The following is a 144,179-nucleotide window of genomic DNA, read 5'->3' as shown; positions in this document are numbered from 1 at the left end:
CTCCATTGTGGTCTCGTTGATGTGGGTAGATGCATGCTCCCTCTGCTCTTTCCTGAAGTCCACAATCAGCTCCTTTGTTTTGTCTACATTTAATGAGAGGTTATTTCCCTCGCACCACACTCCCAGGGCCCTCACCTCTTTTCTGTAGGCTGTCTCATCATTGTTCGTAGTCAGGCCTACTACTGTTGTGTCGTTTGCAAATTTGATGATTGAGTTGGAGGCCTGCTTGGCAATGCAGTCATTAGTGAACAGGGAGTACAGGAGGGGGCTGAGCACGCACCCTTCTGGGGCCCCTGTATTGAGGATCAGCGAATTGGAGGTGTTGTTTCCTACCTTGTTTCCTACGGGGCAGCCCGTCCGGAAGTCCAGGACCCAGTTGCACAGGGCGGGGGTTCAGCCATTTGTTTGCCTGCCATATCAGTTCTGTTATACTCACAGACATTATTTTAACAATTTACAGTTTACTTTGGGTACGTCATTCATCCGAACTTCCGAACACTGCCCCCTAGCCCTAAGAATTTTAAGGTAGAGGGGATATGATCCTTAACTAGCCTCTCAAAACACTTCATGCTGACATAAGTGAGTGCTACGGAGCGATAGTCATTTAGTTCCAGTTACCTTTGATTTATTGGGTACATGGGTGATTTATTGGAAAAAAGACTACAGTATCATAGACATTCGAGATGTAATGTACAGTATACGCAGTGGTGATTTCAGCATGTAAATCTTTGTGGGGCAAACTCCCCACAATTTTTGTAGATGCGTGCCAGCAAGGCACTGCACAACAAAACACTAAAGAATACATTATAATGGTGGCAAACGATGCTCACAAACTATAAGGGCTTATATAAATCTGTCCCAACAGCAGTGCCAAAACCTTACCATTGTAGGCCTGCTGCAATCAGCGGAGCCTTGTCTGGGAGCGAAACTGTTAATTCAGCGTCATTTACTACCTTTAAAAAAACAAAGCTGTTATGGCTGACTTGTTTAAACAAATGTGGTTTCTACTGACAATTGAGATGTACAAACTATAGCATAAGGGCACGACTAGCGGATGAGAGGCAATCCGTAATTTCGATTAAGACATGAATGAGCGAGCTAGGACGGACAGAGTCAATATAACTAAATTCAGCAAAAAAGTACACTTTTTTTCAGGACCCTGTCTTTCAAAGATAATTGGTAAAAATCCAAATAACTTCACAGATCTTCATTGTAAAGGGATTAAACACGGTTTCCTATGCTTGTTCAATGAACCATAAACAATTTATGAACATGCACCTGTGGAACGGTCATTAAGACACTAACAGCTTACAGATGGTAGGAGATTAAGGTCACAGTTATGAAAACTTAGGACACTGAAGAGGCCTTTCTACTGACTCTGATAAACACCAAAAGAAAGATGCCAAGGGTCCCTGCTCATCTGTGTGAACGTGGCTCAGGCATGCTGCAAGGAGGAACGAGGACTGCAGATGTGTCTAGGGAAACAAATTGCAATATCTGTACCTAGAGACGCCTAAGACAGCACTACATGGAGACAGGACGGACAGCTGATCGTCCTCACAGTGGCAGACTACATGTAACACCTGCACAGGATCGGAACATTCGAACATCACACCTGTGGGATAGGTACAGGATGGCAACAACAACTGCCGAGTTACACCAGGAATGCGCAATCCCTCAATCAGTGCTCAGACTGTCCACAATAGGGTGAGAGAGGCTGGACTGAGGGTTTGTAGGCCTGTTGTAAGGCAGGTCCTCACCAGAAATCACTGGCAACAACGTCACCTATGGGCACAAACCCACTGCCGCTGGACCAGACAGGACTGGCAAAAAGTGCTCTTCACTGACGAGTCGCGGTTTTGTCTCACCAGCGGTGATGGTCAGATTTGCATTTATCGTCGAAGGAATGAGCGTTACACCGAGGCCTGTACTCTGGGGTGGGATCGATTTGGAGGTGGAGGGTCCATCATGGTCTGGGGCGGTGTGTCACAGCATCATCGGACTGAGCTTGTTGTCATTGCAGGCAATCTCAAAGCTGTGCGTTACAGGGAAGACATTATCCTCCCTCATGTGGTACCCTTCCTGCAGGCTCATCCTGACATGACCCTCCAGCATGACAATGCCACCAGCCATACTGCTCGTTCTGTGTGTGATTTCCTGCAAGACATGAATGGCAGTGTTCTGCCATCTAAGACCCCGGTTCTCAATCCCATTGAGAATGTCTTGGACCTGTTGGATTGGAGGGTGAGGGCTAGGGCCATTCTCCCCAGAAATGTCCGGGAACTTGCAGGTGCCTTGGTGGAAGAGTGGGGTAACATCTCACAGCAAGATCTGGTGCAGTCCATGAGGAGGAGATGCACTGCATTACTTAATGCAGCTGGTGGCCACAGCAGATACTGATTGTTACTTTTTATTTTGACTCCCCTTTGTTGAGGGACACATTATTCAATTTCTGTCAGTCACATGTCTGTGGAACTTGTTCAGTTTATGTCTCAGTTGTTGAATCTTGTTATGTTCATACAAATATTTACACGTTAAGTTTTCTGAAAATTAATGCAGTTGACAGTGAGTTGACGTTTCTTTTTTGCTGAGTTTATTTGTTTGGCACTCTTGAAATGTAAAGTGACAGAATTAATAACATGGGCTGTTCTTACAGTATTCCCCCTGTACACCAAGTCAGAACCATAGGATATACGGTATAATGGGGGCTTATCAGCAGAAAATGAAAGCTCTTATAATTTTCGATGATGACATTTATCTAACACAGGCTATAGACTACATGTGTACCACCTACTGTAGTCAGAACAGTAGGCCAAGTTGTGAGGGGGAAAGGGACCAAAATATTAGGGTGAGGCACATGGGCTACTAACAGCTTACTACACAACATATATTTAGTATTACTTTATTTTCTACAGTATACATATCTCCCTGATAAATTGCATAATTTATAAAGCACCATACAATACTTTGTTGGACTTACCTTGTTGTGCTGTACTCACTTGAACAGGAAGGAGGTGTGGGGTCCTTCTTGTAGGCAAATTTTGTCATCAAACTTTGTTATCAAAGTCTGGCATTCTATGGATTTATATGGTGTTTTCAAGACAACTGGGAACTCTGAAAAAAACAAGGTTGAATAATGAAGTCAGTCATCTTCAGGTCGGAGCTCTGTAAAGATGCTTGAGTTCCCGACTTGGAATTCTGAGTTGGATGACCGTTCAAAGTGTATTTTCCCAGCTTTCTTGAACTCACTGAAGTCTGAGATTTCACAGTTCTGAGTTTCCAGTTGTTTTGAACACAGCAGAAGTCAATGTTGAATGTTCACAATTTTAAGCTTAGAAAATAGACCATTAAAGACCACACACCCACTCCACTGAATAGCACGCTAGTGATTGGTTTGCAATGCTTGCAGTAAGCCACTGATTCCTTCCAGACCACCCATTGTTGAATTTGCGATTTCCAACTAGAAATGTGCATGCACCCAAAACCATTTATCTATCATTTATCTTCATAACTTCTTACAAGGGCTAAAAAGGATTTGCCAGTAGATTGTCGACTTGATTCATGATGATAATTGCTAGGTTGCTAGCTAAGATTTCGAAAGTATGATGTTGACAAGTCCAATCAAAGCTACAGTAAATATAACACGTTTGTTTTGTCATTTTATCTGTGGCCAATGATCTTGAGTCTTCTTGGATGGGCACTTCTAATGTAACTCTATGGCCCCACCCAAAGGGCTTGAATTTTCGAGCTCTCCCCATAGATTTTGCGGTGACGTAGGTCTCCATGAGTGACAGAACACTGAGCGAAACATGTTGCAACTAGAAAACATTACCAACCCCTGTGCTGTGTATTTTCTGCTGACTGCCCCACCACCACAGAAAACAATGAGTTAGGCTGAAACACCTGCATTTTTGAGCTGCCTTCCTCAAGAAAGCAAAAAAGAGACCATGTTTGCATGCGGCTTTAATAACTCAATGGAAAAAAACCTGATATGTGACACGTATTAACGCCAAAAAACATGCAAAACAGGCTTACCCAAAAAATATTTATGTACATTACCATTCAAAAGTTTGACACACCTACTCATTCAAGGTTTTTTCTTTATTTGGACTGTTTTCTACATTGCAGAATAATAGTGAAGACATCAAAAGTATGAAATAACACATATGGAATCGTGTAGCAACCCAAAAAGTGTTTAACAAATCTAGATATATTTTAGATTCTTCGAAGCAGCCACCCTTTGCCTTGATGACAGCTTTGCACACTCTTGGCATTCCTTTAACCAGCTTCACCTGGAATAGTTTTACAACAGTGTTGAAGGAGTTCCCACAGGACTTGTTTGCTGATTTTCCTTCACTCTGCGGTCCAAACCATCCCAAACCATCTCAATTGGGTTGAGGTCAGGGGATTGCGGAGGCCAGGTCATCTGATGCAGCACTCCATCACTCTCCTTCTTGGTCAAATAGCCCTTACACAGCCTGGTGTTGGGTCATTGTCCTGTTGAAAAACAAATGATAGTCCCACTAAGCGCAAACCAGATGGGATGGCATATTGCTGCAGAATGCTGTGGTAGCTATGCTGGTTAAGTGTGCATTGAATTCTAAATAAATCACAGACAGTGTCACCAGCAAAGCACCCCCACACCATCACACATCCTCCTCCACGCTTCACGGTGGGCACCACACATGCAGAGATCATCCGTTCACCTACTCTGCGTCTCACAAAGACACAGCGGTTGAAATCAAAAATCTCAAATTTGGACTCATCAGATCAAAGGACAGAGTTCTATTGGTCTAATGTCAATTGCTAATGTCAAGCAAGTCTATTCTTATTATTGGTGTCGTTGAGTAGTTGTTTCTTTGCATCAATTCGACCATGAAGGCCTGATTCACACAGTCTCCTCTGAACAGTTGATGTTGAGATGTGTCTGTTACTTGAATTCTGTGAAGCATTTATTTGGGTTGCAATTTCTGAGGTGCAGTTAAGTCTAATGAACTTATCCTCTGCACGAGAGGTAACTCTGGGTCTTCCTTTCCTGTGTACGGTCCTCATGAGAGCCAGTTTCATCATAGCGCTTGATGGTTTTTGTGGCTGCACTTGAAGAAACTTTCAAAGTTCTTGAAATTTTCCAAATTGATGGACATTCGTATCTTAAAATCAAATCAAATGTTATTGGTCACATACACATGGTTAGCAGATGTTAATGGAAGTGTAGCGAAATGCTTGTGCTTCAAGTTCTGACTGTGCAGTTATATCTAACAAGAAATCTAACAAATTCACACAAATAAACAGAAATGTAAACGGATGAATAGAATATGTACAAATAAATATCTGGATGAGCGATTGCGTGCGGCATAGGCAAGATGCAGTAGATGGTATAGAATACAGTATTTACATATGAGATGAGTAATGTAGAATATGTAAACATTATTAGTGGCGTTATTTTAAGTGACTAGTGATACCTTTATTAATTCAATTTATTTAAGTGGCCAGAGATTTGAGATTGTATGTTGGCAGCAGCCTCTCTATGTTAATGATGTCTGTTTATGGCCTTGAGATAGAAGCTGTTTTTCAGTCTCTCGGTCCCAGCTTTGATGCACCTGTACTGACCTCACCTTCTGGATGATAGTGGGGTGAACAGGCAGTGGCTCGGGTGGTTGTTGTCCTTGATGATCTTTTTGGCCTTCCTGTGACATCGGGTGCTGTAGGTGTCCTGGAGGGCAGGTAGTTCGCCCCCGGTGATGCGTTGTGCAGACCTCACTACCCTCTGGAGATCCTTGCGGTTGAGGGAGGTGCAATTGCCGTACCAGGTGGTGATACAGCACGGCAGGATGCTCTCGATTGTGCATCTGTAAAAGTTTGTAAGTGTTTTAGATGAAAAGCTAAATAATATTAGGCTGTTGTTTCTCTGTGCTTATTTGAGCTGTTCTTGCCATAATAAAGACTTTCTTTTACCAAGTAGGGATAACTGCTGTATACCCCTTTTAACAAGGCACACCTGTTAATTGAAGAGTTGGCTGAGAGAATGCCAAGAGTATGCAAAGCCATCATCAAGGAAAAGGGTGGCTACTTTGAAGAATCTCAAATATAAAATATATGTTGATCAACACTTATTTGGTTACTACATGAGTCCATATGTTTTATTTCATAGTTTTGATGTCTTCACTATTATTATACAATGTAGAAAATAGTAAAAATAAAGACAAAACCCTGGAATGAGTAGGTGTGTCCAAACTTTTGACTGGTACTACATATATTTAGCTTAAAAGGTGGGGCTCAGAACAGGTGGGTTTCTGCTCCACCTGCCGTGAATGACGGGTCGCCACTGAGTATACATAGGAAGTGTTCATCACCTAGCTGTCACAGTCCGTTGTCTGTCTTACTCAGATCATAAGGATGTCACTGTCTGGTGGAATCAGGTGTGTCTCTACAGGTACCAGCTGTCTTCTGACTGGCTCATAATCACTGTGATTCACAGTGAACACTGTATTTTGGGACTGGAGTAATTATCACACACACAGACACCCATAACACATTTCAGACAAGGTGTGCCTCATAATGCTGTTTATATTTGTTTAAGAAAATACAACTGTTTAAATGTAAAGGGATATTAGATTTATTTAGTAAATCATATTTTTTCTGTCAATGTCTGAATTGTAGTAGTGTATATTCCAATGTGCAGTGTCGTAGAGTGGAAAGCAAACATTGAAGTGATTTAAAGGTTAAAGGAATGCCAAGAGTGTGCAAAGCTGTCATCAAGGCAAAGGGTGGCTGCTTTGAATAATCTCAATTCTAAAATATATTTAGATTTGTTTAACACTTTTTTTATTTTTTATTTTTTATGTTTTAATTGCAAATGCAGGTACCTCAAAAAATGTTGGCGATGTGTGTGTGTGTGTGTGTGTGTGTGTGTGTGTGTGTGTGTGTGTGTGTGTGTGTGTGTGTGTGTGTGTGTGTGTGTGTGTGTGTGTGTGTGTGTGTGTGTGTGTGTGTGTGTGTGTGTGTGTGTGTGTGTGTGTGTGTGTGTGTGAGATTGAGTGCGAAAGATCAGAGACAGACAGAAATAGTTGAGGGAGAGAGAGGGGTGAGGATAGACATGCAGCCAAACTGGTCGTGCACTGCCAATCGAAAGTAAAAGCTTCCAAAAGTTCTCCAGGTTGTTCATAGCAGCACATGTAGCCCATAGGACATTGAGAAAGGGTTAGCGAGTGTTAGACAGGGTATTAAAATGGACACACGCTCTTAGCATTGCTGACAATGAGAGAAGTGGGTGAGGGAGGGGGGGGCAGACATGAAGGCCCAACCCTGTGCCACACCTACTATACTGTTGAGTGAGTCTGTAAGAGATTCATACATTCTGACTGGAGCCTTCCTACTGAACCCCTTAGACTTACCAACTTTCCATTCTAGAATCAGACAATAACAACAAATACAAAAACGAGGCATGGACATAACTGCAACTCAATGTCATCTTTCTGTTTACTATCTAATGATCCCAACCCCATTATGCTGGAGGGAGTCAGAGTGACACATCATGTCTGTTGAAGTCTTTGTTAGGGGATATTAGGTAGTGTTCAGTCCAGCTATTTCAGGGTGGCTCCCCACTGTACACATGACATTTGAAAACACAGGCGCGTTCAGTCTCGCTCTGGGGTTTGTTGGTGCAGTCAGGATTATTAGATCTAAGGAGGGAAAGAAAGGAGAAAAGCGAACACCGTCACTCTATCTCTGCTGAAAAAAACAAGGTGTGTCCCTTGGGTGTGGGGTGGGTTTGGCCCTTCAAGTCGAGAACCTGGTTCTGATTATGCATACGGTAGAGAAGAAATGGGGTAGAACTGTTTGGTACATTGCAAAATAGAAATGTTACTGTCGTTGTTGTCTTCACCCAAAAATACACTGCGAAGTGTCTACACACCTCCATACCCATAGCAGAGATTGGTTATAAACATTTCAGTATTGGTTATAAACATTGAATTACCTTATATTAATAGCCCTAGGAGGACACTCATTAACACCTCTGAAGGATACAGGTAACTGGCCAAAATAAACACTTGTGTAAATTAGGGATATAAAGTATATTGAAAGCAGGTGCTTCCACACAGTGTGGTTCCTTAGTTAATTAAGCAATTAACATCCTATCATGGGTAATGTATAAAAGAGCATAGGGGGTTTAAAAGTGTGTGTGTGTCCGTGTGTATCAGTCACCAGATCTCAACCCAATGTAACACTAAATAATAATTAGTTCTTAACAGACTTGCATAGTTAATTAAATATTAAATGTAAAAAAATCTGGGATATTCTGGAGCGGAGCCTGAGTCAGCGTTTTCCAGCACCATCAACAAAACACCAAATGATGGAATTTCTAATAGAAGAATGGTGTTGCATAACTCCAATGGAGTTCCAGACACTTTTAGACTCTATGCCAAGGTGCATTGAAGCTGTTCTGGCAGCTTGTGGTGGCCCAACACCCTATTAAGACACTTTATGTTGGCGTTTCCTTGATTTTGACAGTTACCTGTATATGCACATGCCAAACACTCTTCATTCTAAACATGGTCCGGTCAATAAGAGACACGAATCATGGATTCTGCTGCTCCATACATATCAAAGAGATATCTCACGATACAGAGATAGGACCAGTGGTGGATCGGAGGGTAAACACAAGTAAACACCGTTTAATCACCTTTTTTTGCATGACAGTTTACCCACCTTTTGGGGGATTGTATTTCATGAAAAACATGTACCACTATTTTAGCAGGGAGTATATGTAGCATTACTTGTTTTCACTGTGACCAGCTATCAAAGTTTACCCACCGATTCTTTGGGTTTAACACTGGATAGGACCACATGTTATGTATTATTCACCATGCAGTTATATGTGGGTGCATTGATGTTTATCTCTCTTGTAATTACAGTAGCCTAATTTAATTGATGAGAAGCAAATATGAATGGCTGAATCTTTACTATAGTAATTACTGGAGGTAGACACTGGAAGCAGTGGCTATGACCACACATTACATTACATTTACATTTAAGTCATTTAGCAGACGCTCTACACACACACACACACACACACACACACACACACACACACACACACACACACACACACACACACACACACACACACACACACACACACACACACACACACACACACACACACACACACACACACACACACACACACACACACACACACACACACACACACACACACACACACACACACACACACACACACACACACACACACACACACACACGAGAGAGTGCACTCGATCCATTAGGGATCGACACAGACCAGATTTAAACACCAGAGGGCAGAATATGTCATTCTGAAAAATCTACTCTCAGACACATTGTTTAAAAAGAGACACATGACTCAGTTGTTTTATCTTCTGGCCAAAATATGGATGTCTGGCCACTATCTATTTAAGATGGAGTGTTTGATAACATTGAACATGTGAGTGTCATATTGTTGAAGGTTTTGTAGGTTTTGAAGGTTTTGTAAAGCACTTCAGATCAGCTTCACTTGTTCCAGCAATCAGCTATTTGCTTGTGTGACGTTGCTGTTTTGTGTTAACGCTATGATTAGCCCAATGGTATTCAAGCCTGGGTCTGCAATGGGGTCACCAAAAAGGAACAGAAGATTAAGATTACAGATTATTGTATGGGACAATATACAAATATTTTTGAGAAAGATCGTTTGAAAAATCCAATTTTATTGTGTAAACGTACGTATTCGTTTCTTTTCATTTTAATAAGAGATGACAATGTAATGAATTGAGGGTTATTTGTTGATGTAAAAATGTCAGATTTTAAGGTTGTGTCATTATATTTGGGGTGGGGTCAAGAGAAATTATTGTGGAAAGAAATTGGTCCCCAGAAATTCTGTCGGAAAAAATGGTGTCCCCGCTGAAGAAGTTTGAATACCACTGATATAGCCTAATGTTCACTTATTGTCTGCTGAAAGCACATACACGTAGGTGTTCCAATTCTCCCATACTGGAGCAGAGTTTAACCTCTGCCTCAGACTGGGTGTGTACTCCCCTCTCTCCTCCATTACTCTCTCCTCCTTTCCCTTTAAAGCCTGCTGCTCAGACACACCTCTCCGCTATGTGTGTCTAAATCTCATTTATTCAACCTAATAAAACCAATTCCCATATTCAAGTATTTATTTTTATGTTGTAGACAGAAAATATAATTGTACCAAACGAATTTATTGTATAATAATCACTTGAGCATTTAGTTTGGGAAAAAAAGTGAGATAATATTATTATACTCATTCGACCTTCCCGACCTCAATAATCTTGCTTGTGAAGAGCGTGACAAATTATTTGCACAGCTCTCCGTCCTATTCCCAGCAGAAAAAAAGTTACCCCCAAATATAATGAACAAAGGGGCGTTACAGCAGCCTACTGTCTGTCTTCGTTTAAGACACTTTGGCGCTAGGAGTGGTCTGTCCAAAAACGACACTCCTCCGTGTTCTCACACTAGTAACTACAATATCTGCGCGACAGGAGACGTCGGAGAGGGTGGGCGTAGGGACGAACTCCTCCGATGTTTAGGACTACACTTCTTTCAAGACCATTTACCTTTTTTTTAAAACAACATTGTAAATCAGAAACTTGAAATTAGTATGTACGGCTCTCAAAATAGACTTCCGACAATGAGTCGGAGGACTAATTCTCGACCAGACCTGACAAGCGGCACTCAGTTCGTCGTTGGTGGAAACGGCTATCAACAGGAATATGGAGACGGATACAACTATTCACAAACTTTCTCCAGAACGTCCATGGGGGGGAGGTGGTGGAGGTGGTGGGGGCTACGGAGGGGGACTTGGAGGGGGGGCAAGGTATGTGCACCTTGCATTCAGAATTAGGCTAAAGGTTGATTAAGGAGAGGATACAATTTGGACCAATAATTAATGACTAGTTTATTGTGAATCTGATGAATAAATGCATTGTATATAGACAGTAAAAAAAAAATCGAACTTTTTTAGTCAAATACATAAATCCAACATTGGATCAGCATTTTTAATCATAGTGAATTCGGGGATTATCCCCTGCCAGAAGTCGAACCGGGTTCCAGCAACTGTCTAGCCAACACCTTAATCGTTAGGCCAAGAGGTCCGAATCACGCGTTTAGACGGCTAGGTGTTGTTTTGACAGTAGCTGGACCAGGGTTCGCGTACCGATTGTGGCGCCCCTTGAGCAGAAATGGGCAGTATTTCTATTGTAAGTATTTGAAATATATATTTAAATTACTTCTGAGTATTTCTTCATTTGAAATACATTGGCCTGAACTACACTAGTGTATTTTGTAACAAGATACGTAAAAAAGCTGTAATTTGTACTTTCACTCTGCATTGGTATCAGAGTTCTGAAGGCACTATGGTGTGATAAGAGCGTCTGCTAAATGAACTAAATAAAAAGTATATGATTGCAAAGCATGCTTAGTATTATTCTAATAAGCTTCGCCCTGAAACAAGGCCAATAATAATACCAAGTGTGCTTTGCAGCTCATTTAGGAATGTTCATTTTCACATATATATTCACATATTGATCATTTAGCAGACACTTATCCAGCGTGACTTACAGTCAGAATATTCAACTAAGATAGATAAACAACAACATGTCACAGTCACTGTCAACATTTACGTAATATGTTACTGAGAACGTTGTTAGGCTGGCTATTTGAAAATGTATTTTTATATTCTAAAATGCAAAATACATGTATTTTAATTAAATACATTACAAAATACAAGTATTTTGTAGTTTATTTTGATACATTGATCTTTATGGTATTTTGGAATATTAAATACTGAAGAAATACACTGTTTAGACTTAATTAAGATAAATCATATTACATTGAAACTAGGCCTATCTTTGATATTAGGAATCACATTATTACATTATGATTAGCATTATACAAAGTACTGTTTTACATTATGCATTAAATGACAAAACTACACTCACAATAGTGGCCATTGCCCTGATTCTATATAGGTTTTCAATAGCCTAGGCTACATTATCCAGAATACAATCACAGATTACTCAACTCAACACATATTCTGGGTCAAAATCGATAGATTGAGATCTGAGCTCGATATTTGACTGTGTTCAAGAGTGAAAAGTGTTGGAAACTTGCAACACACAACATACACACATAACCCCTGAACTTGATCCTCCCCCAGAAGGTGATGTCACCTCACGATGTCACGTACCTTGTTGTTATTGTTAATATTAGTATAATGCCAGTATAATGGATGTTTTGTGTTGCGATATTGCAAACGCTGATGGTGTGTTCTTTGTTTTGTCATGTTTAGTGTGCAGAGCATCCAACACAAAGCTTTCTTCCTGCAAAGCCAGTGTCAGGAGTACCTGCAGAGAGTACAGCAGATTCTCCAGGCAGTAAGTACCTTACACAGGTCAATTATGGATAGAAACACAAATACATGTGTGGATGCACATGCCCACACGCAAACATGTTTGGTTGTGGAATAGCAGCATTAAAATGGGTTTAGCTTTAGCATAATAATGTTCCACTTACAAAATATAAAGTCATATTTTTTTAATTATCCAGGATGTTTCTATGTAAAACAGGAGGATTTTGCAATGCTGTTTTTTTCTGTGTTGATGCAACATTGGTAGCAGCTGTCTTCAGCTGTACTGATAATATTGCACTCCTCTAGAATTACTGTCCTGAAAAGTGCTGTTTGCCTTCTTGTCCATGAATGGTCCATTATTATCTCCCCTCCCTGAAGTGTTTTCAGCCATTATGGGTCATAATGGTGTGGTCTTTTTGACCTTGTTGGTCTTCCTGGTTGTCTTTTTGACAGTTGAGTGCAGCGTTTCCCAAACTCGGTCCTCATGACCCCAAGGGGTGCGCGTTTCGTTTTTGTTGCCCTCGCACTGGGGTGACAGGCAACCTAGTGGTTAGAGCGTTGGCCCAGTAAACAAAGGTTACTGGATCAAGTCCCTGAGCTGACAAGGTAAAAATCTGCCTTTCTGCCCTTGAACAAGGCAGTTAACCCACTTTTCCTCTGTAGGTTGTCATTGTAAATAAGAATTTGTTCCTAACTGACTTGTCTAGTTAAATAAAGGGTCAATTATAAAAGATAAAATAAAAACTCCACAGCTGATGATTTGTTAATTATTTGGATCAGCTGTGTAGTGCTGGGGGGGGGGGGTGCTCCCTTTGGGGTCCCTAGGGCAGGGTTTGGGAAATGCTGGTGTAGTGTGTACCACAGCAGGTTGGTGGCACCTTAATTAGGGAGGACGGGCCCGTGGTAATAGCTGGAGCTGATTGAGTGGGATGGTTTCTATGTGTTTGATGTTTCTTCGTTCCAGCCATTATTATGAGCCGTCCTCCCCTCAGAAGCCTCCACTGGTGTGTACTGTGTTGCCATGTTCAGGTGTTAGGCGGTTGTCTTGTTGGCTGTTTTGGTGTGCTTACCATGTTGACATAGAAGCTTACTGGGCAGTCTTGTGGACAGTGTGGGTGTATTGACAGTACTGTGTTGACTGTGTGTGTGTGTGTGTATTGTTGTACTGACCATATGATTGTCCTCCCCCAGGGTGGTCCAGCGGGGGAGGTGGACAAGCTAATGAGTATGTCTTCTGAGGCCATCGACCAGCTGAAGGGATGTGCCATGGAGCTGCAGCACATGAAACAACCCAAAGACAACATCATCAAGAGGTAAAACAGAGAAAGAGACGGAGAGACAGAGGAAGAGAGAGCGAGTGAGAGTGTGCTCATGCGTTTGTGTGTGTGAAAGAGAGAGAGAGAGAGAGAGAGAGAGAGAGAGAGAGAGAGAGAGAGATTGTGTGTGTTTGATACATTCATTTGCATATGTGTTTGCATTTACATTTGTGCTCAAAAACAGATGGGACGAATCCACTCTTATCTTTCATGTCTGACATTTGCTGTCTCACCCTCCCTACAGCATACAGCATCTCCAGAACATGCAGAGTGGGATCACCTCCTCCATCAGTGGCTCGACCCAGAGGAAGAGCAGGGGCAGCATTGGCTGGGAAGAGAGGGGGAGGGCCTACACTGATGCCATGTCTTGGATCGGCCAACAGAAGGTATTAAATCTAGAAAACCTGCAATTAAACCTGCATAATTTATCTACCGATTCCTCCTCAAGGTGATTGCAAAGGTTGAAATAGATGACTGCATCACTCTGGAACTCACTCACATGCCATCCTTCTCTCGAAGCTCCAAACCGGTTTAGAGCAGTAGGATAGATAGTTTGAGTGTGTGTGTGTGTGTGTGTGTGTGTGCAGGGAGGTTGGAGCATGACACCAATCTTATCACAGATTCTGGCCTGCTGAAACTCAAACCACTACGATGCAAAAACATAAGCTGCTCAGAAAGAGAGAGAGAGAGAGAGGGTGGGGACAGACAGAGACCGAATGAAGGGGGGAGGGAAAAGAGAGAGAGGGAGAGTGATGAAAGAGAAACGACAAAACAAGGGGCAGAGAACACATACCAGAGAGAGAGAGAGGGAGAGATTGAGCAGTAGAGAGTGAATGAAGGGGGGAGAGAACACATACCAGAGAGAGAGAGAGGGAGAGATTGAGCAGTAGAGAGTGAAAAAGGGGCAAAAGAAGGAGAGGAATGTGAAATCTAACACTCACTACTGACAGTGTTGTGGAACATGACTGTTAGACTGATGACTTACATGCCTATGCGAACACACCCTGCATGCTTCCAACTAAATCTGCTCAGTCACACACACACACACCACTCCCTACCCCTCCCTATTTGGGGTGGCAGGTAGGCTAGTAGTGGTTAGAGTTGGGCCAGTAACTGAAAGGTTGCTGGGTCGAATCCGCGAGCTGACACGCTGTCGTTCTGCCGCTGAACAAGGCAGTTAACACACTGCTCCTACGCCATCATTGTAAATAAGAATTTGTTCTTAACCGACTTGACTAGGTAAATGAAAACCCTCTCTACCCTCTCTCCCCACCCACATACCCTCTCTCCCCACCCACATACCCTCTCTCCCCACCCACATACCCTCTCTCCCCACCCACATACCCTCTCTCCCCACCCACATACCCTCTCCCCACCCACATACCCTCTCTCCCCACCCACATACCCTCTCTCCCCACCCACATACCCTCTCGCCCCACCCACATACCCTCTCTCCCCACCCACATACCCTCTCTCCCCACCCACATACCCTCTCTCCCCACCCACATACCCTCTCTCCCCACCCACATACCCTCTCTCCCCACCCACATACCCTCTCTCCCTACCCACATACACTCTCTCCCCACCCACATACCCTCTCTCCCCACCCACATACCCTCTCTCCCCACCCACATACCCTCTCTCCCCACCCACATACCCTCTCTCCCCACCCACATACCCTCTCTCCCCACCCACATACCCTCTCTCCCCACCCACATACCCTCTCTCCCCACCCACATATCCCTCTCCTACCTCTATATTCACTGCGACAGTGTAGCTCACCGAATAGACATTTGTGCATTCCAGCTTACAAACATAAATGCATTTAAAAAAAGGGTGGGGAAAGAAAACAAAAGGAAGGAGAGAGAGAAGAAAAAGGGAGTGCAGTTCTGTAGAAACTGTCTGGGGGTGGTGGGGTGGCCAACCATCCCAGCTAGTTTCTACTGAGCACAGCACTCACCCTTTTTATTATCAAAGATGAGTGGAGTGAAGTGAACTCTCTACAGGGGAATAGGTGGAATAGTTTCCTGCTGATGCCAGACACACTGACAGTGGGAACAGTTAATTATGATTTACTACCATCTAGAGGATGGAGTTAGGAAACACATTTATTTAGGCTTCCATACAAACAGATGTGGTTTCAGCGGCACGTTGTCACTGTCCTACAGCTTATATGGAAATATTCAATAGAATTGCTAACTAAATGACAGCAAATTGTACTTTTGTTATTCAGTAATAATAATGTAATTAATCTTTTGGTGGCATGCTGTTTCACAGTGTCGCTGTGGTAAAGTAAGCTGTATCTCTCCTGTGTGTCTGTCTGTATGCAGCGTCTGATCGAGACGTCTCCGTGGGGTGAGGACGCAGCCGCCACCGAGCAACAGATCCTGAACCAGAACAAGTTCCACAGCTCTATACAGAGGAGCCAAGAGGTGGAACGTGCCAGAGATGAGCTGGTACGTACTGTAGAGTTGACTATAACTTGGCCCCGAGTTCCCCCTGGTCAGGTCACATGGTTCACATATAACCTACTGATCGTCTGTGTCTTTACTCAGGCTCAAAATGATGACAAGGGTGGCCTCCATTCCCTGCAGCAAGAATGGGACAGTCTGCAGGTATGAGCCCATATTAAACAACAATCAATTGAACAAAATGCAATGATTTGATCATTCATTTTTTCAGAGTTATGATTAGTGTATTAACATTGAACTCTTCTCCTCTGTCAGAAAATGTCATTTGCTCGTACGGGCCAGCTGAGAGAGCTGCAGAACATGATTGAGGAGATCTCCAGGGCCATCATGTGGGTCAACGAGAGAGAGGAGGAGGAGCTGGTGTTCAACTGGGGAGACAAGAACATCGACGTCTACATCCCCAAGAAACAGGAAAGCTACTCCGTAAGGCTTTACACTGACATAATATCAGTTCTGAACACTCATTGGTCTCATGTTACACTTCCTAGTTTCATTTTCACTTTGCTATCTATTTACAAACTAACATGGGAACAACGGACATCAAAGTCCTTGCACTGGTAACCATGAGTAGACACGCCTAGATTCCTATGTTGTAGTAGCCTTTTTGAAGGTCCTCGCGCTGTCTCTTTCCAGAAACTGATGAGTGCCCTGGAGGTAAAGGAGAAGGAGCTAAACAAACTGAAGCAAAAAGTCGATGGCCTCCTGAAGAACAATCACCCAGCCTCAGACAAAATCGAGGTGAGAGTCGCTTTACCCTTAGCTAGGGTTGAACATTTCCCCAACGTTCCCAAAAGATTCCTGGAATCAGACGGGTAAACACAGGAAAACCTGGGAATTTGGGGAAAGTTACCGGCCTTATGCAACCCTACCCTTAGCCTCCCATAAGTAGTGAAGTGGAAACATCAGTTTGTTCTACACTATTTATGGAGGTGCTGCTACCTAAAGGCGGTGTTTGTTCCCTAGGCCTACATGGACACTCTGCAGACCCAGTGGAGCTGGCTGCTCCAGATCACCAAGTGTATTCATGTCCATCTGAAGGAGAACGCTGCCTACAGTCAGGTGAACACACAAGTGCATACTTCCATAAACACACACCCACACACACACACACCCACACACACACACACACACACACACACACACACACACACACACACACACACACACACACACACACACACACACACACACACACACACACACACACACACACACACACACACACACACACACACACACACACACACACACACACACACACACACACACGATGCTGCTTAAAAGCTACCATAGGTCATTTTTACTAACCTTCCCGCTCCACTTCAGTTCTTCAAGGAGGCCAATGAGACCTACAGCAAGCTGCAGAAGGAACATGAGAACATCCGTAAGAAGTTCACCTGTGATAAAGGAACATCTCTGGAGAACCTCACTGAGCTCCTCAAGAACCTTGAGGTAGCTAAAATTGACTGACACCTGGGCATGTCTCTACAGGATCTCTCCCACAACTATCATAATATCAACAAATAGTTGACATGAGTATGATGGACATGGAGTGAGCATCTTTGCTGTATATTAGACAACCCTCCTTACTACTCATACAGATGCAGGATCTTAAGTTGATCCCCCTGTTGCAGGTGAATTTACTTGCAATCCAGGAAATGTGAAACGTTCAGTGTATTTGAGGTTTAAAAAGGCTTCTGAAGTTCCAAACGAAAAATGTGTCAAACCCTACAAAAATGTCCAATAATTATAATCCACATAATAATTAACATTTCCTGTTGCTGCAGGATTATTTTCCTGCTGTTGCAAACTGGCTCAAATTAAGATCCGATATCTGTGTGTTGTTGAGGGTAACTCCTTCCCTCATATGTTAGCAAGGCAAACCGCTCTGGCTTGTTTAAAAAAAATGCATGTGCGCAACAGAATGCAAATGACATACAGTTATATTGCAATTGTTTAGGGTGGTTCATGTGTCCCAAGACATGATTGATATGTAACTTAATTATTGTTGGTGAGAAAGTTGCGGATATAAAACTAGTTGGAATTTTTTAAATAGGAGAACTAGTAGCTTTAGGGATAACTATAGGACTATTGGACCTGTCTCCGTGACCTTTCTCTGAAACACATGTGTGTTTGTCCCCAGAGAGAGAAGGAGACGATCATGGAGAATAAGAGGCAGGTCAAAAACCTGGTCAACAAGTCCAAGAGCATTGTGAGGCTGAGACCACGTAACCCTGAGGAGAAGAGTAGTAGTCCTAGTCCTGTTATAGTACAGGCCCTGTGTGACTTCAAGCAAGACCAGGTCAGACACACACACACACACACAACACAACACAACACGCACACAGATAAGAAAAAACACGGATTCTAAATTGTTAACCCATGATCTTATGTAGCACATGCACATTTTTGTGTATATGCTTGCATACTACAATGCTTGTATACTACCACTACCACCACCAACACACACGTACAATATTTGCAGAGAAGAACTGGAACAATAGCGAGTTCACACTCTTTTGCATGTGTTCTTTGTGTCCATCAGAAAGGGATCTTCAAGGGGGACGAGGGCATCCTGACGGACAACACCCAGCGCAGTAAGTGGCACGTGACGGGTCCTGGAGGTCTGGACATGCTGATCCCATCTGTGTGCCTCCTCATCCCCCCTCCCAACCCCCTCAGCATCGGACTGGCCAACAAGTAAGAATCCCTCAACATCCACGCTGTCTGGCTTTCTGCCATTACTGCCATTTCAATAACTCTGCCATAAAAATGACATTACAATACATATTAAAAGTTCATTAAAGCTGGTGTCAGACTAGATCAACTGACTTCCTATTATTATGACACAAACAGATCATTGATTAGTAACTGATCCTATGTTGTGTATTGCAGGAATGAGCAGTACTACGAGGCCATCATGGGCATCTGGAATCAGCTCTACATCAACATCAAGAGCCTCATCTCCTGGCAGTACTGTGTTAAAGACATCAACCACATTAACTCTCTCAACCTCACCATGGTAAGGCCTTACACAAGACTACCACTTACACAGCGGCCCTCATCTGCTAGATGTACTACACAGCATCTGTCACATAATACAATAGTACTGTACTCACAATGTGAACAGAGAACAAAGGTTTTAGGAAGCAGATATCCTACATTACCATTTGGAGATAAGATCTATTAACTTGTGTTTTAGAAATGTCAAGTGTTGGTCTTATTCATACATTATTGTTTAACTCTAACATCTCAATATTTTTCATCCACAACAAGAAGTAAGTACAATTGGAGTCGGAAGTTTACTTACACCATAGCCAAAGACATTTAAACTCAGTTTTTCACAATTACTGACGTTTAATCCTAGTAAAAATTCCCTGTCTTAGGTCAGTTAGGATCTCCATTTTATTTTAAGAATGTGAAATGTCATAGTAGTAGAAAGAGTGATTTATTTCAGCTTTTATTTCTTTCATCACATTCCTAGTGGGTCTGAAGTTTACATACACTCAGTTAGTATTTGGTAGCATTGCCTTTAAATTGTTTAACTTGGGTCAAACGTTTCGGGTAGCCTTCCACAAGCTTCCCACAATAAGTTGGGTGAATTTTGGCCCATTCCTCCTGACAGAGCTGGTGGAACTGAGTCAGGTTTGTAGGCCTCCTTGCTCGCACACACTTTTTCAGTTCTGCCCACACATTTTCTATAGTTTGAAAATTGCTGACAAGCATGAACCAGACTTGTGGAGGTCTACCATTTTTTGGCTGATTTCTTTTGATTTTCCCATGTTGTCAAGCAAAGAGGCACTGAGTTTGAAGGTAGGCCTTGAAATACAGTGGGGAAAACAAGTATTTGATACACTGACGATTTTGCAGGTTTTCCTACTAAACTATAGTTTGTTAACAAGAAATGTGTGGAGTGGTTGAAAAAGGAGTTTTAATGACTCCAACCTAAGTGTCTGTAAACTTCCCACCTCAACGGTATGTTTAGTAAGCATTCTCTCCACCCTTGGTGGTCTTTCAGAGTAGGCTTCTAAGCCCACAGTAGTTGTAAATCTCACTCTTCCTTCCTCTCTATCACTCTCTCTCCTAGCTGTCCCAGATGCGTCCTGAGGAGTACCGTAACATCATAAAGAGTCTGGAGACTCACTACCAGGAGTTCCTCCGCAGCAGCCAAGGCTCCGAGATGTTTGGAGAGGATGAGAAGAAGAAGATGGAGGGCCAGTATTCTGGAGCCCAGACCCACTACGACACACTGGTCATAGGGCTGCCTACATACAGTGAGTCCTAGGGCACCTAGTCTACCCAGTGGAGCTTCGTAGATGGCTGAACTTCTTCCCTGTCTACACTGCAAACCACATCAGTTCAATAGAAATCGTAGAGTCAGGGAGGTTAAGAGAATGAATTTAGTCATTGAAATAGGACACTGTGACCCCAATTGCTACAGATGTTTGCCAAGAAATCACTCATATTATGTTGGATATAGGTTACAACATTAATATGTTATGCTACTGGATTTGATGCCAGTGCACTAAATTCAAATGGGTTCCATTTCATTTCACAGATCAATCCAAAGTGGACGTGGTCAAGCAGGAGGTGGTCAAGCTGGTGGTCCAGCATGAGCCGTCCATCAAGGCGGAGACGACCAATACCTTGCAGGGCTCTACCCTCAGCCTGACCCTGCTTAGTGACTTCCACGCCCTCAGACGCAGGCTGGAGCTGGCCGAATCCGGCCTTAGCCACCACCTCCATGTGCCCCTGGGGGAGAACAGTGTGCATGAGTGCTCACAGCGTCTCCTAAAGCTGGAGGTATGCAACCACATCAAAGACGTTCGATAGAGAAATTGGGCCTGTGAAAAAATTTGACAAACCTTGCAATTCTTCCTCCTGTCTTCAATGTATATGAGACATGACTGGATAGGCGATAGCAATGAAGGGAAGCCTGTGTGGTTAATCCTATCCAATTGTGTATTTCTCTTTGAATAATCTTGATAGTCCTCAACACAACCTATTGTACATGATGGACTAACCCTTGATCCTGGTCCTCAGGGCATACGCCATGATCTGGACGGGGTGCGTGATGAGTACCTGAGGCTAAGGGAGAGGGTCCTCAGGCAGCTGGAAGGGACAGCAGCAGACTCAGAGCAGGCCAAGTTCCTCAGGAAAGAGCTGGACCTCCTCAACCAGAAACTGGGAGATCTGCAGGGACTATCCTCTGCCTACCTCCAGAGGTACGGCTCTCACGGGAGCTCCCGCCTTCTAGTCTTCTTCCGATGTTAAGAAATGGTTGCGGAAACATACTGGTTAGCAAATGTTTGTTTGGGGTATGTGTCACCTCTGTGAAATGGTTATAGTTTGTTGCGGTGTCGTTTTCATGTTTCACTGTTGAAATGTCGTTTGTTGAGGTGGTGTTGTAACGTGGTGCGTGTGTCTGCTTTCTCTGTGTAGACTGTCATATCTGCGGAACTTGCTACAGAGCCTCCTCCAGGCTGAGGATGTCATCAAGGTCCACGAGGCCCGTCTGACTGAGAAGGAGACCACCTCCCTGGATCTCAACGAGGTGGAGCACTACAGATCCTCCCTCAAGGTCAGATAAGCCATCAGTTACAACTGCTGTCAATTCATATCTTTCAATCCATGTTTAGTGCGTACATTATGGAGTGCTGTGACTGTTTGACTCTGAACGGCCTAATATAAACAAATATACGATGCTTCTGGGTTGTTGTGGGTTGTTGTGTAGTCTGCTGCACAATGGCTATGTCGGTGATGGCATCGCAAAGGGGAGTGTAATTTCAACTAGAAGAGTGTCAGTGTTTTTCCTGAGGCTTGTCTGTCTGTTGTCTGCCCCTGCAGCAAATGAAGTCTGAACTGGAACATAAGAGAGACTTGCTGAAGGCCATGGAGAGTGACCTGGTCAATGCAGTCCACGTGAACAGTCAGATCTCAGCCTCCTTCCACAAGTGTGATGTGGACCTGTCCAAGTACGCTGACCTGGTGGGTCAGATGTCTGACCGCTGGCGACGCATCCAGACCCAGATTGACAGCAGGTGAGGGTCACTTAGATCTCTAAACATACACTTCTCACATACACTCTTACAGACTCTTCTGAACACACACAACACATTCTCCAGTGTTCAATCAACACGGACAGTGTTCAATTTAACACTGGCCCAGTGTCTATACGGGTCCACACTTTAGAGTGTTAAATGAACACAGTGCTTAGTGCTGATGTGCTGATCAGCTTAGTGCTGATGTTAGGTAATTAACACTTTCAGTGTTATGCAATAACACCTTATATAGTATTTTTAACACTAGGAAGTGTATATAGTTTGTACCAATGGTGTTATGCAATCACACCTCATACTATTTTTAACCTTCACAGCAAGAGATCTGTGTTGGGTTAAGGAAATAATATAATATAATACTAGTCTTTACTGCAACATGCTCATGAGCATTTATAGACTTCAAAACTGGCAGCAGACATTCTCAAACTTAAATGAATATAACCATAGACCACAAACGGTACAATACTTCAATCAATCAATTCAATGTGTTTATAAAGCCCATTTTACATAAGCAGAAAACTAAACTAAAAGCCTAAACAGCAAGCAATGCAGCTGTAGAAGCATGGTGGCTAGGAAAAACTCCCTAGAAAGGCACTTCCACTCACCGGTGGCCAAAAATAACAAATTGGAAGCCATGTTGCCACTAAGCCATTCCTCGACTATAATTTCCCAGTGTGCCTTAACTTCTTGAGTGATTTGTAGAGTTACCACCCATGACTATATTTGTTAGTGACAGAGACATGGTTGTTAAATTAGAACATTCTTTGTTCTGTGGACTTTACCAATTGAGTTTCTACTGTATGTTATCATAAAACTGTTTATGAAAATACATGACATATATCATAAGGCCTTACGTTGAAGGCCATGTTTTACCTTAACACAGTGGTGTTAGCAATCTACTGGTTTACAGGCCACATTTAGTGATGTAATGTTTGATACCGGAGCTCCGAGGCATGCGCCGAAATCGCTAAGCAGTTTGCTTTGAAGCAGTGCGATGCTTGTATCACTTTAACAGAAGCACGTGATCAATGACGCCCAAGGCTTTGTTTTCTCAAACAACCACCTGATTGGTTTGGTATTGGTTTCGGTAGAAGGCAAAATTGGTACTGTGCGCACTCACAACGCGCTACGGCATCATCTATACTAATTTGTCCGTTCTAAATTCTTTTGACCAGCAAGTGCCACTAGTGTACAACGCATTGATCATAGCTTCGCGTAATGAACCTATTTTCCACACAATTGGCCAGAAATGCTAAATGCTTCAGGAAGCTAAGCTTTGTTTCCCCATCGCGAACCACATCAGGCCTCCCAGTCACATTATGCTGGCTTGCAAAATGCAACATTTTGATTCACCCGCGACCTGCATTCAGAATGACTGTCAGTCTTTGGGAACTTTGATAAAGGAGACAACCTTAACCCTTTCAACTGGTGCAATAAATCTAACCAAGTAAAATGTATGTTATTTACCATTGTGTACCATAAGATGAATCAATCGATGTATATGCAAAAACACATATTAAAAACAATCCCAAAACAATGGAGCTGCAGTAGAGCTGGAAAATAAAGATAAAGATGGCCGTGGTTTTGACGGGAGTGTTTCACTCTCCACAGAGTAAAAATGTCTCAATCACACTCAACACTAGTTATTAACACCAACACTGGGGTACTTTTACACCACTGAGTGTTCATTTCACTTCTGAATCAACACTCAGCACTAGTTATTAACACCAACACTGGGGTACTTTTACACCACTGAGTGTTCATTTCACTTCTGAATCAACACTCAACACTAGTTATTAACACCAACACTGGGGTACTTTTACACCACTGAGTGTTCATTTCACTTCTGAATCAACACTCAACACTAGTTATTAACACCAACACTGGGGTACTTTTACACCACTGAGTGTTCATTTCACTTCTGAATCAACACTCGACATGTTACACTGAGAAATCAAGCAAGGTAAGACTGGCCAGTTTGCTGTGCATGAAATCACTCTCAAATCCAGTTCTGATGTTTCATAATAATTGCTTCTATGTACTAGTAGGGGATCCATCACACTCAGCCTCCTTGCATTCCATAGTCTTCTTTTTGCTGGTAGTCAGCAACTCAATTGACCATGGGACTGACTCCTTTTTCGTTCTCCCTCCCTCCCTCCCTCCCTCCCTCCCTCCCTCCCCCTCCCTCCCTCCCTCCCTCCCTCCCTCCCTCCCTCCCTCCCTCCCTCCCTCCCTCCCTCCCTCCCTCCCTCCCTCCCTCCCTCCATCCCTCCCCCTCCCTCCCTCCTTTTCTCCATCCCTCTAATAAGAGTGTGGGACCTGGAGAAACAGGAGAAACAGCTAAGACATTTCCAGCAGAGCAGAGGAGTGGTAGACCAGTGGATAGACAATGCTAAGCAGCGCCAGGACACCCTGCAGGCAGCCAAGTTCAGCGACATCCAGAACCTCATGGAGCACCTCAACAGACAGAAGGTAGGCCACTGCACAGCCATCCCCAAACATTTTTTTTTTGTCTCCTCCCAAAATGCTGTCGTACAATTCTGTACAGTACAGCGACTAACTGGTTGTTTTGGGTATGATTGATAGATTTGAACACACTCATGACACGATATGTTTGATGGACAGGTGCTGCACAGTGAGATCAAAGGGAAGAAGGAGAAGGTGGAGCTTGTACAGAAGGATGCGGACACCTGCGCCGCCTCCATCAAGGTGAATGTCAACCTTTCACAACCTCTCTCAACACCCTGAATTTGGTTGTCACGAAAAGTATCGTGCCAGTTTGCATATCACACCGCCAAGTAAAAACCGTATCGTACTGTAGCATGTAGACTGAAATAAAAACGAAATGCCTGTGTTCATACGTGGTTCTACATCATTCCAGGACTATGAGCTGCAGCTGGCCTCCTACAGTGCTGGACTGGAGACCCTGCTGAACATCCCCATTAAGAGAACCGTGCTCCAGTCCCCTGCCACTGTGGTCAGAGAAGAGGTAATGAACCAGCCTGTCCAACAGGGGGCAGTATAGAGTGTTATAAAGATTTCAGGGCCCGTATATATAAAGCGTCTCAGAGTAGGATCAGTTTTGCTGTTTAGAGTAGTGTGTGTGTGTGTGTGTGTGTGTGTGTGTGTGTGTGTGTGTGTGTGTGTGTGTGTGTGTGTGTGTGTGTGTGTGTGTGTGTGTGTGTGTGTGTGTGTGTGTGTGTGTGTGTAGGGGGGGTTGTTATGTTTTATGCAGGGCCTGGTAATTTTTTCTTTTCTTTTTCAAATGAGCCCTGTAATTGCAAAGTTGCACATCAAGTACACATGTGAAATGCAAAGCAGGAATACAATCCACTATCATCATAGAAAACAAACACCTTCTTCATCACCATGGTAAATTCCCTGGTAATGTGGCTAAAGGAGTTCATGAAACCTAAAGTGGCATAATGCCAGTCATAATACCCTACAGGTAATACAGTGATGTTGATCCCAGTGTGGTAATCCTTGTTTTTTGGATAGATTTGCTATTTGGCTCTATTAAAAAAGGTGCTATCTGGAACCTTAAAGGGTTCTTTGGTTGTCCCCATAGGAGAACCCTTTGTAGAACCCTTTTTGGTTCCAGCTAGAACCCTTTTGGTTCCAGGTATGCCTAACCCTAACCCTTTCCACAAAGGGTTCTACATGGAACCCAAAAGGGTTCTACCTGGAACTAAAAAGGGTGCTCCTATGGGGACAGCCATGGAACCCTTTTGGAACCCTTTTTTCTAAGTGTACATAGCAGTTCCTCTATTATAATGTTTTAGAGAGAGAGAGTCTACAACTGCTTGTTTATCTATTTAATCTAACTGTACCCCACTAGGCAACTGACCTCCAGTCTCGATACATTGAGCTCCTGACCCGCTCCAGTGATTATTACAAGTTCCTGGGGGAGATGTTGAAAAACATGGAGGAACTGAAGGTAAGGGCGTAATGGCAGAATCATAAAAATAATGTGTTTGCCAAATGTAGCATATGAGTTTCCTCCAAATTATTAATTTCTGGAAGGGATATGACTTAGGTTAATCTGATCCTAGTTTTTAAGGGCGACTACTTTTCATTGCGACTATTATCTCATTGTGACTCTTCTATTTTACCCCCTCAGATAAGGAACACCAAGATCGAGCTTCTGGAGGAGGAGCTGAGGCGTCTGAAGGATAACATCCAGGACCGCAGCGAGAAGAACCGTTCCTTAGAGGATGCCCTGTCCAGCTATAAGCTAGAGCTCTCACAGTCTAAAGAACAGCTCATCTCCATGGAGGAGGTGAAGAGGACCACAGCCATGCAGGCCAGTGTGGCCAGGGAGAGCCTGGACACCACCAGCAGCCAGCTGACTGAGCTCAGTGACAAGCTGGCCCGCCTCACCTACCAGCTGGATGAGGAGAAGAGGAAGAGGAGGCTGGCCGAGGAGCGCTATACGAGCCAGCAGGAAGAGTACGAGGCAGCCGTGCGCCGGCGCCAGAAGGAGCTGGACGAGGTCAACTGGTCCAAGATTGACCTGGAGAAAGCGGTGAAGGACAAGGAGCGTGAGCTGGAGAGGCTCAGGATGCAGCTGGAAGAGGAGGCCACAAGGAGGCGCGGGGCGGAGCAGGATATTTCTAAGGTAAGAACGCAGTGCAACCAGGAGATTAGTAACCTTAAGCAAAACTATGAGTCGGAGATACGTGTCACCAAGACCACCATCCTCAAGGCTTCTCAGCAGAAACAAGAGGACATGGCCGAGCTCAAACTGCAGTGTGAAAGACTAGAAGCTGATAAGAGTGATCTTGAAGAGGAGCTGAGGAGTTTGAGACTATCTGTGACTCAGACTGAGGATATGAGGAGGAAGGCAGAGGAGGAGGCCCACCAGCAGAGGTCTAAGGGGACGGAGGAGTCGAGGAGAAGGAGAGAGCTGGAGATACAGCTCCAGACCCTGGTCACCCAGAGAGGAGAAGAGGAGCTAAGGCAGAAAGAAGCATTGGCCGAGGCCACCAAGAGCAGCCATGAAAAGAACAGGCAGATCAGCCTGCTCACATACAACCTAGATGAGGAGGGCAAGAGTAGGAGTGCCCTGGAGATAGAGGTCATCAAGCTGAGGCAGTCCTACACTGAGCTGCAGACCACTAAGACCACCTCTCGGGAGGTCATCAACAAGCTCAAAAGCTCAGAACAGGAGATACACCTGGTCCGAGTGGAGCTCGAAAAGCAGACCAATGAGAGGACCAAGGCTGAGATGACGTCCGTCAGTCTTCAGAGCCGCATCCGGGACATGCAGGTCATGGTGAACAGTCTAGAAGCGGAGGTGGAAAAGCAGAAGAGAACCACCCAGGATGAGTTCACCCGCAGGAAGAGAATAGAGTCTGAGCTGAAGAAGATGACGCAGAGCTGCAGAGAACACACCACCACCATCAACACCCTCCAGGCCAGGCAGGAAGAGGTGTCCACCTCAGAAAGGAAGTATGATCAGGAGCTCCGGCCTCTCCAGGAGGCTCTGGACAAGAGCCTGCGTGTGCACACAGCTACCACAGATCGCCTGGGTCAGGTATCCGCAGAGCTAAAGGCACTCCAACAACAGCTCCTACAGGAGCATGCGAAGGTCCGTGAGGTCAATCTCCGCAACGAGAGCCTCTACAAAACCATTGAGGAGAAGAGCCGGCTGCTCAATGATGCCAACACAGAAATCGAGAAACTCCAGTGCCTGACCCAGAAGCTGACCAAGGAGAGGCTAAGGCTGGAGGAGGAAATGAGAGGAGTAAAGCAAGAGAAAGAGCAACTGAAACTTGACAGAGATACATCGCAGATCTCTGCCCTGCATGTCCAGCTCCAGAGCAGCAGCAAGATGACACTGGAACTTCAAGTGCTCATCAAGGACATGACCAAGGAGAGGGAAAAACTCAAATCGGATTTAGACAAAGTCCAAAAGCAATCATTTGAGGTATTTTGATTGATCTGAGGGGCCAATTCCAAATAATTCCAACTATTTCTAACAACTCTGCATGAATGACTGGCACTAGGAGGATCAAGTTCAAATTATTTACATGATAAATTAATGTGTTTGTTTTTTTTCTTCTCAAACTTTTGCATGAGAAAATGGTTTTCCTTTTGTTCACTGAAATAACAATTTTATTGTTGTTAACAATTAATAACTATTATTCAACTATGAACTATTCATTAATTATGAATCATTCCTAAACTAACTGGCTAAATTCTATAAGTATTTCATCAATAACTTAATTGTTTTGTCAGAGGACCAATGTTCACCACCTGACTGCTTCCATGGTTTGCACTGCACTCACGATATCTACAGTACATTAAGGCTATACATTCGCTGGTTGTTGGAAATTTGCTAACAATCTGCTAACAATAGTGTTCATCTTTCTTCCCTCAATATTTTTACCAGAAGGGAAGAGGGTAACTTTTTAAAATGTGTAACGATTTATACAGTCTTTATCCATACAGTTTTTTTTTAAATGGGAGTGTTGACCAATATGAGTGTTGACCAATATGTCTTATTTTCTCTTTCCCTTCCAGACCTCCATGATGGTGCAGCAGTCTCAGAACCACTACACTGAGATCCTGTCTGAGAGGGACACCCTTCTGATCAAGTTGAAGCAGCTGGAACAGGACAAGACTCGCCAGGGTCGCTACGAAGAGGAACTGAACCGCGTCAAGGTCTCCCTTGAGACTGAGCTCCGCAACAAACAGCGTCTCCAGGAAGAAAGAGACAAGATCCACAAGGACTTTACATACTGGAAGAGCCAGTATGAACTGAAGGAGGGGCAGATGAGGCAATGTGACTCAGACAAGGACAAGATGGAGAGGGAGAGGCTCTCCCTGAAGAGCGATTTGGAGCGTATGATGGTGGAGCTGAGGACTGTGGAGGAGAGGTATAAGGGCAGGCTACAAAGCTCACAGGGGGAAGTGTCGGATCTGGCCCTGAAGAGAGATTCCCTGGAGAGGGAGCTAAGGAGGCTGCAGCAGAGGCCTGACTCCATGAGCATCCAGACCCAGACGGACGAGAAAGTGGTCACTGTGGATCCGTCCAAGCTCGTGTTCGATGGGGTTCGCCGAAAGGTCACCGCCCACCAGCTGTGTGATTGTGGCATCATCAGCAAGGCCACACTGGAGCAGTTGCTGAAGGGAAAGAGGACCGTGGAGGATGTGGCAGTGGACATCCAGCTCAGCCTCAAGGGAACAGGCGTCATTGCAGGGATGGTCAGAGGCCCCAAGGGCAGGATGTCCATCACTGAAGCCAAGACCAAGAACCTGCTCAGCCAAGAGAGCGCCATCATGCTACTGGAGGCCCAAGCTGCCACCGGCCACATCATGGACCCCAAATTCAACGAGAAGATGTCAGTTGATGCTGCCTGCTCCAGAGGGGTGGTGGACACAGACGATAGAGACACCCTGATGACAGCTGAAGCCGCCGGCACAGGCTTCAAAGACCCATACACCGGAAAGCTGCTGTCCATCGGACAGGCTCTAAAGCAAAACCGTCTGGACAAGAAGACAGCCCTCCGTTTGCTGCAGGCTCAGGAGTCCGTTGGCGGCATCCTGGACCCCGTTCTGAGCGTGTTCCTGCCTAAAGACCTTGCGCTTGATCGCAACCTGATCGACGAAGACCTCTACAGGGCCCTGAACAAGAAACCTGCCTGCTATCTGGACCCAATCACTGAGGAGAAGATCAGCTACAGTGATCTGAGGCTGAAGTGTAGGATGGAGCCCGCCTCTGGCCTGCTGCTCCTTCCAGTCCCAGAGAAGCCCATGACCGTGCAGGGTCTCAGGGGAGAGGTGTCTGTCACAGAGCTGATCAACTCCAACCTGCTGTCTGAGACCGATGTGCAGAAGCTGAACCAGGGAAAGCTCAGCAGCAAGGAAATTGAGGACAAGCTCAAGAACTACCTGCATGGTTCTACCTGTATTGCGGGGATCTATGATGAGGCAAACAACAGGATCATGACCATCTACCAGGCCATGAAGGAAGGTCTGCTCAGACGAGGAACCACCCTGGAACTTCTGGAAGCCCAGGCTGCCTCTGGCTTTGTGATCGACCCTATCAACAATGTCTGCATGAATGTGGAGGAGGCCTGGAAGAGAGGCCTTGTGGGCAAAGAGTTCAAAGACAAGCTGATGTCTGCAGAGAAAGCAGTCACTGGATACAAAGACCCCCACACTGGCAACACCATCTCCCTCTTCCAAGCCATCGAGAAGGATCTGATTGAGAAGGGCCATGGGATCAGGCTTCTGGAGGCTCAGATCGCCAGTGGTGGCATCATCGACCCCAAGGAGAGCCACCGTATCGATGTAGACATTGCCTACAAGAGGGGCTACTTTGATGAGGAAATGAATGAGATCCTGACCTACGAAGGAGATGACACCAAGGGCTTCTTTGACCCCAACACCCAGGAGAACCTGACCTATCTGCAGCTGAAGGAGAGGTGTATCACCGACCCCAAGACTGGTCTGGTTCTTCTGCCTTTGAGGGACAAGACCAATCCTCAGCAGATGGTTCAGCAGAGCAGCCAGAAGAACATCCTCCGTAAGAGGAGGGTAGTGATCGTAGACCCTGACACTGGAAAAGAGATGACCGTGAGGGAAGCTTACCATAAGGAGCTCATCGACTATGACACCTTTCTGGATCTCTCAGAGCAGGAGTGTGAGTGGGAGGAGATCACAATCAGAGCTTCTGATGGTTCAGCCCGTATGGTTGTGGTGGACAGGAAGACAGGCACACAGTATGACATCCAGGACTCCCTGGACCGCGGCATCATCGACCAGACCTCCCTAGATCAGTATCGTTTAGGAACCCTGACTCTGACCAAGTTTGCCGACCTCATCACCAGCAAGAGCAGCCTGAGCGAGCTGTCAATCACCGCCAGCAACATGGAAGATGTGGCCACCTGCACCAGTCCCACCCAGGCCTGCCCTTCTTCCCCCACCGTACGCAAGCGCTTCAACAGCATATCCATCACCTTCTCCCCAACAGATGAGTTTGATGAAGGGAGCCCCATAGCGGCCATCTTTGATATGGAGACAATGGAGAAGATCACCATCCCAGAGGCTCTACGGAGAGGCATAGTTGATGCAATTACAGCTCAGAAGCTTTTGGAGGCCCAGGCCTGTACTGGAGGCATCATCAACCCCACCAATGGCCAGCGGCTTAACCTGCAGGATGCCGTCCACCAAGGCCTCATCGATGATGACATGGCCACCAAGCTGAAGCCAGCCCAGAAAGCCTTCATGGGCTTCGAAGATGTGAAGACTAAGAGGAAGATGTCTGTGGTCGAGGCCATGAAGGAGAAATGGCTGCCTTACGAGGCTGGCACAAGGTTCATGGAGTTCCAGTATCTGACAGGAGGGCTTTTAGAACCCGGCAAGGGACAGAAGACCAGCATTGAGACGGCCATCCGGAGGGGCTGGCTGGATGGGAAAGGAGCACAGAAGCTTCAGGACACAAGGAGCCATACCAAGTACCTGACCTGCCCCAAAACCAAGTTGAAGATCTCCTACAAGGAGGCCATGGACAGCTGCATGGTGGAGGAAGGCAATGGCATGAAGATGCTCCAGGCTTCCTCCATGTCCAGCAAGGGCATTAGCAGCCCTTACAACGTGTCCAACCCAGGCTCCCGTTCGGGCTCCAGGGCTGGCTCACTGGCTACCTCTCGTACCGGGTCCAGGAGTGGCTCCCGCAGGGGCAGTGTGGACTACTCCTCCAGCTACAGCACCTTCACCACTTCTGCCTCCAACACCTTAAGCGTCAACTCAAAGTTCTAATATCAAAACACACATATGGGGAAGGAGGGTGTGGAGTAGAGTTGTTTTTGGGTCTGAAAATTAAAGCCTGGTCTTACCCAAGCCCGATGAGCTGAAGCCCGATGAGCTGAAGCCTGATGAGCTGAAGCCCGATGAGCTGAAGCCCGAGCTCAGGCCTGGTCCGACATCATAGAAATGTGATGAACCCAAACCCCCATAAACAGCTAGATTTCTATAAGACAGCATATTGATTTAAACTGAGAACGATGCGGCGGAAGCGGTAGGCAGCGGAGTGAGGAGACGTGGAAACAGCCCTTGTCTTAGAAAAGCGAGGAGAGAGGAAAACTCACCTTAGGCCTCGTTATGATCAACTGAATTACGAAAATATTGGAATTAAGTAGGCTATAGGCTAATGCAATTGAAGGCATGTATCACATTTTTGCTTATGGAAACTCCCAAAGTCATATCCAACCGTTAGCCTATAATACATTTAAAGCAATAGCCATGGGTGGTCAACCTTGATGATGTTTTCAGCACCGTGTTGATTGGGACAGTGCCTTCGTGCTGCTTTTAGACAAGCGTGGGGATTTGTTTTCACTGAATCTCCGTTTGGATATGTGTTTACAATTAGGCTGGGAAAATGTTAGGTAAGTTGAGGTGAGTGCTCAAGAGCCTGTTATAGAGCTTAACACGTGGATTTTACTCTTCACTCCCGTAGTAACCTAAACCTTGTGACTTGTCTGATAATCAATCAATGTTATTTTGTTTCACTGAGTCTGTATAATTGGTTGATCTCTGGCTGGGCAAATAAGTGGAGGTGGTAGCTCATTTATTAGTTTGCTCATCTTGTCACCGATCAGCAACATTTTGCATGCAATAATGTAGCCTAAATCAAGTTCATATTTTGCACTTGACTCTCTATAGGCAACTCCAAAAGCCTCACATGCTTTTGAAAATATTGATTGCTATTATTTCCTATTGGAATCATGATGAATGAACTAAGTGTTATTATTAGTATTATTATCATCATCATTATCAGGCCTGGTAGGCTGTAGTAAACGTATATATTCTATTCACCATTGAGATGAGAGCACGTCCTGTTTTAGCTGTTTTAGCTCAATTTACATCAATATTTAATCTCAGTCATTCATTCATGTCATTACCCAGCCTACAAGTCATTCATGGCCTTAAATACAATCAGGCATTTTATTTTGAAAATGAAATAACAAAGGGAGCCTTGAATAATTAAACAATAAGTCTAGAAATTAAACCATTTTTAATCTAACACCTGTTTGGCACACAAATACGCACGTAGCGCTCGAACCTACCCTCCCTGTTCTCCTTCATCATTAAGCCTAGTAGATGGAGGGGGAGAGAGATTTTTAGAGAGAGAGCAGTAGTAGAAGCCAAGGTACCCTAGTATTCACGAAGACAATCACGGTCCAAACATTTATTTTACACAGTGCGGCAAATCTGAACCCCGTCCGGCCCGAATAAATTCTCAGAACTCCATGTCCAGCGGTCGGGTTTGGGCTGAAAATGACAACTCTAGTGTGGAGTAGATGGGGGTAGATGTGATGTAGCACATTTGCTATGGTTGAGGAGAGGGAAAGTGGGTTAGATAGGGTAGAATTTGTGATGTGGTATATCTTTCATTGATTGGGTCGGGTTTGGGCTGAAAATGGCAACTCTAGTGTGGAGTAGATGGGGGTAGATGTGATGTAGCACATTTGCTATGGTTGAGGAGAGGGAAAGTGGGTTAGATAGGGTAGAATTTGTGATGTTGTATATCTTTCATTGATTGATTGTGTTTAGTTTGTTTTGTGCTGTTAGATAAATCTGGTTTGGGGGTATAAAGGTTGAACATATTCAACCATTTCATGAATAACAGTTTGTTAGAATTAAATCCATGTAGATGTTTAGATTTTTTTTAAACTTGAAAATAAATGTAGTATTGAAATATATTAACGTTTTACCAAATGTTTTGTTGTTATGTAAAGGGAATATCTTACTGCTTCAATGTCCTAGACTCACAGCATCTAATCTACAATGTCTACAATATTAATTTATCTGACTTTGAATTTTGCTTTAATATCACTCAATCACTGGCAAACATTTGCTGATCTGATTTTGGTTTTCAAGCAATCCTTTGAAGTAACAATGAATGTACTTGACAATGACTAACGCCTCACAACACAATGTCCCAATGGTACTGAATTACAAAACAAGTAATAAACCATTATGAATTTAACCCGTTGAATAGATTTTATGTAATGATATATTTTGTATTCCAAACAATTGAAAAATAAAAGTTAATTTCCCAACACTGTCTTTTGTAAGTGTCATGTAGAGATTGTTTAAAGTCCATCATTAGTCTATGGAGCTTTAAGAAGCATGAAAATAGGGAGAACATGCCCTCAACTATTGCGCTCTCACACACTCAATGGGGTCGTTGAAGACCATGTCCCATACCGCCCACACTGTTCTAAAGCATTTTTACTGTGTACGTTTACCACACACAATCATTACTGACATAACAGTACAACTGCAAATTAGCAATATAATGAAAATTAACACAATCATTTCATGAGATGATATAGTAACAGAAAGTTGACTTAGAGGACAGCAACACAGGAATATCAGTGTGTGTGTGCGCTAATGCCTGGCTTTAGTTTGGACAGAGTCAATCATTAAGCAGGTCACTCCTTCAGTAACCAAGGTCCACCACTCACAAAGTGCTGTTATGTAAGCCAGATTCCACTGTCCTTAGGTCAGGTGCCAAACAATTGAATCATCATGTACCTTTGTACTACTACACAATACGAGGTACAGTCACTTGTCCTCCAATGGTGTTGAAATGTGTGCTTCTGAAACCCTATGGTGACTGAAAGTGACTAACTTACTCTATAGAAATGACCTGTCCTTACAACTTATTGTCACAACTCATATTACATGTATATATCCCTCCCAAGTTTCAGCTCATGCACCTTCTTTGCTTCTTGCCATACCATGTCACATAGCCTAGGGCAGTGTTTTACAATTGCAGTCCACCCCCAACAGCACAGATTGCCCATTATATTGACCAGATACTCAAGTGGCCGCTCTAACAATTACAATACATGTCTTAAAAATGAAGGCAAGATCAGGTGGGACCATTCTAGCCAATATAATGGCAGATATACAGTGGGGCAAAAAAATATTTACTCAGCCACCAATTGTGTAAGTTCTCCCACTTAAAAAGATGAGAGAGGCCTGTAATTTTCATCATAGGTACACTTCAACTATGACAGACAAAATGAGAGAAAAAAAATCCAGAAAATCACAATGTGGGATTTTTAATGAATTTATTATGGTGGATTATTATTATATTAATTATGGTGGAAAATAAGTATTTGGTCACCTAAAAACAAGCAAGATTTCTGGCTCTCACAGACCTGTAACTTCTTCTTTAAGAGGCTCCTCTGTCCTCCACTCGTTAACTGTATTAATGGCACCTGTCTGAAGTTGTTATCAGTATAAAAGACACCTGTCCACAACCACAAACAGTCACACTCCAAACTCCACTATGGACAAGAACAAAGAGCCGTCAAAGGACACCAGAAACAAAATTGTAGACCTGCACCAGGCTGGGAAGACTGAATCTGCAATAGGTAAGCAGCTTGGTTTGAAGAAATCAACTGTGGGAGCAATTATTAGGAAATGGAAGACATACAAGACCACTGATAATCTCCCTCGATCTGGGGCTCCACGCAAGATCTCACCCTGTGGGGTCAAAATGATCACAAGAACGGTGAGCAAAAATCCCAGAACCACACGGGGGGATCTAGTGAATGACCTGCAGAGAGCTGGGACCAAAGTAACAAAGCCTACCATCAGTACCACACTACGCCGCCAGGGACTCAAATCATGCAGTGCCAGACGTGTCCCCCTGCTTAAGCCAGTACATGTCCAGGCCCGTCTGAAGTTTGCTGGAGAGCATTTGGATGATCCAGAAGAAGATTGGGAGAATATCATACGGTCAGATGAAACCAAAATAGAACTTTTTGGTAAAAACTCAACTCGTCGTGTTTGGAGGACAAAGAATGCTGAGTTGCATCCAAAGAACACCATACCTACTGTGAAGCATGGGGGTGGAAACATGCTTTGGGGCTTTTTTTCTGCAAAGGGAACAGGACGACTGATCCGTGTAAAGGAAAGAATGAATGGGGCCATGTATCGTGAGATTTTGAATGAAATCCTCCTTCCATCAGCAAGGGCATTGAATATGAAACGTGGCTGGGTCTTTCAGCATGACAATGATCCCAAACACACCACCTGGGCAACGAAGGAATGGCTTCGTAAGAAGCATTTCAAGGTCCTGGAGTGGCCTAGCCAGTCTCCAGATCTCAACCCCATAGAAAATATGGAGGGAGTTGAAAGTCCGTGTTGCCCAGCAACAGCCCCAAAACATCACTGCTCTAGAGGAGATCGGCATGGAGGAATGGGCCAAAATACCAGCAACAGTGTGCGAAATCCTTGTGAAGACTTACAGAAAACTTCTGTCATTGCCAACAAAAGGTATATAAGTATTGAGATAAACTTTTGTTATTGACCAAATACTTATTTTCCACCATAATTTGCAAATAAATTAATTTAAAAAATTGTCTGTCATAGTTGAAGTGTACCTATGATGAAAATTACAGACCTCTCTCAAGTGGGAGAACTTGCACAATTGGTGGCTGACTAAATACTTTTCTGCCCAACTGTACGTGTGAATAACAGGCACAACTCCAATATAAAGTGTTTTTTTCCTCAAAGTTGCCGGGATTATTCCCTGTACACTCGTAACAACCTAAGCATTACAAAACTTCAATTCGATCAAATAAGCCACGTGTAGCTAATAAGCAATTACATTTTTTTGTTAACTCATTGACTTCCATGCAAAAACTCCTTGCATGGTGATTGAAACAAAGAAAGCCACCTGCTGGAGAAGACCAATCTTGGGCCCAGTTATACCTCTCTCTTTGCCTCTTCCTCATTTTTCTTGTAGCCCCAGACAAGCACACCTGATTCAACTTGTCAACTAATCATCAGGCCCTCAATGAGTTGAATCAGGTGGCTTTGTTCGGAGCCACAACACAGATGTGTGCTTTTGGGGGTACTTGAGGGATGGAGTTGGGAAACAATGTCTGAGGGGGTTGGGAAAGCTGTTGTTGCCGACAGTTACTGTACTGAATGTACTGCAGTTTGCTCTTATTTGTATTTAGTGTAGTCATGTGATTTGGTATTTCTGTAAACCACTTCCGCTCTTCATGTAGGACTTGATTTGCTTCATGATGGATAATATGCCAACCATGAAAAATAAGCAGTTCAGTTGGGCAAACATTACAATGACAATACCGCGTGTAGATTTGACGGATTTATAGTTAATTAGATACATTAGTCACGATGATAGGGTTGGAGAAAAAAAACGGGGGAAAAACTATACGCTCTCCAGGAACAGGGATGGAGAGTACAATGTTCAGTACAAAAACAAGTTTCAGATAGAAATATCACAAATAGAGCTGACATGATTCCTTATTCTACATGTCAGAGATGCACGTTTGCTCTACATAGCATGAGTCTTTTGATTGCATCTGGATCTCCAGCCCTCGAGGGCGTGATTGGTGTCAACCTTTTTCTCCAGCCTTAATGCTAACACACCTGATGAAATGATTTACATTCCAAACTGAAGATCGTGTTGATTATTGGAGTCACATCTCACTAGGCAAAAACTGGTTGAATCAACATTGTTTCCACGTGATTTATTGTTGTTTTTCTATGATTAAAAGCGGGTCAAATGTCCAATGAAATAAATAAAATGCCATGGGTGTCTGTACCACGCTGTAGTGGGTCTACAACACAATCTGCAAATTGGCATTAAATCTGGAGAGAAACATAATGGGGATGTATTTAAATCTGCTTTAAGGAGCTAGACATGTGCCTACTGAGAATGTTGTGGTAATATTAGGTCAAAACTTAAATATAACGTTCTTTAAATGTTCTGAGGACCTCCAAGACAAGGTAAAATGTATTTTGTATGAAATTCAATGGAATATTATGTTAAACCTAAAACAATGACACTATTATCGTCATACAAACGTACTTATTTAGAAATTGTGGAACATTGTGGGAATGTTCTGTGCAACTTTCGTTAATATCACAATAATATTTGTTCAACATCCCAGACAACTCCCAAAACTTAATTAAATGTTCTAGGAACCTTTAAAGAACTCAGCAAGCCTGTTCTGTCTACAGTCAAACATGATCTGAATGTCAGGACAGTTTTAGTGTTTTTGGAACCTACCTAGTCCTAAATGACTTAAATGTAATGTAATGTAAATGTAATATCCCCACAAAGTTCCCACAACCTAAAGAAATGTTTTAGGAACTTTTAAAGAACATAACAATGTGTTCTGGGAATGTTCTTCCAACATCAGGTGAATGGTTCTTGCAACCTAATAGAAGCATTGTAATAATCAGGCCAACTGGACATTCTTTGTGTTTTGGGAACATACGGTCTCTTTTGTGATGTCCCCACAGTGTTCAGACCAGACGGTTCCCACAACCTAATGAAACATTCTGGGAACCTTTAAAGAACAGACAACATGTGTTCTAGGAATGTTCTTGTAACATCAGGTGAATATTTTATACGAACAAATCTCTAAAGCTGGAGTCTTATATCTCCCTCTAACCTTAAGCATCAGCTGTCTGAGCAGCTTACCGATACTGTACCTGTACCTGTACACTGTACCTGTACTCAGTCAATCTGTAAATAGCACACCCAACTACCTCATCCCCATATTATTACTTACGCTCTTGCTCTTCTGCACCCCAGTATCTCTACTTGCACATCTATCCCTCCAGTATTAATGCTAAATTGTCATTATTTTCACCTCTAGGGCCTATTTATTGCCTACCTCCCTACTCTTCTACATTTGCACACACTGTACATATATTTTTCTGTTTTTCTTTATTTTGTGTTATTGACTGTATGTTTGTTTATGTGTAGCTCTGTGTTGTTGTTTTTGTCGCACTGCTTTGCTTTATCTTGGCCAGGTCGCAGTTGTAAATGACAACTAGCTCTCAACTGGCCTAACTGGTTAAATAAAGGTGAAATAAAATAAAAAAAGGTTGTGCACAACATTTTAGTGAATGGTAGGATAACATTTCAAGGATATTTCATTTAAAACACATTTCTGAATGTAGAGATGTTATCTTCCTAATGTTAGGGATTCTTCCCATGGTTTTGGGATTCTCCTGGCTCCAGCGGCACAATCCCCTCATCAACTCGTGTATGGGTGCTATCATGGGCTGCAGTCCGTTCTGCAATTGTCCATTGTCAGAAGTCGGCGCAACCTGCCCCGGGATGTCTTCCTGGGGGCTTGGAAGTTGCTCCGGACCTCTCCACCATTCCCGCGGATTACCAGGACCCCCGGGAGGTGTTCAGAAATTTCCGGGCCACTTCCCTTCCACGGCACTGCCCCTATGATGACGGGATTTACATTCCACCCCGGGTATGTCTGTACTCTCTGCCGGGACCAGAGACCAAGGCTATGGAGACCTACATTGGGGACTCCCTAGCTTCAGGATTTATCCATCCCTCTTCCTCTCCCGCTGGCGCAAGTTTCTTCTTCGTGGAGAAAAAGGACAAGGCCCTGCATCCGTGCATTGACTAACGGGGACTACTTTACTGTGAAGAACCGATATCCGCTAACACTCACTTCCTCGGGCCTTCAAGCTGCTCCAGGGGGCCACTGTTTTCTTCAAGCTGGATCTACAACACGCCTACCATCTGGTGCGGTTACGAGAGGGGGACAAGTGAAATACCGCCTTCAACACGGCCAGCGGCCACTACGAATATCTGGTCATGCCCTTTGGCCTCACCAACGCCCCTGCTATGTTCCAGGCCAATGGAAAGGAAAGGACAAAGGACAGAAAATCATTTCTTTCATCCAACTTGAAAGTTTCTATCACATTATTCAGAATACCTACAAAAGAAAACACGCTGAGAATTTTTCATATGGAAACACATTTGATATCAACCAATAACAACGGAGAAACATCTAAATACGTATTTCTGATAACCAATCTTTGTTTGTGTTTAATCATTGTTAGGCACTTATGGCTGATGAATACAAAATAAACAGCGAATTTAGTTTATGTCTGAAGCCGAAAAATATAAAAGATTCCAAAGCTAATTTGACCTAGGTTTTTTAGCATACGCAGCTTCACAACCTGTTAGTGCATAGGTCAAATTATCTTTTGAATTTCCTGCCTTTTTCTGCTTCAGACAAAGCTAAATATTTCACGTAAAATAAAAATAAAAATGTGTAATCATAAAACAAATACAAATAAATATTGCTGGAGAGAATACCTCCAATGTGATACATACAATACTTCCATTCACAAATCAAATTTTGATGGTGGTCCTATCTTTATTAATTTATACCAGATGTATGTTGTGAATAAACATTTAAATGAGAGTGAAGGGAACCCTTGAAGGAGCTATTTCCTTGAGGGCGCCAGACACTTAAGTTATCAAAATAAGTTTGAAGGCTTTTAGGTTTGCCAGCACTGGTTTCATGTTATTAAGACTGCTATAGATTCAAAGCATATGCAAGCTGGCTAATATCATATTAAATCCATAATAATCATTTAACTTTCCTTCAAAACAATTGCAGGATTAAAGCTTGAAAAAGACAGATAGGCCAGCACACTTGTCACGCCCTGACCATAGAGAGCCTTAGGGTGGGTACTCTAGGGTGGGTACTCTAGGGTGGGTACTCTAGGTGGTTTATTTCTAGGGTGGGTACTCTAGGTTGTTTATTTCTAGGTTGGCCACTCTAGGTTGTTTATTTCTAGGTTGGCCTGGTATGGTTCCCAATCAGAGGCAGCTGTTTATCGATGTCTCTTATTGAGGATCATATTGAGGCAGCCATTTCCCCACTGTGTTTTGTGATCTTGTTTATGTGCATTTGCCAGTGAGCACTTATAGTGGCAAAATAATTCAAATTTAGCATTAACACTGGAGTGATAGATGTGCAGATGATGATGTGCGAGTAGAGATACTGGGGTGCATAAGAGTGAAAGAATAACAGTATGGGGATGAGGTGGTTTGGTGGACTATTTACAGATGGGCTGTGTACAGGAGCAGTGATTGGTAAGCTGCTCTGACAGCTGATGCTTATAGCTAGTGAGGGAGATATAAGTCTCCAGCTTCAGTGAATTTTGCAATTCGTTCCAGTCATTGGCAGCAGAGAACTGGAAGGAAAGGCGGCCAAAGGAAGTGTTGGCTTTGGGGATGACCAGTGAAATATACCTGCTGGAGCACAGCTATGGTGACCAGTGAGCTGAGATAAGGCGGGGCTTTACCTAGCAAAGACTTATAGATGACCTGGAGCCAGTGGGTTTGGGACAGATACAGTGGGGCAAAAAAGTATTTAGTCAGCCACCAATTGTGCAAGTTCTCCCTCTTACAAAAATGAGAGAGGCCTGTAATTTTCATCATAGGTACACTTCAACTATGACGGACAAAATGAGAAGAAAAAAATCCAGAAAATCACATTGTAGGATTTTTAATGAATTTATTTGTAAATTATGGTGGAAAATAAGTATTTGGTCAATAACAAAAGTTTCTCAATACTTTGTTATATACCCATTGTTGGCAATGACAGAGGTCAAACGTTTTCTGTAAGTCGTCACAAGGTTTTCACACACTGTTGCTGGTATTGTGGCCCATTCCTCCATGCAGATCTCCTCTAGAGCAGTAATGTTTTGGAGCTGTTGCTGGGCAACACAGACTTTCAACTCCCTCCAAAGATTTTCTGCCCAACCTTACCTGGTTTAATGCTCCCGGTCTCCCTGCCAGTGCGGCGAGGTGGAATAGCCCGCACTGGGCTATGCAGGCGAACCGGGGACACCATGCACAAGGCTGGTGCCATGTAAGCCGGCCCAAGGAGATGTACTGGAGACCAGATGCGTAGAGCCGGCTTCATGGCACTTGGCTCGATGCCCACTCTTGCCCGGCCGATACGCGGAGCTGATATGTACCACACCGGGCTATGCACCCGCCCTGGGGACACCGTGCGCTCCACAGCATAACACGGTGCCTGCCCGGTCTCTCTCGCCCTCCAGTAAGCACAGGAAGTTGGCGCAGGTCTCCTACCTGGCTTCGCCATACTTCCTGTGTGCCACCCCCAAGACATTTTTGGGGCTGACTCTCGGGCTTCCATCCACGCCGCCGTGCTGCCTCCTCATACCAGCGCCTCTCCGCCTTCTCCACCTCCAGCTCTTCTTTGGGGCGGTGATATTCTCCTGGCTGTGCCCAGGGTCCTTTTCCATCCAACTCTTCCTCCCATGTCCAGTCCTCCTTGCGCTGCTCCTGCTGCCGCTGCCTGTCACCACACCGCTTGGTCCTGTTTTGGTGGGTGGTTCTGTAACGGGATTCTTCCTGGGAAGGTGAGGCGGACCAAAATGCAGTGTGGTTGAAGTTCATGTTTTTTAATAAGAAAACTAAACATGAACATAATACAAAACAATAAACGTGGAAAACCCAAAACAGCCCTATCTAGTGCAACAAACACAAAGACAGGAAACAACCACCCACAAAATCCAACACAAAACAGGCTATCTAAATATAGCTCCCAATCAGAGACAATGACTAACACCTGCCTCTGATTGAGAACCATATCAGGCCCAAACACAGAAACACAGAAACAGACAAACAAGACATCAAACATAGAATGCCCACTCAGATCACACCCTGACCAAACAAAACATAGAAACATACAAAGCAAACTATGGTCAGTGTGGGACATTAAGTACATTTGAGCAATTCCATTTACTTTTGATACTTAAGTACACTAGAGGTCAAAAGTTTTAGAACACCTACTCATTCAAGGGTTTTTCTTTATTTTTATATTTTCTACATTGTAGAATAATAGTGAAGACATCAACACCATGAAATAACGCATATAGAATCATGTAGTAACCAAAAAAGTGTTAAACTAATCAAAATAGATTTGATATTCTTTAAAAAGCCACCCCTTGCCTTGATGACCGCTTTGCACACTCTTGGCATTCTCTCATCCAGCTTCATCTGTAATGCTTTTCAACAGTCTTGAAGGAGTTCCCACATATCCTGAGCTCTTGTTGGCTGCTTTTCATTCACTCTGCAGTCCGACTCATCCCAAACCATCGACATTTGGTTGAGATTGGTGTATGGTGGAGGCCAGGTCATCTGATGCAGCACTCCATCACTCTCCTTCATTGTCCTGTTGAAAAGCAAATGATAGTCCCACTAAGCCAAAACCAGATGGGATGCTGTATCGCGGCAGAATGCTGTGGTAGCCATGCTGGTTAAGTATGAATTGAATTCTAAATAAATCACAGACAGTGTCACCATCAAAGAACCCCCACACCATCACACCTTCTCCTTGCTTTACCGTTGGAAATATACATTTGGAGATCATCCATTTCACCCACACCACATCTCACAAAGAGAGGGCGGTTGGAACCAAAAATCTCAAATTTGTCAAAAATGTCAATTGCTCGTGTTTCTTTGCCCAAGCAAGTATCTTCTTTGCAGCAATTTGACCATGAAGGCCTGATTCACAGTCTCCTCTGAACAGTTGATGTTGAGATGTGTCTGTTACTTGAACTCTGTGAAACATTTATTTGGGCTGTAATTTGTGAGGCTGGTAACTTTAATGAACTTATCCTCTGCAGCAGAGGTAACTCTGGGTCTTCCATTCCTGTGGCGGTCCTCATGAGCCAGTTCCATCATAGAGCTTGATGCACTTGAAGAAACATTCAAAGTTCTTGTAATTTCCCCCATTGACTGACCTTCATGTCTTAAAGTAATGATGAACTGTCATTTCTCTTTGCTTATTTGAGCTGTTCTTGGACTTGGACGTGGACTTGGTGACTATCTCTTGAAGCTGATTGAGAGAATGCCAAGAGTGTGCAAACCTGTTATGAAGGCAAGGGTGGCTATTTGAATAATTGTTGAAAACTTGATTTCATATGTGTTATTTCACTGTTTTGATGTCTTCAATATTATTTTACAATGTAGAAACTGGTAAAAAAATAAAGAAAACCCCTTGAATGAGTAGGTAGTATGTTTTTTGTTGTTGTTGATAAAAACAAATACTTTTAGACTTTTACCCAAGTAGTATTTTACTGGGTGACTTTCACTTTTACTTCAGTCATTTTCTATTAAGGTACCTTTACTTTTACTCAAGTATGACTATTGAGTACTTTTTCCACCACTGGTGTATATATGTGTGTGTGTGTGTGTGTGTGTGTGTGTGTGTGTGTGTGTGTGTGTGTGTGTGTGTGTGTGTGTGTGTGTGTGTGTGTGTGTGTGTGTGTGTGTGTGTGTGTGTGTGTGTGTGTGTGTGTGTGTGTGTGTGTGTGTGTGTGTGAAAAGGGAGAGGGAGGGAGGGAAAGTGGAGGAGGGAGGGATCAGGGAGGGAGGCAGCGACACAGTGGGAGGACTATCCCGTGCCAGAACTTGTGGCGGCTGCAGCAGCGAGCAGCCTCGTCTGACTGGAGGAAGTGTGTTAAGGGTTGATGGGAGCAGAGCAGCAGTTCAGGCACAGAGCAGAGTTTCCATTTTAATATTATTGTACAATGTAGAAACTAGTAAAAATAAAGAAAACCCCTTGAATGAGTAGGTAGTATGTTTTTTGTTGTTGTTGATAAAACAAATACTTTTAGACTTTTACCCAAGTAGTATTTTACTGGGTGACTTTCACTTTTACTTCAGTCATTTTCTATTAAGGTACCTTTTACTCAAGTATGACTTTTACTCCACCACTGGTGTAAGTATGACTATTGAGTACTTTTTCCACCACTGGTGTATATATGTGTGTGTGTGTGTGTGTGTGTGTGTGTGTGTGTGTGTGTGTGTGTGTGTGTGTGTGTGTGTGTGTGTGTGTGTGTGTGTGTGTGTGTGTGTGTGTGTGTGTGTGTGTGTGTGTGTGTGTGTGTGTGTGTGTGTGTGTGTGTGTGTGTGTGTGTGTGTGTGTGTGTGTGTGTGTGTGGAAAGGGAGGGGGAGGGAGGGAAAGTGGAGGAGGGAGGGATCAGGGAGGGAGGCAGCAACACAGTGGGAGGACTATCCCGTGCCAGAACTTGTGGCGGCTGCAGCGGCTAGCAGCCTCGTCTGACTGGAGGAAGTGTGTTGAGGGTTGATGGGAGCAGAGCTTCCATTTTACCACGGCCTGCAGCAGCCAACAGCCAGTAGTAGGAGCCTGCAGCAACAGCTAGTAGTAGGAGCCAGCAGCAACAGCTAGTAGTAGGAGCCAGCAGCAACAGCTAGTAGTAGGAGCCAGCAGCAACAGCTAGTAGTAGGAGCCAGCAGCAACAGCCAGTAGTAGGAGCCAGCAGCAACAGCCAGTAGTAGGAGCCAGCAGCAACACCTAGTAGTAGGAGCCAGCAGCAACAGCCAGTAGTAGGAGCCAGCAGCAACAGCCAGTAGTAGGAGCCTGCAGCAACAGCCAGTAGTAGGAGCCAGCAGCAACAGCTAGTAGTAGGAGCCTGCAGCAACAGCCAGTAGTGGGAGCCAGCAGCAACAGCCTTGGAGGGAGCAGCAACAGCCAGTAGTAGGAGCCAGCAGCAACAGCCAGTAGTAGGAGCCAGCAGCAACAGCTAGTAGTAGGAGCCAGCAGAAACAGCCAGTAGTAGGAGCCAGCAGCAACAGCCAGTAGTAGGAGCCAGCAGCAACAGCCAGTAGTAGGAGCCTGCAGTAACAGCCTGGGAGGGAGCAGCAACAGCCAGTAGTAGGAGCCAGCAGCAACAGCCAGTAGTAGGAGCCTGCAGCAACAGCTAGTAGTAGGAGCCAGCAGCAACAGCCAGTAGTAAGAGCCAGCAGCAACAGCCAGCAGTAGGAGCCAGCAGCAACCACCAGTAGTAGGAGCCAGCAGCAACAGCCTGGGAGGGAGCAGCAACAGCCAGTAGTAGGAGCCAGCAGCAACAGCCAGTAGTAGGAGCCAGCAGCAACCACCAGTAGTAGGAGCCAGCAGCAACCACCAGTAGTAGGAGCCAGCAGCAACAGCCTGGGAGGGAGCAGCAACAGCCAGTAGTAGGAGCCAGCAGCAACAGCCAGTAGTAGGAGCCAGCAGCAACAGCCAGTAGTAGGAGCCAGCAGAAACCACCAGTAGTAGGAGCCAGCAGCAACCACCAGTAGTAGGAGCCAGCAGCAACAGCCTGGGAGGGAGCAGCAACAGCCAGTAGTAGGAGCCAGCAGCAACAGCCTGGGAGGGAGCAGCAGTGGGGGCAGCAGAGCCTGAACAAAGTGAGCTCACAGAAGAAGTGCCTCTAATCACCGCATTCCAGCAGAGGAGAGCCAGTCAACTTCCTCTAAGCCTGTGTGACGGGCAGAGAGCTATTTTACTCTTCTTCACCTGGACTGGACTTTACCCACCTCTCCCTAGCAGTGTCTGACTGACGAAGGATTTTAAAGAAAGGAGGAAAATAAAAGTGACTTTCTTTGGTTCTAAAACGGTAAGGTTTGGTGTTTTGCAGTTGTTTGTAGTGCTATACTTGCAGGGGAGCTGGTTTCAGTGTTGCGCTAGTTCATCAAAGTAGTTCTGGAGTAGTTTCATGGAGTCTGGGGAAGTTTTAACCTGTGGTTCATTTCGCTTCGGGGAATTGATTCAAAATACCAGGCGGGATTCAGGATAGAGAGAGAAGTGGGTTATTACCGGTGTCATTCAAACTACAAGCAGTGTGGTTGTGATTTGTTTGAATTCGACAGTGAGTGTAGTTCATTAAAAACCATGATCTCCTCATCAAGCTTTGGCTGCAGCTTTTCACACAGTGAGAGAATTGCACAACTGTAAATGTCCTATTTGTTGAGCCGTCTTTTGCATTGGTTTGGGTCTCCATGCTTTTTGGGGCTTTTCTGTGCTGGAGACCTTTATAATGTGAAACATATGGGGCCATTCCAGAGGTAGCATAGGCCTCACATAGCTCTATGAGTCTTGCATTTAAAAACACCTTTTTTCCACCTCTTTTGTTGAATGGCTGGTCTGCTGGGAAAAGAAAATATGGGGAGAGACCGAGACAGAGAGAGAGAGTGAAAGAGAGAAAAAAAACAAGTTCAACTCTTCAAGCCACAGCTGCTGTGTGGTATTCGAGGCCTCAGGCCCATTGTTGATGACATGTACAAGAGTCCCTCTTACCTCACATAGGCTACACCCTGCCTCCTTACCGGTGTCTAGATCCCTCCCCTTTATCTCCTTAAAAGTCTGGATCCAGACACACACACCTGCATTTACACCTTCGTATCTATAAAACAATCCGAAGAAAAGCTCTAATGCATCATGGACACACATTAGAACACATGTAACAGTATAACTTTAGAAGGTCCCCTCGCCCATACCCGGGCGCGAACCAGGGAGCCTCTGCACACATCAACAACAGTCACCCACGAAACATCGTTACCCATCGCTCCACAAAAGCCCATGCAGTGCATGGGGAACCACTACTTCAAGGTCTCAGAGCAAGTTACGTCACCGATTGAAACGCCATTTAGCGCGCACCACCGCTAACTAGCTAGCCGTTTCACATCCGTTATACACACACATCAAGGTGTTTTTTCAACTATCAGGTGTGAAATGTGAAACGAGTGTAGAAAGAAGTTAGAAAACACATGAGTTCTCTTATCTTCTCTGTCTCTCTCTTTCCTTTGATAAATAGGCGGCAATTACAAAAATGGATTAGTAGGACCTCGTGGTTTGGACAGGTGGGTTGGCAAATGGCTGGTGTGAGTGTACAGCAAGCTAAGCTTAACAGGGCATTCTGTTCTTCACACGGCACAGACTGACTGTCGGTCTGGGGGCTGCTGGGGCAGTATTGTGTGTCACAGAAATGAAAGATATCTCTTTTGTAGCCACACAGCACACATATGTAAGCCATTAGCTAGTGCGAAGAGAAGGAGAGAGAGAGAGAGAGAGAGAGAGAAAGTAAGTGAAAGAGAGGGATAGAGAGAAAGAGAAATAGAGGGAGGAGAGATAAAGTGGGAGTGTAATTCATTTTGGAACACATTCCTCTATGACCTTGGGAACGAAGGCGGTAATTAGGTGGTGCTTTAGGAGCCTGGTGGGTGCTGCTGTCACACACAGATTCCACTGAATTATTTATTTAGGTTCTTCTGTGGGGTTTTTTAAATATATATTTTTTAAATTGCTATGTTAGTTAACCCCTCCCTCTTCGGAGGACAAATATCGTAGTTTTTTTTTTGTTGTTGCTTTTTTGCTACATATACAGTGGGGAGAACAAGTAGTTGATACACTGCCGATTTTGCAGGTTTTCCTACTTACAAAGCATGTAGAGGTCTGTAATTTTTATCACAGTTACACTTCAACTGTGAGAGACGGAATCTAAAAGAAAAATCCAGAAAATCACATTGTATGATTTGTAAGTAATTAATTTGCATTTTATTGCATGACATAAGTATTTGATCACCTACCAACCAGTAAGAATTCCAGCTCTCACAGACCTGTTAGTTTTTCTTTAAGACACCCTCCTGTTCTCCACTCATTACTTGTATTAACTGCACCTGTTTGAACTCATTACCTGTATAAAAGACACCTGTCCACACACTCAATCAAACAGACTCCAACCTCTCCACAATGGCCAAGAACAGGGAGCTGTGTAAGGACGTCAGGGATAAAATTGTAGACCTGCCCAAGGCTGGGATGGGCTACAGGACAATAGGCAAGCAGCTTGGTGAGAAGGCAACAACTGTTGGCGCAATTATTAGGAAATGGAAGAAGTTCAAGATGACGGTCAATCACCCTCGGTCTGGGGCTCCATGCAAGATCTCACCTTGTGGGGCATCAATGATCATGAGGAAGGTGAGGGATCAACCCATAACTACACGGCAGGACCTGGTCAATGACCTGAAGAGAGCTGGGACCACAGTCTCAAAGAAAACCATTAGTAACACACTACGCCATCATGGATTAAAATCCTGCAGCGCACGCAAGGTCCCCCTGCTCAAGCCAGCGCATGTCCAGGCCCGTCTGAAGGTTGCCAATGACCATCTGGATGATCCAGAGGAGGATTGAGAGAAGGTCATGTGGTCTGATGAGACAAAAATAGAGCTTTTTGGTCTAAACTCCACTCGCCGTGTTTGGAGGAAGAAGAAGAATGAGTACAACCACAAGAACAACATCCAAACTGTGAAGCATTGAGGTGGAAACATCATTCTTTAGGGATGCTTTTCTGCAAAGGGGACATAACAACTGCACCATATTGAGGGGAGGATGGATGGGGCCATGTATCGCAAGATCTTGGCCAACAACCTCCTTCCCTCAGTAAGAGCATTGAAGATAGGTCGTGGCTGGGTCTTCCAGCATGACAACGACCCGAAACACACAGCCAGGGCAACTAAGGAGTGGCTCTGTAAGAAGCATCTCAAGGTCCTGGAGTGGCCTAGCCAGTCTCCAGACCTGAACTCAATAGAAAATCTTTTGAGGGAGCTGAAAGTCCGTATTACCCAGCGACAGCCCCGAAACCTGAAGGATCTGGAGAAGGTCTGTATGGAGGAGTGGGCCAAAATCCCTGCTACGGTGTGTGCAAACTTGGTCAAGAACTACAGGAAACTTATGATCTCTGTAATTGCGAACAAAGGTTTCTGTACCAAATATTAAGTTCTGCTTTTCTGATGTATCAAATACTTATGTCATGCAATAAAATGCTAATTAATTACTTGATTACTTACGTGATTTTCTGGATTTTTGTTTTAGATTCCGTCTCGCACAGTTGAAGTGTACCTATGATAAAAAATTACAGACCTCTACATGCTTTGTAAGTAGGAAAACCTGCAATATCGGCAGTGTATCAAATACTTGTTCTCCCCACTGTACATACATTTTACCTATACATTTGACATACTCTTTTAACATATACATTTCAAATACATGGTACTTTTATATATAACAATAATACATTACCAAACAAACTCTTTAATCCCACCCCTCAGCCCATCCCACCTATCACCATAGACCAACCCTCAGCCACTCTCACCTATCACCTCAGACCACCCCTCAGCCACTCTCACCTATCACCTCAGACCACCCCTCAGCCACTCTCACCTATCACCTCAGACCAACCCTCAGCCACTCTCAGCCCATCCCACCTATCACCTCAGACCACCCCTCAGCCACTCTCAGCCCATCCCACCTATCACCTCAGACCACCCCTCAGCCACTCTCACCTATCACCTCAGACCACCCCTCAGCCACTCTCAGCCCATCCCACCTATCACCTCAGACCACCCCTCAGCCACTCTCAGCCCATCCCACCTATCACCGTAGACCAACCCTCACCCACTCTCAGCCCATCCCACCTATCATCGTAGACCAACCCTCAGCCACTCTCAGCCCATCCCACCTATCACCATAGACCAACCCTCAGCCACTCTCAGCCCATCCCACCTATCACCGTAGACCAACCCTCAGCCACTCTCAGCCCATCCCACCTATCACCGTAGACCAACCCTCAGCCACTCTCAGCCCATCCCACCTATCACCTCAGACCAACCCTCAGCCACTCTCAGCCCATCCCACCTATCACCTCAGACCACCCCTCAGCCACTCTCAGCCCATCTCACCTATCACCTCAGACCAACCCTCAGCCACTCTCAGCCCATCCCACCTATCACCTCAGACCACCCCTCAGCCACTCTCAGCCCATCCCACCTATCACCTCAGACCACCCCTCAGCCACTCTCAGCCCATCTCACCTATCACCTCAGACCAACCCTCAGCCACTCTCAGCCCATCCCACCTATCACCTCAGACCACCCCTCAGCCACTCTCAGCCCATCCCACCTATCACCTCAGACCACCCCTCAGCCACTCTCAGCCCATCCCACCTATCACCTCAGACCACCCCTCAGCCACTCTCAGCCCATCCCACCTATCACCTCAGACCAACCCTCAGCCACTCTCAGCCCATCCCACCTATCACCTCAGACCACCCCTCAGCCACTCTCAGCCCATCCCACCTATCACCTCAGACCACCCCTCAGCCACTCTCAGCCCATCCCACCTATCACCTCAGACCACCCCTCAGCCACTCTCAGCCCATCCCACCTATCACCTCAGACCAACCCTCAGCCACTCTCAGCCCATCCCACCTATCACCTCAGACCACCCCTCAGCCACTCTCAGCCCATCCCACCTATCACCTCAGACCACCCCTCAGCCACTCTCAGCCCATCCCACCTATCACCTCAGACCACCCCTCAGCCACTCTCAGCCCATCCCACCTATCACCTCAGACCACCCCTCAGCCACTCTCAGCCCATCCCACCTATCACCTCAGACCAACCCTCAGCCACTCTCAGCCCATCCCACCTATCACCTCAGACCACCCCTCAGCCACTCTCAGCCCATCCCACCTATCACCTCAGACCACCCCTCAGCCACTCTCAGCCCATCCCACCTATCACCTCAGACCACCCCTCAGCCACTCTCAGCCCATCCCACCTATCACCATAGACCAACCCTCAGCCACTCTCAGCCCATCCCACCTATCACCTCAGACCACCCCTCAGCCACTCTCAGCCCATCCCACCTATCACCTCAGACCACCCCTCAGCCACTCTCAGCCCATCCCACCTATCACCTCAGACCACCCCTCAGCCACTCTCAGCCCATCCCACCTATCACCTCAGACCACCCCTCAGCCACTCTCAGCCCATCCCACCTATCACCGTAGACCAACCCTCAGCCACTCTCAGCCCATCTCACCTTTCACCGTAGACCAACCCTCAGCCACTCTCAGCCCATCTCACCTATCACCGTAGACCAACCCTCAGCCACTCCCAGCCCATCTCACCTTTCACCATAGACCAACCCTCAGCCACTCCCAGCCCATCCCACCTATCACCGTAGACCAACCCTCAGCCACTCTCAGCCCATCCCACCTATCACCGTAGACCAACCCTCAGCCACTCTCAGCCCATCTCACCTATCACCATAGACCAACCCTCAGCCACTCTCAGCCCATCCCACCTATCAGCATAGACCGCCCTTGTTTGGTTTCCATGTGCCATATATTTTTCAATTGTGCTGTGATTATTTACAACATTTTTGAATCGTTCTAATCGTATATTATCCACAGATTGTGAGCTAACGAAGAAAACCTTTCCTACGAGTATTATTATATTATTTATTGATTGACTATGGCTTTCCAGATTTGCCCAACACTGCTATTTGTAAGGTTCATTTTAAGTGCATGTTGTGATTTTTTAACCATTCCTGAACCTGCGACCAGAATCAAGCTACATAGGGGCAATACCAGAATAAATTATCCATTGATTCTGTCTCTTCACAGCAAAATTTACGAACTTGAGATTCTTGTACTGTTTTGTTGGTGGCAAGAATTGTATATAATAATGTATATTGAATAACTCTAATTGTTGAGTCAAGTGTAGTTTTTTTGTACCAGTTCATAAACCATATGCCATGGAATTGGTACATCACAAATGTCATCCAATTCACTTTGCAACCTGTATGGCATGGCTGTCAATCTTTTTGTCCTCAGATGAAACGGGTATATTTTTCTATTTATGCCTGTTCCTTTCAGACAATTTGTCTTTAATCTTTAATATATGGCAGGATAACAGGTTCCCTACCTTCTCCCTTTTCCACTTGCCTCCTCCATTTTGTGGTAATGCTGTAATCAGTTGGTTGTACATTTGGATTGAGCAGATATTCCCAATTATTTTTGATAACTGCATGTGACATAACTCCTCCATTTCTATTCATAATATCATTAATAAATATAATACCATTTTTAAACTAGAATTTTTCCATGAAGAATGTTTTTTTATTAATCAAAATATTTGATTTTAACCATAACATTTGTTGTAATATTTGTTCTATCTTTTCTTTTCTGGTTCTTCTGTGTTGAATGAGGGTCAAAGCCACAGTGCAGCTTTTTTTTGCAACAGATTCCTCGGTTTTGTTTATTTCGGTTCTTCAGTGTTGAATGGGCAGCAAAGCCACAGTGTAAACCTATCGAGCGAGACAGGAAACGGGCAGAAGACACAGTGTAAACCTATCGAGCGAGACAGGAGACGGGCAGAAGCCACAGTGTAAACCTATCGAGCGAGACAGGAAATGGGCAGAAGACACAGTGTCAAACTATCGAGCGAGACAGGGAACGGGCAGAAGACACAGTGTCAAACTATCGAGCGAGACAAGAAACGGGCAGAACAAACTGTGGCCTATTCTCTTCTCCCCAAAGCTACTTCATCCACCCAGCCTGTCATGTCATGGTGGGAGATGTTATCCCTTCTACTGTTTGAAGCGTGCTGCTGCTTTCTATCCATGCCAAGCTGTCTGAGTGACTGATGGGAATCAGGGAGGGTTATTAGATGGCGTCCAGATTGAATGCTAAATACCTTCAGGAGCCCACAGTCTCTGCAAACTAGCCGTAGGAAGGATAATTGATCTACTGCACCACAAGCAAAGAACATGCAGTGCTGAGTTGAAAAGATGAACTTCATCCATTCACAACTACAGCTCAAATCCCCCCTCCCCACACACACACAAACCGTAACAATATCCCGGTAAGCAGCTAGACTTCCTGAAGCGTTTACGACACGTTTGGTGTGGCTGAGGGTCAAAGACAAACAGCTTAGAAGATCATTCATGTGTACCTGTAGCCGCGGCTGGGTGAGCAGTTGCTCCGCCTCCCTTCTCTCGCCACCGCTGGAAGTTCGTTGTGCGGCCCATCTCGTGGGCTCTCGTTTGTGGTCTCACAAGGGGCTGCTTATGGGGGTTCATTGGGGTGGTGTCCGTTGGCGTTCTGAAGGTGATTCGGTGGGGGTTGGTGGTTGGCAGTGGCGACTCTGGACGTGTGCCGGGCCCTTCTCGCGGATCTCCCCAGCTACGGTGCTCGTTGGCCTCAGGCAGGTTGCCTCAGCCGGCGCCTAGCAGCTGACTTAGAACTGGTGCGGACCAGGGGAATCCGACTGTTTAATTAAAACAAAGCATCGCGAAGGCCCAAGGTGGGTGATGACGCGATGTGATTTCTGCCCAGTGCTCTGAATGTCAAAGTGAAGAAATTCAATGAAGCGCGGGTAAACGGCGGGAGTAACTATGACTCTCTTAGAGACAAGCCCCGGAAGATAGTGGAGTGTGGGCAAACAAACTCAATACAATACAAGAAAAGGGAACTAAAAACCGAAATGAAATCGGCAGACGTCCCGAGGGCCTCAACATAATATAACTACTAATATGTATATATAGCGGGCAATAAATTTTTAAACAAAGGGGCCTCTAAACTGGACCCCAGCACCCATTAATGGGGATGAGTACAAAGATAAGTTTAAGGCCCAAGCTTTGGGGCCGTGCCAGCAGTTAAAATGTAAATATAGCACCTGGCTGCCGAGCCAAGCACACTGACTCCCAGAGAGACAGTAGGCTCCGTGTGGCTGGTTTATACATTGGTCCACAGCATGGCCAAGTCCTCCCATGCTGAGCTGTACTGAGCCATATCCCCCCTGCAGCAATATCACATTAGTTTCCCTATTTCTTTTTTAAATAGAAGTATGGCACGTTTGACTCATTCATAACATACTAACCTTAGGCCATAGTGGAAAGGCTGACTTTGTACTTTATTGACTATAGATTTGGGTTTTGTCAATGTTTGGTTAAGAGAGAACTGGGAGGTTTCTTTTTTGGAGTGTTGCTTACATTGACTGCTCTCCTTTTCAGCACTGGAACATATTTCTGGTTTAATGTGACCATGGTGAATTCTAACTAACCCCAAAATGGACGGCATTGCCACAAACTACCCTTACAAAAAATATTGCAGTCAGAGTGCAGTATAACTGCAGTTGAACTGCAGTACACTGCAGTCATTCTGCTATTACTGCATCCAAAATACCACAGTCGACTGCAGCTACTGCACTTTTACTGCAGTTTCAAAACTGCAATATTTTTTTGTAAAGGTGTCAATCATGAACCAAGACCAGCCAATAAGAACAGTTCTAAGTTTGATGTTTTGAGCCAAGAATGGGGGGGGAGGTTGTTGGCCATCAGGTTGCCAGAGGCGGACTGGGACAAGAATTCAGCCATGGCATTTCATCCACACCAGCCCACATCGCAGCGTGACGCCAACTCACACACACCCGATACACCCTACTCAGGCAGTAGCACTGATACATAACATTGGCACTACAGTACACCATTTCTGAACCATTTCTGTACCAGTGACTGGTGAGTCTTGGCCCTCCTCTTTTTTTAAACCAGCTGATATTTAAAACAAATACAATACAAAAAACACCACTGGAGGTACAACTCACCACTATAACTGTTCCTCTGTCTGGAGATACAACTCACCACTATAACTGTTCCTCTGTGTGGAGATACAACTCACATCTATAACTGTTCCTCTGTCTGGAGATACAACTCACCACTATAACTTTTCCTCTGTCTGGAGATACAACTCACCACTATAACTGTTCCTCTGTCTGGAGATACAACTCACCACTATAACTGTTCCTCTGTCTGGAGATACAACTCACCACTATAACTGTTCCTCTGTGTGGAGATACAACTCACATCTATAACTGTTCCTCTGTCTGGAGATACAACTCACCACTATAACTTTTCCTCTGTCTGGAGATACAACTCACCACTATAACTGTTCCTCTGTCTGGAGATACAACTCACCACTATAACTGTTCCTCTGTGTGGAGATACAACTGACATCTATAACTGTTCCTCTGTCTGGAGATACAACTCACCACTATAACTTTTCCTCTGTCTGGAGATACAACTCACCACTATAACTGTTCCTCTGTCTGGAGATACAACTCACCACTATAACTGTTCCTCTGTCTGGAGATACAACTCACCACTATAACTGTTCCTCTGTGTGGAGATACAACTCACATCTATAACTGTTCCTCTGTCTGGAGATACAACTCACCACTATAACTTTTCCTCTGTCTGGAGATACAACTCACCACTATAACTGTTCCTCTGTCTGGAGATACAACTCACCACTATAACTGTTCCTCTGGAGATACAACTCACCACTATAACTTTTCCTCTGTCTGGAGATACAACTCACCATTATAACTGGTCCTCTGTCTGGAGATACAACTCACCACTGTACTGTTCCTCTGTGTGGAGATACAACTCACCACTATAACTGTTCCTCTGTCTGGAGATACAACTCACCACTATAACTTTTCCTCTGTATGGAGATACAACTCACCACTTTAACTGTTCCTCTGTGTGGAGATATAACTCACCACTATAACTGTTCCTCTGGAGATACAACTCACCACTATAACTGTTCCTCTGGAGATACAACTCACCACTATAACTGTTCCTCTGTCTGGAGATACAACTCACCACTATAACTGTTCCTCTGTCTGGAGATACAACTCACCACTATAACTGTTCCTCTGTGTGGAGATACAACTCACCACTATAACTGTTCCTCTGTGTGGAGATACAACTCACCACTATAACTGTTCCTCTGTCTGGAGATATGACTCACCACTATAACTGTTCCTCTGTCTGGAGATACAACTCACCACTATAACTGTTCCTCTGTGTGGAGATACAACTCACATCTATAACTGTTCCTCTGTCTGGAGATACAACTCACCACTATAACTTTTCCTCTGTCTGGAGATACAACTCACCACTATAACTGTTCCTCTGTCTGGAGATACAACTCACCACTATAACTGTTCCTCTGTCTGGAGATACAACTCACCACTATAACTGTTCCTCTGTGTGGAGATACAACTCACCACTATAACTGTTCCTCTGTCTGGAGATACAACTCACCACTATAACTTTTCCTCTGTCTGGAGATACAACTCACCACTATAACTGTTCCTCTGTCTGGAGATACAACTCACCACTATAACTGTTCCTCTGGAGATACAACTCACCACTATAACTTTTCCTCTGTCTGGAGATACAACTCACCATTATAACTGGTCCTCTGTCTGGAGATACAACTCACCACTATACTGTTCCTCTGTGTGGAGATACAACTCACCACTATAACTGTTCCTCTGTCTGGAGATACAACTCACCACTATAACTGTTCCTCTGTGTGGAGATATAACTCACCACTATAACTGTTCCTCTGGAGATACAACTCACCACTATAACTGTTCCTCTGGAGATACAACTCACCACTTTAACTGTTCCTCTGTGTGGATATATAACTCACTACTATAACTGCTCCTCTGGAGATACAACTCACCACTTTAACTGTTCCTCTGGGTGGAGATACAACTCACCACTATAACTGTTCCTCTGTCTGGAGATATAACTCACCACTATAACTGTTCCTCTGGAGGTACAACTCAAGTCGCTCTGGATAAGAGCGTCTGCTAAATGACTTAAATGTAATGTAATGTAATAACTGTTCCTCTGTGTGGAGATACAACTCACCACTATAACTGTTCCTCTGGAGATACAACTCACCACTATAACTGTTCCTCTGTCTGGAGATACAACTCACCACTATAACTGTTCCTCTGTGTGGAGATACAACTCACCACTATAACTGTTCCTCTGTGTGGAGATACAACTCACCACTATAACTGTTCCTCTGGAGATACAACTCACCACTATAACTGTTCCTCTGTCTGGAGATACAACTCACCACTATAACTGTTCCTCTGGAGATACAACTCACCACTATAAATGTTCCTCTGTCTGGAGATACAACTCACCACTATAACTGGTCCTCTGTCTGGAGATACAACTCACCACTATAACTGGTCCTCTGTCTGGAGATACAACTCACCACTTAACTGTTCCTCTGGAGACACAACTCACCACTATAACTGTTCCTCTGTGTGGAGATACAACTCACCACTATAACTGTTCTTCTGTCTGAAGATACAACTCACCACTATAACTGTTCCTCTGTCTGGAGATACAACTCACCACTATAACTGTTCCTCTGTCTGGAGATACAACTCACCACTATAACTGTTCCTCTGTGTGGAGATACAACTCACCACTTAACTGTTCCTCTGGAGACACAACTCACCACTTTAACTGTTCCTTTGTGTGGAGATATAACTCACCACTATAACTGTTCCTCTGGAGATACAACTCACCACTATAACTGTTCCTCTGGAGATACAACTCACCACTATAACTGTTCCTCTGGAGATACAACTCACCACTATAACTGTTCCTCTGTCTGGAGATACAACTCACCACTATAACTGTTCCTCTGTCTGGAGATACAACTCACCACTATAACTGTTCCTCTGTGTGGAGATACAACTCACCACTATAACTGTTCCTCTGTGTGGAGATACAACTCACCACTATAACTGTTCCTCTGGAGATACAACTCACCACTATAACTGTTCCTCTGTCTGGAGATACAACTCACCACTATAACTGTTCCTCTGTCTGGAGATACAACTCACCACTATAACTGTTCCTCTGTGTGGAGATACAACTCACCACTATAACTGTTCATCTGTGTGGAGATACAACTCACCACTATAACTGTTCCTCTGGAGAAACAACTCACCACTATAACTGTTCCTCTGTCTGGAGATACAACTCACCACTATAACTGGTCCTCTGTCTGGAGATACAACTCACCACTATAACTGGTCCTCTGTCTGGAGATACAACTCACCACTTAACTGTTCCTCTGGAGACACAACTCACCACTTTAACTGTTCCTCTGTGTGGAGATACAACTCACCACTATAACTGTTCTTCTGTCTGAAGATACAACTCACCACTATAACTGTTCCTCTGTCTGGAGATACAACTCACCACTATAAATGGTCCTCTGTCTGGAGATACAACTCACCACTATAACTGTTCCTCTGTGTGGAGATACAACTCACCACATAACTGGTCCTCTGTCTGGAGATACAACTCACCACTATAACTGGTCCTCTGTCTGGAGATACAACTCACCACTTTAACTGTTCCTCTGGGTGGAGATACAACTCACATCTATAACTGTTCCTCTGTCTGGAGATACAACTCACCACTATAACTGTTCCTCTGTCTGGAGATACAACTCACCACTATAACTGTTCCTCTGTGTGGAGATACAACTCACCACTATAACTGTTCCTCTGGAGATACAACTCACCACTATAACTGTTCCTCTGTGAGATACAACTCACCACTATAACTGTTCCTCTGGAGATACAACTCACCACTTTAACTGTTCCTCTGGGTGGAGATACAACTCACCACTATAACTGGTCCTCTGTCTGGAGATACAACTCACCACTATAACTGTTCCTCTGGAGATACAACTCACCACTATAACTGTTCCTCTGTCTGGAGATACAACTCACCACTATAACTGTTCCTCTGTCTGGAGATACAACTCACCACTATAACTGTTCCACTGTGTGGAGATACAACTCACCACTATAACTGTTCCTCTGTGTGGAGATACAACTCACCACTATAACTGTTCCTCTGGAGATACAACTCACCACTATAACTGTTCCTCTGTCTGGAGATATGACTCACCACTATAACTGGTCCTCTGTCTGGAGATACAACTCACCACTATAACTGGTCCTCTGTCTGGAGATACAACTCACCACTTAACTGTTCCTCTGGAGACACAACTCACCACTTTAACTGTTCCTCTGTGTGGAGATACAACTCACCACTATAACTGTTCTTCTGTCTGAAGATACAACTCACCACTATAACTGTTCCTCTGTCTGGAGATACAACTCACCACTATAAATGGTCCTCTGTCTGGAGATACAACTCACCACTATAACTGGTTCCTCTGTCTGGAGATACAACTCACCACTATAACTGGTCCTCTGTCTGGAGATACAACTCACCACTATAACTGTTCCTCTGGAGACACAACTCACCACTTTAACTGTTCCTCTGTGTGGAGATACAACTCACCACTATAACTGTTCTTCTGTCTGAAGATACAACTCACCACTATAACTGTTCCTCTGTCTGGAGATACAACTCACCACTATAACTGTTCCTCTGTCTGGAGATACAACTCACCACTATAACTGTTCCTCTGTGTGGAGATACAACTCACCACTTAACTGTTCCTCTGGAGACACAACTCACCACTTTAACTGTTCCTTTGTGTGGAGATATAACTCACCACTATAACTGTTCCTCTGGAGATACAACTCACCACTATAACTGTTCCTCTGGAGATACAACTCACCACTATAACTGTTCCTCTGGAGATACAACTCACCACTATAACTGTTCCTCTGTCTGGAGATACAACTCACCACTATAACTGTTCCTCTGTCTGGAGATACAACTCACCACTATAACTGTTCCTCTGTGTGGAGATACAACTCACCACTATAACTGTTCCTCTGTGTGGAGATACAACTCACCACTATAACTGTTCCTCTGGAGATACAACTCACCACTATAACTGTTCCTCTGTCTGGAGATACAACTCACCACTATAACTGTTCCTCTGTCTGGAGATACAACTCACCACTATAACTGTTCCTCTGTGTGGAGATACAACTCACCACTATAACTGTTCATCTGTGTGGAGATACAACTCACCACTATAACTGTTCCTCTGGAGAAACAACTCACCACTATAACTGTTCCTCTGTCTGGAGATACAACTCACCACTATAACTGGTCCTCTGTCTGGAGATACAACTCACCACTATAACTGGTCCTCTGTCTGGAGATACAACTCACCACTTAACTGTTCCTCTGGAGATACAACTCACCACTTTAACTGTTCCTCTGTGTGGAGATACAACTCACCACTATAACTGTTCTTCTGTCTGAAGATACAACTCACCACTATAACTGTTCCTCTGTCTGGAGATACAACTCACCACTATAAATGGTCCTCTGTCTGGAGATACAACTCACCACTATAACTGTTCCTCTGTGTGGAGATACAACTCACCACATAACTGGTCCTCTGTCTGGAGATACAACTCACCACTATAACTGGTCCTCTGTCTGGAGATACAACTCACCACTTTAACTGTTCCTCTGGGTGGAGATACAACTCACCATCTATAACTGTTCCTCTGTCTGGAGATACAACTCACCACTATAACTGTTCCTCTGTCTGGAGATACAACTCACCACTATAACTGTTCCTCTGTGTGGAGATACAACTCACCACTTAACTGTTCCTCTGGAGACACAACTCACCACTTTAACTGTTCCTCTGTGTGGAGATATAACTCACCACTATAACTGTTCCTCTGGAGATACAACTCACCACTTTAACTGTTCCTCTGGGTGGAGATACAACTCACCACTATAACTGTTCCTCTGTCTGGAGATACAACTCACCACTATAACTGTTCCTCTGGAGATACAACTCACCACTATAACTGTTCCTCTGTCTGGAGATACAACTCACCACTATAACTGTTCCTCTGTCTGGAGATACAACTCACCACTATAACTGTTCCTCTGTGTGGAGATACAACTCACCACTATAACTGTTCCTCTGTGTGGAGATACAACTCACCACTATAACTGTTCCTCTGGAGATACAACTCACCACTATAACTGTTCCTCTGTCTGGAGATATGACTCACCACTATAACTGGTCCTCTGTCTGGAGATACAACTCACCACTATAACTGTTCCTCTGTCTGGAGATACAACTCACCACTATAACTGTTCCTCTGGAGATACAACTCACCACTTTAACTGTTCCTCTGTGTGGAGATACAACTCACCACTATAACTGTTCTTCTGTCTGAAGATACAACTCACCACTATAACTGTTCCTCTGTCTGGAGATACAACTCACCACTATAAATGTTCCTCTGTCTGGAGATACAACTCACCACTATAACTGTTCCTCTGTCTGGAGATACAACTCACCACTATAACTGGTCCTCTGTCTGGAGATACAACTCACCACTTTAACTGTTCCTCTGGGTGGAGATACAACTCACATCTATAACTGTTCCTCTGTCTGGAGATACAACTCACCACTATAACTGTTCCTCTGTCTGGAGATACAACTCACCACTATAACTGTTCTTCTGTCTGAAGATACAACTCACCACTATAACTGTTCCTCTGTCTGGAGATACAACTCACCACTATAACTGGTCCTCTGTCTGGAGATACAACTCACCACTTTAACTGTTCCTCTGTGTGGAGATACAACTCACATCTATAACTGTTCCTCTGTCTGGAGATACAACTCACCACTATAACTGTTCCTCTGTCTGGAGATACAACTCACCACTATAACTGTTCCTCTGTGTGGAGATACAACTCACCACTATAACTGTTCCTCTGTGGAGACACAACTCACCACTTTAACTGTTCCTCTGTGTGGAGATATAACTCACCACTATAACTGTTCCTCTGGAGATACAACTCACCACTTTAACTGTTCCTCTGGGTGGAGATACAACTCACCACTATAACTGGTCCTCTGTCTGGAGATACAACTCACCACTATAACTGGTCCTCTGTCTGGAGATACAACTCACCACTATAACTGGTCCTCTGTCTGGAGATACAACTCACCACTTAACTGTTCCTCTGGAGACACAACTCACCACTTTAACTGTTCCTCTGTGTGGAGATACAACTCACCACTATAACTGTTCTTCTGTCTGAAGATACAACTCACCACTATAACTGTTCCTCTGTCTGGAGATACAACTCACCACTATAAATGGTCCTCTGTCTGGAGATACAACTCACCACTATAACTGTTCCTCTGTGTGGAGATACAACTCACCACATAACTGGTCCTCTGTCTGGAGATACAACTCACCACTATAACTGGTCCTCTGTCTGGAGATACAACTCACCACTTTAACTGTTCCTCTGGGTGGAGATACAACTCACATCTATAACTGTTCCTCTGTCTGGAGATACAACTCACCACTATAACTGTTCCTCTGTCTGGAGATACAACTCACCACTATAACTGTTCCTCTGTGTGGAGATACAACTCACCACTTAACTGTTCCTCTGGAGACACAACTCACCACTTTAACTGTTCCTCTGTGTGGAGATATAACTCACCACTATAACTGTTCCTCTGGAGATACAACTCACCACTTTAACTGTTCCTCTGGGTGGAGATACAACTCACCACTATAACTGGTCCTCTGTCTGGAGATACAACTCACCACTATAACTGTTCCTCTGGAGATACAACTCACCACTATAACTGTTCCTCTGTCTGGAGATACAACTCACCACTATAACTGTTCCTCTGTCTGGAGATACAACTCACCACTATAACTGTTCCTCTGTGTGGAGATACAACTCACCACTATAACTGTTCCTCTGTGTGGAGATACAACTCACCACTATAACTGTTCCTCTGGAGATACAACTCACCACTATAACTGTTCCTCTGTCTGGAGATATGACTCACCACTATAACTGGTCCTCTGTCTGGAGATACAACTCACCACTATAACTGTTCCTCTGTCTGGAGATACAACTCACCACTTAACTGTTCCTCTGGAGACACAACTCACCACTTTAACTGTTCCTCTGTGTGGAGATACAACTCACCACTATAACTGTTCTTCTGTCTGAAGATACAACTCACCACTATAACTGTTCCTCTGTCTGGAGATACAACTCACCACTATAAATGGTCCTCTGTCTGGAGATACAACTCACCACTATAACTGGTCCTCTGTCTGGAGATACAACTCACCACTATAACTGGTCCTCTGTCTGGAGATACAACTCACCACTTTAACTGTTCCTCTGGGTGGAGATACAACTCACATCTATAACTGTTCCTCTGTCTGGAGATACAACTCACCACTATAACTGTTCCTCTGTCTGGAGATACAACTCACCACTATAAATGGTCCTCTGTCTGGAGATACAACTCACCACTATAACTGGTCCTCTGTCTGGAGATACAACTCACCACTATAACTGGTCCTCTGTCTGGAGATACAACTCACCACTTTAACTGTTCCTCTGGGTGGAGATACAACTCACATCTATAACTGTTCCTCTGTCTGGAGATACAACTCACCACTATAACTGTTCCTCTGTCTGGAGATACAACTCACCACTATAACTGTTCCTCTGTGTGGAGATACAACTCACCACTTAACTGTTCCTCTGGAGACACAACTCACCACTTTAACTGTTCCTCTGTGTGGAGATATAACTCACCACTATAACTGTTCCTCTGGAGATACAACTCACCACTTTAACTGTTCCTCTGGGTGGAGATACAACTCACCACTATAACTGGTCCTCTGTCTGGAGATACAACTCACCACTATAACTGTTCCTCTGTCTGGAGATATAACTCACATCTATAACTGTTCCTCTGTCTGGAGATACAACTCACCACTATAACTGGTCCTCTGTCTGGAGATACAACTCACCACTATAACTGTTCCTCTGTCTGGAGATACAACTCACCACTTTAACTGGTCCTCTGTCTGGAGATACAACTCACCACTTAACTGTTCCTCTGGAGACACAACTCACCACTTTAACTGTTCCTCTGTGTGGAGATATAACTCACCACTATAACTGTTCCTCTGGAGATACAACTCACCACTTTAACTGGTCCTCTGGGTGGAGATACAACTCACCACTATAACTGTTTCTCTGTGTGGAAATACAGTCAAATTATTTAGTAGAATGGGTGCTTTTTGATGCCAACTACTTTTCCAGTGATCTTTACATCATGTACTTTGTTCACTACATTCCTTCCCTGTATCAAACCCTCCCATATCTAGTCTATGGACTATTATGGCAGTTATTGTAATGGTTTCTGGCCAGACAGTGCTGTTGAAACGGTGCTTGCTTGGCAAGTCAGGATATATGACATTAACCAATAAATATATTAGTAGAACTTCTAAAGATGGTCATATGTGGAAGTCAGGACTGAGGACTTTATGGCTGCATAGTGAGTTAAATCCCATCTATGTGGTTTTAGACACTTGCTTTAAAGGATTATACTGCTTCTCTCACCTTAAGCTGTTTCACGTGCTCCTCATTTTACCTCTAAACACAGGGCTCCCTCTCTTTTTCCCTTCCCTTTACCATTCATATGTCTTGCTTGTTTCACTTCTCTTGAGTTTTATCCACATCTCAGCTCCTCGTCTATTTCCGTCCATATATATCTTGTTTTTTAAATGTATCTCTTACAGTCAAAACACGCACGAACATACATCTCCGTCACGATCACCACAATGTGTTTTTTAATGGAAAATGCAACCAAATAATGTACAAACAAAATGTGGACGTCGTAATTGGACTCAGTTGCTGTGGTCCAACCCTCCAATATGATTAGGTAACCTTCGAAAGCACCCGAGGTGTCATAAAAAAAATACACCCCCCCCCCCCTCCACAACATAAACAATATTTTCACATGACCGTCCCCTTGTACTGTAACAAATGCACACCCTCCCCACTCATTAAATTAACTCTAAATAATGATTATGACTGCGAATAAAAATAACTGTATCGACCCAAAAATCTAAGTTAAAGAATTGGACTAATTCAAACTTTATTTTAATTGTATTTGTTTGTTTTCTGATTTTTGGGTGCGATGGAGATGTGAATCCAACATATCAATTATTAATTTGTAGACAAAATGGAATTAAAGCCAGACTAAGTCAGTGGTACAGATTAATCTACCCAAGCAATAGATACATCACATTTAAATGTTGACATTATGTTGTATTGTCAACCAAACATAATTCAATATTACACTTCCGTTCAAAAGTTTGGGGTCACTTTTTGAAAGAAAAATTTGTCCATTCAAATAACATCAAATTGATCAGAAATACAGTGTATACATTGTTAATGTTGTAAATGAATATTGTAGCTGGAAATGACAGATTTCTTATGGAATTTCTACATATGCGTACAGAGGCCCATTATCAGCAAGCATCACTCCTGTGTTCTGATGGCACGTTGTGTTAGCTAATCCAAGTTTATAATTTTAAAAGGCTAATTGATCATTAGAAAACATTTTTGATATTATGTTAACACAGCTGAGAACTGTTGTTCTGATTAAAGAAGCAATTAAAACTGGCCTTTTGTATTTGACTAGTTGAGTATCTGGAGCATCAACATTTGTGGGTTTGATTACAGGCTCAAAATGGCCAGAAACAAATAACTTTCTTCTGAAACTCGTCAGTCTATTCTTGTTCTGAGAAATTAAGGCTATTCAATGCGAGAAATTGCCAAGAATCCAAAGATCTTGTACAACGCTGTGTACTAGTGGTCTCCCTTCACAGAACAGAGCAAACTGGCCCTAACCAGAATAGAAAGAGGAGTGGGAGGCCCCGGTGCACAACTGAGCAAGAGGACAAGTACATTAGAGTGTCTAGTTTGAGAAACAGACGCCTCACAAGTCCTCAAATGGCAGCTTCATTAAATAGTACCCGCAAATCACCAGTCTCAACGATGCTTTCTTTGGTGAAATAGATTAAATTATGAAACATGGATAGACATGAATGAGAAATTATTTTAGAAGTTTGTTTCTTTTGTTATTGTATATATTTTTTTAGGAATACACACCACTTTGTAGGCTGAATGTCATTACACTTATGGTGTTTGTAATAGATGTCCCTTTCCATTCAAATTGCGGGTGCACAGTACACTGTTCGGATGCTGGACTTATTGTGGAGTAGACAAACTTAACCTAAGGTTTTAAGTGATTTCTTTGACAATCAGATGAAAACATAATGACTGGTGGGTTCCTGACACATTTAAAGGGACATTTTTACAGTTAAATTACATGTACTATAAAGCCCATAAAAAATGTGTGCACACGCAAGCAGTTACCTAGCCAAAGCCATCTACTACAGCCATCTTTACTTCTGCACTGCAGCTGAATGGACTGGCTGTCCATAAAGCCAGCCATACAAACAGCCTTCCCTTCCAATGGCCAGGTGTCCCCATGGTCTTAAAGTCAGCCCTTTCATACCGCTAAACTGCATTTGCCTTTAAGTAGGGATTGGAATTATTTTAGTAGCCTAGTGGTTAAGCACATTGTGCCAGTAACCAAAAGGTCACTGGTTCAAAACCGTAGGTTAATCATTTGTTGATGTGCCCTTGGGCAAGGCACTTAACTGGAATTGCTCCTGTAAGTCGTTCTGGAGAAGAGTGTCTGCTAAATGACTAAATTCTATTTTAAATTGTTGGTGTTAAGCTAGCCAGCCACATACAATTGATGTCCCCGATGCAAACACTGTAACAAGACTGATGGAATTGATAACTGATTTATTTGAACAGGGAAATATACCAAACCAAAGCTGAAGCATTTAATGTGCTGAACCATCATAATTCTTTTGAAAAAAATCCACCTTCCAACGATTAAGGTTCAACATGTTCTGGACACACTAAACTGGGTCTGTGCCCCACCTTGGCCACCCCATTCAACATGTTATGGCCCCCCTAAACTGGGTCTGTGCCCCACCTTGGCCACCCCATTCAAAATGTTATGGCCCCCCTAAACTGGGTCTGTGCCCCACCTTGGCCACCCCATTCAAAATGTTATGTCCCCCCTAAACTGGGTCTGTGCCCCACCTTGGCCACCCCATTCAAAATGTTATGTCCCCCCTAAACTGGGTCTGTGTCCCACCTTGGGCACCCCATTCAAAATGTTCTGGACACACTGGTGGTGTGCCCAGTGGGAGATTTCTCTTTCCATTCATCAAATGGGGGGCGCACAGTGTCCTGTTTGGATGCTGGAATCGCAGTATATTAGTGGATAAACTTGCGGAGGCAGCCTACAGGAGACTTATGAAGTAGCTTATTCAGATTAAAACATTGTGACTTGTTGTGTTCATGCCATACATAAAAAGTAATACACTTTAAAAGTGAAATGACAAATATTAAGGCTATATTGAAGAATTAGGTTCTAGGAGCATGAGGGAAAGCCACTCAGATCAAATAGGAGGCAAAGAGCATGTTAAGGTTTCCTGAATAACTGGCCCTGCTGGGAGCATATGTGGCCTCATTACTTTAGGACAATTTGGGAGATTGATGATCCACTAAAGAATGCATCTAACCTAGGAAACCATTTGAATCAGTTGTGGGTCTACTGTCAACAGTTTATACGGTCTAGGAAGGCACAGTAGCCGGCCTTTCTGGCTGTATTTGTTTTTATATATACCTTTACTTAACTAGGCAAGTCAGTTAAAGAACAAATTCTTATTTTCAATGACAGCCGAGGAACAGTGGGTTAACTGCCTAGTTCAGAGGCAGAACAACAGATTTTTACCTTGTCAGCTCAGGGATTCAATCTTGCAACCTTTCGGTTACTAGTCCAACACTATAACCACTACGCTACCTGCCGCCTCCAAATTTACAGTACCAGTCAAAGGTTTGGACACACCTACTCATTCAAGGGTAGATTTGAGATTCTTCAAAGTAGCCAATGTTTGCCTTGATGACAGCTTTGCACACTTTTGGCATTCTCTCAACCAGCTTCACCTGGAATACTTTTACAACTGTCTTGAAGGAGTTTCCACATATGCTGAGTACTTGTTGGCTGCTTTTCCTTCACTCTGCGGTCCAACTCATCCCAAACCATCTCAATTGGGTTAAGGTTGGGTGATTGTGGAGGCCAAGTCATCTGATGCAGAACACCAACACTCTCCTTCTTTGTCAAATAGCCCTTACACAGCCTAGAGATGTGTTGGGCCATTGTCCCATTGAAAAACAAATGATAGTCCCATAAAGCGCAAACCAGATGGGATTGTGTATCGCTGCAGAATGCTATGGTAGCCATGCTGGTTAAGTGTGCCTTGAATACTAAATAAATCACAGACAGTGTCACGAGCATAGCCCCCCTCCCCACACCATCACACCTCCTCCTCCATGCTTCACTGTTGGAAACACATGTGCGGACATTATCAGTTACCTACTCTGCGTCGCACAAAGACACTGCGGTTGGAACCAAAAATCTAAAATTTGGACTCATCAGGCAAAAGGATAGATTTCCACCAGTCTAATGTCATGTTTCTTGGCCCAAGCAAGTCTCTTCTTCTTATTGGTGTCCTTTAGTAGTGTTTTTTGCAGCACTTCAACCATACAGTCCTGATTCACTCAGTCTCCTTTGAACAGTTGATGTTGATATGTGTCTTTTACTTGAACTCTGTGAAGCATTGATTTGGGCTGCAATCTGAGGTGCAGTTAATTGCCCATTTCTGAGTCTGGGAACTCTAATGAACGTATCCTCTGGGTCTTCCTTTCCTGTGGCGGTCGTCATGAGAGTCAGTTTCATCATAGAACTTGATGCACTTGAAGAAACTTTCAAAGTTTTTTCCGCATTGACTGACCTTCATGTCTTAAAGTAGTGATGGACAGTCCTTTTTCTTTGCTTATTTGAGCTGTTCTTGCCATAATATGGATTTGGTCTTTTACCAAATAGGGCTATCTTCTGAATACCAACCCTACCTTGTCACAACACAACTGAGTGCCAAGTCTAGGACAAAAAGTCTTCTCAACAGTTTTTACCCCTAAGCCATAAGACTCCTGAACAGGTAATCAAATGATTACCTGGACTATTTGCATTGTGTTCCCACCTCCAACCCCTCTTTTATGCTACTTCTACTTTCTGTTCATCATTTATGCATAGTCACTTTAACCATAGCTACATGTACATACTACCTCAATCAGCCTGACTATCCGGTGTCTGTATGTAGCCTCACTACTTTTATAGCCTCGCTACTGTTTACAGCCTGTCTTTTTACTGTTGTTTTATTTCTTTATCTACCTATTGTTCACCTAATACATTTTTTGCACTATTGGTTAGAGCCTGTAAGTAAGCATTTCACTGTAAGGACTACTACACCTGTTGTATTCAGCGCACGTGACAAATAGACTTTGATTTGAACTGATTGGCTCAAACACATTAAGAAGAAAAGAAATTCCACAAATGTACTTTTAACAAGGCACACCTGTTAATTGAAATGCATTCCAGGTGACTGCCTCATAAAGCTGGTTGAGAGAATGCCAAGAGTGTGCAAGCTGACATCAAGGCAAAGGATGGCTATTTTCAAGAATCTCAAATGTTAAATATATTTTGATTTGTTTAACACTTTTTTGGTTATGGCATTATTCTATATGTGTTATTTAATAGTTTTGATGTCTTTACTGTTATTCTACAATGTAGAAAATAGAAATTAAGAAAAACCCTTGAATGAGTAGGTGTTTCCAAACTTTTGACTGGTACTGTATATTGAACATGTTGGTGCAGCTTTGAATGATTTGATGTGTGGTATGATTGCTAGTTAGCCTATTGCAGATCCTACCACTATTTTCACTATGAATGGTGAATAAATCAAATCAAATCAAATGTATTTATATAGGCCTTCGTACATCAGCTGATATCTCAAAATGCTGTACAGAAACCCAGCCTAAAACCCCAAACAGCAAGCAATGCAGGTGTAGAAGGGCAGGATAGACAGTAAGACTGGTAGACTATATTGACTTTTGGTATAGTTAGCACGCGGAAAAGCGTAGGGTTGGGAAGTACCAAAACGCCTTGATTAGGGAGGCACATGCAAGCAGATGAGGAAATGTGACTAGGATGCAAGAAATTAGGCCTATATAGGAAAACCTGAAAAATACTGAATGTAAACCTTGGAGAAAATTCACTCCCCTCCTCTGTGCCCAAGAAAAAAGACATACAACCCTCCCCAAAGCAAAAGAAAAGGTTACACCCCCTGTCCTATTTTGGACCCCAACCCACCCCCCAAGTCATTTTTGAACAGTCCCTTAGATTACTTTATTATTTGTGCCAGTCCAGAATGCTGGGTTTTTTGGCAAATGTTGTCACCACAATCTGATCAAAAATGTAAACAACCATCAATGTTCACATGATTGGACCATGCTTCAATTCTCAGAGGCTGACCAACATGGATTATTAGTGGGTGGATTTTATCCCCAGCCTGTCAACAGCGCTCAGTGTTTCTTCTGTTGCCTGCCCTGCAGTTTATGATTTGAGATTCCATGCTGTGTCAGCTACAACCAGGTGAGGGATGTGGTTCCCAGGAGAGATCAGGGCTGTGTGTCAATACTCTGAGGTGGCACCACTCTTTACCTCAATCCTCTCCTTCAGGATGTCTGGAAGAAAACAAGCAATTGAAGACTATTGAGATGCAGTCCCAGGTCTCAGTGCTGAGTGCTCTATGCTCATCTCAGTCCTGTTGACAGCGCCCACGCATCACAGCCCAGCCCAGCTTTTACCCATACCTCCAGGGGCTGTGTCAGCTAGGGAATCCAGAGTAACACCTAAATCCCTAGCATCCTAACTGAGCAGCCCTGTTTCAGCTTGTTCTCTATGGAGTCTGCTGGCAACCTACTTTTTCAATCAACACATAGCTTAGCTCTACTACCCTTTTTCTACTGCAGTTGCTCAACTGTCTACTCCCAGTCATTGTGCCATGGGTGGGCTGTGGGCTGAACTTTGCGATCCTTGGCACGGCTGCCTTGGTCGGTTGTTGTGTTGTGCTGTTGTGGCCGAGCACCATGCCCCGAACCAGGAACAAAAGCACTCTGTGTAAATTAAAGAGCAATTATCTGTAGTGCGTGCTGGGGCAAGTCGCTGCTGTTTGCCTGACTTGAGTGATGAGAGGCAGAATGGGACTATCGGAGAAAGGGGCCTACTTGAAAAGCACTACCGCAGCATATGTCTGGATGATTTATATTGATATGTAATTGAGTATAAAATTAAGGAGTTTCAGGATGAAATGTAACCCAGGAGTGGGCTACCATAACTTCTTTCAAATGTCTGTGCTCACACTGAAATGTACATTTGTCATCAAGTAGACTGACATATGTTTCGATGTATCGAATAGACCTATGTTTTGGAAATTAAAATGTCTCAATTGAATGAAAGTAGGATAGTCTGTTAATAAAGTCATTCAACTTTACTATGATTTAGGCCTAGAACTTTATGGGATAAGGGAAAACTTGGCGCACATTAAATTATTTTAAATACCTCTGCGAGGGTAGACTATTAAACACAAACACATCTTTAACTTCAGCGTTTGAAACAACATTCTACAACACCTTAGAGTCATTCAGAGGTTAAGTAGTGGTGGTTTCCAGAACCACTCTCCTCTCTCTGTCACCATGCTCAAACACTTTCTAAAACACAGTCCAGTCCAGCCTTCCTCTCACACAGTCCCCTTCACCACTGAAATCACAACTCTCAAGTGTTGACCGGTCAACCTGTTCATTAAATTCTCATTAGCCAACAGTTTTTCCTGCAGCTCCCGAGGGAAATAGACTAACCCCACTAACTGTGTGTGACCACCCCTTACACACACACACACACACACACGCTCCCACACACCCTCCACTACCCCCAGTCTGTTTCCCCTAGCGATGACCCTCTCACACACACACACACACACACACACACACACACACACACACACACACACACACACACACACACACACACACACACACACACACACACACACACACACACACACACACACACACACACACACACACACACACACACACACACACACACACACACACACACACACACATAGCCATCCTTTTATTCCACTCTGAGGGGTGGTTTAAGTCCCCTGGGTGCAGTAGGCCGCGGCTCCCTGGTTTACAACCCTGGCCCTTCTTTCCAGAGTCATTCAAAGTGTTTGACTTTAGCCTGCAGTCACTTCAGACTTAATTAACAGGCACATTCCCCAATGGGACGGACCAAGGCCTTTTCACTGTTAATCACAACAAGCAACTAGGTGACTCGACTGGAACACCACATTTTGATTCATTAGCCTTTCTATAGGCCTACATGTGTGTGTGGTGTTGGGCTGTGAACAGAAAATTCCAAGCTGACTATTTGTCGCCATCGTGTTGGTCTAGATTGGAAGGAGAACAGGCATGACATAGATGAACATGTACATGTTGAGAGTTTTGTTGTTATTTTATTGTTACAGAGCCATGCCCTGTTGGGGAACTACCTTGAAATCAATACTGTTAGAGAACTCATCAAACTTGATTCAGTTTGATTCCTTAGTTTGATTCTTGTCGTTGTCAGTGAAATTGGGAAACTGATAGAATGGCCTAGAAATAGAATATGATTCTGATGTAAAAAAAATGATTCCAAGAAATATTCACACTGAGATTTGTATTGTGGTATTTTTGATGGATTATCTTTGTAGGGATGCCAGCTACCAGCATGCCTGTTGTTTAAAGAATCACTTCCCAGCTGACAGGCAAGACAGAGCGCTGGGCCAGAAGTCTAGAACACAGATTACAATGGATAGGCTAGATAAGAGATGTGTGGGGGAAGCCTCCCTCCCTCTCTCTCTCTCTCTCTCTCTCTCTCTCTCTCTCTCTCTCTCTCTCTCTCTCTCTCTCTCTCTCTCTCTCTCTCTCTCTCTCTCTCTCTAGCAGCTACACAGGAAGTTCATGGCCATGAGGTCACAGGAACACACCATGTTTCAGGGCTACACGGCACACTGCACACGACTGGTTTCATCCGGAATTCTTACAGTCTTCAGAAGTTTTTTTTGCTTCATTGTTGCGGTCTTGTCTTGTTTTTACTGTGTCAACTCAGCATGATCAGTTGGTGACTATTTCATTGTTTTCCTATTCAACAGCAGTTACTTTTTTTTACATGGAGTTAATAGAAATTAGGAATACACTTAAAAGCAAACATAATAGTGGAAATATTGTTTCATCAACATCTCCATGAGGCATAATGGAAGTCAGTGTGGCACCTGTGCAGACAGACAGTTGAATGTAAACAGGCGTCCTTCTTTGTCATACAACCTACAGTAGGCCTGTGTTCCTATTCTAAAGGTTCAGCGGGGTGGCCGGTCACAATTGCTGACACCAAGGACTTTGCACATCAATCACTGACTACAGTAAAAAAAACTAAAAAACATGCATACTTCCAATGGGCAGAGGAAATTGCATCACAGGTCCTGAGGCATCTCTCTTTCTCTCTCCTCAAAAGGAAGAAGACCCAGATGTGAAGATGGAGGAGGGATACGAACTTGACCTGACTTACGTGACGGAGCGCATTATCGCTGTGTCCTTCCCCCGGGCATGCTCAGAGGAGATCTACTTTCACAACCTGAAGGATGTCACACGGATGCTCAAGTCCAAGCACGCTGATAACTACCTGGTCAGTTAGTACTAGTCGTGTCCATGTGTCTCACACCATCCTTCATCTCACTGATACCTAGACATTTCAAACTTAAAAGCCTAGTCCTCTATTACTGGGTTGTTTGTTTTCTTGATTTGGAAAAGTTTCAATTGTGACGGTTATTAACCAAGTGACCCTGTATCATTGACAGATTTTTTTTTTTTTAATAGAAGTGATGATAACAGGAAAATAGCCTACTTTAACCTCAGCACAACCACCTTTTAGTGTGGCACAGTGTGAAGCACAGAAGCCTTTTTTAGTTCATATTGGAAAGAGTGAAAACAGTTGAAATGGTTACATTTGAATAAGATAGTAATATAAAGGCATAGAATTAAATAGCGAAATAAATGAATGTATTCATGCATACATACCTGTATACTTTTTCTTTCTAGATTATCAACCTGTCGGAGAAGAGACATGATCTCTCTAAAATGAACCCTAAGGTAAAGCAACCATACTGTATTTTTCCAAATGTAGAGCATAAACAAATCATTGGGCAGGACACGAAGACATACAGGTATCAACAAGCCACAGATCGACTAAGCTGTATTTTCCATTAATCAATGAATATCAATGGTGACAAGGATCTCAACCGTATCTGGGTCGTTCCACCAATTCGGCACCTTTCGAGATGTATAACTTGGTTTGACTTCACCTCATTTGAAAGATTCTGTCATAAAGAGCACATGTTTGACTTCATAAAAACATGTTTTCAAATCTCAAAAGGTTAAATAAAAAAATGACTATAGTAAGTGCCTATTAAGTGCCAAATAAAGTAACAGGGTTGACGATTTAATCTTAAAAATCAGCCATAAATCCCCTTTTGAGATGGGGAATGGAAGCTTGTTGTATGCGACAGTGACCACTCACAATTAAATACGACAAAAAAAAAAATGGGGGGGGGCTGTCTATCTATGGGTAACAGGGTTGATGTGTTATTCTAGCCTGTCTATCTATGGGTAACAGGGTTGATGTGTTATTCTAGCCTGTCTATCTATGGGCAACAGGGTTGATGTGTTATTCTAGCCTGTCTATCTATGGGCAACAGGGTTGATGTGTTATTCTAGCCTGTCTATCTATGGGTAACAGGGTTGATGTGTTATTCTAGCCTGTCTATCTATGGGTAACAGGGTTAATGTGTTATTCTAGCCTGTCTATCTATGGGCAACAGGGTTGATGTGTTATTCTAGCCTGTCTATCTATGGGTAACAGGGTTGATGTGTTATTCTAGCCTGTCTATCTATGGGTAACAGGGTTGATGTGTTATTCTAGCCTGTCTATCTATGGGCAACAGGGTTGATGTGTTATTCTAGCCTGTCTATCTATGGGCAACAGGGTTGATGTGTTATTCTAGCCTGTCTATCTATGGGTAACAGGGTTGATGTGTTATTCTAGCCTGTCTATCTATGGGCAACAGGGTTGATGTGTTATTCTAGCCTGTCTATCTATGGGCAACAGGGTTGATGTGTTATTCTAGCCTGTCTATCTATGGGTAACAGGGTTGATGTGTTATTCTAGCCTGTCTATCTATGGGTAACAGGGTTGATGTGTTTCTATGTCTATCTATGGGCAACAGGGTTGATGTGTTATTCTAGCCTGTCTATCTATGGGTAACAGGGTTGATGTGTTATTCTAGCCTGTCTATCTATGGGTAACAGGGTTGATGTGTTATTCTAGCCTGTCTATCTATGGGCAACAGGGTTGATGTGTTATTCTAGCCTGTCTATCTATGGGTAACAGGGTTGATGTGTTATTCTAGCCTGTCTATCTATGGGTAACAGGGTTGATGTGCAAAGCGTGGCTACATTAAATAATATAAAATATAAAACATATTTTGATTTGTTTAACACTTTTTTGGTTACTACACGATGCCATGTGTTATTTCACAGTTTCACTATTATTCTACTGTGTAAAAAACAGTCAAAATAAAGAAAAACCCATGAAAGAGTAGGTGTGGCCAAACTTTTGACTGGTACTGTGTATTAAAGGGCATTTCCTTGAATAACAGGCTTTTAAAATGTAATGTTGGTGCACAATTTCTACCTAAATTATCAAAGAGATGCCAAAGGCACTTCGTGGATGACCCATCCGTTTGAACAAATGTATCACTAGATAACCCTTTAATTCCGGAAGGCTATCTCTAGGATTTCTGGAGACTCTGCACATGCTAATTAGATTAACATATATATTGTATAGAAGTTGAATAGACGAGCATTATCTGTTACAAAGTGCGTATGTCTATGTGTGACTTACCTTGTGTGTGTTTGCAGACTCTGGACACGGGCTGGCCTGACCTGCATGCTCCTCCTCTGGATAAGATCTGTACCATCTGTAAGGCCATGGAAAACTGGCTCAATGCTGACCCTCTACACGTGGTGGTCATACACTGCAGGGTGAGCAGCATCCTCATCACCATGTCATCGTCACCATTTCATTATCTCTCATTCTTCTTCTGGCCTCATTTGTTTCACTTTGCGTTGACTTATCTATTCAAAGCTGATTTTTGGAACACATCCATCAAGACAGTGCAGGAGGGAGCACTGTGGCGAAGATGTCCGCATGGGGATAGCTGGCTAGCAGCAAAGATGGTTGCCTCTTCCTTTCTGCTAGCAGCTAGCCGGGAAGTAACCCAATGACTGTATATATGAATGGACAAAACAATCGATCAATTGACACTATTCATTCCTATGTGAAGACTCAACAGCACATTGAAGCCAAATGAAGTCGATTAAGATGGCGTCTCATGGAGACATAACATGCGCAGTTTGAGCTACTCCAGAAAGTGACTTTGCATGCTAGCCCAGTGCTGCCCCCTCTCATTTAGTAACTGAAGTTGAAGGCCAACCGGGATACTGCAGGCTGCCATTAGTAACTTAATTGTCCTTATAACTTTTTCTTGCGTGTGCAAAGCAATTATTGGTACCATGACTGTACTTGATTTATGAACTTTTTACACAATGATAACCACGAAGATTACCATTTTTCCATTCACTATAACGGGGCATCCTGTTTTCTGCTAACAATGCCTGCAGTACCACGGTCAGCCTTAAACTTCCATGACTTCCATGATAGGGGGCAGTCATTCTCCCCTGAAGAAACCTAGTCCCCATACCATTGCGCTCAGCACATTCGCGTGGAAGTATCTCGGAACGAGATTAGACGGGAAGTAGCGAGGTGAAGCTAGAGTGTTTTCCCAAGAAAATAATTTCTGTATGTAGGTCAACGAGAGGGTGTCAAATTTGGTTTAAAAAAGAATGCTAATTTGCTACGTGAGGATTATTTGATCTAATACAAGTTTCCTAATGGTTAGGTTGTTATGGATGCACTCATATAAGTAGACGCATGCGGCATTTCAGCAACTTAAAAAAAATACTTTATATCAGAGTTGTTCACATGTGTATCTGCCCACTCATTGGCTTAAACGGTCTCACCTGATCTTGCCTCCTCACACCCGCCTTCCATCTTTGCGGACTTGTGTTTCCAATGTTAGAGCGGACACTCGACAAGCTTGTCAATATACAGTTGAAGTCGGAAGTTTACATACTCCTTAGCCAAATACATTTAAACTCAGTTTTCACAATTCCTGACATTTAATCCTAGTAAAAATTCCCTGTTGTAGATCAGTTAGGATCACCACTTTATTTCCACTTTTATTTATTTCAGCTTTTATGTATTTTATCACATTCCCAGTGGGTCAGAAGTTTGCATACACTCAATTCGTATTTCGTAGCATTTCCTTTAAATTGTTTAACTTGGGTAAAACGTTTCTGGTAGACTTCCACAAGCTTCCCACAATAAGTTGGGTGAATTTTGGCCTATTCCTCCTGACAGAGCTGGTGTAACTGAGTCTGGTTTGAAGGCCTCCTTGCTCGCGCATGCTTTTTCAGTTCTGCTCACACATTTTCTATAGGATTGAGGTCAGGACATTGTGATGGCCCCTCCAATACCTTGTTGTCCTTAAGCCATTTTGCCACAACATTGGAAATATGCTTGGCGTCATTGTCCATTTGGAAGACGCATTTACGATCAAGCTTTAACTTCATGACTGATGTCTTGAGATATTGCTTCAACATATCCACATACGTTTCCTTCCTCATGATGCCATCTAGTTTGTGAAGTGCACCAGTCCCTCCTGCAGCAAAGCACCCCCACAACATGATGCTGACACCTCCGTGCATCACGGTTGGAATGGTGTTCTTCGGCTTGCAAGCCTCCCCCATTTCCCTCCAAACATAATGATGGTCATTATGGCCAAACAGTTATATTTTTGTTTCATCAGACCAGAGGACATTTCTCCAAAAAGTACAATCTTTGTTCCTATGTGCAGTCGCAAACCGTAGTCTGGCATTTTTATGGTGGTTTTGGAGCAGTGGCTTCTTCCTTGCTGAGCAGCCTTTCAGGTCATGTCGATATAGGGGACTCGTTTTACTGTGGAAATAGATGCTTTTGTACCTGTTTCCTCCAGCATCTTCACAAGGTCCTTTGCTGTTGTTCTGGGATTGATTTGCACTTTTCGCACCAAAGTTCTTTCATCTCTAGGAGACAGAACACGTCTCCTTCATGAGCGGTATGACGGCTTCGTGGTCCCATGGTGTTTATACTTGCGTACTATTGTTTGTACAGATGAACGTGGTACCTTCAGGCATTTGGGAATTGCTCCCAAGGATGAAACAGACTTGTGGAGGTCTACAATTTGTTTTCTGAGGTCTCAGCTGAATTCTTTTAGCTTTTCCCAAGATGTCAAAGAACTTGTGTCGTGCACAAAGTTGATGTCCTAACCGACTTGCCAAAACTATAGTTTGTTAACAAGAAATTTGTGGAGTGGTTTAAAATCAAGTTTTAATGACTCCAACCTAAGTGTATGTAAACTTCCGACTTCAACTGTAATAGAACATCTTTGCGGGAAGCGCACGGATCCCGTTAACAGGATCAAAATTGACAACATCCGGTGAAAGCATACCATGCGATTATCTGAGGCCTGCGCCCCCACACCAAAATACTTTTCCAAACCAGCACAGGCATCACAAAAGTAACAAATAGTGATAAAATAAATCCCTTACCTGATCTTCCTCTGTTTGCAATCCCAAGGGTCCCAGCTACACAACATATTGTCATTTTGTTTGGTAAAGTCCTTCTTAATATCCCAAAAATATCAGTTTAGTTGGCGTGCTTGATTCAGTAATCCACTCTTTCAACATGGATACAAACAAATCCAAAAAGTTACCAGTAAAGTACATCCAAACAAGTCAAACGAGGTTTCTAATTAATCCTCAGGTACTCTAATATCTAAATAAATGACACAATTTACAACGGAGAATAGTATGTTCAGTAGGGAAGATAAATAAGGAAGAGCGCGCACCTCATTCATGCGCGCAACAAGACTATATTTCTAATGAGAGACACCTTGGAGAAACTAGATCTACTCAATAATTTTTCAAAAAAACAAGCCTGAAACCCTGTCTAAAGACTTTTGACATCTAGTGGAAGCCATAGGAACTGCAATCTGGGAGGAATTCCTTTGAATATCCCATAGACAATCATTGAAATGGACTGTGATCCCAAATCACTTTTTCCGGATGGGTTTTCCTTGGGTTTTCACCTGCCGTATCAGTTCTGTTATTTTAACAGTTTTAGAAACTTCAAAGTGTTTTTTATATGCTTATCCTAGTTTCTGGGCCTGAGTAACAGGCAATTTACTTTGGGCGTGTCATTCATCCAAACTTCCGAACACTGCCCCCTAGCCCTAAGAGGTTAGCAATTTTGCCAACAGGTTAGCTTTCCCTGCTAATGTTTTACCATTGTTTCACATGTTTATTGAAGTACCTTGTTTAACCGAACATTGTGAAATGCAGTGAAACGTGTCTAGGATTCGATGGACTTTCCACCGCGGTAGTGCAAATTTGTTTAAGTTTTAGCGGGAGCTACTTCCGTTTTGCGATGGAGTTCATGGGTAATGGTTCCGGGGAGTTCAAAAACTATTGCTATTTGTTTGTTGAATAAACATTAGCTGTTTATTCCGAATGTAATGCTTTTTAAAATGATTACGCAGTGGCAAAAGATGACTTATCTTGTTACATTCTCAAAGTAATGTAGGCTAATGCTCTCTCTATCTTTGTTTCTCCTCTCTCTCTTGTATTTCAGGGTGGGAAAGGCCGAATTGGAGTGGTCATCTCATCATTTGTGCATTTCACCGACATATCTGCCAGGTAGGCTAACTGCTGCAACCAATGGCAGCTCCCATAGCTTTTCCGTCAATTCATTTATGTGACTTTGCTCAAACCCTTATATCCTCATCAACTACAACCACGTCTCAGATAAATATAGACACAAGTATAATCTTTCACAGTGCCTGACCACTACAGGCCTACTCAGCCCTTTCACTGTGTCAGAGCGTGAGTCAAACAATAGTTATGGATATGGGATCAAAGGAAAGCCATAAGTCATGAGAAACGCTTACAGTATTTATACACTCCAAATCAACATAAACACACAAGACATTAATGATAACAGAGCGTAACACCATTTGTCATTTAGCACAAAGGTCAATGTAATTTTTCCTGAATGGACGTGGAAATTAATTTAGTAATGAAATGTGAGTTTCAGTAAGGCACTTGAGTTCAAAATCATTTCCCCCCAAGGACATGCAGTTCCTTTTGGATGAAGCTACACAAACGGAGATGAACGATATTAACACATGGTCATTTCCAGTCTGAAAGTCTATTCAGAGGAGCAGCAGCTAGGGTAATCCCTAAAGTCATCAACTGACAGCACACATTAAGGCAGAAAGCGGGTTATAAGGTCAAGGGAAGTGGTGTGTGTGTGTCTGTGTGTGTGTGTGTGTGTGTGTGTGTGTGTGTGTGTGTGTGTGTGTGTGTGTGTGTGTGTGTGTGTGTGTGTGTGTGTGTGTGTGTGTGTGTGTGTATGTATTTATGTATTTATGTATGTATGTATGTATGTATTTATGTATTTATGTATGTATGTATGTATGTATGTATGTATGTATGTATGTATGTATGTATGTATGTATGTATGTATGTATGTATGTATGTATGTATGTATGTATGTGTGTGTGTGTGTGTGTGTGTGTGTGTGTGTGTGTGTGTGTGTGTGTGTGTGTGTGTGTGTGTGTGTGTGTGTGTGTGTGTGTGTGTGTGTGTGTGTGTGTATGTGCATGTGTGCGTGCTTGTATGTGTATGTGCATGTGTGCGTGCTTGCATATGTATGTGCATGTGTGCGTGCTTGCATATGTATGTGCATGTGTGCATGCTTGCATATGTATGTGCATGTGTGCGTGCTTGCATATGTATGTGCATGTGTGCGTGCTTGCATATGATGTGCATGTGTGCGTGCTTGTATGTGCATGTGTGCGTGCTTGCATATGTATGTGCATGTGTGCGTGCTTGTATGTGCATGTGTGCGTGCTTGCATATGTGCATGTGTGCGTGCTTGCATATGTATGTGCATGTGTGCGTGCTTGCATATGTATGTGCATGTGTGCGTGCTTGCATATGTATGTGCATGTGTGTGTGCTTTCATGTCAGAGAGAAACAGAATATACATTCAGGACCCAAATTACTGACACTCATGATAAGGAGGAGCAAAAGATACAGTATGAATTAAATAATACAAATACTATATTGATTGCTAAAAAAATGGGCAAATTCTATGATGTTATACTAATACAATTGATCAGAGATCAGAGGGTTCAACAAGTAATAAAACATCTAAAAAAGGATAGGGGTAAAAATAATTGGCACCCCTGTTTTCAAAACATGACAATGAGCTTTTTTCTAAAATGTTTTATGAGAGAACATATTGAGAACATATTGGGAGGGATCTTAGACCATTCCTCCATACAGAAATCCTTCCAGATGATGTGTTTATGGACTGCCCTCTTCAATTCAAACCATAGGTTTTCAATGGGGTTCAAGCCAGTAGACTGGGATGGCCATTGAATTAAAAAAAATTGTGGTCAATAAACCATTTCTTTGTGTATTTGATGTGTGCTTGGGGTTATTGTCTTGATGGAAGATCCACCTGTGGTCAAGTTTCAGCCTCCTGGCAGAGGCAACCAGGTTTTTGGCTAAAATGAAATGGTAATTAGGTAAAGTTCATGACCTTAACAAGGGCCCCAGACCCAGTGGAAGCAAAATAGCCCTATAACTTCAAAGATCCACCACTATATTTAAGAGTAAGTATGAGGTACTTTTCTACACATGCTTCCATTTTTGACGCCACTGGTGTGAGTGGCCAAAGAGCTATATTTGAATGTCATCAGAACACAGCACCGCCTACAGTTTGCTAAATGGCATTGGCACCTGATTGGAAACAGAGGTGTCATGCCCATAGGGGGCACAAAGGCACATGTCACTCAGATTTGTCCCGTTTAACACTATAACTGCCAAAGAAGTCATTTTTATTACTCTCCCATTTTTTAAAAGTCATGCCACCCTCTGTCCTTGACTTTTCCTAAATAAGTCTATATAAGACACTGTTGTTAGAATATTAATACCACAAACAGAACTGGAGTTATAACCAGTTTTAGTAGGGTATGTCGTTTTTTTATGGTTTTCCCTGTTGCCCCTCCTTCTCCCAACTGTAGGGCCTGCTCTGCTCCTTCTGCCAACAGTAGGGCCTGCTCTGCTCCTTCTCCCAACAGTAGGGCCTGCTCTGCTCCTTCTCCCAGCTGTAGGGCCTGCTCTGCTCCTTCTCCCAACTGTAGGGCCTGCTCTGCTCCTTCTCCCAACTGTAGGGCCTGCTCTGCTCCTTCTCCCAACTGTAGGGCCTGCTCTGCTCCTTCTCCCAACAGTAGGGCCTGCTCTGCTCCTTCTCCCAACAGTAGGGCCTGCTCTGCTCCTTCTCCCAACAGTAGTGCCTGCTCTGCTCCTTCTCCCAACAGTAGGGCCTGCTCTGCTCCTTCTCCCAACTGTAGGGCCTGCTCTGCTCCTTCTCCCAACAGTAGGGCCTGCTCTGCTCCTTCTCCCAACAGTAGGGCCTGCTCTGCTCCTTCTCCCAACAGTAGGGCCTGCTCTGCTCCTTCTCCCAACTGTAGGGCCTGCTCTGCTCCTTCTCCCAACAGTAGGGCCTGCTCTGCTCCTTCTTTGACAGTTGAAAGTGCAATTCTGAAAATCACCCTTATAATTTCCTCGAAACTGAACCATAAACTATACCAAAACTATTTCCACAATAATAAAAACAAATGAAATAAATGATGTAAAGTCTGATGGGGAGAAAGGGGGAGAATGGGTGAGTTGATCATAGAAATCGAACAATGCAAATGCATGTAATCCCCAACTGTGAATGAAGAACAGGGCAGGCCATTCTATTGTTGTCATCCATTATAATTCTAGTCTTAAAATGTAATGTTCCCTGTATCAGTCCACAGAATCAAAGCATCTTATTAGGCTACTCTGGCCTACTGGGAATAGGCTACACAGTGAGAATTGTAAGTGGAGAACAGCTTTTAATGTCTGGGAAAATATCCACATTGGGCAGCAGGTGAGCGAGTTTCGGAGAATGTGGTGATGAGGCTTGCGCAACCTTTCGTTGGCAAGGGGAGAAATGTCACCATGGACAATTTATTCACTTCACTGTCATTGGCGAACAAGTTGCTTGAAAAGAAAACAAGTCTGGCCGGCACCATGGACAAAGTGAGAAGGGAGCTCCCTCTGCGCAAAATAAGGCACCGGCACAGCCATCATGCAACAGGGCTGAAGAATGAAAAAAAGACAGGACACAATAAAGAGAAAACTGGAGACTATTACACAATACAACCAAACAAAGGTACACTCTTAGAAAAAAAGGTGCTATCTAGAACCTAAAAGGGTTCTATTGCTGTCCGCAGGAGATCCCTTAGAAGAACCATTTTTGGTTCCAGATGGAATCCTTTCGTGTTCCATATAGAACCCTTTCCACAGAGGGTTCTACATGGAACCTTAAAGGGTTCTCCTATGGGGACAGCCAAATAACCCTTTTGGAAGCATTTTTTCAAAGAGTATATGTCAAAGAGTGTCAAGCAAGTGAAAGTTTCGAAAATGGTGTCTTATGTTAGGACAAGGGATAACAGCTAAATGAAATCCACTGCGTGAAGACGCACACAAGCAAAAGCTGACAATAATTTACTTGTTTTGAATGCTGTTGCCGTGGAAATTCGTACACAGGGACACTCAAAGTCAATCTTAAATGAATCATTGTTTATTAACAGTGAACCGGAGAGATTCCAACAAAATGCATGCACCATGATGAACGTCTGTCAGGAGATCTAACAGGGCAGTCCCGTTAGTTCCCTTATATATTGACGAGCTATATTTGCATGATTTAGCTTATTCATCATTCACAATTAATGTTTGCTTCATACATGTAACGACCAATACTGGGTCATGTACAGTATGTGACAGACCAATACCTCATAAGGCTTCCTCTCTCTAAGCTGAGACCTTGAAAGTGAGATATCCCTTTCTCTAAACAAGGTTCTGGACGTACTGCCAAATTGGAGATTCTGATAGTGAGGACTCGTTCAATCAGTCACTTGCATGAACACATAAATTGGTTTATAGAGACGCACAAACAGAACACATAAATTGGTTTATAGAGACACACAAACAGAACACATAAATTGGTTAATAGAAAAGCACAAACATAAACATTTTCATAACACTGTCATTGTTTTTAGAATTTTACAAAAATAAGTAAATAAGTATTAAGACCCTTTACTCAGTACGTTGTTGAAGCACCTTTGGCAGCAATTACAGCCTCGAGTCTTCTTGGGTATGACTCTACAAGCTTGGCACACCTGTATTTGGGGAGTTTCTCCCATTCTTCTCTGCAGATCCTCTCAAGCTCTGTCAGGTTGGATGGGGAGCATCGCTACACAGCTATTTTCAGGTCTCTCCAGGGATGTTCAATCGGGTTCAAGTCCGGGCTCTAGCTGGGCCACTCAAGGACATTCAGAGACTTGTCCCGAAGCCAATCCTGCATTGACTTGGCTGTGTTCTAAGGGTCGTTGCCCTGTTGGAAGGTGAACCTTCGCCCCCTGTTTGAGGTCTTGAGCGTTCTGGAGCAAGTTTTCATCAAGGATCTCTCTGTACTTTGCTCCGTTCATCTTTCCCTCAATTCTGACTAGTCTCCCTGTCCTTGCTGCGAACAAAAATCCCTACAGCATGATGCTGCCACCACCATGCCTCACCATAGGGATGGTATTGGCCAGGTGATGAGCGGTGCCTGGTTTCCTCCAGACGTGATGCTTGGCATTCAGGCCAAAGAGTTCAATCTTGGTTTCGTCAGACCAGATAATATTTTGGAAAACTCCAGGCAGTTGTCTTGTGCCTTTTACGGAGGAGTGTCTACTTTCTTTCCACTCTACCAAAAAGACCTGATTGGTGGAGTGCTGCAGAGATGGTTGTCCTTCTGGAGCTCTGTCAGAGTGACCATCGGGTTCTTGGTCACCTCCCTGACCAAGGCCCTTCTCCACCGATTGCTTAGGTTGGCCGGGCGGCAAACTCTAGGAAGAGTCTTGGTGGTTTCAAACTTCTTCCATTTGAGAATGATGGAGGTCACTGTGTTCTTGGGGACCTTCAATGCTGCCTTGACTCAATCCTGTCTTGGAGCTCTACAGACAATTCCTTCGACCTTATGGCTTGGTTTTTGCTCTGACATGGACTGTCATCTGTGGAAACTTATATAGACAGTTGTGCGCCTTTCCAAATCATGTCCATTCAATTGAATTTACCAAAGGTGGACTCCAATCAAGTTGTAGAAGAATCTCATGGATGATCAATGGAAACAGGATTCGCCTGAGTTCAATTTTGAGTTTCATAGCAAAGGGTTTGAATGCTTATGTAAATAAGGTATTTCTGTTTTATTTTATTTTAATACATTTCCCCCCCAAAAATCTAAAAACCTGCTTTTGCTTTGTCATTATGGGGTAGTGTGTGTAGATTGATGTAGATTGATATCCATTTTAGAAAAAGGCGCAAATTATTTAGATTTGGGCTGTAACGTAAAACAAAATGTGGAAAAGGTGAAGGGGTCTGAATACTTTCTGAATGCATCATTGCTTTTGTGCTGAGATTTACTATTCATCAAGGCCACTTATAATAATGTTTAGGCTACTGATGTTGTCATCATGTGAAAGTGGGTCTTTTATTTTTAGGCTGGGGTATTCTTTTATTGTTGTTGTTATAAAAAATAGCTGTTACCATGTTTCAAAACGTATTGGGAACATTTGTGTTTTTTAATGTTTTTTGGTTTTTGCAAATAGCGTAGAGTAACATGAACTAATGAAAATGCTAATGTGCTATTTAAAAGAATTGTATTCAAATTGTCATGTTTTGTCATTTATTATCTTGTCTTGTCCCTGTGCTTCCCATTCTATTCGTTTCCCTCTGCTGGTCTTATTAGGTTCTTTCCCTCTTTCTATCCCTCTCTCTCCCCCTCCCTCTCTCACTCTCTCGCTCTCTCTTCTCTCTATCGTTCCGTTCCTGCTCCCAGCTGTTCCTATTCCCCTAATCAATCATTTAGTCTTCCCACACCTGTTCCCGATCCTTTCCCCTGATTAGAGTCCCTATTTCTTCCTTTGTGTTCCGTTCCTGTCCTGTCGGTTCCCTGTCTAGAATTCACCGTGCTGTGTTTGTGTATCGCCCTGTCGTGTCGTGTTTTCCTCAGATGCTGCGTGGTGAGCAGGTGTCTGAGTCTGTCTGGTTCAAGTGCCTTCCCGAGGCAACCTGCTGTTCACCTGCTGTTCAAGATCGAGTCTCCAGTTTGTCCTCGTCATTTCGAGTGAAAGTTGTGTTTTTTGTTTGTATTTACTTTACTGGATTAAAGACTCTGTTTTCGCCAAGTCGCTTTTGGGTCCTCTTTCACCTGCATGACACAAATGTTACCAAAGGCATTCTTAAACACAACCAAAGTGTTATTTTTGCAATAGTATATATATATGAAATGTATTAATTACACTGCTAGAATGTTGCAGTCAGAATGACTTGAAGGCGGTTCCATTCAAGGCCCAGCGTTTCTAGTGTTAACAAAACTACAAAATGATTATAATAAAACATTTGTTTGTGTTTATCTCTGTAATACTACTAGCCTCAATTTATGAAGTTTGCTTTAGCTGGCCCAGATAGGTTCCCAATCTCCCACCCTCATAACTACCTAAACTACTTCAGACTATCCATCAAGTTGGAGTAGTTAGCTTGATGATGCAGAGATGCAGAGATGCAGGTTATTTAAAAAAAAGGTATTATTGGAGATGCAGAAAAATATACATTTTTTATATGGAGTTAAGCACAATGATTATGGCTCTAGATTGTAGGAAAAAGCTGTGTCAGGCGTTTGAAAAAGTATAAATTCTCCAACTTATGGATGGGGGCCTGGCCCCCCTATGGACCAACCCCCAGCCATCCTCACGTACTTTGTGCCCCCTCAGAGTTTTGGGGTGCATGATGCCCTGATTAGAAACCTGTGGTTTGAATTGAACAGGGCAGTCCATAGGGGCAGACGAAGGACATCAATAATCTGGAAAGGTTCTGTATGGAGGAACGGTCCCTCTAAATGTGTTGAATATTTGTAAATGTTTGTTTACAGTGTGTCACTCCACTCAGTCAGCCAGGAGGGTTTCTGGTAATACTCAGATGACTTACGCTCAGTTCAGTTGAATTCACTCTTATTTAAAACTAAAGCTCTTATCTACAGCTTACTTACCATGATTGTCATGCTTACCCTGTCAATGTTTAAGCCCAAACAGGAGGGTAACTCAGTGTTTAAGCCTAAATCATGTCTGTGTCCGTCTTGCATAGTGCTGATCAGGCCCTGGACCGCTTTGCAATGAGGAAGTACTACGACGACAAGGTCTCAGCATTAATGACACCCTCTCAGAAAAGGTAAGACCTCTTCTCAGGCATAATATGAATCTACTCTTTTAGTATTGAGAGAATGCCCATTGTGTGATAAGGATGGTGAGGTAAAGGTGTTTTCCCACACCCAACACACACACACACCCACCCACACACATATCCCTCTCCGCCCACCTTAGGGCAAGTTCAGGTCCCTGTCCCACCTGAGCCAATAGAAAACCTTTTGCGTGTCTTGGTCTTGTTAATTCATTCCCATAGAAAAGGGCCCGATCATGCCATTGTGAGTAATTGAAACAGAATGGGATCCCGTGGTGACCTGGTGTAATCTTATCCTGCTGCATCACACTGAATCACTGTGACTCATACCCTGGGCGCCTTTGTAAGAATGTCCCCATCACAAACACACAACCTCAATGGATCTTCAGAAAAGTAACATTCCCATGCGTGCTACAGTATCTCTGTTATACTTGTCAGGGTTGGACCCAGCCATTGATGTAATTGTTGTAAGTTATCTGTTGTTGTTTACTTTAACCTACAGTATATGCAGAGGGGTTTAGCTATTGAGGATCCTCTTGCTAGCTATTGGGTGGATTACTGTATCTCTACTATTCTGCCATGCCAGGTACGTTTGGATCCTGAACAGTCTCCTGAGTGGGTCAATGAAAATCAACGCCTCTCCACTGTTCTTGCATTGCATCATTCTACGTGGGATACCAAACTTTGACACTGCAGGAGGTAACTTACTACCTGCTTTTGTTCACATATCGGCCCACTAGGATAAAAAAACAACAACATTACACTCATTGAGAAGCTAGAAGTCTGACAAATAACTACCAATAAAATCCCTATGTGCTTATCTAGAAAGAAATTGGCATTTTGGAAAGCTTGCATGCTAAATGAACCTGTCCTTTCCCTCGGACTGACCCATGTGTATGCACGCACATGCACATACATTAACACGCACCACAGAATAACTTTTTTTTTGTCTGCCAATAACATGGATAATGTTTTTGTTGATTTCACTTTGAATTTACGTTAGTTGACAATTCAACATAATTTAAATACAAACTAGACGTTGAAATGACTTCTGTGCCCAGTGGGTGGTTTTTTGCAAGGTGGCAAATAAAACAACCAAATAAATCAACCTCTGATTTCTTGTCATTGAGCTGGAGAAATTTGTGAAGGGCAGCTATGCTAGCTTGGTCACCGGGTCTGATTCTATAAATATATATTTTTACAATGTTCCTGCCCCCCAACCATCCGCTCAAGAATAAATTGGCACTTGGCTGAATCTAGTTCATGATACCTGCCATAGTGAATAGGTGCTGGGGAAGATACTGAACCCCCGATGCGTACTGAGAAACGTACGCCCCATACATATGACCTGAACAAAGATGTTGTGATAATTAGTATCAAACTGAGATCCAAAATAACTAGAATGGAGCATTCACCATTCATCTGTAATCGCCCACAAGATGCTTGAGGGAAGTTTTTATGCCATTTTGTTAGCACGTATTGTGAATTGAAACCTACCTGAATCAATGCTTGATAATACACACATCTTACAATGCAGTTTATTGATGTGAATAATATTCAAATAATTTTTGTTTCACACTTTTGCCACAACAAAATTGATCTCGCAGTACTATATTTCTCTTCTCATAATACAATCATTTTTTCCCCAGTTTGTCGGCCATTCCTGAAAGTCTACCAGGGAATGCAAGCTGTCTACTCCTCAGGGGTCTAGTAAGCACTCGTTTAAGTTTCCAATTTTGTTTGACAATAAGTGACACATTTGATTTTTTAATAACAATTTGTTGTTCTAATTTGCCCGCTCTCTGTGACTGTCACTGAGGGAGTTAGACTCTGGCTATACACCGTCACTTTTGCCCATGATTCGTGACTGGGCTAAAGTGGAGATGGCAGGAGTGGACTACGTACATGGAGCAGTACTCTGCGCCGCCCGGTCATATTGGGTGCGTTCCTCTGCCCAGGCGTTTCTGACGCATTCCAGATCTTACAACGCCTGGATAGACAAGTATCAGCTAACCACATCATATGTTATAGCAATCTGGTGCCTGACGGCAGTCGATGACGTGGCACGCAACCTTTGGTTTATGCATGCAACGTCTGAGCAGGGGAAGGCAACCTATGTCAACAAGGCAACATGGTGCATCATTCAGAAATACATGTCTTTTCCATAAGACGTGCACACATTTTTATAATAGTTTTCCTTTGGAATGCAGCAGATGAAGCACGTGTGCGTTTTTATCAAGACTAAACACAACTTTGACATATGAATACTCAGAATCAGTCATTACTCCAGGTGCTTGACATACGTCAGTTTGGACCTAGCGGTGCCAAAAGCCCTGGTCTGATTGACTACAGTATGTAGCAAATTACGATCACAACAACGGCCAACCTCAGAAAATGTAGACGGACGCTTTGGGCTCTAAAATGTGCTTATTATGATCAAGTTTAATCCCCACAGCGAATTATTTAAAAGTTCGCTACAAATCAAGATATATTTCATTAAATAGTGATCCCTTCTGACTACTATATTTGTCATCACGCAGGACCACATGTTGAGATAGACCCATCACTCATGCACACGCTTCTTGGCTGTTTATGTCCAAGTCTTCCTGACTGTTTATGTCCAAGTCTTCCGGTATTGATGCCGACGTCATCTAGCAGTGTTGGGTTAACTCTCTCAGGCAGGATGAAAATGACTATAATGTTGATCCTTTGTTAGTTACGGCCATTTTCACCATGATCTTTAGCAATTTCTGGGTGCCATTCAGCCGCATTCAACAATATGGCGAGCTTCAAATTCAAATACTTCCGCCTTCATGAGCCATTGGGAGTTTTCCATTGAAATACGTGGATAACGTCAGCGCTATCACTATCTACTGGTTTTAATGTCTATGGTGCAAACTCTGTCCACCTGGGCCATCTGCCCACCAGGGAAACCTGGCCATCATAGCATGTTCTCTCTGATTGGTTGTTTGTCTCTATTACCCAGTCACATTGGGCCTGGACACAGAGACAGGATATGTATCAGTCTGGAACCTGCTCAGATGTTAAAGGGAGACATCATGGTAAGAATAATGTCTCATAGCATCACATAACATATCCTACAGAATGTACTGAGTATACCATACAAGAAGAAAGATACAAGTTATGACCGATTAGATTTACACACATAAAATAGTGAGGACATTTTTTTTGTAAGGTCACATGAACACACACAAAGACAGCTGTTACAACAGCCAGTCTTTCCATGTTCCTGCAGGTGAAGTGTTACCATAAGAGTGATGTCACTTTGGAGCGCGAGGCGATCTTCCGGCTCCAGTTCCACACAGGAGCAGTGCAGGGCTACAACCTGGTGTTCGAGAAAGAAGACATGGAGACTGCCAATAAAGGTCTACACACATTGCCGCCACAGGATTTTAAAAAACTACTGGACTTCCTTTGGGTTTGGCTCATCCATTAGTAAAAACCAATCATGTGTTCCCATAGACTGTAATGTATTATGGCTTTCTGGGAGAATCTCAGTCATAGGCAGAATCATTCATCTTTCCGTGGCAATCCAATGCAGCCACACTCACTCCATTCCTTTGTGTTTCCTCTGCAGATCACAGATTTCTGGCTTACGGGAAAGTGGAGCTGGTGTTCTCTGAGGGCCCGGAGAAAATCCCAGGTATTTTTCTAAACTCCTATAACTCAGTTAGAAAAGCAGGAGGGTTTAAAAACCTCCAGACACATGGTCCTTTCACCACCCAGCTTCCCCCCTCGATCCCCCCTCTTTTCCCCTCGACCCCCTGCTGAGATGAGGATGTGGAAATCCGTAGAGGGGAAATGTAGTGTGAAGTGTGTGCTGACAGAGAGGTAAAGGAGCACAGCATGCCCTTCCTCCCAGCCCCACAGGAGGGAGCGTGAGTGTTGTGTGTGTTGTGTGTGTCTTTGCGTGCATATATGTGCTCTAAACAACTCATAAAATGTAACATTCCTTCAACTCTTAGTTGCAAGATGAAAACACTCTGGCCACAAATCACTGACAGAAAATAAACAAAAATGGCTTCTGTCCACAGAAAGTTTAAACCTAGAAGAATGTCCCACTCATCCCTTGTTGTTGATTGAACCCTACTAGAATGTCCCACTTATTCCTTGATGTTGATTGGACCAAATAAGAGCGTCACACAATGATTCCTTGCTTTTAAATGGTATCCTGTAGGTGCAGAGCGCTGGCAGAACGGGGCAGACATAAGTGTGGACTACAACACAGCCAACCCTCTGACACGATGGGACTCTTACCAGAACATAATTGACGCAGAAGGTAGCAGCATTCACTTGGACTTACTTCTTCTCATTACAATGTGTAACATAAAGCTTCCAGTCACTCTGCATTAATATCATATTGTCCACCATAACTAACAACCACGTTCATCAAGATAAACCAGGCAATATCTGTGGATCATGCACTTACATTGACCAATAGTGCCAGGAGTTTTATCTGACCGCATTACTTAATGAGTAAAATCTCTGGGCCATATCTAGGCTATCTCTGTCAGGAACAACTCTCGATCCTAGCTGCATGCTATATTTTTAACAACACAGGTCCATGTACACCCATTAAAACCAACCAAATCTGGGTCAGTCAATGTTTGCTTTCTAAATGAATGGAGATCCTTCCTTAGAGGGCCAAGTGACAACTACAGTATTTTTTTCAATGCAGAGCTTCCAGCGAGACAGATCTCACAGCAACCCTGTAAACCTCACATTAGTCTCAGTACTGCAGAGCATGATAGATTTTGGGGTGCATTTGTAAATTCCCTCTGGCCGTCTACTCCTATTTCAGAACACTCTCGTCTGTGTGCCAGAGCGCTGAATAACTGGTGAATTTACGATTGCTTAACAATGATTGAATATGGCCGATGTCAGTAAACATTGGTAAGAAAGCGTAATTAAAATGTTGCCTGCAGTATAGTTAGTCAGCAATGCGCCGGATAAAATGAAAACAGCCTAACCAGCTTTGCAAAGGCGAGCAAAATGTTCAGAGTGAGCTGTTATCTCATTTGTGTCTGGAAGTAGGTAGAAATCTTGCCAACGTTAACCAGTTAGCGTGGGTGCTTGACAGCGCGTTGTTAGGGGTGTGTTTGTAAATTCAAATTGGAGTGCCAGAGTGCTCTCTGGGTGTTTGTAAATTCAGAGTGTTGTCAGATTGTCCGTTCGTAAATTCAGAGCACACACTGTTGAGCTTTGCTAAATTCATCAGTTATTCTGCACTCTGGCACATTCAGACGAGAGTGCTCCGAAATCGGAGTAGATAGCCAGAGTGAATGTATGAACGCACCCATTACCATTAGGTAGAACCATTAACGTAGTCAGTCTCCACCGGCTTGGTTTATGTGTCTTTACTTGTACCAGGGCAATTCCTGTGGAAACATTCTTTATTTACAATGGTAAACAGAGGAAATTAAAGATAGTATCTTTCCCTTGGTGTACCAAATGCAGAAGATTCAAATCAAACTTTATTTGTCACAGTCGCGGAATACAACAGGTGTAGTAGACCTTAACTTGAAATGCTTAACCCTCCTGCTGTGTTCTGGTCGAATTGGACCAATTCACAAAACATAGTCCACAAAGGGCATCTGAACACACAAGATAAATGTTGATGATTTTCATAACATTTAGTGTTTTATTAAACCTATGGTGTTCCCGAAATGAATGGGTGAGTCTACAATTAGTGTATCAAATTGAGTTCAGGCACATGCCCATCCATCAGATGGACACACTTCCTCTCCCAGACCCTCCCCCCCACATGCATGTGTGTTTGAGCACACACACGCACGCACACGCACGCAGGCACGCACGCAGGCACGCACACACACGCACACACACACACACACACACACACACACACACACACACACACACACACACACACACACACACACACACACACACACACACACACACACACACACACACACACACACACACACACACACACACACACACACACACACACCTCACTCCCCTTCTTGGCTTCCATGGCAACCCCCACAGGAACCTTTCTCCAATAGAATCTTTCCTCCACGGGAACCACACCTGTTGGTATTCTCACAAACAATCACAACATTGTTTCAATAATATATAGAACTTTTCTCGCAGCTCTGGTATATAAAGCTTTTTTGAGTCCTTGCTCACAATTAATTCTGTGGCAGCACAATGACCAAACGATATACTGTATGTGAGGCTCTTGATCATATCTTTGATCATGACAGTGGTGAGGAGGAGAGTCCTTGTTAAACGTTGACACAAAGTAGTCTGTGATAAATAGCACAATGTTTCATATGAGTATTTTTTATAGTTAAAATAATCCAACATTGTGCTTTTTTTACTCAAAACGAGTTGTATGAGCTCAGGTCAATGAGTCCTTCAGGCCATAAAAAGCAAATAGAAGTTCAAAACTTGTAATGTTCACAATAACTTAAGTTGATAAAAAAATATCTAACACAACATTAGATGATAATATATGTATTATTATGGACTTATAATCAGCTATAATGGGGAGGTCATTTTGGATCGGGACACATTTAAAAAAAAAAAAAAAATCACCTTTATTTAACCAGGTAGGCAAGTTGAGAACAAGTTCTCATTTACAATTGCGACCTGGCCAAGATAAAGCAAAGCAGTTCGACAGATACAACGACACAGAGTTACACATGGAGTAAAACAAACATACAGTCAATAATACAGTATAAACAAGTCTATATACAATGTGAGCAAATTAGGTGAGAAGGGAGGTAAAGGCAAAAAAGGCCATGGTGGCAAAGTAAATACAATATAGCAAGTAAAACACTGGAATGGTAGTTTTGCAATGGAAGAATGTGCAAAGTAGAAATAAAAATAATGGGGTGCAAAGGAGCAAAATAAATTAATTAATTAAATACAGTTGGGAAAGAGGTAGTTGTTTGGGCTAAATTATAGGTGGGCTATGTACAGGTGCAGTAATCTGTAAGATGCTCTGACGGTTGGTGCTTAAAGCTAGTGAGGGAGATAAGTGTTTCCAGTTTCAGAGATTCTTGTAGTTCATTCCAGTCATTGGCAGCAGAGAACTGGAAGGAGAGGCGGCCAAAGAAAGAATTGATTTTGGGGGTGACTAGAGAGATATACCTGCTGGAGCGTGTGCTACAGGTGGGAGATGCTATGGTGACCAGCGAGCTGAGATAAGGGGGGACTTTACCTAGCAGGGTCTTGTAGATGACATGGAGCCAGTGGGTTTGGCGACGAGTATGAAGCGAGGGCCAGCCAATGAGAGTGTACAGGTCGCAATGGTGGGTAGTATATGGTGCTTTGGTGACAAAACGGATTGCACCGTGATAGACTGCATCCAATTTGTTGAGTAGGGTATTGGAGGCTATTTTGTAAATGACATCGCCAAAGTTGAGGATTGGTAAGATGGTCAGTTTTACAAGGGTATGTTTGGCAGCATGAGTGAAGGATGCTTTGTTGCGAAATAGGAAGCCAATTCTAGATTTAACTTTGGATTGGAGATGTTTGATATGGGTCTGGAAGGAGAGTTTACAGTCTAACCAGACACCTAAGTATTTGTAGTTGTCCACGTATTCTAAGTCAGAGCCGTCCAGAGTAGTGATGTTGGACAGGCGGGTAGGTGCAGGTAGCGATCGGTTGAAGAGCATGCATTTAGTTTTACTTGTATTTAAGAGCAATTGGAGGCCACGGAAGGAGAGTTGTATGGCATTGAAGCTTGCCTGGAGGGTAGTTAACACAGTGTCCAAAGAAGGGCCGGAAGTATACAGAATGGTGTCGTCTGCGTAGAGGTGGATCAGGGACTCACCAGCAGCAAGAGCGACCTCATTGATGTATACAGAGAAGAGAGTCGGTCCAAGAATTGAACCCTGTGGCACCCCCATAGAGACTGCCAGAGGTCCGGACAGCAGACCCTCCGATTTGACACACTGAACTCTATCAGAGAAGTAGTTGGTGAACCAGGCGAGGCAATCATTTGAGAAACCAAGGCTGTCGAGTCTGCCGATGAGGATGTGGTGGTTGACAGAGTCGAAAGCCTTGGCCAGATCAATGAATACGGCTGCACAGTAATGTTTCTTATCGATGGCGGTTAGGATATCGTTTAGGACCTTGAGCATGGCTGAGGTGCACCCATGACCAGCTCTGAAACCGGATTGCATAGCAGAGAAGGTATGGTGAGATTCGAAATGGTCGGTAATCTGTTTGTTGACTTGGCTTTCGAAGACCTTAGAAAGGCATGGTAGGATAGATATAGGTCTGTAGCAGTTTGGGTCAAGAGTGTCCCCCCCTTTGAAGAGGGGGATGACCGCAGCTGCTTTCCAATCTTTGGGAATCTCAGACGACACGAAAGAGAGGTTGAACAGGAAAGTAATAGGGGTGGCAACAATTTCGGCAGATAATTTTAGAAAGAAAGGGTGCAGATTGTCTAGCCCGGCTGATTTGTAGGGGTCCAGATTTTTCAGCTCTTTCAGAACATCAGCTGAATGGATTTGGGAGAAGGAGAAATGGGGAAGGCTTGGGCGAGTTGCTGTTGGGGGTGCAGTGCTGTTGACCGGGGTAGGAGTAGCCAGGTGGAAAGCATGGCCAGCCATAGAAAAATGCTTATTGAAATTCTCAATTATGGTGGATTTATCAGTGGTGACAGTGTTTCCTATCTTCAGTGCAGTGGGCAGCTGGGAGGAGGTGTTCTTATTCTCCATGGACTTTACAGTGTCCCAGAACTTTTTTGAGTTAGTGTTGCAGGAAGCAAATGTCTGCTTGAAAAAGCTAGCCTTGGCTTTTCTAACTGCCTGTGTATAACGGTTTCTAGCTTCCCTGAACAGCTGCATATCACGGGGGCTGTTCGATGCTAATGCAGAACGCCATAGGATGTTTTTGTGTTGGTTAAGGGCAGTCAGGTCTGGGGAGAACCAAGGGCTATATCTGTTCCTGGTTCTAAATTTCTTGAATGGGGCATGTTTATTTAAGATGGTTAGGAAGGCATTTAAAAAAAATATCCAGGCATCCTCTACTGACGGGATGAGATCAATATCCTTCCAGGATACCCAGGCCAGGTCGATTAGAAAGGCCTGCTCGCTGAAGTGTTTCAGGGAGCATTTTACAGTGATGAGTGGAGGTCGTTTGACCGCTGACCCATTACGGATGCAGGCAATGAGGCAGTGATCGCTGAGATCTTGGTTGAAGACAGCAGAGGTGTATTTAGAGGGGAAGTTGGTTAGGATGATATCTATGATGGTGCCCGTGTTTAAGGCTTTGAGGGGGTACCTGGTAGGTTCATTGATAATTTGAGTGAGATTGAGGGCATCAAGTTTAGATTGTAGGATGGCTGGGGTGTTAAGCATGTTCCAGTTTAGGTCGCCTAGCAGCACGAGCTCTGAAGATAGATGGGGGGCAATCAGTTCACATATGGGGTCCAGAGCACAGCGGGGGCAGAGGGTGGTCTATAGCAGGCGGCAACGGTGAGAGACTTGTTTTTAGAGAGGTGGATTTTTAAAAGTAGAAGTTCAAATTGTTTGGGTACAGACCTGGATAGTAGGACAGAACTCTGCAGGCTATCTTTGCAGTAGATTGCAACACCGCCCCCTTTGGCAGTTCTATCTTGTCTGAAAATGTTGTAATTTGGAATTAAAATTTCAGAATTTTTGGTGGTCTTCCTAAGCCAGGATTCAGACACAGCTAGAACATCCGGGTTGGCAGAGTGTGCTAAAGCAGTGAATAGAACAAACTTAGGGAGGAGGCTTCTAATGTTAACATGCATGAAACCAAGGCTATTACGGTTACAGAAGTCATCAAAAGAGAGCGCCTGGGGAATAGGAGTGGAGCTAGGCACTGCAGGGCCTGGATTCACCTCTACATCGCCAGAGGAACATAGGAGGAGAAGAATAAGGGTACGGCTAAAAGCAATAAGAATTGGTCGTCTAGAACGTCTGGAACAGAGAGTAAAAGGAGGTTTCTGGGGGCGATAAAATAGCATCAAGGTATAATGTACAGTCAAAGGTATGGTAGGATGTGAATACAGTGGAGGTAAACCTAGGTATTGAGTGATGAAGAGAGAGATATTGTCTCTAGAAACATCATTGAAACCAGGAGATGTCATTGCATGTGTGGGTGGTGGAACTAATAAATTGGATAAGGTATAGTGAGCAGGACTAGAGGCTCTACAGTGAAATAAGCCAATAAACACTAACCAGAACAGCAATGGACAAGACATATTGACATTAAGGATAGGCATCCTTAGTCGAGTGATCAAAAGAGTCCATTGAGTGGAGTGGTTGGTTTGGGGGTCACGGCGATTTAGACAGCTAGCCAGGACATTGGTAGCAAGCTAGCATAGGATGGAGGTCTGTTGTTACACATAATTAATTAAATTGCAACGAACACAACAGGAGGGTTAATTACAAGCATTTAACCTACAGTGCAGTTCAAGAAAGAGTTAAGAAAATATTTACCAAATAAAATCAAATAAAAAATTATAAAATAGTAACACAATAAAGTAACTATAACGAGGCTATATACCAAGTCAATGTGCAGGGTTACAGGTTAGTCAAGGTCAATTGTACATGCAGGTAGGGGTGAAGTGACTATGGGGGGGGTCAATGTAAATAGTCCGGGTGGCCATTTGATTAATTGTTCAGCAGTCTTATGGCTTGGGGGTAGAAGCTGTTAAGGAGCCTTTTGGTCCTAGACTTAGCGCTCCAGTACCGCTTGCCGTGTGGTAACAGAGAGAACAGTCTATGACTTGTGTGACTGGAGTCTAACATTTTTTGGGGCTTTCCTCTGACACCGCCTAATATATAGGTCCTGGATGGCAGGAAGCTTGGCCCCAGTGATGTATTGGGCAGTACGCACTACCCTCTGTAGCGCCTTCTGCTCAGATGCCGAACAGTTGCCATAGCAGGTGGTGATTCAATGCTCTAGATGGTGCAGCTGTAGAACCTTTTGAGGATCTGAGTACCCATGCCAAATCTTTTCAGCCTCCTGAAGGGGAAAATGTGTTGTCGTGCCCTCTTCACGATTGTCTTGGTTTGTTTGGACCATGATAGTTTGTTGGTGATGTGGACACCAAGGAACTTGACAATCTCGACCCACTCCAAAACAGCCCGTCGATGTTAATGGGGGCCTGTTCGGCCACCTTTTCCTGTAGTCCACGATCAGCTCCTTTGTCTTGCTCACATTGAGGGAGAGGTTGCTGTCCTGGCACCACACTGCCAGGTCTCTGACCTCCTCCCTAGAGACTGTCTCATCGTTGTCGGTGATCAGGCCTACCACTGTTGTGTCGTCACCAAACTTAATAATGGTGTTGGAGTGGGTGAACAAGGAGTACAGGAGGGGACTAAGCACGCACCCCTGAGGGGCCCCCGTGCTGAGAATCCGCGTGGCATACGTTACCACCTGGGGGCAGCCTGTCAGGAAGTCCAGGATCTAGTTGCAGAGGGAGGTGTCCCAGGGTCTTTAGCTTAGTGATGAGCTTTGTGGGCCCTATGGTGTTGAATGCTGAGCTGTAGTCAATGAACAGCATTCTCACATAAGTGTTCCTTTTGTCCAGGTGGGAAAGGGCAGTGTGGAGTGCGATTGAGATTGCATCATTTGTGGATCTTTTGGGGCGGTATGCGAATTGGAGTGGGTTAAGGGTATACAGGATGATGCTGTTGATGTGAGCCATGACCAGCCTTTCAAAGCACTTCATGGCTACCAACGTGAGTGCTAAGGGGCGGTAGTCATTTAGGCAGGTTATCTTCGCTTCCTTGAAACATGTAGGTATTACAAACTCGGTCAGGGAGAGGTTGAAAATGTCAGTGAAGACACTTGCCAGTTGGTCCGCGGATGCTTTGAGTACACGTCCTGGAATATCTAGCTATGAATTCTCAGAAGCCCGACCTCAACCTCTGCCTCTCCATATTTTTCTTCACGCAAATGACGTGGATTTTGGCCTGTTCCTGAGAAAGCAGTATGTCCTTCACAGTGCCTGTTTGCAGGTAGTTTCTGGATGCTCTTTGCAGTGTTAGTACCATAGGGAATATGGAAGCACTGGAAAAGTAGTTCCCTAGAGATTATTATAATTGTTTTATCAAATGAATGGGCGTGCTTCGACCAACCCAGTTACACAGACGCGGGTGTGATCTCTCTCTCTCTCTCTCTCTCTCACTCTCTCTCTCGCTCACTCACTCACTCACTCACTCACTCACTCACTCACTCACTCACTCACTCACTCACTCACTCACTCACTCACTCACTCACACTGCCAGGGCATCCCTTGCTGTTCTGCCAAATCTTTCCTCTCAGCCGATGAATTCACAACAACTCACCAGAATAGAGAAATATGGTGACATTAAAACATGAATCCACCCAGGCCTGTTGTACAATAAGCATTTTATATACAATACCAATATAAGCCATTTGATAATAAAGACAACTAGTTATAGTTGCTTTATTTGAGAAACTCTACTACACAATCTTAAAGTGAGGTTAGCTTTTATGTTTGAAGTGCTAGATCAAGAGTCTCTGGGCATGTAATGAAAGAGCAAACATTGGATGTGAAAAGATTAATTAAAGTCAAACAACAGCCTAAAAAAACTATTTTTCACTTTCTCCTTTTCATTGAGTCAGTGAGGCATTCCTGTGGAATATTTACAGCCTTGTTTTCTCATGTAAACTCTAGACTAGAGACGAAAGACTGGGAGCTCTACTGGAATTCAGCAGCTTCTTACCAGTCTGTTTGATTTGGCAGCTCCCAGTGTCCCTCTGACTGCCCGTCAATCAGCTTAAAGACAGCTTACCACTTCAGTGTTAGGTATGTGGAAGGACAACATCATTTACTTCAATGGCTTTTTAAATTCCCCTTCCCCCCATTCAAAATGTGGGTTTATCCACTAGTGTGAATTAAGTATTGTGTTTGATTACGGGTTGTTCTTTATTGAGGGATATAATGCTTTACCTCACACAACATCGCGGAAACTGCTCTACTCTTTCCGGGATCGATTTCCTCCCCATCAATAGAAACAAATCCGGCCAATGTGTGTTTTTTAAATATTTTTTTAAAAATGTGTACATGCATCAGAGGATGTCCAAGCAATCAATGTGTATCAACATCGACATAACCCCATTTGAATCAATTACAAGAGAAAGTCTAGGCCACAACAGGCTTGTCCTGTACCGAGGCCTCCCCTCTCTCTCACCTCTGTTACTGCATCTATCTCCCAGTAAGAGAGTGAGTCAAACCAGAGCCATGGAACAGGGCCCTGGTTTGACTGCTGGATTAACGAGGAATGTGTTAGCTGAGGGCCGTCTGGCTGGACCCCAAACGGGAGCCCAAACGGAAGCTAGGCCAAGCCACGCAGGCCAGGGGTGATGGAAATGAGGATGGTGATGTTGATGGTTAAATAAGCTTTATGACTCACAGGCCTGGCATACAGTATGAGAGGAGGAGGAGGGATGGTAGATGGTAATAACACGGATGTGAATGGAGCAGGAGTGACAGCAGGGTAATTTCGGAGGTGTAGCAACAACAATTCCTCTGGGGGTAAAGAATAGTTGGGAGTCGGAGCAACAGTTTTGCTGCCACATTCCCATTTGCCTTGTGTTTACAGAGTGTCAAGTGTTTTTTTAACAACATAATAACCTAAGAAAATTGACAATTTAGAACAAGTTATTTGATAAATTCCGACATAAAATGTAGATTTAGGATAGATGAAATGGTTCAAAGATGAAGACCACCTGATGGGGCCATACTTGGTTAACCATCTATGGACCACAGTCTTGCCAATGTGTGTCTTCTGATAGAAAAAAAAACTGCCAAAACAATTGTTGAACCCCATAATTGAGGTTAGGGCACATCTGTTTCCATGCTGGTGTTGTACGGACGCCAGGCATATCATTTCATGATACACGAGAGCGAAAGAAAAACAACCTGGCTATCCCAGGGGTTTCATAAACCGGCAGAGAGCGCCCAACTAGAAGGTAGGCTTGCTCTAATTAAAAAGTCTGTCTTTACGGTGTGAAAGAAAGAGGGATGGAAGAGAGGGAAAGGAATGTTGTTTTCATTCTCAGACCCTCTCTGCCTCTCGTTCTCTCTGTGTCCCTCTCTTCCTCCCTCCTGGCAGAGTAGTACCCTGATGCAGCCAGGGCATGAGGTCGGATTACAGCTCACCCCAGGGCCCGGCCCCACCCCCTGCCCCCACCCCCTTGCCCCTCCCAACTTGTTTACATTCTTCTGTCCATATTTGGAGAACTCAAGGTCCCCCATTGTGTGGAGTGCAAACACCCTCACCTTCCTTCTCACTGCTAGGAGAGAGGGAGAGTAGAGCCAGTGTGTGTGGTTGGAAGACCTCTGTGGGTTTCTGATCCTGGTCATTATCTGTCAGCTAAACTTCCTACTCTTCATTTCCCATCCTCCTCTCCATATCATCTCTCTGTTTCTCCATATTGGTATGGTATATGGTGGTATATGGTGGTTGTCTGGTGCACTTATTTACCTGCAGTCGGTGAAGGAGAAGGTTAGAGCTGTGGCTGCATTACTTTCTTGAAGGAAAGGTTAGAGCTGTGGCTGCATTACTTTCTTGAATGAGAAGGTTAGAGCTGTGGCTGCATTACTTTCTTGAAGGAAAGGTTAGAGCTGTGGCTGCATTACTTTCTTGAATGAGAAGGTTAGAGCTGTGGCTGCATTACTTTCTTGAAGGAAAGGTTAGAGCTGTGGCTGCATTACTTTCTTGAATGAGAAGGTTAGAGCTGTGGCTGCATTACTTTCTTGAAGGAAAGGTTAGAGCTGTGGCTGCATTACTTTCTTGAAGGAAAGGTTAGTGCTGTGGCTGCATTACTTTCTTGAATGAGAAGGTTAGAGCTGTGGCTGCATTGCTTTCTTGAAGGAAAGGTTAGAGCTGTGGCTGCATTGCTTTCTTGAAGAAGGTTAGAGCTGTGGCTGCATTGCTTTCTTGAAGGAAAGGTTAGAGCTGTGGCTGCATTACTTTCTTGAAGGAAAGGTTAGAGCTGTGGCTGCATTACTTTCTTGAATGAGAAGGTTAGAGCTGTGGCTGCATTGCTTTCTTGAAGGAAAGGTTAGAGCTGTGGCTGCATTGCTTTCTTGAAGAAGGTTAGAGCTGTGGCTGCATTGCTTTCTTGAAGAAGGTTAGAGCTGTGGCTGCATTGCTTTCTTGAAGGAAAGGCTGGAGCTGTGGCTGCATTACTTTCTTGAAGGAAAGGTTAGAGCTGTGGCTGCATTACTTTCTTGAATGAGAAGGTTAGAGCTGTGGCTGCATTGCTTTCCTGAATGAGAAGGTTAGAGCTGTGGCTGCATTGCTTTCTTGAAGGTTAGAGCTGTGGCTGCATTGCTTTCTTGAAGAAGGTTAGAGCTGTGGCTGCATTGCTTTCTTGGAGGAAAGGTTAGAGCTGTGGCTGCATTACTTTCTTGAAGGAAAGGTTAGAGCTGTGGCTGCATTACTTTCTTGAAGAAGGTTAGAGCTGTGGCTGCATTGCTTTCTTGAAGGAAAGGTTAGAGCTGTGGCTGCATTACTTTCTTGAAGGAAAGGTTAGAGCTGTGGCTGCATTACTTTCTTGAATGAGAAGGTTAGAGCTGTGGCTGCATTGCTTTCCTGAATGAGAAGGTTAGAGCTGTGGCTGCATTGCTTTCTTGAAGGAAAGGTTAGAGCTGTGGCTGCATTGCTTTCTTGAAGAAGGTTAGAGCTGTGGCTGCATTGCTTTCTTGAAGAAGGTTAGAGCTGTGGCTGCATTGCTTTCTTGAAGGAAAGGCTGGAGCTGTGGCTGCATTACTTTCTTGAAGGAAAGGTTAGAGCTGTGGCTGCATTACTTTCTTGAATGAGAAGGTTAGAGCTGTGGCTGCATTGCTTTCCTGAATGAGAAGGTTAGAGCTGTGGCTGCATTGCTTTCTTGAAGGTTAGAGCTGTGGCTGCATTGCTTTCTTGAAGAAGGTTAGAGCTGTGGCTGCATTGCTTTCTTGAAGAAGGTTAGAGTTGTGGCTGCATTACTTTCTTGAAGGAAATGTTAGAACTGTGGCTGCATTCCTTTCTTGAAGGAAAGGTTAGAGCTGTGGCTGCATTGCTTTCTTGAAGGAAAGGTTAGAGCTGTGGCTGCATTGCTTTCTTGAAGAAGTTTAGAGCTGTGGCTGCATTGCTTTCTTGAATGAGAAGGTTAGAGCTGTGGCTGCATTGCTTTCTTGGAGGAGAAAGGGGACCGTGAAAGAAGAGTAGGAGGGGGGGATGGGGAGAGAGAAGTGGGAGGGTGACATAACGAGGGAGAGAGTGGAGGGATGACATATGTCTTCAGAAGTGTTACCACCTTGCCAGTTGGATTGTTGTAGAGGGATCTGTTGGACTACTCCTCAGAGTTTGGACCTGGACTGTAGCCTGGTGAGGAGGCCTGAGACATGCTGTAGAGAGCCAGATGTGAGTTCCAGAGAACCGTGTGTGTGTGTGTGTGTGTTTGTGTTTGTGTGTGTGTGTGTTGTGAGGGGGAGGGTATAATTTATCATGCGTGTCTAGTATTTGGATCCTACTTACAGCCCTGTTTGCTTCAGGAAAGGGAAGTAATTCACACCGCTAGATTGAGACAAAGGCATGTCCTTTGTTGAACTACAGGCGAGTGACACTGATTATGGAATGGTGCTTTTAACCTCGACTTTACCACAGCTTTTGGTAGCACTTGAAATATGTACATTGAACTCCATTCGGTAAGCACTGACCAGGCTCCTTGTCCTGTTAGCTAACTCAAAGTCTTTTGTTTTTCCCAGAGTAATTTATCCGAGTCCTGAGAGAGGGCGCAGGTGGATTTTACTGTGCTGCTTTCCATTTGACCTCTGACTGTAGTTCACTTTTTCTGCTGAGGGTCGAACATACAGTATGTTGCAGGGTCAGAGGGCGGTGGGGAACGGTAGGTAAATCACGCCACGGTGAGGAATGCAGAGGTCAAACATAGTGGCTGACTGGCCACGGACTCAACAGTACCTTGACTGCCGGATATCAGCTCACAGGCAGACAGTCGGATGGGTGCTTGGCTTTCATTACTAGTTGCTTATATAACCTGAACACGAGGAACACCTTTGTCTAATGTGCAGCACAAGGTACGAACGAGGGTTGCAGTGCTTGATAAGAGTTAAAGTGCTGGTTGTATGCTTTTATTTCATTGGAATGGTTAGACTCATGATTCGTTTTGCCGTTTGTGTCGTTTTGGTTTGAGATTGAGGGGAAACCATTCAGTGGTGCACAGTTGTCTGGGAGAATACTCTTGTTATGTGCAGTGAGAAGTGCTGATCGTTCCCATGCGTTGCTATTCTTACAACCTGTAGTCTACTCATTGTCCACCAGCTCTGTAAATGTGTCATGAGAGAAGAATGTCTCGCTTATTTTCATACCTCTCAGTTGATGTGTGTGTTCATTTGTGTCTTTGTACATTTGTGTAACCCTGTTTGTTTATATCAGACAGCTGTACTTGTTGTTCAGTGAACTTATTTGTCTATGTGAAAATATTATTGTCTTTTGTGGTCATGTGAGCGTCTTTGTGGTCATCTACCTGTACATATGTGTGTCCATGTGTTTGTGAGTGGTGATGTCTGTGTGTGTCTCCGTACCAGCTGACTGCTTGAAGCCGCTGCATCTCTTGTTGTTCCAGTGCCCCGCTCTCAGGGACTGGCCCAGGACAAAGCCTCCCCATCCAAAAGGTGCCCTAACGGGGAAGTATCCACCACAGTGACCCTGGCCCGTGGAGCCCACCAAGCCACTTCTACCACCAGCAGTCCCGACCACAGCGACCACGCCCTGTCAGCCAGCAGTGACTCAGGCCTGTCCAGCACCTCTCTGTGGACTGACAAACCCCCAGCCCCGATCACCACAACCACCAGCTCCAGGCCACAGCAAGGCCCCAGCCGTCAGGAGAAGGCCCAGCTGAAGCGCCTGCTGAGCGGGTTCGGCCTGGAGGAGATGTCTGAGTGCGGAGGAGGGGGGCCAGGAGTGATGACCATACAGAAACGGGCCCCAGCCCAGGTGCATGGCAACGGGGACCTGCGGCCCCCCAGGGAGAGGGAGACGGACATCCTGGATGATGAGGTCCTCCTGTCGGGTCATGACCTGCGCAGCGTGGACAGCCTCGGGACCCTGTCGTCCTCCTGCCACAAGAGCAGCCAGAACTCATTGCTTTCAGATGGCTTCGGTAGCCCTGGGGGAGAGGAGCACCAGCTCCACCACCACCAACCCCAGCACCACCACCCAGCCCCGGCTACAATGGAGGAGTACGAGAGAGCCTACGCAGAGGCCCGGAGGAGCTGCTTTGGCCAGAGGAGTGCCTCGGTCTCCACCCCCGCCACCGCCATGCCGATGCCCAAGCAGCAGGTATACCGGCAGGGCAGCTACTCCACACACACCTGGGTGCGCCAACAGCAGATGGTAGCAGCCCATCAGTACGCCTACCTGCAGGCCGAGGAGGGTGAGGAGAGGGAGAGGTACCTAGGGGACAACAAAGCACAAGGGGGAAGCCCACCCAAACCTCCAACCCCTACAGTGTCACAACAAGGACCCGTGCTGAATATGAACACTGCTGCCTTGAGAACGGTGGTGGCACCACAGACACACAACGAGCAGCCTCCTGCAGTCGTCAACGATAACAACAACAGCCGAGACGAAGAGTTCAACTCTTTGACTGTGGACATCGATAACTCCATCGACCAGCTCAACCAGTTGATCATGGACCTGGACCCCACGTTCGTGCCTGTCCCCACACGCTCCAGCTCGGTCAAGAGGAACGGCGGGGAGCATGTGAATAGCTCAGCCACCACAAACGCCACCTCCACCACCTCCTCCGGGTGCCCCAACGGAGTCAGTCCCAGAGTCACAGAGAACAGTACAGCCGCACTGCAAAGCACACAGCCGTCAGGTAAGACAGCAAGTTCTGGGTGTGGTGATTGGTGGAGGTGATATGAATGGTGGTGGTTGTAATAATGGTGAAGTTTTACAATGGTACTGGTGGTAGTAATGTTAGTGGTGGTGGTGGAAATGTGATCCAACATCTGCACACAGCAGAGCATCATGACAAAAATGGTGGTGGTAAGAAATCAACGAGACGATTGAAGAGTTGGTGATGTTTCTTTTCAAATCCTCACTTCTCTTACAACACAGTGTTAACTTTTCCCAAACACACCGTTGCCCTCTCCTACCTTGAGAGCTGTTAGCCAATGTAAATAGCAGGCTTCCTGCCAGCTTTTCAGATGTTTTCTGCGTGTTTCTGAGGAATAGGCCGTTGTCGAGGCTTGTCTGTGTACAACTGTCTCACTCGGAGAGCGAGATAGAGAGAGATGACTGTCATCAGCTCTGTAGATCTAGGCTCATAGCTCTCAGCTCAGGTGCGCACTGAAGCCACTTTTATCAGTAGAGACACCAGCTTGACGTGTCTTGCTTTCAGAAGACAGTATCTTAAAGGGAATATTACAGCTGTTGGAGTCAATGTCAGCAGGTCCCCTTGCATGTTGTCCATCTAAAAGAATAGAAAACCCTCAAAAGTGGAGGAATATTCTAACTTACTTGTATGTTATGAATATTACAATAGTTTCCCTCTAATAACCCTTATGTACAGATCAGCTGCCAAATATTGTATTTCCTCTGGATATTGGCCTGACTGATATTATGCCATTGGACACAGACGGAAATAATGTGCCAAAGAATCCTAGGAATGTTAAGTACTTATCAATGACTGAAAAGTTGCCTCGGTCTCCCACCAGCTTTGGACCTTAGCCATTCACAGTGTTTTGGTCTGTCATCTGAAATCAGCTAATTTCACTATCTCACTTTTGTTTGTTTCCCGCTATCAGCAATACGTATCTTACAGCTAGCTATTCAAATGTGCATATGCAATCTTACCCTCTTACTAAAACCACAAATGTTCTGTCTTTTTCATTTCACCAAACGCAGCTGTATCTTAAGTTGTTAAACTTGTGAACGTTGTTGACTCAAGGACGGCAGTGGGTTCATTGACTCTGGAACTGTGGTCCACCATTTTGTTTCTAACTGGAGTGTGCGAGTGTGGTCTGGCCGTCAGTAGAGTGTGAACCACTTTAAGATATTTACCTGGAGCAGCCAGTGGGAACAGAAAGAGGTGAGCACAGTGCCGGGAGGAGGACCAAGGAATTTCCAAGCAAGGAACAAGTGTGCCTTGAGGCATTGCATTTTCCATCTGATTCCAGATACTTGTACCTGTCTGTGCATATTGGCTACATACTCTAGAAAGCCTAGACACACAGCACAGTATAGTACAGGAACACTCTGTGTTTAGTTTATTTACAACAATGCAATCTATGATAAATGGCCATATACAGTGCCTTCAGAAAGTATTCAAAGCCTTTGACTTTTCCATATTTTGTTGTGTTACAGACAGAACTTAAAATGGATTAAATGCAGATCGTGTGTCACTGTCCTAGACACAATACCCCAACATGTCAAAGGGGAATCATGTTTTAAGACCATTACAAATCAAAAGCTGAAATGTCTTGAGTCATTTCAGAACCCCTTTGTTATGGCAATACACCCAGTCAATACACCCAGTCAATACACCCAGTCACTAAAAAGATACAGGTGTCCTTCCCAACTCAGTTGCTGGAGAGGAAGGAAACCCCTCAAGGATTTCACCATAAAGCCAATGGTGACTTTAAAACAGTTACAGAGTTTAATTCCTGTGATAGGAGAAAACTGAGGATGGATCAACAACATTGTAGTTACTACACAATACTTACCTACATGAATAAAGCATGAATAAAGCATGTACAGAACACAAATATTCCAAATATCCCAAATATTCCATCCTTTCTGCAATAAGGCACTAAAGTAAAACTGCAAAACATTTAGCAAAGAAATACACTTTATGTCCTGAATACAAAGTGTTATGTTTGGGGCAAATCCTACACAACACATTACACACAACACACTCTCCATATTTTCAAGCATGATGGTGGCTAAATAATGTTATGGATGTCATTGGAGTTTATTTTACTAGGCAAGTCAGTTAAGAACAAATTCTTATTTTCAACTGCCTGTTCAAGGGCAGAACAACAGATTTGTACCTTGTCAGCTCGGGGGTTTGAACTTGCAACCTTCCGGTTACTAGTCCAACACTCTAACCACTAGGCTACCCTGCCGACCCAAGATAACAATAAATAAAATAAACAGAATAGAGATAAGCACAGGCAAAATCCTACAGGAAAACCTGGTTCAGTCTGCTTTCCAACAGACACTGGGAGACAAATTAACATTTCAGCAGGACAATAACCTAAAGCACAAGGTCAAATATACACTGGAGTTGCATACCAAGATGACATTGAATGTTCCTGAGTGGCCTAATTTCAGTGTTGGCTTAAAACCTGTTAGAGACACCCGTTCCCATTTGGGAACGCGCCCCCACCACCCCCCCCCCCCCAGCTGGAATGTGGCGCAGGGAACGCAAGAAATATTCCTAAAAAATATTTAACCTCCACGCATTAACAAGTAAAATAGCTCAAATGAAAGATAAACAAGTTGTTTATCTAGCCAGCAAGTCAGATTTCTAAAATGTTTTACGGCGAAAACATAGCACATATTTATGTCAAACCACCACCGCAGACATAGCTCATTAGCATAGCCAAGTAGGAAAAAATATGCAATCAACAAACGCAGGATTAAAAAAATAATCATTTCACTAACCTTTTGAAATCTTCATCAGATGACAGTAATATAACATGTTACACAATACATTCATTTTTTTCAATAATATGCTATATATATCCATAAATCTCTGTTTACAATTACGCATCGTTCAAAAAATGCTACTAAAATGTCCTGAGAAATGAAATAGCTCCGGCAGATAATGTCAGCTAACAAGGAATACACATCATAAACTTTGACTAAATATGCATGTTTTACATATGTATAGCAAGATACACTTCTTCTAAATGCAATTGCTGTGTTACATTTAATTTTAACGTTACATTTTGCATTCACTAGGCTATAATAGGGAGTCGGCGCTCCCACAGTAGCATAATGACTCCTCTATCTTGGAGTCGACAGAAACCCAAAATTAATACATTAAATATTCCCTTACCTTTGTTGTTCTTCCATCAAACGACCTGGAAGGGATTATACTTACCAAACCAGCGTTTAGTTTTCAAGTCTGCGTCTTTCCGTTCTCAAAATACCCACATTTTGGTCGAAATTTACACAAAATTTAAGTGGTTGCTCACCACTTCAATTATATATATATATTATATGTCGAGTTAACTTGTCAAGTTGTCGAGTTGTCGAGTTAACTTGTCAAACTAACTTCATAATCAAGCTTTAACATGTTATAAAGGTGTACAGCAATTTTGAGAACAAACAGAAACACAGGCACCGTTCAATCGTTCTTGGAAGAAAGAGAGGACTTGACCACTGCGCACAGAATAGTGACAGGTGTTTTTGAGTGACTGGGAGCTTACCGAGTGCTCAAACTCTCGCGAGCGGGCAATTCTCACAATGACACCAACGTGACAAAGCTTGAGGATTTGTTTTTATAACAACGTGCAAATATTGCAAATTCCAGGTGTGTAAAGCTTTTAGTGAATCAGTTAGTGCATTCATCTTAAGATATCTAGGTGGGACAACCACATATTACAGTCATAGTAAGTTCATTTTTTTCTCAATAAAATAGCTAAGTCTAAGCTAGTAAGGGGGAAGGGGTCAAGTGTGAGTTTAAGTTTGAAGAGGTAGGGTTTCAGATTTTTGGGGAAGATGGACAGGGTCTCTGCTGTCCTGGTTCCACCATTGGGGTGCCAGGTCAGAGAAGAACTCTCCCACCACTTAAGGGTGGGAGGGCCAAGAGACCAGAGGTGGCAGAACAGAATGCTCGGTTTGGGGTGTAGGGGTTGAGCATCAAATCAAATGTATTTATAAGGCCCTTTTTACATCAGCAGATGTCACAAAGAGCTTATACAGAAACCTAGCCTAAAACCCCAAATAGCAAGCAATGCAGATGTGGCTAGGAAAAACTCCCTAGAAAGGCAGGACCTCAGCAGTAAATGTCAGTTGGTTTTCATTGCCGAGCATTCAGAGGTCGAGACAGCAGGTGAGAGAGAGAGAAAGAGAGAGATGGGAGAATTAGAGGAAGCATACTTAAGTTCACACTGGACATCAGATAAGACAGTAGAAATTCACCAGATACGTCAGACTGACCCTAGCACCCCAACTATTGAAGCTTAGCTACTAGAGGCTGAGACAGGGGTGATAGGGGGACACTGTAGCCCTGTCCGACGATACACCCGGAAAGAGCCAACCAGGCAGGATTAAACCCCATCCACTTTGCCAAAGCACAGCCTCCACACCACTAGAGGGATATCAACAGACCACCAACTTACTACCCTGAGACAAGGCTGAGTATAGCCCACGAAGATCTCTTAATTGGGTCAGAGGCAGAATTTGTAAGTCGCTCTGGATAAGAGCGTCTGCTAAATGACTTAAATGTAAATGTAAATGTAAAACCCCAGTGGAGAGAGTGGAGCCGACCAGGCAGAGACAGCAAGGGTGTCTCTAGTGCCTTGCCATTCACCTTCGAACCCCTGGGTCAGACTACACTCAATCATAGGATCTACCGAAGAGATGAGTCTTCAGTAAAGACTTAAAGGTTGAGACCTAGTCTGCGTGTCTCACATAGATAAGCAGACCATTCCATAAAAATGTAGCTCTATAGGTGAAGCCCTGCCTCCAGCTGTTTGCTTAGAAATTCTAGGGACAATAAGAAGGCTGCGTCTTGTGACCGTAGAGTACGTGTAGGTATGTACGGCAGAACCAGATCTGAGAGTCCATGAAATCCTTTGTAGGTTAGCAGTAAAAGCCTTGAAATCAGCCCTAGACTTAACAGTAAGCCATTGTAGAGGGGCTAGCACATAATATGATTTTTTTTTGTTCTTGTCAATATTCTTGCAGCCGTATTCAGCACTAACTGAAGTTTATTTGGTGCTTTATCCGGGTAGCCAGAGAGTAGAGCATTGCAGTAGTCTAATCTAGAAGTGACAAAAGCATGGATTAGCTTTTATGCATAATCCTGGGACAAAAAAAATTACGAAGATGGAAAAGAGCTGGCCTTGAAATTTTCTTGAAATGTTCGTCAAAAATGAGATCAGGGTTCATAGTAATGATGAGGTCCTTCACAGTTTTATTTGAGACGACTGTACAACCACCTAGAATAATTGTCAGCTCAAACAGCAGATATCTTTGTTTTTTGGGACATATAATTAGCATCTCTGTTCTGCCCTAGTTTAAAAGTAAAATATGTGCTGCCATCTACTTCCTTATGTCTGAAATACAGGCTTCCAGGGTAGGCATCTTTGGGCCTTCACCATGTTTCATCGAATTGTACAGCTGTGTGTTGTTCGCATAGCAGTGAAAGTTGACATTGTATGTTCCAAATTACATCACCAAGAGGTAGTTTATAGTGAAAACAATTTTGGTTCTAAAACGAAACCTTGAGGAACACCGAAACGTATCATTGATAAACCATCCACAGAGACAAACTTATATCTTTCAGAGAGATAAGACCTAAACCAGCCAAGAACTTGTCCGTGTAGACCAAATAGGGTTTATAATCTCTCCAAAAATTGTGGTGATCAATAGTGTCAAAAGCCACACTAAGGTCTAGGAGCACGATGAAAGATGCAGAGCCTTGGACTGATGCCATTAGAAGGTCATTTAAATACCTTCGCGAGCGCAGTCTCATTAGAATGATAGGGTCTAAAACCAGACTGTATAAATTATTTGTCTACAGGAAGTCAGTTGAAGTGCAACAGCTTTTACCCCCAAAACTGAGAGGAATGGGAGATTCGATAAAGACTGATTAGTTGTAAAAAAAAATACCGGTCAAGGTCTGTCTTTTTCAGGAAAGGCTTTATTACTGCCAATTTTAGTGAGTTTGGTACAGACCCTGAGAATAGGAGCCGTTTATTATGCTCAACATAGGAGGGCCAAGCACAGGAAGTAGCTCTTTCAGTAGTTTAGTTGGAATAGGGTAAGGTTTAGATGCCATGACTGTTTTCGTAAATGTGTCGAGAGATACAGGATTAAAAAACTTGAGTGTCTCAATTGATCCTTGGTCCTGGCAGTTCTGTGCAGATTTAGGACAACTGAGTTTTGGAGAAATAAGAAGACTTAAATTGGTCTCCGTAATTTCCTTTCTAATGATCAGGATCTTTTTGTCGAAGCAGTTAATGAATTCATCACTGCTGAAGTGAAGGCCATCCTCACTTGGGGAATACTGCTTATTAGTTATCTTTGGAACAGTATCAAAAATACATTTTGGATTGATTTTAATCTCCTCAATTATGTTGGAAAAGTAGGTTTCCTCGAGCAGCAGTGAGGGCTCTTCGATGTTGAGCGGTACTGTCTTTCCAATTCCGTTCCAATTTTCTGGAAGCTTGCTTCGGGGCTCTGGTATTTTCTGTGTACCAGGGAGCTCATTTCTTGTGACAAATGTTTTTGGCTACTGCATCAAGGGTACAGTATTTCTCAATGTTAAATTTAGATCCTTAGTGAGGTGGTTAACAGATTTTTTACTCCGATGTCCTTGGGTAGGTGGAGGGAGTCCGAAGGACATCTAGAAATCTGGGTTGTCCAATAATTTATAGTTTGGCTTTTGATAATTCTTTGTTGGAGTCTGATCAGAGTATTTGTTGGAATTGAGGATAATGAGGAAAAACATTTAGATCCACAATATTTATTATTAATATTTATTTACAAAACTAGTCACAGGGTACGAATGTGGCAAAGTGTAGGTGCGGAGACATGTTGGACAAAACCCACTTTATTTTTTTTATTTTTATTTGACCTCTATTTAACTAGGTGAGTCAGTTAAGAACAAATTCTTATTTTCAATGACGGCCGAGGAACAGTGGGTTAGCTGTCTGTTCAGGGGCAGAACGACAGATTTGTACCTTGTCAGCTCGGGGATTCGAACTTGCAACCTTTTGGTTACTCATCCAACGCTCTGAGTCAAAGATGGCACCAAAATCCTTTTGGAGCGGGTCTGTGGAATTGTCCATGAGAATTTTCTACGTTACCAAAAATGTGAATATTTGCCATGATGACGAGATCTGATAGGAATTCCGGGAACTCAGTGAGGAACACTGTATATGGCCCAGGAGGCCTGTCCTCACCATATGGTGATAGTTCGCCTTTATATTAAGAGTACAGCGAATGCAATGAGAAGGCATAATGTTGCAGTTGCAAGGAGCGACGCAGGAGATGAGAAGCAGGTACAGGGAGTGAAGGTTTAATAGCTTACAGACATGAAACGGAACAGGAACAATGTCTGGACAGGAACACTTAACAAAAACTAATGCGGGCACAGAGAACACCACCGAGGAACAGACAGATATACAGGGGGGGTAATCAACAAGGTGAAGGAGTCCAGGTGAGTCCAATGAGCACTGCCTATGCATAATGATGGTGATAGGTGCTTATAAAGAAGCGTAGCCTAGCGCCCTCGAGGTGCCAGGAAGGGGGAGCGGGAGCAGGTGTGACAATACCCCCCACCCCCTTCTAGGAGCGCCACCTGGCGTCCCACCTGGGCGAGCCTGGGGAGCCGGTTGAGGCATGGGAGTCTGACGATCCGACTGAGGTGTGAAAGCTGGACGATCCGGCTGAGGTGTGAAAGCCTGACGATCCGGGCTGAGGTGTGAAAGCCTGACGATCCGGCTGAGGTGTGAAAGCCTGATGATCCGGCTGAGGTGTGAGAGCCTGATGATCCGGCTGAGGTGTGAAAGCCTGACGATCCGGCTGAGGTGTGAAAGCCTGACGATCCAGCTAAGGTGTGAAAGCCTGACGATCCCGCTGCGGCGGAGAAGTCCGATGGGCCGGCTGAAGCATGATGTGAACCTGCCGAGCCAACCGAAGCAAGGAAACCTCTTGAGCCAGCTTGGGCGTGACAATACCCCCCACCCCCTTCTAGGAGCGCCACCTGGCGTCCCACCTGGGCGAGCCTGGGGAGCCGGTTGAGACATGGGAGTCTGACGATCCGACTGAGGTGTGACAGCTGGACGATCCGGCTGAGGTGTGAAAGCCTGACGATCCGGGCTGAGGTGTGAAAGCCTGACGATCCGGCTGAGGTGTGAAAGCCTGATGATCCGGCTGAGGTGTGAAAGCCTGATGATCCGGCTGAGGTGTGAAAGCCTGACGATCCGGCTGAGGTGTGAAAGCCTGACGATCCAGCTAAGGTGTGAAAGCCTGACGATCCCGCTGCGGCGGAGAAGTCCGATGGGCCGGCTGAAGCATGACGTGAACCTGCCGAGCCAACCGAAGCAAGGAAACCTCTTGAGCCAGCTTGGGCGTGACAGCCCGCCGAGTCAGCTTAGGCACCCCCAGTTTCATCGGAGGCGGACCCCGGGTCTGTCTCCAACAAAACAAAACCCTATAAAACTCCAAGATTCTTCTTGTAATGGTGTCCACATTCTCTATGGAGCGACGCAGGAGAAGCAGGTACAGGGAGTGAAGTTTTAATAGCTGACGGACATGAAACGGAACAGGAACAGCTTCTGGACAGGAACACTTAACAACAATTAATGCGGACATAGAGAACACCACCGAGGAACAGAGAGATACAGGGGGTAATCAACAAGGTGAAGGAGTCCAGTTGAGTCCAATGAGCGCTGCTGGCGTAATGATGGTAACAGGTGCATGTAAAGAAAGGTAACCTGGCGCACTCGAGCACCAGGGACGGGGGGCGGGAGCAGGCGGGACAACGGTAGCTTGTTTTCGTCCGGAGGAGGTCCTGCAGATCAATGTCCAGATAAAGCCTCCATGGTGAAAAAGTTTAATCAAAAAAGTGTTGTGAGGACAAAACTGAGACCTCTGTAAAGTTGTTAAAAACAGAGTTTGATTAAATAATTATTAAGCGTAAAAAGCTAAAAGGTTTGGCAGGGAGCCAAGTAGCAACAGTACAGCAGTGCAGAGACAGTCAGCATAGCCTGAAGGTAAAGAGTGTCAGTTCCTCTTGCTGCTCCGTAGGCAAGTACCATGGTCTTGAAGTGGAATGCGAGCTTTGACTGGAAGCTTACAGAGGAGTGGGATAACATGGGAAAATAGGGAAGGTTGAACATTATGCGGGCTGCAGCATTCTGGATAAGTTCCAGTGGTTGGACAACATGGCAGACAGAGAGACAGACAGACAGACAGACAGACAGACAGACAGACAGACAGACAGACAGACAGACAGACAGACAGACAGACAGACAGACAGACAGACAGACAGACAGACAGACAGACAGACAGACAGACAGACAGACAGACAGACAGACAGAACAGCTGTAGCCATATATCCCATGTGTAGAGCAGCTGCATAGAAGAAATGCACAAACACTGCCACACTCATGAACAGTGAACACTTCACATGAAACATCCTGAACATTACAAGCAAACTCGCTCAACGACACGCCTTTGACACTGTTGTGTACATGTCAAGCCCAACTTATAAGTGAATTTCCGGGTTTTGTAGTGTCTCCTTTCCTTCGTGGAAATAGGCGAAGTACTGTCATACTGTCGTGCTTATGTTTGCTGAGTGACTAACATAATCTTAACCCAAATCATGATATCATTTTAGGAATATCTGATATCTCTAGAAAGTGAGGTCTCCCAAAACCAGAAAAAGATAGCAACATCCCAAAAATGACTGTGTTTACAAGCTAAAGGACAATGACGAGATCCCCCCTGAGATCAGCAGTTCGAGAGGTGATAGTGAGTCGTTGCAGTGTTTGGCTATCACATGGTAATGAGATGGCCATTCATTCAGAGCCTCTTCAAAGAGCTCAACTCCCCATGATGCCTCCAACCCACAACAGAGACAAACTTTTAGTCGAAGCTCGCATCCACTTCAAGACCATGGTACTTGCCTATGGATCTGCAAGGAGAACTGCCCCTCCTTACCTTCAGGCTATGCTCAAACCCCCAATCAGAGCACTCTGTTATGTCACCTATGGTCTCTTGGCCCTCCCACCCCTACATGGGTCATCTTCCGCTCGACGTAATCAAAGCTCTTCTCTGTCCTGGCACCCCAATGGTAGAATAAGCTTCCCCCTAACGTCAAGACAGTGGAGTCCCTGTCCATCTCCCAAAAAGGTCTGAAACTCTACTTCTCCAAAGAGTAGATGAAATAAATCCCACGCCCCCAGAAAAAAACAGCCTGCTCTTGTCTTTTCCTACTAGCACTGACTTTGCTGACTTCTTTACTGAGGGAAAGTGTATTTACTACGACTGTGATATTTATATACATCTTAAGATGAATGCACACATTTTAAGTCGCAACAGGAAACGTGAATTATTATGTGCATTATAATCAATAAAAACATTTTTTAGAGGTTGATAACCTTTTTAGTTTGGGAAATCAAGTCGGACATTTCAAATGACAAACTTTAGAAGCCTTTTTCAAACTCAAATCCACTACAAGTTTGCATTTAGTAATTTGCAGGAAAAGCAACAAAAGAGTGATCAAATTAAGATCCAACCTCTGTAAATGGCTAAAATGTAAATGTTAATGTACAAACAAGTGTGCCTAGCCAGACTGAAACATACAGGTTTCGAAAAAAAACGGACACACACTCAAAAGAAAAGATGCTGACAGAGAAAAATACAACAAATGAAGTCCAAAATAACACACACACACACACACACACACACACACACACACACACACACACACACACACACACACACACACACACACACACACACACACACACACACACACACACACACACACACACACACACACACACACACACACACCGGGAGGCCTTAAATTAGCACCCCGTGCCAAGTGGAGGGTCACCCCACGCCAGTCATTCACAATCCTGACCCCCACCTCACATTCCTCTCAGCCCCCGCTGCATTCCTCACCTGTCCACTCACAACGACACAGACACTAGTACTGAAGTTATTGGAGTGGTATAATAACTCCTAGTAGAGATTGTAGTGAAGAAGTTAGAGCCAGAAGTCTTTGGTATGCTATTGCTTCACACATTGCATTTCACTAACATGGCTTAACGGGTTGACATTCTTCAGAAGCGTGTATTTCCTATAGGTTTGTGGTGGTATGGCTATCTGGTATGTTCAACGTTAATGGCCAGTTCTCACCCTCCTCTCCGTCTCTGTGTTTGTTTGTCTGTTCAGCTGCCCCATTGTCCGTTGGTGACGTCAGAGTGGACTCCATGCAGAGTCGGCAGGACAGTGACGTCAGAGTGGACTCCATGCAGAGTCTGCAGGACAGCGACGTCACAGATCACCCAGGATTCGGTGGCTCACGCTGGGGCGTGCAGGAGGAGTACAAGAGCAGACGGACCTACTCACCCTGCGTACCTCACTCCCAGGTACAGGAACATACTGAAACCGCGTCTCACTGACTCCCAATGTCTGTCAATACCGTGTCATTATCTTGCTTGTCATGCTGTGCCCTATTTTGTGTGTTCGTGCCGGGTTTTTCTGTGTACTGTTTTTGCTGGGTACAATGAGGTGATGTTTACACACATGTTTTTCCTGTGTGTGTGTGTGTGTGTGTGTGTGTGTGTGTGTGTGTGTGTGTGTGTGTGTGTGTGTGTGTGTGTGTGTGTGTGTGTGTGTGTGTGTGTGTGTGTGTGTGTGTGTGTGTGTGTGTGTGTGTGTGTGTGTGTGTGTGTGTGTGTGTGTGTGTGTGTGTTTTGTATTACAGCATGGCATGCTGTTCAGGAGTGACAGTGTGAACTACAGAGCTCAGGGTCCAGAGATGGACAGTGGAGTGGAGGCTGGTAGTGACATGACTCCTCCTACTCCTGCCTTCCCCATCTCTCCCCCTACACCTTATGGTAAGAGCATCCGTTATTGTCTTGTGTATTTTTCCAGGGGTTTGTGTGAGTGTTCATATGATGGCTCTCGTGATCGTTGCTGAATTACTGGATTTTAAACCTCATCTCGTCTTCTATGCTTCCATAGTGAAAAACATGGCGGAATTCACTCACCTGAGGCAAATTCCATCTCCCAGCATGCAATCATATGGAGCTTACAGGACGGAGCATGGTAGGTCATTGTGACAATGTGTACTGTACCTCTGGAGAATGTAGGCTCTAAGCTGTGTGTATCACAGCACACTGACATTCTCATTCATTCAGATGAAGTGAGATAAATGTTGAAATATATTCTTTAACACAATGGATTACAGCTGTTACTCAAAAAATACTTCTATTTTTAGAGTATAGAATTATTTGTAGAAATACCACTAGTCTCTAAATAAAGTGAATAGATGTATTGAAATGTCAGGCCATTGTGAGGTGAATAGATAATGTGGCACTTGACCTTTGACAAAGCCATTTGATTGAAGGAGCCAGACCATGGGGCAGTGAAACAATTGCTAGTAAGTGTTCTATGTAGGGAAGTGTACACGTTGGTTGGTTGGAGGCAGTGCACTAAACAAAGCCAGGGACTGCCTCCCTTCCCTGGGGGTTCCATACCAGACTCTCCCCTCCCATGGTTGGTTTGGAGAACGTCTGTGTGGTTTCAGTCCTGAAAAGTTAGTCTTTTATAGCACATTGTGTCAAAGCCTTCAGTGCCTGAAACAGTTCCATTTTTTGTTTGTCCGTAGAAGTTTTGTTGTGGTCTTAGATGTTTCTCAGTGGTGGAACACACCCAGTTATACAGATGGAGGCTCTTAAAGTGAGCCAGTCTGCTTCAGCAGGAAAATAATTCTACAGCAACAGGAATTGTGAATTACTATGTTGATTATAATGAATAGACATGTTTGTAGGGGTTGATACATTTCAAGTCTGAAATTTCAAAGTGGAAATTACAAACTTCAGAAGCCTTTTTAAACCTAAAGTATAATACATGTTTAAAATGTCCTGCATTGCAGCAAAGTTGTCCTGCATAAGGGTGCTCAAATTAAGATCCTTCATCTGTATCAGTGGAGGCTCCTCAGAGGAGAAAGGGGAGGACCATCCTCCTCAGTGAATTAAGCACATTAATCCGCTTTACAACGGGTGTGGAGCCCAAGAGTCATACATAGGCGGCGTTTGAGTTTCAACTTTGGGGGAGATGATTTTCACCATAACAATGCAACTTTAAAATAAAGTATTACATGCATAATCACATTTGCAGGTCCCTTTTGAGAACAGTGTTTTCCAGCTAGTTGATTGCGTTTTGGGACATTTGCGCTTTTAGCCTACTGCCATGTGCGCACTACAGATCCAGGTTCGATCCCGGGCTGTGTCGCAGCTGGCCCCGACCAGAAGACCCATGAGGTGGCGCACAATTGATCGTCCGGGTTAGGGGAGAGTTTTGACTGACAGGATCTCCTTTTCCCATCGCGCTCTAGCGACTCCTGTGGCGGGCCGGGTGCATGCACACTGACACGATCGCCAGTTGGACGGTGTTTCCTCTGACACATTGATGCGGCTGGCTTCCGGGTTAAGCGAGCAGTGTGTCAAGAAGCAGTGAGGCTTGGCAGAGTCTTGTTTCGGAGGACGCATGGCTCTTGACCTTCGCCTCTCCTGAGTCTGTACAGGAGTTGCAGCGATGGGACAATACTGTAACTGCCAATTGGATATCACGAAATTGGGGAGAAAATAATAATACATAAGGTGATGGGTCCGGATGAATGGCACGACAATGGGCCTCAGGATTTTGTCACGGTACCTCTGTGCATTCAAATTGCCATCGATAAAATGCAATTGTGTTCATGGGCCATAGCTCAAACCATAACCCCACCACCACCATGGGGCACTGTTCACAATGTTGACATCAGCAAACCGCTTGCCAACACAATGCCATACGCTGTCTGCCATCTACCCAGTACAGTTGAAACTGGGATTTATTTGTGAAGAACATACCAACAGGACACCATACACGTTGTCTGCCATCTACCCAGTACAGTTGAAACTGGGATTTATTTGTGAAGAACATACCAACAGGACGCCATACACGTTGTCTGCCATCTACCCAGTACAGTTGAAACTGGGATTTATTTGTGAAGAACATAGCCAACAGGACACCATACACGTTGTCTGCCATCTACCCAGTACAGTTGAAACTGGGATTTATTTGTGAAGAACATACTAACAGGACGCCTTACACGTTGTCTGCCATCTACCCAGTACAGTTGAAACTGGGATTTATTTGTGAAGAACATACTAACAGGATGCCATACACGTTGTCTGCCATCTACCCAGTACAGTTGAAACTGGGATTTATCCGGGAAGAACATACTTCTCTAACATGCCAGTGGCCATCGAAGGTGAGCATTTGCCCACTGAAGTCAGTTACAATGCTGAATTGCAGTCGGGTTAAGACCCTGGTGAGGAAGACAAGCGTGCAGATGAGCTTCCCTGAGAAGGTTTCTGAATGTTTTTGCAGAAATTCAATCAGTTGATAATATTCTCACCAGGCCTAATATTTCCCACCGTAATGTCACCAAAAAAAATCCATGCCTTTTGTGGCCAAAGTGGCCATTGTGCCCTTAATACACTGAACAAAAATATAAACGCAACATGCAAATGTTGGTCCCATGTTTTATGAGTTGTCCGTGATTGGGAGTCCCATGGGGCGGCTCACAATTGGCCAAGCGTCATCCGTGTTTGGCCAGGGTAGGCTGTCATTGTAAATAAGAATTTGTTCTTAACTGACTTGCCTAGTTAAATAAAGGTTAAATAAAAAAAATGAACATTGTGCTGGGTACAATAAAAGGCCACTCTAAAATGTGCAGTTTTGTCACGCAACACAATGTCCCAAGTTTCGAGGGAGCGTGCAATTGGCATGCTGACTGCAGGAATGTCCACCAGAGCTGTTGCCAGAGAATGTAATGTTCATTTCTCTACCATAGGCCACCTCCAACATTGTTTTTATATCAGTATATCAAATTGGCCTCACAACCACAGACCACGTGTAACCATACCAGACCAGGACCTCCACATCCTGCTTCTTCACCTGCGAGATCGTCTGAGACCAGCCACCCGCCAGCTGATGAAATTGTGTGTTTGCACTACCGAAGAATTTATGATACATTTATAAACTCAAAAGCTTAGCTTGACTTGGCATAGTTCCGGTGTTGGATATCCATAGCCAGCTGGCTGACATAGCATCCCTCTCTGTTTGAGTAGGCTAAACCAGCTAGCTGCATTTGCTAGCTAAGTGAAAGTTTTAAAAAAATACAAGCAACTATCTCTCTCTCTTGCTTCTCCTTGATTTTCAAAGAAATTAAATTGTTCAAAACGGATCAACTATTGTCTTTTTCTCTTTGAGTAAACTACTCACCACCTTTTATGCATGGCAGTGATAGCTGTAGCATATGCTTTCAGTACTAGATTCATTCTATGAGCCTTTGATTGGGTGGACAATACGTCAGTTCACCCTGCAAGACCTCTGATAGGTTGGAGGACGTCCTTCAGAAGTTGACAAATTAGGGCTGTGGCAGTCACAGCCGTTGACTGTGAAGCAAACAACTGCCGGTCTCATGGTAATTTACTGTTAATTAACATAAACACATTTAGCATCTCCTGGCTTCCACGCATAGACTGCAAGCCACTGATGCAGTCCTTTGGAACATCTACATTTTAAAAAGTCTAATAAATCGATTTAATAGAGCCTACCCCATCACAAAAGGTCTAAAGAAACATGATATGGAAAAAATGTATTATATTTCAGAAGAACAGAATAGCATACTCTGATTTGTCCTTATGTTAGGCCTTGATATAGCTAAGCCATATTAATTTAACAAATAAGATTTGCTTAGAATTCCGTGGCGTTATTTTTATTATCTTATAGTTTGAAGAATACAATTGAACGAGGCTGAATAAAATAGAAAATACATTTTCTCCAAATGATTTCCAAGATAGTGTGCACATGCGGCTATTCTGTGTTGAGCGATTTTCAGGCTGTGGTCCTTTTTTCTCAATTTCTGCCTGACTGACGTGCCCAAAGTCAACTGCCTGTTACTCAGGCCCAGAAGCCAGGATATGCATATAATTGGTACCATTGGATAGAAAACACATTGAAGTTTGTGGAAATGTTTTATAAAATGTATGAGACTACAACACAATTGATATGGTAGGAGAAAATCCAAAGAAAAACCAACCAGAATATTTGTTTTTGAGAGACCATCCTCTTAGAATGGAAAGCAGGCTGCACACACTTCATCAGTCTCTCAATCACAATTTGACATCAATGGCTGATGTTTTGTGTACTGAAGTCCACAAGAGAAGGGAAAAGGTGAGAGGAGGAGAGCGCGTAGATAGTTGTGAGAAGGAATGACATAAACAATGAGAAAAGTGATCATGCTGTTTTTATGTAGCTGCAATGAAAGTGAACTGTTTGCTGATGTAGATATTTACCATGTACTGGCATATATCTTAAAGGCACCATCTGCAGTTGCTGGATCCATTATTGGACTTTTAAATTACTTGTATATACTGATTTATTATCGGAGAATATAACTTACAATTGCCTCAGGAGCATTAATTAGCTTTTGCCCCTTTATTAAACAATAGTTTAGGGTGTAGAGACATAATCAGACATGCCATAATTACCTTCTGTGGTTCCCTTCCTCTGAAAACAGTCACGAAGAGGGTTTTTGTTCCAAATTCATTTGAGTAGTTGACAGAGTTGTGCCGCCCTGTCGTGACTGGGTCATTGGTGAGGAATGGCAGTGATGATGTCTGGGGTTATACTCACACACACACAGTGACTGTTGTCATAGTGACATAGTGATCTGTGTCTGAGGGGTTGTGAGAGTGACAGCATCCCCAGACTGATCTGTTCCCCCACTGTGCCCACTTCATCCAAGCACGCACTGCATATCGAATCACCGCATTCAGCCGTGCCATGGTTACAGCGGGTCGAGAAATCGGGTGGCCCACCATTTTTTTACATTTCCTTGATGAAAGTGCTAGTGTCAATAGAAGGGGTGAGGGACAAAAAGATACCAGTCCCCCTCTTTCTCATCTCTTTGTCTGCCTTGCCCTCCACATTCCCATAGAGATAACTGGTAACCCATGGAAACATCCGTCAGTCACTAAACTGTGTGGAATACGTGGACTTGAAACATGTGGTTTCAGGTTTGGGGGCAGGCACCTGTCAGGGCCTCAATGTCAGTGATAAAAGATTTATTCAATTATGTTGGGGGGCTCTGCTAGGCAGAGTAATCGGCTCTGTACTGAACAGAGCGATGGATGGCTGCTGTACTGTTGAGCCAGCAGCAGACTGACTGGAGAATCATTTAACTCCACTGCTGACTGCTCTCTTTACTATTGGATGTACTCTAAATATGTCTCACCTGGGGGGACAGCACATTTATGTGACTGAAATTCTTAAAGTTATGGTTAACAGATGAGACATTTCTGCTCCGTTTCTGTTCATGTCATATCCAGATGTTTTGGAGAAACTGGATGAAATTGGATTTATTTTGGAGTGTCTGTCAACAGACTTAGGTTTAGTGCCTTCCATCCCTACTCCTTGAATGTAATAACCTATATGTATCATTTGTAATATATATGCCCTCTCACACCCCCACAGAGCCCAGAGGTTACTTAGAGATGATTGGTCATGTTCCCCAGTCCGCAGAAGAGGGCCTTCCAGACTCATCCCCCAGCTGCCATAGGTCCTTTAGCTCCTCTCGCTCGGCGTTCATTAGTGGGATGCCACAACGGACAGACAGGTACAGCCAATCAAATACAACGCTTTCACACAATTATTAGAAGCCCAGCTCATGTTTATTCAAAATGTACAGTACCAGTCAAAAGTTTGGACACACCTACTCATTCAAGGGTTTTAATTATATATATTATATATTTTTCACATTGTATAATAATAGTTAAGACATCAAAACTATGAAATAACACATATGGAATCATGTAGTAAACAAAAACGTATTAATAAAATCAAAATATATTTTATGTTTTAGATACTTCAAAGTAGCCACTCTTTGCCTTGATGACAGCTTTGCAGGGCCTTGGCATTCTCTCAACCAGCTTCATAAGGAATGCTTTTCCAACAGTCTTGAAGAAGTTCCCACATATGCTGAGCATTTGTTGGATGCTTTCCTTCACGCTGCGGTCCACCTCATTTCAAACCATCTCAATTGGGTTGAGGTTGGGTGATTGTGATTGTGATAGTCATCCGTTCGCCAACTCTGGGTCTCACAAAGACACGGTTGTTGGAACAAAAAATCTAAAATTTGGACTCATCAGACCAAAGACAGATTTCCACCGGTCTAATGTCCATTGCTCGTGTTTCTTGGCCCAAGCAAGTATCTTCTTCTTATTGATGTCCTTTAGTAGTGTTTTTTTTTGCAGAAATTGGACCATGAAATCCTGATTCACACAGTCTCCTCTGAACAGTTGATGTTGACATGTGTCTGTTACTTGGACTCTGTGAAGCATTTTTTTGGGCCCACAATTTCTGAGGCTGGTAACTCTCATGAACTTATCCTCTGTAACAGAGGTAACTCTGGGTCTTCCTTTCCTTTGGCAGTCCTCATTCCTTTCCTGTGGTAGTCCTCTTTAAGTGCAGTTTGCGACTGCACTTAAAGAAACTTTCAAAGTTCTTGAAATGTTCCTGATTGACTGACTTCATGTCTTAAAGTAATGATGGACTGTCATTTCTCTTTGCTTATTTGAGCTGTTCTTGCCATAATATGGACTTCGTATTTCACCAAATAGGGCTATCTTCTGTATACCACACCTACCTTTTCACAGCACATCTGATTGGCTCAAACACATTAAGAATGAACAAATTAACTTCCACAAATTAACCTATTAACAATGCACACCTGTTAATTTAAATGCATTCCACATGTCTACCCCATGAAGCTGGTTGAGAGAATGCCAAGAGTGTGAAAAACTTTCATCAAAGAGTGGCTACTTTGAGGAATCCCAAATTGTTCAACACTTTTTTGGTTACAACATAATTGCATATGTGTTATTTCATAGTCTTATTATTATACTATTGTTCTACAATGGAGAACATACAGTCGTGGCCAAATGTTTTGAGAATGACACAAATATTAATTTCCACAAAGTTTGCTTCTTCAGTGTCTTTAGATATTTTTGTCAGATGTTACTATGGAATACTGAAGTATAATTACAAGTATCAAAGGCTTTTATTGACAATTACATGAAGTTGATGCAAAGAGTCAATATTTGCAGTGTTGATCCTTCTTTTTCAAGACCTCTGCAATCTGCCCTGGCGTGTTGTCAATTAACTTCTGGGCCACATCCTGACTGATGGCAGCCCTTTCTTGCGTAATCAATGCTTGGAGTTTGTCAGAATTTGTGGGGTTTTGTTTGTCCAACCGCCTCTTGAGGATTGACCACAAGTTCTCAATGGGATTAAGGTCTGGGGATTTTCCTGGCCATGGACCCAAAATATTGATATTTTGTTCCCCGAGCCACTTAGTTATCACGTTTTCCTTATGGCAAGATGTTCCATCATGCTGAAAAAGGCATTGTTCTTCACCAAACTGTTCCTGGATGGTTGGGAGTAGTTGCTCTCGAAGGATGTCTTGGTACCATTCTTTATTCATGGCTGTGTTCTTAGGCATAATTGTGAGTGAGGCCACTCTCTGGCTGAGAAGCAATCCCACACATGAATGGTCTCAGGATGCTTTACTGTTGCCATGACACAGGACTGATGGTAGCGCTCACCTTGTCTTCTCCAGACCAGCTTTTTTTCTGGATTCCCCAAACAATCGGAAACCCCAGTCCTCAGCAGTCCAAACCCTGTACCTTTTGCAGAATATCAGTCTGTCCCTGATGTTTTTCCTGGAGAGAAGTGGCTTCTTTGCTGCCCTTCTTGACACCAGCACATCCTCCAAAAGTCTTTGCCTCAATGGTTGATTTAGGTGAAATCTTCTTGGCAGTAATATCCTTGCCTGTGAAGCCCTTTTTGTGCAAAGCAATGATGACGGCACGTGTTCCCTTGCAGGTAACCATGGTTGACAGAGGAAGAACAATCCAAATCAAGCACCACCCTCCTTTTGAAGCTTCCAGTCTGTTATTCGAACTCGATCAGCATGACAGAGTGACCTCCAGCCTTGTGTTAACGAGATAATCACTGACATGATGTTAGCTGGTCCTTTTGTGGCAGGGCTGAAATGCAGTTGAAAGTTTTTTGGGGGATTCAGTTAATTTTGCATGGCAAAGAGGGACTTTGCAAATAATTGCAATTCATCTGATCACTCTTCATAACATTCTGGAGTATATGCAAATTGCCATCCTACAAACTGAGTCAGCAGACTTTGTCAAAGTTAATATTTGTGTCATTCTCAAAACTTTTGGCCACGACTGTAGTACAAATATGAGTAGTTGTGTTCAAACTTTTGACTGGTACTGTACATGAACATTTTACATTTAAGCAGATGCTAATTATGGTTATAGGCTACATGTTCTGAAAATATATTATGGTCATACAGTTTCATTAGAGAGGTGTTTTTCATGATCTTCTCATTTTTGTGTTCTTCCTCCTCTCTCAAGCCCCTCCATGGGTCAGCCCTGGCCAGAGGACAGAGCCCTTCATCCCCACTCCATGTCCTTGGACTACAGCCACCACTCCCCTCCCATGCACCCCCAACCCCACACTCACCCTGCGCCCAACGCCCACAGCTCCCCCCGGGGCAGCCAGCAGAGCCACATGGCACACTATGGCCTCACCCACAGCCTTGCGCACAGCTTTGACGTGCAAGACAACTTAGGCCTGGGGGGCTATGGCGCAGTCGACAGCCCACCCTCTGCCTCTCCTCTACTGGGGAATGGAGGCATGGAGAGGGGCCTGTCCTGTATGGGTTCCATGGATGGGCCGGGCACCATCCGGACCCAGCACCTGCCACAGCTGCAGCAGCTCCAGGCCCAGGGTGCCTTGCCTCCACTGCTGCCTGAGAAGAGGAGGGAGTCGGACGGGGAGCACTCCTTGGGCACAGCCTCCCCAGCCCCTAGCGGATTCTCCAGCCCACATAGCGGAAGCTCCCTCAGTATCCCATTTCCCAACATCCTGCCTGATCTCTCAGCCTCTGCACAGATGCCGGGCACCGCTTCACCTCTGCCAGGTAACCCCCTTGCTTACACAATTAATAGCCAATCACTTCTTATCTGAGCCAATGGCTTGGGTTGGTACAATACTGTAAAGAAGGTAATCAGTTCTGTTCTACAGTGGCAAGACAAGTATGTGAACCCTTTGGAATTACCTGGATTTCTGCATAAATTGGTCATAAAATTTGAGTCACAACAATAGACGAACACAGTCTGCTTAAACTAATAACATGCAAACAATTTTACGTTTTCATATCTTCATTGAACACACCGTATAAACATTCACAGTGCAGACTGGAAAAAGTTTCTGAACGTTTGGATTTAATAACTGTTTGACCCTCCTCTGCCAGCAATAACCTCAACCAAACGTTTTCTGTAGTTGCAGATCAGACCTGCACAACGGTCAGGAGGAATTTTGGACCATTCCTCTTTACAAAACTGTTTAAGTTCAGTAATATTCTTGGGATGTCTGGTGTGAACCTCTCTCTTGAGGTAATGTCACAGCATCTCAATCAGGTTGAGGTCAGGACTCTGACTGAGCCACTCTAGAAGGCATATTTTCTTCTGTTGAAGCCTTTCTGTTGTTGATTTACTTCTGTGTTTTGGGTCGTTGTCCTGAAGCTCAACTTCTGTTGAGTTTCAGTTGGCGGACAAATAGCCTTACATTCTCCTGCAAAATCTCTTGATAAACTTTGGAATTCATTTTTCTCTTGATGAAAGCAAGCTGTCCAGGCCCTGAGGCAGCTAAGCAGTCAAAACCATGATGCTCCCTCCACCATACTTTACAGTTGGGATGAGGTTTTGATGTTGGTGTGCTTTGGCTTTTTCTCTCCACACATAGTGTTGTGTGTTCCTTCCAAACCAATGAACTTTAATTGAATCTGTCCACAGAATATTTTGCCAGTAGCACTGTAAAACATTCAGGTGCTCTTTTGCGAACTTCAGACGTGCAGCAATGTTTTTTTGTTGTTGACAGAAATGGGTTCTTCCGTGGTGTCCTCCCATGAACACCATTCTTGTTTAGTGTTTTCCATGTCGTAGTCTCGTCAACAGAGACCGATTAATCGGAATGGCCGATTAATTAGGGCCGTTTTCAAGTTTTCATAACAAATGGTCATCAGCATTTTTGGACACCGATTATGATCGATTACATTGCACTCCATGAGGAGACTGCGTGGCAGGCTGACTACCTGTTATGCGAGTGCAGCAAGGCGCCAAGGAAAGGTGCTAGCTAGCATTAAACTTATCTTATAAAAAACAATCAATCTTAACATAATCACTAGTTAACTACACATGGTTGATGATATTGCTAGTTTATATAGCTTGTCGATGCAGTGCCTGTTAATTTATCATTGAATCATAGCCTACTTCACCAAATGGGTGATTTAACAAGTGCATTCGCAAAAAAAGCACTGTCGTTGCACCAATGTGTACCTAACCATAAACATCAATGCCTTTCTTAAAATCAATACACAAGTATATATTTTTAAACCTGCATATTTAGTTAATATTGCCTGCTAACATGAATTTCTTTTAACTGGGGAAATTGTGTCACTTCTCTTGCGTTCTGTGCAACAGAGTCAGGGTATATGTATGTGTGAAGACCATTTCTTCCTAACAAAGACCGTAATTAATTTGCCAGAATTGTACATAATTATGACATTACATTGAAGGTTGTGCAATGTAACAACAATATTTAGAGTTAGGGTTGCCACCCGTTAGATAAAATACGGAACAGTTCTGTATTTCACTGAAAGAATAAACGTTTTGTTTTCAAAATGATAGTTTCTGGATTTGAACATATTAATGACCTAAGGCTCGTATTTCTGTGTTATTATATTATAATTAAGTCTATGATTTGATAGAACACTCTGACTGAGCGGTGGTAGGCAGCAGCAGGCTCGTAAGCATTCATTCAAACAGTAATTTCCTGCATTTGCCAGCAGCTCTTCGCTGTGCTTCAAGCATTGCGCTGTTTATGACTTCAAGCCTATCAACTCCCGAGAGTAGGCTGGCAATACTAAAGTACCTATTAGACCATCCAATAGTCAAAGGTATATGAAATACAAATGGTATAGAGGGAAATAGTCCATAATAACTACAACCTAAAACTTCTTACCTGGGAATATTGAAGACTCATGATAAAAGGAACCACCAGCTTTCATATGTTCTAAGCAAGGAACTCAAACGTTAGCTTTTTTACATGGCACATATTGCACTTTTACTTTCTTCTCCAACACTTTTTTTTTGCATTATTTAAACCAAATTGAACATGTTTCATTATTTATTTGAGACTAAATAGATTTGATTGATGTATTATATTAAGTTAAAATAAGTGTTCATTCAGTATTGTTGTAATTGTCATTATTACAAATATATATAGAAAAATCAGACAATTAATCGGTATTGGCTTTTTTTGGTCCCCCAATAATCGGTATCGGTTTCGACGTTGAAAAATCCTAATCGGTCGACCTCTAGTTAGCATGTTAGAGATTTCTGTAAGTCTTTAGCTGACACTCTAAGATTCTTATTAACCTCATTGAGCATTCTGCAGTCATCTTTGCAGGCCAGCCACTCCTAGGGAGAGTAGCAACAGTGCTGAACTTTCTCCATTCATAGACCATTTGTCTTACTGTGAACTTCAAGGCTTTTAAACATTTACTTTTCTAATCCATTCCAAATTTATGCAAGTCAAATTCTAATCTTAGGTCACATGAGATCTCTTTTGTTCGAGGCATGGTTCACATCAGGCAATGCTTCTAGTGACTAGCAAACTCAAATTTTGTGAGTTTTTTTTTAATAGGGCAGGGCATCTCTAACCATATCTCCAATCTCATCTCATTGATCGGACTCCAGGTTAGCTGACTGACTCCAATTATCTTTTGGAGAAGTCATTAGCCTCGGGGTTCACATACTTTTTCCAACCTACACTGTGAATGTTTAAATTATGTATTCAAGATGGACAAGAAACATAATATTTTGTGTGTTATTAGTTTAAGCACATTGTGTTTGTCCATTGTGATAAAATGTTATGACAAATTTATGCAGAAATCCAGGTAATTCCAAAGGGTTCACATACTTCTTCTTGAGACTGTATGTACTGTATCCTTTAGGTGGTTTTTCTCGGTCATTTCGGATTAGCCACATATGGATGTCTTTTGAACTTGGTTACAGTGATTGAATGTCTGAGGTCTTTGTGCATTGACTAACCTCTGGTGTGTTTGTGATACTGTTTTTCCAGATGTCCTGGCCAGCAAGCATGTGACTGTAAACTTTGTGCAAGACACATCGAAATTCTGGTACAAGCCTGATATCTCCAGGGACCAAGGTAAAAACATGAGGAAATATGTGTTTTGTTTCCCAGGAGTATTTTGTCTGCCAAATTTCCATAATGCACTTCAACATTTTGACAGTGTTGTGAGATTTTGACAGTTTCCACACTCCTCTGTGACATTGTCACTAAAATGTATTCCTGTGTCCTTCTCTTCTCCTTTCCTCCTTCTTTCCTCCTCCGCTCAGCTATCTCAGTCCTGAAGGACAAGGAGCCCGGATTTTTCATAGTACGGGACAGCCACTCCTTCAAAGGAGCCTATGGGCTGGCCATGAAGGTGGCCACACCCCCTCCCTCAGTCCTGCAGCAGAGCAAGAAAGGTAGGAATTGGCTGAGAGAGATAAGGGGACAGAGCTTTAGGTTCAGACTGGTTCCTGTTTGATGTGGGACATAGGAGTAGGATGATGATTGATGAAGCCCATATAGGCTACACGTATTTATATGGACAGTGAAGCTACAACTTTAAATTTGGCTCTATACTCCAGCATTTTGGATTTGAAATCAAATGTTTTATATAAGGTGACAGTACAGAATGTCGCCTTTTATTTGAGGGTATTTTAATACATATCTGTTTTACCGTTTAGGAATGAAAGCACTTTATGTATCTGGTCCCCACATTTTAAGGTGTCTTCAGTATTTGGCCAAATTTACTTATAGTGTATTGAAGAAGTCAAAAGTTCAGTATTTATTCCTATATTCCAAGCCTACAATATCAAGCTTTTGACTGGGTCAAACTTGTTGGATGCATTTGCAGTTTGTTTTGCTTGTGTTTCGGATTATTTTGTGCCCAATAGAAATGGTAAATAATGTATTGTGCCATTTTGGAGTCACTTTTATTGTAAAAAAAATTGTAAATAAGAATATAATATGTTTCTGAACACTTCCACATGAATGTGGATGCTACCATGGTTACGCATAATCATGTATGAATCTTGAATAATGTTACAGAAAGTTAGAGGGTCAAAGCTAGAGGGTCATGCCCCCAAAACATGCTAACCTCTCACCATTACCAATAACAGGGGAGGTTAGCATTTTTGGGGTGGGTATGATATTTATGCCTGCTAGGAATATGGGGCCAAATGCTAATCTTTTGACTAAATGTTATACACTATTAGTGAATTTGTCCAAATACTTAGATACATAAAGTGTGGTAAAACAGATATGTATGAAAATACCCTCGATTAAAAGATGACACACTGTTGCCTCATATAAAACATTTGATCTTAAATCCAAAATGCTGAAGTTTAGAGCCAAATTCAAAGTTTTAGCTTCATTATCTAAATAAATACGTAGGGGAATGTATGCTTATCTAGGGTCAATTTTGTGTTCATCCATGGTCATGATTACAATTGTTGGAGGATAAGCTGGTCCTAGATCTGTACATACGGGCAGGTTCACCACATTTCCAGAACCTTTCCGTGCTCCAGAAGGCCCCATTAGAACAGGGGTATCACGGAATTGGCTGACTGAGTTGCAGCATCCTGGGAACCAAACAGCTATAAAAGCCCTCTACTGTTACAACTCTCTGAATTCAACTCCATGGAGGGAACATGATAGTCCCCTCTCTGTTCGTTCAACAGCTCCTAGCTTTGGGTCTCTCTTCTGGGCAGCATTGTGATAGAACCAAACAAGCGTGCTCTTTGTTAAGTAGTTTTAGATGTAGCAGCTAGTGCTTTAAAACAAACAATAGAATAAGCAGGTTTTCTAAACCTGCACAGATTTCAGGCCTTTCTCCATGGGTGCTTTTTGAACTACACACAGTAATGTAACGTTGTGTGACATTCAGGGCAGATTGTTTTATTACGCACCATGAAACACAGCCTCTATTCAATTTAGAAATGTCCTGGCAAGCAATACATCGCTTTGTTCATGGCCTTCCTTGTTTTACGTTTCAAGTTGTGTTTCTCACATGCACAAGTACAGTGAAATGCTTAACTTGCAAGCCCTTCCCAACAGGGCAGTATTCAATGTCAAAATAGTGGAAGTAAAAACTAAACACGAGAAATAAGAACAAACTTGAAAGTAGGCTACGTATGTGTATACAGTGCAATTGGAAAGAATTCAGACCCCTTGACTTTTTCCAAATTTGGTTACATTACAGCCTTTTTCTAAAATTGATTAAATAGTTGTTTTCCTTCTCATCAATCTACACACAATACCTCATAATGATAAAGCAAAAAAACGGAAATTTCACATTTACATAAGTATTCAGACCCTTTACTCAGTACTTTGTTGAAGTGCTGCAGAGATGGTTGTCCTTCTGGAAGGTTCTCCGATCTCCACAGAAGATCTCTGGAGCTCTGTCAGAGTGACCATCAAGTAATTGGCCACCTCCCTGACCAACACCCTTCTCCCCCGATTGTTCAGTTTGGCCAGGCGGCCAACTCTAGGAAGAGTCTTGATGGTTCCAAACTTCTTCCATTTAAGAATGATGGAAGCCACTGTGTTCTTGGGGACCTTCAATGCTGCAGAAATGTTTTGGTACCCTTCCCCAGATCTGCGCCTTGACACAATCTTGGAGCTCCACGGACAAATCCTTCGACCTCATGGCTTGCTTTTTGCTCTGACATGCTCTGCCAACTGTGGGACCTTATATAAACAGGTGTGTGCCTTTCCAAATCATGTCCAATCAATTGAATTTACCACAAGTGGACTCCAATCAAGTTGTAGAAGAATCTCATGGATGATCAATGGGAACGTTTGCAAAAATGTCAAAAAATATGTTTTTGCTTTGTCATTATGGGTTATTGTGTGTAGATTGATGAGGTTGTAAGGTAACAAAATGTGGAAAGGGAAGGAGGTCTGAATACTTAGTACCAAATTGACAATGTGCAGAGATACTGGAGTAGTTGAGGTATGGCTGTGTAAATGTAATGTAAATGTAATGTACTTTTCAAGCTTCAATGTCACATGAACAAGTACAGTGAAATGCAATAATCAACAACAATGTATTATTTAAAAAAACATGAAATACACAATTAAGTAAGTAATCACAATATATACAGGAAATGTATAAAAAGTCAGTTCCAATACCATATTTACAATGTGCAGGGATACTGAAGTGATGGAGGTAAATAAATCAAATCAAATCAAATCAAATTTTATTTGTCACATACACATGTATAGGGGTAAGGTGACTAGGCAACAGGATATAAGATAAACAGAGTAGCAGCAGCTTGTATTTCAGTGGGTGTGCGTGCGGGTGTGTAGAGTCCAAATAAATGTATATGTGAGTGAATCTTTGTGTTGGAGTGACAGTGAGTGTGTAGGGCCCTGTGATTGTGCATAGAGACTGCAAAGATTGAAATAAAAGGTCAAGAAAGATACGAGGTTAACTCAAGTCTGTGAGCTATTTTGTTAGCTATTTTTCAGTCGTATTGCTTGGGGATGGAAGCTGTTCAAGACCCTGTTGGTGTCAGACATGTCAGTCTTGGCGTGTGGTAGGAGAAATTGTCTATGGCTTGGGTGGTTGGAGTCTTTGAAGATTTCCCATGGCCTTCTTTTCCGCCTGATATAGAGGTCCTGGATGGCAGGGAGCTCGGTCGCAGTGAATTATTGGGCTGTCATCACAACCCTATGTAAAGCCATGCTATCGAGGGCGGTGGTATTGCCATAGCATGCAGTGATGCAGCCAGTCAATATGCTCTTAATGGTACATCTGTAAAACCTTTTGAGGATTTGAGGGACCACGCCAAACCTTTTCAACCTCGTGAGGGGGACGAGGCACATGCAACTGTGCATGTGTGTTTGGACCATTTGAAGTCTTTAGTGATTTGGACACTGAGGAACTTGAAGCTGTCTACCTGCTCCAACCACCCCCATAGTCCACAATCATTATTTATTCGTGGAAAGAAGTTTTAAAAAATGGGATTCCTGTAAGACACTGGTGTCCTTATGCCTAGCCCAGAGCACAGCCCACTAAGTCCTAACCCCTCCCTTTCTCCTCCACACGGTGTCGGGAGCCCCCTCACTCGCACCCCCCTCACTCACCTGTAGGGACATCATGACACAGTCCCTCTCCGAGCATTGTGACTTAAGAGGTTGAAACCCAACCCAGCTCCAGGAGAAAGCTTTGCTATGGGAGGACATTCCTCAGAAACGCTCTCGTCATGCCCCTCAGACACACTGTTGTTAAATCATAATAACGCTAATCTCAGCTGTGATTGGATAAGATGTATGTATCTCTTAGAATTTGGGATGGGAGTTAACAGGGGTAAGGTAACTGAGACTCCACTAACACTTAACTTACAGTCAACAGGTAAACCCGTTATAATGTGTTGTAGGCATGTATGAGCATTTATAGCATTCTTGTGTATAATAATGTTATCTCTCTCTCACTCTATGATTGGAGGTGATCTGTCCAATGAGCTGGTCCGTCACTTCCTGATTGAGTGTACACAGAAAGGAGTTCGGTTGAAGGGCTGTCCCAATGAGCCCTACTTTGGTGAGTGTCTCCTCTGTAGCACACGTTTTGCCATACCCTTTTGAGGACAGTGACAACACAATGGTGACCCCTGCTGGTTACTCTCTGTACTGATTTTTAAAAAGCATAACGTTCCTGTTTGCCCTCTACTGGATAATGATTGCAAGTGTGCTTCAGCTCTTAAGGTGATGTTTATAGCTAATATGACATCTTCTTTGAAGTAATAGGATGGTTACAGTTGTTTTTTTGTTTGTTTTTTACAGGTAGTTTAACTGCGTTGGTGTGTCAGCACTCCATAACTCCCTTGGCTCTGCCCTGCAAACTCATCATACTTGACAGAGGTAAGATGCCAAATCTCAATGTCCTTATACATAACATTGTGTTACAGTAACACGGTAAACATGGTTTCGTTTTGTAAAACATAATTGTGTCCTCTGCCAAAGCAATTTAACGAACACTAGTCTCTCTCCTCTCTGTGTAACTAAATGTGGCAGGGCCGGAAATTGCAGGGCAGTTTCAAATTATATGATGTGATTTATAAGCCTGTGCCTGCAACTCATGTCAACGTAGATGAATTGCCTTTACGTGGTAGCCATAAACCAATGTCATCAGTGACAGAGGGTCAATGGAGAGAGGAAGGGGAGAGATCGAGGGAGAGTTTAATCAGATGTATTTTAATTCAGTGATGTGTCACTGCCTCCCATTCTTCATTTCAAACATCTTACTTCTACATCATATACAACAACAACAAAAATGTTTTTCCTATGTTGGTAGATCCTCTTGAAGACGTGGTGGAGAATACTGCTCCACAATCTGTCACCAACTCTGCTGCTGAGCTCCTTAAACAAGGAGCAGGTAGGGCTTAAAGTGATACTTCGGGATTTTGGCAATGTGGTCCTTTATCTACTTCAGTCAGATGAATTTGTGGATACCATTTTTAGGCTAAATAAGTATTGGGTAAGCCTCAACAACAACAACTTCTGTTCCTAGGGGATTGTGTAGATAACATGTTGTGTTAGCGCCTCTCTCCTGTGGTCTTGCAGTGTGTAATGTGTGGATCCAGTCTGTGTTCATTGTGTAGTGTGTGTTTGTATCTCTGTGTAACGTGTGTTTCTCTGCAGTGTGTAATGTGTGGTTCCAGTCTGTGTTCATTGTGTAGTGTGTGTTTGTATCTCTGTGTAACGTGTGTTTCTCTGCAGTGTGTAATGTGTGGTTGCAGTCTGTGTTCATTGTGTAGTGTGTGTTTGTATCTCTGTGTGACGTGTGTTTCTCTGCAGCGTGTAATGTGTGGTTCCTGGGCTCAGTGGAGATGGAGTCTCTGACCGGGTACCAGGCTGTGCAGAAGGCCACCAGTGTAACATTGGGCTCAGACCCCCTGCCCACCTCCACCGTGGTCCACTTGAAAGTCTCCTCACAGGGAATCACCCTCACCGACAACCAGAGGAAGTGAGTCATGGAGGATACACAGACAGGCAGAGGCACACCTACATGGTCACATTAGTAATGCATGTATAGCTAATATAAAATGATATATAAATGAATACAGTACCAGTCAAAAGTTTGGACACACCTACTCATTCCAGGGGTTTTCTTTATTTGTACTATTTTCTACATTGTAGAATAAAAAACGATTAAACAACACACATATGGAATCGTATAGTAACCGTGTAGTAACCAAAAAAGTGTTCAACAAATCAAAATATATTTTATATTTGAGATTATTCAAAGTAGCCACCTTTTGCCTTGATGACAAATCATTCACTAAACCCCTAAAGCTCAACTAAATTATGTCATAAATAATGTGGAAATTGAGCAAGTTGAGGTGATTAAACTGCTTGGAGTAACCCTAGATCGTAATTTCTCAAGGTCAAAACATATTGATACAACAGTAGCTACGATGGGGAGAAGTATGCCCATGATAAGGCGCTACTCTACCTTAGACAGCACTGTCGACAAGGCAGGTCCTACAGGCCGTAGTTTTGTTGCACCTGGACTACTGTTCAGTCGTGTGGTCAGGTGCCACAAAAAAGAACATAGGAAAATTGCAAGTGGGCAGAACTGGGCAGCACGGCTGTATACAGAGAGCTAATGTAACCAATGTGAAATGGCTAGCTAGTTAGTGGTGGTGTGCGCTAATAGCGTTTCAATTGGTGATGTCACTCGCTCTGAGACCTTGAAGTAGTTGTTCCCCTTGCTCTGCTGTGGCTTTTGTGGCTCGATGGGTAATGATGCTTTGTGGGTGTCAGTTGTTGATGTATGCAGAGGGTCCCTGGTTCGGGGCGAGGAGAGGGACGGAAGCTAAACTGCTACACTAATATTAATAGTATGAATGTCAACCTCTCCTGGCTCAAAGTGGAAGAGACTTCATCACTACTTGTAATTACGAGAGGTATTGACATGTTGAATGATCCGAGCTGTCTGTTTGAACTACTGGCGCACAGCTCGGACACATATGCATACCCCATAACACATGCCACAAGAGGTCTTTTCCCAGTCCCCAAGCCCAGAACAGACTATGTAAGGAGCACAATACTAAATACAGCCATGTCTACAAGTAACTCATGCAACAGTAAAATTAGATTTAAAAACAGATTTTAAAAAACACCTTATGGAACAGCGGGGAATGTGAAGCAACACAAACATAGGCTCAGACATATGCATACACACATACGCATTATATACATGTACACATGGATTTTGTATTATATATATATGTGTAGTAGGCACCTGAGGGCACACAGTCTGTGAATGTATTGTAATGTTTTTAAAATAGTATAAACTGACAATGTTGCTGGACCCCAGTAATGGGGATCCATAATAAAAACAAATACAGCTTTACACACTCTTAGCATTCTGTCAACCAGTTTCACCTGGAATGCTTTTCCAACAGTCTTGAAAGGAGTTCCCACTTTTACTAAGCACTTGTTGGCTGCTTTTCCTTCACTCCGTGGTCCAACTCATCCCAAACCATCTCAATTGGGTTGAGGTCGGGTGATTGTGGAGGCCAGGTCATCTGATGCAGCACTCCATCACTCTCCTTCTTGGTCAAATTGCCCTTACACAGCCTGGAGGGGTGTTGGGTCATTGTCCTGTTGAAAAACAAATGATAGTCCCACTAAGCACAAACCAGATAGGATGGAGTATTCCTGCAGAATTCTGTGGTAGCCATGCTGGTTAAGAGTGCCTTGAATGCTAAATAAATCACTGACAGTGTCACCAGCAAAACACCCCCACACCATCACACCTCCTCCTCCATGCTTCACGGTGGGAACCACACAGGAGGAGATCATCCGTTCACCTACTCTGCGTCTCACAAAGACACAGCGGTTGGAACCAAAAATCTCACATTTGGACTCATTAGACTTAAAGACAGATTTCCACCGGTCTAATGTCTATTGCTCGCGTTTCTTGGCCCAAGAAAGTCTCTTATTCTTATTGGTGTCCTTTAGTAGTGGTTTCTTTGCAGCAATTGGACCATGAAGGCCTGATTCACACAGTCTCCTCTGAACAGTGATGTTGAGATGTGTCTGTTACTTGAACTCTGTGAAGCATATATTTGGGCTGCAATATCTGAGGCTGGTAACTGTAATGAACTTGCCATAATATGGACTTGGTCTTTTACCAAATAGGGCTATGTTCTGTATACCACCCCTACCTTGTCACACCATAACTGATTGGATCAAACACATTAAGAAGGAAAGAAATTCCACAAATTAACTTTTAACAAATGCACACCTGTAAATTGAAATGCATTCCAGCTGACTACCTCATGAAGCTGGTTGAGAGAATGCCAAGAGTGTGCAAAGCTGTCATCAAGGCAAAGGATGGCTACTTTGAAGAATCTCAAATGTAAAAATATTTTGATTTAACACTTTTTTTGGTCACAACATGATTCCATGTGTGTTATTTCATAGCGTTGATGCCTTCACTATAATTCTACAATGTAGAAAATAAAATAAAAATCCTTGAATGAGTAGGTGTGTCCAAACTTTTGCCTCGTACTGCATATATACACAGTTGTACTATGTATTTCTCTTTTACCCAGGTTCTCTTCTCCTCTTCCCAGGTTGTTCTTCAGAAGGCATTATGCAGTGACCACTGTCATCTTCTGTGCATTGGACCCTCAAGATCGGAAGTGAGTCAAATATGCCAGAATTAACATCATTTGATATAAAAGTACTGTGGTAATGATGTCATCAGCTTACACTGTCTGTATGATGCCTTGTATGTTCCTTCTGTGTTCTTTTCCCCATCCATTCTTAGGTGGAAAAAAGATGGCTGCACTTCAGCAAAGATCTTTGGCTTTGTGGCGAGGAAGACGGGCAGTGGGCAGGACAACGTGTGCCACCTGTTCGCCGAGCACGACCCCGAGCAGCCCGCCAGCGCCATCGTCAACTTCGTCTCCAAGGTGATGATTGGCTTCCAGAAGACCAAGTAGCACTGCAACGCTGCTAGCTAATTGGCTAGTGGGGCTGTTTCTAAAACTTAAAACCGTACAATCCTCAACCTGAAGGTTATGAGCCAGGACTTGGACAGGAAGGCAGTGGAACAGAGTTCCATCCACAGAACTAGAATGGGTTTTGCGAGATACTATTTCAATGGTTACACTACCTAAGAATGGGATACAATTGATAACAATAATCTTGAGGCGAAAGAAACGCACACCTATTTAGGCGAGTTGCTGGCTAGCGGAGTGGAACACTTAAAAAAAGTAAAGGAGAGCCGCACACTCTAGGAGCTCAGATGCAAAAATATCTATGTCCAACGTTTCGACAGACAAGCTGTCTTCATAAGGGCAGCACTCCATCACTTGTCTGTTGAAACGTTGGACATAAATATTTTTGCATCTGAGCTCCTAGAGTGTGCGGCTCTCCTTCTCCTTTATACAATTGGCAACAAGCATGAAAAGAGTTACAAGTTACAACCTATCCAAGTCATCTCCTGCTTACAACACAGAGGGAACTGTGGACCATCAGCAGGACAGGAGACTCATTGAGATCTTTCATTGAGTCCAATGAAAACTCAGAACTCCTTTGCCATCATTTTCTAACAGACTCTTTCCTTATGATGATTATTGGGGGTTTGTCTGGAAGGAAAAATAGAATATACAACAGCTACGTTATAAGATGTGTATTTCATTTTTATGTATCATTGTAGAACTAATACAGATGTTTGCATTTCTGTCTCGAAAGGGCTTACAGTTTTATGTATCCCAAATCTTTACAAGTTAGTTACATATTCCTATTCTCAACATGCTCTGTATGATGTGATACTATACTAAAGTTAGTTACATATTCCTATTCTCAACATGCTCTGTATGATGTGATACTATACTAAAGTTAGTTACTTATTCCTATTCTCAACATGCTCTGTATGATGTGATACTATACTAAAGTTAGTTACATATTCCTATTCTCAACATGTTCTGTATGGTGTGATACTATACTATACTATAGGGAAGCATAGAAGCCTGGCATGTAAGGGTTTTGTCATGTTTAATATTTAACCAAAAATAAATCAACTATATAAAGCATTATTCAAGCTATTAAAAACAGTACTAAAAAAATACTGTAAATCATAACTTCTCCTTATGTTATCAAAAACTTTATTTTTGTAAATGCACCATGTACTATTTGAAAAGTAATACCTATTGACTTTGTTAGAACAAAAAAATATAAATATTTCCCCTAAACTAATGTTTCACCATCCCAATCATTTATCTTGAATTTGGATATTGCTCACCTCTGGATATGCATGCGAATTAAAACCACCATCAACGCAATAACACACAAAAATGTAAAGTTCTGGAAGGGGAGCGTTGGAATGAATCAGACCACAGAAAAATATTATATATGTAAACCCTAATATATTCTATGATTCCTTTATATCATTTGTCAATTACATGTACTTTGAACTCATGTACTACTTCGTTCAGTACTGCTTTGTCTGGAAGATTGTTTTAAAATTGATACATTTCTGTATGTTTTTCCTTTGGCTAGTCTCAAATAAGTGTTTAAATTGACTATTTGGTGGTATATTATTGGCACTAACTATATATTGAAATGTCTCAGTGTTAAAATATATACAGTACACTGAGTGTACCAAACATTAGTATTGATTAATATTAAAATTGAGTTGCACCCACCCTTTAGCCCTCAGAACAGCCTCAATTCGTCAGGGCATGGACTCTACAAGGTGTCCATGCCCTGCAGGGATGCTGCCCATGTTGACTCCTGCTCACAACTGCTTCCCACTGTTGTGTCAAGATGGCTGGATGTCCTTTGAGTAGTGGACCATTCTTGATACACACAGCAAACTGTTGAGCGTGAATAACCCAGCAGCGTTGCAGTTCTTGACACAAACCGGTGCGCCTGGCACCTACTTCCATAGCCTGTTCAAAGGCACTTCAATATTTAGTCTTGCCCATTCAACCGCTGAATGGCACAGATACACAATCCACGTCTCAATTGTCTCAAGGCATAGAAATCCTTCTTTAACCTGTCTCCTCGCCTCCATCTACACTGATTGAAGTAGATTTAACAAGTGACATCAGCTTTCACCTGGATTCACCTGGTCTGTCTATGTCCATGGAAGGAGCAGGAGTCCTTAATGTTTTTATACTCAGTAGAGGACATTTGTATTGTATATTTCATTTGGAATTATGAAATAAATATTGTGTTGGAACAATAGGCGATCATTGGGGCTCGATTGAACTCGATGGAAAAGTGCAAAAGTGTCAACACCGCCCACCCAATGCATCGAGCGAGCTCAATGAAGTGCAGCTTTTTAACCACTTCTCTGTGTAGATGAACTTTTTCACGGTCACATTTCTTCATGTCAAATAATCAGGGCAGGGACCACCTAATTCCAATACACTTTGTTTATATACAATACATTCACTGTTTGTGTACATTTTAGTTGTATTTTTTTTTCTTTCATTTTGCTCATGATGTACTAATATGATTTACAGTCTGTACCTCATCATACCTTTACTATCTCACTTTGAAAAAACTAATTATATTTTTTTATGTTTCATATTGATTTGCAGCAAGTAACATAAAAAGTTCATTTGTATAGGAGAAATGGTATTTTCAATGTTGAATGTGAATAAACAAAAGGGAAAAATTATGTCATTGGTCCACTTACAATTCTGATTATTATTATATATATATTTTTTCCGAGAGAGAGAATATGATGGAGATTTGTTGAGTTCGACAGTATGCACGATTTATGTCTATTTTTCAACCAGGAAACCAGAAGAGGGTGCTAGTAACACACACACCCATGTCTGTAAGATCCTTTGTGACCTAGCTCTATGGTTGTTGTTGTGCTTGCTCTAGGTGATGTGTACCGTAATGTCTGGACACATTTTATACCCCAGCATTGGGAGGTGAAGTACAAGTCGGCTAACCTTCACATGAAACAGGTGACAGATTAGGAGAGTAGATGACAGCAGCATAAAACCAATATTAAAAGAATGATTGATTAGAAGATGATCTGTGCACTGGATCGATCCTGGATCGTCTTGTGCACTGTGTCAGTCCTGGGTCGTCTGGTGCACTGTGTCAGTCCTGGATCGTCTGGTGCTCTGTGTCGGTCCTGGATCGTCTGGTGCTCTGTGTCGGTCCTGGATCGTCTGGTGCACTGTGTCGGTCCTGGATTGTCTGGTGCACTGTGTCAGTCCTGGATCGTCTGGTGCTCTGTGTCGGTCCTGGATCGTTTGGTGCTCTGTGTCGGTCCTGGATCATCTGGTGCTCTGTGTTGGTCCTGGATCGTCTGGTGCACTGTGTCGGTCCTGGATCGTCTGGTGCACTGTGTCAGTCCTGGATCGTCTGGTGCTCTGTGTCGGTCCTGGATCGTTTGGTGCTCTGTGTCGGTCCTGGATCGTCTGGTGCTCTGTGTTGGTCCTGGATCGTCTGGTGCTCTGTGTCGGTCCTGGATCGTCTGGTGCTCTGGGTCGGTCCTGGATCGTCTGGTGCTCTGTGTCGGTCCTGGATCATCTGGTGCTCTGTGTCGGTCCTGGATCGTCTGGTGCTCTGTGTCGGTCCTGGATCGTCTGGTGCTCTGTGCTGGTCCTGGATCGTCTGGTGCTCTGTGTCGGTCCTGGATCGCCTGATGCTCTGTGTCGGTCCTGGATTGGCATGACTATGACAGCAAATTGTGCAAATGTTGATGATGTCACAAAGCAGTCTATTGGTTGATGGACCCTAAAGACAATCCAGGAACATGTCATGTATCTTTAGCTGGTCCGATGATGAGACTGAGGCACAAATTTCAGTGTGAGGAAAGGAGGAGAAGGAACCCCTTCCCCCCTATTTTCCTTGGACAGATG

General features: G+C 43.6%; 2 protein-coding genes across 3 annotated transcripts; both read left to right on the top strand.

The window, feature by feature from the left end:
• Positions 1–10,501: 10,501 nt before the first annotated feature.
• LOC124041776 (desmoplakin-like) lies at positions 10,502–34,313 on the top strand. Its single transcript, XM_046359775.1, has 24 exons — positions 10,502–10,858; positions 12,332–12,416; positions 13,583–13,704; positions 13,952–14,093; positions 16,038–16,163; positions 16,263–16,322; positions 16,434–16,601; positions 16,812–16,916; positions 17,142–17,237; positions 17,505–17,630; positions 18,322–18,480; positions 18,724–18,878; positions 19,074–19,200; positions 20,266–20,452; positions 20,737–20,981; positions 21,222–21,403; positions 21,621–21,759; positions 22,026–22,219; positions 24,547–24,709; positions 24,863–24,946; positions 25,119–25,226; positions 26,076–26,174; positions 26,358–26,855; positions 28,763–34,313. Exons 1-24 carry the CDS (start codon positions 10,755–10,757, stop codon positions 32,003–32,005), a joined length of 6,717 nt encoding a protein of 2,238 aa, XP_046215731.1. The 5' UTR covers positions 10,502–10,754; the 3' UTR covers positions 32,006–34,313.
• An 11,797-nt stretch (positions 34,314–46,110) lies between these two features.
• LOC124041775 (tensin-3-like) lies at positions 46,111–142,975 on the top strand. 2 transcript variants are annotated; one of them, XM_046359773.1, is made up of 26 exons: positions 46,111–46,511; positions 73,980–74,150; positions 74,564–74,614; positions 76,442–76,564; positions 80,313–80,377; positions 87,965–88,048; positions 88,644–88,756; positions 89,707–89,767; positions 91,044–91,119; positions 91,314–91,443; positions 91,656–91,721; positions 92,256–92,357; positions 105,695–106,951; positions 118,225–118,421; positions 118,760–118,892; positions 119,020–119,103; positions 124,585–124,726; positions 127,542–128,110; positions 131,335–131,421; positions 131,613–131,744; positions 135,776–135,868; positions 136,111–136,188; positions 136,622–136,702; positions 137,125–137,293; positions 139,914–139,982; positions 140,111–142,975. In XM_046359773.1, exons 2-26 carry the CDS (start codon positions 74,001–74,003, stop codon positions 140,283–140,285), a joined length of 4,287 nt encoding a protein of 1,428 aa, XP_046215729.1. In that variant the 5' UTR covers positions 46,111–46,511; positions 73,980–74,000; the 3' UTR covers positions 140,286–142,975. The 2 variants fall into 2 exon arrangements, with proteins under 2 accessions (XP_046215729.1, XP_046215730.1); XM_046359774.1 differs by lacking the exons at positions 46,111–46,511; positions 73,980–74,150; positions 74,564–74,614; ... (3 more) ...; positions 88,644–88,756; positions 89,707–89,767 and adding an exon at positions 89,780–89,997.
• Positions 142,976–144,179: the final 1,204 nt, after the last annotated feature.

This window comes from Oncorhynchus gorbuscha, linkage group LG08, assembly GCF_021184085.1.
Source record: "Oncorhynchus gorbuscha isolate QuinsamMale2020 ecotype Even-year linkage group LG08, OgorEven_v1.0, whole genome shotgun sequence".
NCBI lineage: Eukaryota > Metazoa > Chordata > Actinopteri > Salmoniformes > Salmonidae > Oncorhynchus > Oncorhynchus gorbuscha.
Note: the sequence above shows the minus strand (reverse complement) of the source record. Positions and strands in the feature narration are given on the sequence as shown.

Coding starts and splice junctions, on each gene's coding strand:
- LOC124041776 (XM_046359775.1), top strand. CDS start 10,755: ATGGAGACGGATACAACTATTCACAAACTTTCTCCAGAACGTCCATGG. Junction 19,201..20,265: donor ACTCTCTCAACCTCACCATG/GTAAGGCCTTAC, acceptor TCTCTCTCCTAG/CTGTCCCAGATGCGTCCTGA. Junction 24,710..24,862: donor AGCACCTCAACAGACAGAAG/GTAGGCCACTGC, acceptor TTTGATGGACAG/GTGCTGCACAGTGAGATCAA.
- LOC124041775 (XM_046359773.1), top strand. CDS start 74,001: ATGGAGGAGGGATACGAACTTGACCTGACTTACGTGACGGAGCGCATT. Junction 74,615..76,441: donor TCTCTAAAATGAACCCTAAG/GTAAAGCAACCA, acceptor GTGTGTTTGCAG/ACTCTGGACACGGGCTGGCC. Junction 124,727..127,541: donor ATGCCACAACGGACAGACAG/GTACAGCCAATC, acceptor TCCTCTCTCAAG/CCCCTCCATGGGTCAGCCCT.